General features: G+C 45.0%; 3 protein-coding genes across 4 annotated transcripts; 2 read left to right on the top strand and 1 right to left on the bottom strand.

The window, feature by feature from the left end:
- Positions 1-7723: 7723 nt before the first annotated feature.
- LOC147904107 (G-type lectin S-receptor-like serine/threonine-protein kinase SD2-5) lies at positions 7724-10557 on the top strand. Its single transcript, XM_087370615.1, has one exon. The coding sequence runs from the start codon at positions 7791-7793 to the stop codon at positions 10290-10292; it is 2502 nt and encodes an 833-aa protein (XP_087226741.1). The 5' UTR covers positions 7724-7790; the 3' UTR covers positions 10293-10557.
- A 27863-nt stretch (positions 10558-38420) lies between these two features.
- LOC147904106 (alcohol dehydrogenase-like 6) lies at positions 38421-116477 on the top strand. Of its 2 annotated transcripts, XM_087370605.1 has the most exons (10): positions 38421-38752; positions 77525-77661; positions 83344-83390; positions 89896-90218; positions 91284-91366; positions 91501-91576; positions 91728-91789; positions 115300-115395; positions 115515-115676; positions 116148-116477. In XM_087370605.1, the coding sequence occupies exons 1-10, from the start codon at positions 38716-38718 to the stop codon at positions 116256-116258; spliced, it is 1134 nt and encodes a 377-aa protein (XP_087226731.1). In that variant the 5' UTR covers positions 38421-38715; the 3' UTR covers positions 116259-116477. The 2 variants fall into 2 exon arrangements, with proteins under 2 accessions (XP_087226731.1, XP_087226736.1); XM_087370610.1 differs by lacking the exons at positions 38421-38752; positions 77525-77661 and adding an exon at positions 78190-78519.
- An 18808-nt stretch (positions 116478-135285) lies between these two features.
- LOC147904105 (pentatricopeptide repeat-containing protein At1g15510, chloroplastic-like) lies at positions 135286-138434 on the bottom strand. Its single transcript, XM_087370598.1, has one exon. It carries the CDS (start codon positions 138258-138260, stop codon positions 136104-136106), a length of 2157 nt encoding a protein of 718 aa, XP_087226724.1. The 5' UTR covers positions 138261-138434; the 3' UTR covers positions 135286-136103.
- Positions 138435-144179: the final 5745 nt, after the last annotated feature.

The following is a 144179-nucleotide window of genomic DNA, read 5'->3' as shown; positions in this document are numbered from 1 at the left end:
CAGTGCTCCAGAGTCACTGCATGTGACCACTCCTGCCACCTCAGCATAGGGCTCCACTAGCACACCTCTTGCTAGGCACAGTGCCACATTATCACTGCATGTGATCCATAGTGACACATCATCATTGAGCACCATTTGCACTCCTTTTGCCCCTCCACCTAGATCAAGTCGTATCTCTTGATCCAGGAAGAATTTGAGGGTGCTCCAAAAAGGAAAGTCGCTCATTTTTTGTGCTCTACGTGCTCGTCACATCATGCACACATTTTGGTGCAAGTTACACTCACATTTGAGCCTCGCCAACAAAGCCACTTCCTTCATGCACATTTGCCTCTACATCAACGCATCTCACCCAGCACTTAAAAAGAACAAAAGAAAAGGAATTATTGGTTATTCTTTCATCGATCGACGGTTGGTATAGATCTAGATCAGAGTAGACTAGATCGCCATAGAGGGGATGCTTTGAATTTCCCCAAGTTGCCAATCTAAGCCATGCCCGAAATTCCCGACTAGTACCTACTCGGAGTCAGTCCATATGCTCACATATGGTTTCACATCATTACATTAGTTCACTAGTGAGCAAACTTCAAAGAGTACAAAGGCATTGCAGATTGTTTCAGTGGGCAGATAGCATTTGATTTCACACACACATGCCACCATTGCAAAGCCTATTTGTCTATCTCACGGCATTGTGCACATCATTTGAGCCTTATAAAGCCTCTTGGCTATTCCTAGCATCATTGCCACAAGCCTTGTAATACAGATCAGATTTTATATATTGCAGTTCTATAAGTTTGCGAAGCATGCTGCTTCGGTAAACAAAAGTGAACCAACTTTGGCAAAAGTACCTCTCGTGCACGAGATATTCTTGATTTGATACATACAGATGTATGGGGTTATGCCCAGACCTGCAACATCAATGGTTCACTTTATTACTTGACTTTCATCGACAACTACAGTAGATATTATTGGGTCTACTTTCTGAAAGAGAAATCTAAAGGTTTTCTAGATTTCAAGAATTCAAAGCCATGGTAGAAAACCAGACAGGCAGAAAGATCAAGGTCACAGATACTCCTTAGCAGAATGCAAGAGCTGAAAGGAAGAATGGGACTTTAGCAGACAGTGTTAGAGCAATGCTTAGTGAAAAGCATCTTTTGAATTAGTATTGGGCAGTAGCAATAGCCACTGCAAACTATTTGCTTAATCGGCTTCCTACTAAACTGATATAGGATATGACTCCTTATGAAGCATTCACTGGACACAAGCCACACATTGGGCATCTCTGCATATTTGGTTGCATAGCATATGCCCACATACATGATGATCATCACAGAAAATTGGATGCGAAGTCATGCAAGTGTATCATGGTTGGCTACAGTGAAGAAAGCAGAGCATATAAATTGTATGATCCCATCAACCGCAGGGTCATTATCACCAGAGATGTAATCTTTGATGAGGAATCAGAATGGAAAACCTCACCTACACAGGAGATAGAAGAATTGACTTCACAGTCATCTATAGAACAGGTTGATGAAGAAGAGCAAGAATTGCCAACAACACCCCAAGTAGAGCCATAGCATCTCAGACTGTCTACTAGGGAAAGCAGACCACCAGCCAAATTGACATTTGCTGAGAAAGGCAAAGCAATTCAGGTGGAAACCACCAACTATGCTCTTATGACTACCATCATGGCTACAGAAGAGCCACTGTACTTCAAAGACACAATAGACAAGCCGGAATGGCAAACTGCTATGAATGAAGAAATGGATGCTTTGTATAAGAATAATACTTGGGAATTATGTGACCTTCCAACAGGAAAGAAGGCCATAGTAAACAAATGGGTATACAAAGTGAAGTACAATCCAGATGGCAGTATTCAAAGATACAAAGCCAGACTAGTTGCAAAAGGATTTGCACAACAATATGGTCAAGATTATGATGAGACTTATGCTCCAGTAGTAGCAAAGATGGATTCCATACGGTTCTTGATATCACTAGTGACACTCATCAGATGAAATGTGTATCAGCTCGATGTCAAGAATGCATTTCTCAATGGTTACCTAGATGAGGAAGTCTACATGCAACAACTAGCAGATTATGTTGAACCAGGAAAGGAGAATAAAGTTTGCCATCTCAAGAAATCTACGGCTTAAAGCAAGCACCCAGAAGTTGGTACAGTAGAATTGATAAGTATTTTGCTAATCTGGGATACATGAAGTCCAATGCAGATCATACTCTCTACTACAAAGTTCAAGGGGAAGACATTACTATTACACTTTTGTACATAGATGATCTGATTGTGACAGGACACAAGGATAGCTTCATCAGAAAACTAAAACGAGACTTATCTGCAGAGAGTCTGCAGAGTTCGACATGAAAGATCTTGGACTTATGCACTATTGTCTTGGAATTGAGTTCTAGAGAGATTCAGATAGCACATTCATGAGTCAACTCAAGTATGTTGATAGTCTCCTGAAGAAGTTTCATATGGCAGATTGCAAGATTGCAGCCACTCCCATGGAACAGAGTTTGAAACTTACTAAAGATTCAGAAAAGCCTACAGTCAATGACAGATACTACAAGCAACTCATCGGATCTCTTATATATCTGACAATCACACGGCTAGATATTTGTTATGCAGTAAGCTCACTAGTACAGTTTATGGCAAATCCAAAACAGTCTCATTGGAATGCAGCGAAAAGAGTCTTGAGATACATCAAAGGTACAAGACAGTTTGGGATAAAAATACAAAGGAAGTCATCCATGGTTGCATGGATACTGTGACAGTGACTATGACAGAGATCATGAGACCAGGAGATCGACATAGGGATATGCATTTTTCCTTGGTCAAGGTGCTATATCATGGTTGTCAAACAAACAGCCAACTATTTCTTTGTCTTCGACGGAAGCAGAATATAGAGCACTCACTATAGGTGCATGTGAGGCTATATGGCTCAGAAGACTATTGTCAAAAATAGATTACTTTGATAACTCAAAGCCAACAACAATATACTGTGATAATCAATCGGCTCAAGCATTGGCTGAAAATTCCAGTCTATCACTCCAGGACAAAGCACATTGATGTCAGAGAGCACTTCATTAAAGAAAGAGTGTTACTTGGTGACATCACACTACAGCATTGTGATAGCAAGGAGAATGTTGCAGACATCTTTACCAAACCACTTGGTAAAGAGCTATTTGAGAAACACCGACTAGCTCTTGGTTTGACGGAGAGGAAGGACATTCCCATTAAAGGGGTGTGATGGAATGTAATGCTCAGTCCTTCTTCGATTCTCGAGAATCATCATCTTGAGGGAAGGCCTATTTCATGATGTTGATCTTGAGGAAAGGTGTTGAGAGTTCACTCTCAACATCATGTGTCAATCATGTGTGCATAGCACCATCACGTGATCATATGTGCATAGCACTAACCTTATAGAGAGCTATAAAGAAAAGGGTTAGATCCCCTAACCCTAAATGGGTTTGTATATATTCTATTTTTTCAACTAAATCTAGTGTACAGTTAGTCATTTGTGGTGTGCTCTCTAGCTGTGCCCTCTCTCCTCATCTCCACGCTTCTCCTCTCCCCTCTTCATATTTTGTCACGGTTTAATACAATGTTAAAAATGAAACAATTAGAATGTAAGTAGAAGCAAAGTTTAAAAATTAAGGGGGAACTAAGCAAATTAATAAAGCCTGCACGAACCTATTAATACCAAGGGAATCAGTGAAACTTAACGAGACCATAGTCAACCATACGATTGACTCATCCAAAAAAGCGTGGACTGCCATCCAACACGTAAGAGGGCGAACGGTCTAGAAGAACAAAGGCAAGGTGAGAGTGGCGCAGCACACGACAATCTTCAAGAGGTTGAGAGTCACACAATGGAAGACCGCAGAGGCAAGGAGGGCAAGAAGGGTAATCAAATGAAGATCGCGGAGGCAAGGAGGCATGGAGGGAGTCTTCAAGTCTTGACAACAAGTAAACAAGCTCTTGAACTGCGAATGAGGAAAGGTGAAAGTGAATGAAGAAGGCCGTAGCCAGAAGGGAAGGAGAAAGCACAGCAGGAAGTGAAGTCGCTAAGGGCTATCCAGCATCAAGGGAGAGCCGTGAGCAAATACGGCAATAGACAAGGAGTCGTGAAGGAAGGCGATGAGGCTATGACAAAGCTGCAGTCCCAAGCAAGAAGACGAACTGTGTGTGTAGAGAGTCCGTAAGGCAGAGAGTCAAAAAGGTGAGGCATACCAGTAAGAAGCCGTGCTGGAGCTGTGAAGGCCAAGAAGGGCAAAAGAGGCGAGGCTTTATGACGTGAATGAGGAGATGTGAACAAAGCAAAGAGAAGCATATATAAGTAGAGTGAAACGGTGGGGTAGTATTAAGTGTGGAGTGCATGGCAGTTACGGAAAGGTGGTGACGGTGGAATAAGTGTCAAGCCACAAGTGAGAAGATGCAAGCACTTAAGGAGGAGATGCATAAGGAGGAAAAGTAAGCACATTGGGAGCACCCATGATGAGTAAGGGATGGTCGTTACTAACAAAGGGTGGAGGGAAGTGGTGGACTAAGTAATAGGAAGCAAGCAGGTGATGTATTGGCGTGAATTAGTTATCGATATGAGAATTATATGATTTATGGGTTTGAGACAATATTTTCATTCATTTTCAACAAGGAATTTTGGCAAGGATCTTTTCTATACCTCCTTCCCTTCTTATATGCTTATTACCCTTCATAATTTTCCTATAGGATTCACTTTTCTCCCCCTAACTTAACCTCCTTTACTTAACCACTCCCGTCTTACCTACCCACCCGGAGTTGATGATAGGCAAGCTCACTAGCATTGTCCTTCTTACTATGCTTTTGGAATGTTACCTTTCCCTCTCTTGGTGCCTTGGCTCATTCCACTCACTGTTGTCCAGCTTCTTTTGCACAGTATCCCTCTTATGTCTTTAACGCCATCACTGCCCTTGCACATTCTTGAGCATTAGAAGAAGGCTCTCCCCTTTAGTAACCTTCACGAGCATAAAATGGTAAAGCATAAGAAAAGAAATAAGAAGGGGGGGGGAATTGTGTAAAATTTCACAAGAGTGGGGGTGATAATCATACATAAACAAACTTAAAAATTGACAAGAGTGTGGTAGGGGTTGGGGGGGCCAATAAAATTAATAATTTACTTCTAAAAAACTTTGACACAAGGACCAAACATAGATGGGGAAAAAAGGGGGGGAAAAGGGTGGAAATTCTTATTGAGCAAAATGTGTGTGTGTGTGTGTGTGTGTGTGTGTGTGTGTGTATGAATGAGATAAATATTAAGAAAAATTTGTGTGTGTGTGTGTGTGTGTGTGTGTGTGTGTTTGTGTGAATATGTAAGAGTGTAGAAATTGTGTGTGTGTGTGCGTGCGCGCACACATGTGCGTGTCTGTGCGCGCATGCACATTCGTGTGTGTGCATGCATGTGCGCATGTGTGTCCCCCCGCATGCACGCGCACATGCACATGCTCTCTCTCTCTCTGACATGCACGTGTTATGAACCTCGAGCTACTTTCCCTAGTGAGAATTTTGGGGAGCATCTCCAAGGTGCACATATGACACAAATGTGAGTCCTAGATTTTGAAGGCATGTGAATCACCCATGAGTGGCTATTGTGATAGTCCTTCAAAGTATGCAATTCATCACTAAATTCCAAGGACGGATAGACATGCAACAAAATTGACAAGGAGTTTCTTATGTTGATGCAGAAGTTGAAAAGTGGTGCAGTTCTTTTATTTACGTCAAATTTATGTCTTTGTATGAATGGTAAAGTGGTTAAAGTACAAAGGGAACTTTGAATGAAAGAGTGAAATAGGTACTTTCTTTGTATGTATCACATGTGTTCACTATGGTCGCTAGTCAATAAGGCCTTTATAAAAGTAGATGATTGGGGGTGAAGGTAGTGAATGCCTGCCTGAAATTTCTAATTTTGTCTTGTAGTCTTGCACCTACATTTCAAACCTAGAATCCTCATGTTGAGACTATTTTGGTAACTAATACATAGTCAAATGAGGCACACAAAGCTAGAAGACTACCAGTATGTATGAATGTGAATGTGGCTCTCCAAGATTCTTGACAAGTTCTTGTCATTTTGACTCACGTACATGTGTGCTCCGCATCAGGGTGATAATACTTCTGGGAATACTCACATATTGGCCTCTGAAAGGCAGATTTGGTCTCAGTTTTTACTCCATGTTGATCTTCTTGATTTTTGGAAAGAATTACATCCTATGGGTTATACCTTTCCACACAATGTACAATCCTCTTACCAGGCTCGCTTGGATCACTGGTATCCAGTTGATCCACAGCACACACATGCAAAACTGCATGAACATATGCATACGAACACACACATACATGCACTCACTCATGCGTACACTCCACACATGCGCCCGCACACACACACACACATGCATGCATTCATGCAGGCACAGACAAATCTTATTGGTGCACACACATGTAGGCATATACATAAACAAACTCATAGTACAACTAGGCTAAATCTGAATGCTCTTTTGCAAACTTTTGGTATTTAGCCAAAATTTTATTAGAGGGGAGAGAGAGAGAAAGAGAGAGAGAGAGAGAGAGAAAGAGAGAGAGAGAGAGAGAGAGAGAGAGAGAGAGAGAGAGAGAGAGAGAGAGAGATCCCATCTCGTCCCCTTTGCACTACATAGCATTGGTTTCAACTTTGCTCTTTTCTAATTTAGCTCTTTTTCCTTGTGCATGTTTTTAAGTTGTGACATCTTATTACAACTCTAAATTTAGATATCTAGTTTGTGTAATTTGTAAATCTAATGGTATTATTTGTTTTTATGTCTTAGATGCACATGCCATGTCATTGATGCATGGTCTATTGCCTACGTAGGCACCAAAGTGAAGAGACCACATCCGATTTGAATGCATGTTAGTGCACTTTATCTTAGATGCATGCTCTATGTCATTGATGCATGGCCTATTGCCTATGTAGCTAGTAATGAAAACATCGCATTTATGAAGACATAAATCATGGCTAACAAACATCCATGTTTTCATCCAACCAAAATCTAGAGGCGATGAATGGCATCACTTCCTACGTGGTGCTACATATTCCCTTATTGGGGAACTGCACCCTAGCGATTCAAATGGAGCCTATAAATTCCTCTCGAAATGCAACATGAAATAAGGAGTGTTTATTTTCAATGCTGGCTTTCACAAAATGGTTCAAACTTGCCTAAAAAGTCAGGGACCCTAGCCATCCTGTTGTAGTTATCTTTTTCATATTCAACGCTCCACACTAGGAATCGTATCGAATAGTAGGTAAGGGAAAGCGAGAGCGAGAATCTCAGTCGTCTTATGCACACTAAAGCGAACATCATCTAGTTTGTGTTCATCCTCAACCCTCCACACTAGAGCCCCACTATAGTAGGTGAAAGAAAGTGAGACCCCCGCAATGCTCTTGTGCACGGTAAAGCTAACATTCATCTCCTATGACACAATGACTTATGAAGTCCGCCTTGGCCTGGCAATGTAACTCCTTGTACGATGGGATGTAAGTACACTCACCCAAAAGAGAAGGCAAATCATAACCATGTAGGGAGGTAAGTATTGTGAGATGGCGTGTGATTTCTTCGAAAGTTGATGGGACTGGATGGCGTGTCTCTGCGGTCTCAACGTACTAGACGCTCACGACTGTCTCTTCCTTCACTCATCTCTAACAACAAGTCCTTCACTGAGCACTCATCTATAACAACCAGTCCTTCAATTCCTCCACTGCACTTTCTCCTCCGCCATGGCCGCACTCTTGCTACCCCTCCTTGCCTTCCCCTTCTCCTTCTTCATCTCCCCCCTTGCCGCGGCCTCTGCAGCTCTCTTCCCTCTCCACTCTGCATGGACCTTCTCTGCTAACAGTAGCCTCCCCATCCTCCTCAGCGCCAGCGCCTCTTATTCTTGGCAGTTCTACGCTCACCGCCTCGACCCCAGCCTTAAGTTCCTCGTCGTCCTTAGCACTCGCTTCAACACAACCGTTGTGTGGACTGCCAACCGCAACCATCCTGTCTCTTCCCGTGCCACACTCTCTCTGGGAAGAGATGGGAAGCTCATGCTGAAAGATGCCGATGATTTTGTGGCATGGTCGACTAATTCCTCTGGTATCAAGATGGCCCTCATGAACGACACTGGCAACCTGTTGATGCTCAGTGGGAACGATACTGCCAGAGACATCGTGTGGCAAAGCTTCGAGCATCCCACAGATACGCTGGTTGTGGGCCAACGCCTGGTCACTGGCGCAGTTGCTACGTCCAGCGTCTCTTGGGATAGCTTCGCTGAAGGCAACTTCAGTTTGAAGGCCGAACCCGGAGGAGCTGTTCTTTACGCCAGCTTGAACGGAGAAGCAAATGTCCCCTATCAGCTCCTGAACTACATCGTACAAGACACCTCTCTAAATGGTACCCTGCACTCTGTTTGTAATCGCACAGATATCTTATATGCTCCAGATGGATCGTCTGTCGCTCTCGTGCAAGAAGTATTGACGCCACAATGTCAAGAAGCGAATACCGGCATTGTGACTCACGCTGTGCAATTCAGCACTCGCCAAACTGGCGATGGCTTCCGCTTCATGAAAATAGATCCGGACGGGGACATCCGAGCGTACTACCAATCAACTCAGCTCGGCCAAATCGTAGACAATGAGTTCTTTGGTGGGTATTTCAATGCCCTTTGCAAACTTCCAACGTATTGCGGGTCGTACGGTCTATGTAGTGGCGTAAAGAATTGTTCTTGTCCCAATAGTGTCGATTTCAGAGCGGTAAACGCTTCCGATCTTCGGCAAGGTTGCGCCCTTTTACACCCTCTGAATTGCACCAATGCGACCTCCGTTTCCTATCAGCAGCTTCGGGCGCTCCAAGGCGTAGACTATTACGCAAATACATACACTGCTCAAAGAATTATGACCACCGAGGAATGTCAGGAGTCGTGTCTTTCCAATTGCTCTTGTGTTGCCGCCTTCTACAAAAACTCTTCACGTGTTTGCTATCAGTACGACACTATCTCAACAATGGAGTACAATTCTGATCCGACTGTAACCGCCTATCTGAAAGTAGTTGGTTCTCCTCCTCTTAAGAGGAACCGCTCACGTCTGATCCTAGGTGTAGCTGTAGGAGGGTCAGGCTTCATCATCTCTCTTGTTCTCGTCATTGGATTGATTATCCGACATCATCTCATGGCTCCACCGTCGGAAGACGATGCTTTTCTAGAGGCCTTGCCGGGCTTGCCCCCACGCTTTTCATACAAGGAGTTGCAAGCAGCAACAGACAATTTCAAAACTAGTTTAGGCAGCGGTGGCTCGGGATCCGTGTTCCAGGGTACTCTTCGTGATACTACAACAGTAGCCGTGAAGCAATTGGAGATTGCTGAGGCACAGGGTAGCAAGCAATTTCGAGCCGAAGTTGCCACACTGGGGAACATAAATCACATCAACCTGGTGCGGCTGCGCGGCTTCTGCGCGGAGGGATCGCACAGGCTCCTGATTTACGAATACATGTCCAATGGCTCACTGGACCGGTGGATTTTTCACGACAATACAGGCCAGCGACGATCTCTCCCTTGTGAGACCCGTTACAAAATCGCTGTGGACACGGCACGAGGATTGGCCTTTCTCCATGACGAGTCGAGAGATGCTGTAGTGCATTTGGATGTGAAGCCTCAGAACATACTACTGGACGAGAATTTCAACGCAAAGCTGGCAGATTTTGGGCTGTCGAAACTGCTGGACAGGGCGCAAAGCCGAACGGTGACAGCAATGAGAGGAACGCCGGGGTACATGGCACCGGAATGGTTTCTAAACCTGCCTATCACGGACAGGAGCGACGTGTTCAGCTACGGGATGGTGCTGCTGGAGTTGATAGGAGGGCGGAAAAATCTGGTTCTATCGGTGGCAACCGAGGAGTGGTATTTTCCGGCATGGGCAGTGCAGCATGCGGAGGCGGGAAAGGTGATGGAGGTGGTTGACAGGCAGCTACAAGGGAGTGAAAGTTGGGAAGCTGCAGAGGAGGAGAAGGTGGAGCGACTGATAAAAGTGGCGTTCTGGTGCATACAGGATGATCCGAGCTCGAGGCCAGCGATGAGCACAGTATTGCTGATGTTGGAGGGGCACGTTGAGGTGCCTGATCCGCCTCTCGACTTGACTTACGTTGTGCGAGCACGCCGCAGATCCCCGCTAGCTCAGGATGCTGCTCCTCGTCGTCTCTCTCGTCCTTCCGCGGATTCTCCCTCTGCAATCGTCCTTGTAAATTAACAAGCTGATTTGCCATACCCTTCAACACCACCCTTATAGTCTCTGCAAATTCTCGATTAATTTGGTTCACATGTCTGGTAGAGCTGCTGTTGTCGCTGCTCCTCGTTCCTCCTACTGCAGTCTTGCCTCTCCAAATATTGAACACGCAACTAAACTATACTCCGTCCTAGGTCGTGTCTAGGGTAGGTTAATAAGGACTGGCTAGTTACAAATAACTTCCTCCAAATTTGTTGGCTGGTATCATCTAGGCACACTTTGATGAATAAAAGCTCTTTATACATCAATCATGCACACTTTGATGAATAAAAGCTCTTTATACATCAATCATGCACTTCTTCTTTCTACATGGTATCCAATACCCTTGACGTTTCAATGTTTGTTGGCTTGGAGGTAGCCTTAGCAATGGTTCTACTATGGCAAAGCTCAAATAGGGGAGTTTTTAAATTTCATAAATTCCAAATTTTCCTCATTGGCCTTTGTTAAAACTATTAGCCCAAAAAATGGGGCAATTATGCACAATGAACTATTTTGGCTTTCTCTCTCTCTCTCTCTCTCTCTCTCTCTCTCTCTCTCTCTCTCTCTCTCTCTCTCTCTCTCTCTCTCTCACCGCGTATAAGCCATCCTTCCCCATCAAGTTTTGTAAAACCCGCATGGGTCTTGGTGGTTGAGGCTCTGGTTCATGTCGTTGTGTGTGTGTGTTCGATCCTTGTGGTCGACTTCGGATACGCCTACCGTGTGCGTCTTGAGAGTGCTCTCAATGGAAGCAAGAACGGAAGGAGAGACAGAGAGAGAGAGAGAGAGACAGAGAGCCACACAAGTTTTGGTGGGTGCAAAACCACCCTAATCTTCTTTTTTCATTCATTTATATATGTGTTTGAGTATTGTACATAACCGGGGTAAAGGCACAGTGACCTTTAACCCCCACAACCTCCCACTTAAAGGACAATGTGCCTTTAAGGGAGAACAACCAGTGAGCATACTATCCAATGCCCGTCAATACACGACAATACTCAAACCGCTGACTAGGTAGACTCTTCGTCAGCATATCTGCAGGGTTATCATCTGTATGAACCTTGACAAGCTCTATGCGCTTATCCTCAAGTACCTCCCTGATGAAATGGTACCTGACCTCAATGTGTTTGGTCTTTGCATGAAAGACCAGATTCCGTGCTAGCTGAATAGCACTCATGGAATCACTATGCAATGTCGGTACACCTATATGAATCCCCAAATCTCCCACTAGCCGATCAAGCCATATAGCCTCCTTGCAACCCTCTGTGGCTGCAACATACTCAGCCTCTATGGTAGACAAAGCCACGCACTTCTGTGCACGAGACATCCACGACACTGCACCACCTACAAAGGTGAACACATAACCAGAAGTGGATGTCCTACTATCCACATGCCCTGCATAGTCTGAATCTGTGTACCCAAGTACACACATGTCGCCTTTACCAAAGCAGATGCACATCTCCGTGGTAGCCTTCATGTACCTCATGATGCACTTAACTGCCTCCCAATGCCTCTTTCCTGGATTAGCCATATACCGGCTAACAACTCCCACTGCAAATGCAATGTCTGGTCTAGTAGCTATCATAGCATACATAAGACTCCCAACCGCTGATGCATAAGGAACCTTGGCCATCATGGCCCTTTCCTCATCTGATTTGGGACTATCTGTATGACTCAGTTTCACATATGGAGGCAATGGAGTACTCACTGCCTTCCCCCCCTCCATATTGAAACGCTTCCTCCCTCCATATTGAAACTCTACAATACTTTTGTAACATACTCTTTTTGTGAAAGCCAAAGGAGTTTCCTACTCCGATCACGCGTGATGCGCATACCAAGAATATGACCTGCAAGTCCCAAATCCTTCATATCAAAGGCCTCATGCAACTTGGCCTTTAATGCATCTAGCTCATAAGTATTCTTGCTAGCCAATAGCATATCATCCACATATAGTGCCAAGATTATCAGGCTATTATCCTTAGCCCTTTTAGTATAGAGGCAGTGATCAATTTCACTCCTTCTAAAACCCTGGGACCGAATGAGAGCATCAAACTTATGATACCATTCTCTAGGTGCTTGCTTAAGACCATAAAGACTCTTCTTTAGCTTGCAAACTAAATGCTCTTTGCCCTTTTCTTCAAAGCCTTCTGGCTGCACCATGTAAATTTCCTCATGCAAATCCCCATGCAAGAAAGCTGTCTTGACATCCATCTGCATAAGCTCCATATCCTCTGATGCCACTAGTCCAAGCATGCATCTAAGTGTGGTCATCTTCACAACCGAAGAGAATATCTCATGAAAGTCCACACCCTTCTCTTGCTTGAACCCTTTAGCGACCAAGCGGGCCTTGTACCTAGGCACATCATCACCTGTGACCTTCATTTTGTAGACCCATTTACATGGCAATGCTTTCTTTCCATGTGGCAAAGAAACCAAGTCCCAAGTCTTATTCTTCATAAGTGAACTCATCTCTGATTGCATATCATACTCCCACTTGCGTTGATCCTCGCGCATCATAGCCTCTCTGTAGCAAGAAGGCTCCCCGCAATCAGTAAGCATCACATAGTCTACCCCTGGAACAAACTTATCAGGCGGTCTAGACACTCTAGATGATCTTCTCAAGGGCATTTCAACTTGCTGTCCCACCTGCATATCAGCCACATTTGGCTCATCATTTCCACCAATAGATGACCCATCATCTACCCTTGATTGTATACCTGTGGGAGTACTTGGTGGTACCATTTCTTGCACATTTGGTGCATGGACAGCTTGCTGTCTATCAACATATGCAGGTGGATTCACATCCTGGAAAGTGATTCTCCTCATTTCCACATCCCTCATGGGTGCCTTATGCATCTTCTTCTCATTGAAGACCACATCATGGCTGCGTATGATCTTCTTTGCTTCTGGATCCCAGAGACGATAGCCCATCTCTCCACTTTCACCATAACCCAAAAAGATGCATTTCCTAGACTTAGGATCTAGCTTCTTTCGAAGCTCTTTTGGCACATGTGCATATGCCTCACACCCAAATATACGCAAATGAGAGTAAGAGGGCTTCTTGCCACTCCATGCCTCTTCAGGAATACCACCATCCAAACTCTTACTAGGTGATCTATTGATGACATGCACTGCAATCTTCATTGCCTCAGCCCAAAAACCACCAGAAAGACTTGCATTGGAAAGCATGCATTGCAACCTTTCTTGAATGGTACGGTTCATCTTTTCTGCAACTGGATTTTTTTCTCTGGAGTACGAGGGGATGTGAGCTCCCTCTTAATCCCACGTGTATCACACAAATGCTGAAAGTCATGAGAGAGATACTCTCCACCATTGTCAGTCCGTAGGCATTTAAGCGTTCTACCTGACTGATTCTCAACCAAGGCCAGCCATTTCTGAAATACCTAGAACACATCACTCTTCCGACCTATAGCATAAGCCCACACTTTCCTAGTTGCATCATCAATGAATGTCACATAGTATTCAGCCCTGCCTAATGACCGTGTAGGCATGGGACCACATACGTCTAAATGCACCAAATCAAGCATTTCAAACTCTTTCTTTCCCCTTCTTTTATGGGCTGATTTAGTCTGCTTGCCATAGAGACAATGCTCACAAAATTCAAAATCAGAGAAACTCAAATGTGGTACATAACCCAAACGGCATAAGAGTTTCATTCCATTTTGGCTCATGTGCCCCAACCTGCAATGCCACAAAGAAGTGCTTGGCTGCTCGGTTATTGCAACAACATGATCAAATACCCCTGATACATGTAAGGGATACAAAGTCCCACACTTGGCACCCCTGGCCAAAAGCATAGAGCCCTTCTGAATTTTCCAACTCTGAAAGCCAAAAGTGGTGTGAAAACCAGCATCATCTAGCTAACCCACTGAAATAAGACTCTTGGTCAGCTTAGGCACATGTCTCACATGTTTCAAAACAAATGCAGACCCATTTGCAAAAGAAAACTTTATGTCACCTGCTCCCACTATGTCACATGCATAGTCATTTCCAAGATGCACACAACCTGTCTTTCCACTGTCATAAGTGGAGAACCATTCCCTATGGGGAGTAACATGGAATGAAGCACCAGAATCCAAAATCCAATCCTAGGAATATGCATCATCTGAAGTGGTAAGCAACTTTTCAGATAAACTAGACATGAAGAGAACGTCATTGTCACTATCATGTGTGACTGCATTGATCTCCTCGATCTTCACTTTTCCTTTGTCCTCCCTTGGACTCTCTTCCTTTTGATTTGCACCCCAATTTGCATTCTTTTTCTTATCCTTTTGCTCTCTTTTCAGCTTGTAGCAATCCTTTTTCATATGGCCCTTCTTGCCACAATGGTAACACTCAATGTTCCGTGCCCTGGATTTGCTACGAGACTTCCCCTTGAACTGTGATCTGCCCCTTTGCACATTTAAGGCTGCATCCTGCTTGTTGCCATGCATAGACTTCCGTCTAATCTCCTCGGCCAACAAGCTACCCACAACATCATCAAATTTCAGTACTCCACCAGGTGCAGAGTTACTGACAGCTGTATGGAAGGTATCCCATGAGGATGGCAATGAACATAAGAGAAATATTGCCTTAGTCTCCGCATCAAAATTCATCTTCTGAGCCTGAAGCTGGCTGAAAATAATATTGAATTCATTCAAGTGAGAAGCAATGGAGACCCCTTCCTTCATCTGCAGCTCAAACAACCTCTTCATGAGGTAAACTTTATTAGAGGCAGTTTCCTTCTCATAAGTGGCACACAGTTTCTTCCACAAATCTTCCGTAGTCTGCTCATTTACTACTGTGAAATAAACTGACTCTGCAAGATGAAGTCTAATAGTAGACTTTGCTAATGCATCCAACTCATTCCAATCATCCTTAGACATATTTGCAGGCTTAGCTTCAATCCCTGCCAAGGGTTTAATCTGCTTCTTTTGAATAAGCACATCCCTTATTTGTTCTTTCCACAAAGAAAAGTTTGTCCCATCAAACTTTTTAATGCTGAAAAACTCCTTTTCAGACATGGAAGAGGATGCCATGATGCAAATGAAACAAAAATCCCGAATGCTAGTGCCTGCAAGAGAGAATCACACCAAATACCAGGTGCACCCAAATGTGTATGCCACAATAGAGTGAAATATCACCAAAACTCAAAGCTCAAAGCATCAAAAGATGCATCTGACTCATGTGCATATACTATGCATCCATATGAGCAAGTCTGGCCCAAAAGAAAATGCCAACTGCAATGGCAATCCAAAATGCCAATAAGTGCCAAATGACTCAAGCATAAACATCGTCCACTGGCATATGCATCAATAATGTCTCATCCAAGAGAGCATAGCACTATCAGTGCATCACTTGCAATGTGTCAAAGCTGTCCCTCAGCATAAAATAGCATCCATGTGCAAAGCGTCCATAAAAATAGCATCCCACAAGGTAATTTGGGCCTATCAACGCATCCAATAAGGACCGCAATGCATCCAAATGGCCTATAAATCATCCACTGCAACCCAATGCACACCACGAATGAGCGCACACTGCTCAAACTGCAACTAGAGTGATCTACATAAGGTATGCTCAAGAAATCATGGTCCCACGGTAATGACCGCTACTAAAAATAGAACCTGAGATGCCTCAAAACATGGGCGCCATTACATAATCGGACTCAGCAAGAAAATCTGCAAATATCTCTCTTCTGCCGGAACTCCAAAATCCCAACCGATGAGTGAGAAATGGGAGTCAACACTTATCCACTGCCATGTGGCATAAATCTAAGGTTTCAAAACCTTAGAATGAAAAATGCATAACAGAGAGACGAAATCGAATACACAGAGATCTATAACTCTGAAAATCCTCCACCGAATCGCGCAAGAACTGACAGGTAGGGGTTTTTGGGCATCCGGAACGCAATGGGACAGACGGTTGGAAACCGTGGTCTCAATGACTAGGTCCAACACACGGACTGAAAAACGTTTTTGGAAACAGAGCTGTTTGTAAACTCCACCGGAGTGCGAATGATGAGCAACATAGAAGTTTTAGGACCTCCTGAGTCCACTGGAACTGACAGATCTGCAAATGGTTGCTCCAAACTTGAGTTCCAACACTCGGGTAAAAAACGCAGAAACTGACACAGTGAGTCAGAAATCCAATGAAATGATCCCATATTCAAATATGAAGGTGTTTCCAAGATCCTGAAGTGAAGTGGACACCAAAAGCAAGCAATAGTTGCCTCTACAAGTCAATACGGAGTCTCTGTCATCGAACGGAACAGGGAAAAGCTCAAAAAAACGACTTTTTCTTTGAAAACACTTAACAAGCTCTCAAAACCACTTTGCAAAACCAAATTAGTGACTTTTCCAAAGGTTCCTTCAAGGTCTCTGCACACTCAGATGCAAGTAAAGTCACCCAGAAAGCTTCCCACAGAGCTTCTCCTTCCTCCCACAGAGCTGCTGAGCTTCAAGCATTCACGCACGCTCAACTAGATCACTTGGGCTCTGATACCAGTTGAGAGTGCTCTCAACGGAAGCAAGAACGGAAGAAGGAGAGACAGAGAGAGAGAGAGACAGAGAGCCACACAAGTTTTGGTGGGTGCAGAACCACCCTAATCTTCTTTTTTCATTCATTTATATATGTGTTTGAGTATTGTACATAACCGGGGTAAAGGCACAGTGACCTTTAACCCCCACACGTCTTGGCATTGTTGCTACGAAGTAAAAAACTCTCTCTCTCTCTCTCTCTCTCTCTCTCTCTCTCTCTCTCTCTCTCTATCTCTCAGCTTCCCTCACTCTACCACTAGTCTCTCTCTTTCTCTCTTTCTTAGCTTCCCTCACTCCACCACTCGTCCCTAACCCCCCCCTTCGCCTCCCCATTTATTTTGGGCAGGCCTATTAAATAACACGTGTCATTCATCTTTTTTCACTAGTTTTCTTCCATGTGCCCATCATGTTTGATTGCATATTGGACAAACGATATTGTCCATCTCTACATGTTACCCTCTCACTTGAAGAATCACAGAATGACACCAACAACCTTTTTCTTTACCAATGATGGCATCATCCTTATGAGAAAGATTTTTTGAAGTACTTCCTCATAAAGTATGGCATCAACCACCATAGATGCAAAGCATATCTATCAAATCAAAAAGCTTACAAACACCAATTAGTTGATAAAGATGAAAATGTTGTTTCGAATGAAATTGGTACAAACTCTTTGCTCTTCAATGGAAGTTTGGGACTAATTGAAAAGCTCTTATGATATGTGAATGCCACTACCCAACTGAATGCTCATCAATAACTACTGAATAAGCATGCAAGTTCTACATGCATGTTCCACATGCAAGTTCTATAGGCAACTCTTACATGCAAGTTCCTACATTCATGTTCTACATGCATGATGCAAGTCCTAATGTGATTCCTACATGCATGTTCTAGATGCAACTTTTACATGCGCATCCTAGATGCAAGTTCTATGTCATGTAGACTAGAGAGAAAGTCTTACAATTCCTACATGAAAAGAGAGAGCCTCTCCAACTTATATAAATACCTTATGATGGAATGACGCCTAGACTCTTTGGGGCATTGTGTTGACTTCTATTATGGTGTTTATGCAATTGTCTCCAAGTGTCCATGCTTCCTTGCACTCTCAGGTCCTTGTCCCCCACTCCCCCCTCCTCCAACCTTGCAACTCCTCCTCTCCCTCTCTTCCTCCCTTTTCTGCTCTCCCCCCACCCCCTTTCTTTTACACGTTCCTTCTCTCCCACTCCCTTACCCTCTTAAATAAGTCCCTCATCATGGCTTAATGCCGTAGTTTAACCGAGCATAACCGCCAAGATGAATACAAGAGCTTCTAAAAGAGAACCGAATAGGACTGACTCAATAAGTCTCACAAGAGACAACTTGGGTCATTGTTTGCTTGGGTGTAGCCATTTTTTATGAGGTTCAGGGACTTTTCTGTATATAGGTATCTTGCATGACCCATAACTTATGCATTGCTCAACAGAATTCGGCAAACTTTGTCTTCAAGTTGTACTACACATTCCAAACTTGAACATGAGAGCAAAAAATTATGGAATAAGGATTTTGAACGAGACCATCAAAGCTTTACAAGTGCTATGTTGCATGTCAAGCATGCACCTTGAAGACTATAGGATATATCAATTTATTCGAAAACATCAAAATTTTGTTCTATACATACATGCAACCAAGTAATCACTCAAAAGTATACTACATGAGCTTCTCCTCAACCCAAGGACACACCTAAATGAGATCATTATGCATGGATTAATAGGCCTCCAATGTTGTGCTAAAGTGATGCATACCCATTTGAGGGCACACTCCATAACTTTTTTTAATTTGTTGAAAACCAAAACAAATTGAAAATTTGGAATCCAAACTATTGGGACTAGTGCATGGTGGTCTTAAAATATTGGTAGTTATTGGTATTGGTATCTAGATTCATCCTAAAATGGAAGAAATTGAAAAAGTGTAATTTGTGCATGTGAAAGTATATTTTAATAAATCCAACACTATTTACAATTTTGAAATTTTTCTTTTTCCATGCACTTGCTTTCTATATGGCTCATAAGCATGCCAAAGGTCATTGCATTTAATCATACACAGCATCAAACCCGATAGCATGCCCTTTGGCCTATTTGTGTTTTGAAGCATTTTAGGCAACATTGCACTTGTTTGGGATATCCAATTCTGCTGACGTGTATCGCCAGAGGGGGAAAATTTGACGGCTAAAATTTCGCTACTCCCACGAATTTCAAATTCCGCCCATCAAATCTTGGAAGATTGAGTACCTACAACATGCCCCCGCCCTGCAAACACCCTACAACCCACACGCACCTCGACATGACCTTGCACAGACTTTGGTTTGCCATTATCTTCTTTCGGGTAAGTTGTCTTCTATTCTTTGCTTGCCTAACAAGCTAGCTTCTCTCTGTTTTGGTTTGGCATTGTCATCTTTTATTGATTGTCGCCGTGGCAACATGCAACTCACCATGGCTTACAAGAGAAGCAAATAGAGGCTGCGAGATAGAAAAGCTGAAAATCTTGGTCAAGGCACAAGGAACATAAGACTCCTTGTAGAGCAGCAGCAAGAAGCAGTTGTTGCAGATGCATGCATTCGATCATTGCCATCAGAGCGAAGAAAATGAGTTGTGATGTCATGATTGGTGGTAGCATTTAAGGAAGCAATATCAGGCCATTCAGATAAATACCATTGTCGAGTCTTCACAAGCTTTAGCCCGCACCCTAATGTTCATAGAGCGACAACCCTACCAACACCTTGTATTTTCGTGTCAAAACGTCACCACTATTGCAATGACTTTTGCACTTAGGCTGTCTCTCCTTTTCTTGCATTCTGATAAAGCCCATAGACTACTTGGATCAGGATTGCTTCCACTCTTCGTGCATCTCTCGAGAGTTTCTCCAAATAACAAGGACATCTGTAGAAAGTAGACGGGATGCAAGATGTTTGACGAGCACATCATACACATGCTTGGGTCAACGTTTGCTTGGGTGTAGCCAATCGTGAACTATTTTTGGGGCCACGATGCGATGCGCTTCAGGGTGAATATTTGAATTTTGCACGTACCCGCGCTCTCGTTGAAAATTTTCCTAACGTCATAAACACGCACTGGCATAATAATGAGATGCAATGTTATCATAGTCAATAGCACAGAGCTCGACACATGGCACTATATGCATTTACTCATGAGCACAGAGATTGTTGCTCTAACTACATCACATAGCCTTTGCCTTGCCATGTTTGCTTGTGCACCATCACCATCTGTCACTGTGCAACACAATCTTTTGCTGCGCTGACCACCATGCTAGTTAGAGCACAATCATGTTGGCCTAACAATAGCATAAAAATTTTGCCTTGCCACTTGTCATACGGAGCCTCACCATCTATCGTTGTGCAACACAATCTTTTACTGCGCTGACCACCGTGCTAGTTCAAGCAATGATGTTAGCATGGAGAGACCACCACATTGGCATGAAGACAACCCGTTTCCCTTGTCTCTCCATCATGCAACATGGTTGGTCATGAGGTTTTTCTTTCAAGTCTTTCAAGGAATTGCCTTCATCATAGCAACTTCTTTCAAGGCACTGGCGGGGTTATCAAAGAATTGCTTCTTTCAAGGCACTAGCAAAGAGAACTCAACTTGGCGGTGAGGTCAATTCAGTAGAACATTCGACAGTGGTCAAGGAACTAAATTTGGTGGTGAGCTCCAGCACACTGACGCATGCTCTCATTGTGTTATAGCTTATCACCAAGTTGAGTTCTCCATCCCCAGTGCCAAAGGTTGCGCTCAATTACGAGAGTCTCATCACCAACGTGAGTTCTCTGCCAATGCCTGATGGAACAACGACGACCCATTTCCCTTGGCTCCCCATCCTGCAACTTCCTTGGTCATGGCTATGGCTGGTGGAGTGTTGTAGGATGGAGAGCCAAGGCAAACAATGGATCCCATGACTTGGGTAGCATTATGAAGGGGCATCAAGGTTGTAGCAAAAGATTCATCATAGGGGTAGAAGGGGGCTTGGAGAGAGCGTGGAAGGGGGTAGGAGAGAAATTTTGGACTGGGTGCGGTGAATTGTTTCTCTACCCTTAATGCCTTTATATAGCTAGACTTGCCACCCTCCCACTCCTTCACCCTTCGTTTCTTGTGTCAGTTGTGTGACTTTGGGTGCCTATGGCTACTAAGAGCACACAATCCACTAGCTGGATTTGGCTAGTAACCTAGCCTAGCATAAGCAGTCATCTACATCATCATCTAGCCATGACGTGCTAGAATTTCTTGGTCATCGAAGCCAAGATCATGATAATTCAATAGGATGGGAGGGGGAGGAGCGGTGGCACATACATCTAGCTTTGCTGTTAGCCCAACCTAGCCTAGGCGATCATATACATCATCGTCTAGCCATGACGTGCGATTAGATGGTTGCCATGGGAGAATTTCTCAGTCATCGAAGCCAAGATCATAATAATTCAATGGGATGAGGGGGGAGGAGCGGTGGCACATACACCAAGCTTTGCTGGTAGCCCCTAGCCTAGCTTAGGCAGTCATATACATCATCGTCTAGCCATGATGTGTGATTAGATGGTTGCCATGGGAGAATTTCTTGGTCATCAGAGCCAAGATCATAATAATTCAATCGGATGAGGGGGAAGGAGTGGTGGCACATACACCCAACTTTGCTGGTAGCCCAGCCTAGCATAGGTAGTCATATACATCATCGTCTAGCCATGATGTGCGATTAGATGGTTGCCATGGGAGAATTTCTTGATCATCAACAAATTCTAACTATCTGATATGTTCTTACAGTCTATCTCCAGCTTAATGCTAATCTGAGCATGTGAGTTAGATGGTCCCTCATGAAAAGTCATTGTTTTTACAATCTGATTCTAACTCAATGCTAATCTTGGCGGCCTGTGAACTAGACGGCCCCTCATGCAAGTTCATTGTTATTACAGTCAACTGAAGAAAGGAAAGATCAAAATAGGACATCAGATTAGCATTGAGTCGGTTCATCAGGCTGTAAGAACAATAGTTCTCATTCTAAACTATTGTTATTACAGCCTGATACACCGAATGAATGCTAATCTAAGCTTGTGAGCTCGATGATCCCCCATGCAAAGTCATTATTATTACAGTATGATTCCAGCTCAATGCTAATCTCAGCTTGTGAATTAGATGGTCCCTCATGCACAATCATTGTTATTACAGTCTGATTCCGAGTGAATGCTAATCTAAACCTATGAAGTAGTCGATCCCTCATGCACGATCAATGTCACTAAAACAAGCTCGATGGTTGTTTGGGATTAGTATACTGTTTGGGATTTATAATCTCCCTTGTTTGGGATTTATTGATTGGGACTTACTGAAACAAGCGTGGTGGGTTTTTGGGATTTACTAAAGATTATAATTTGTGGGCATTGCGTGGTGGGTTTTTGGGATTTACTAAAGATTATAATTTGTGGGCGTTGCTAGTGCCTACCTCCTCTAGCATTAACTATCATACAACTAACCTATCATATTCATCAATGTAATGTGTGGAGAATCTATCGGTACACGGGTCTTCAAAGATGGTAAAGATCTCACTGGATTACATCATTGAGCATGTCAAGATGGCTTGATTCGACAGATTAGAATATGTGAACAATTACATCTTGAATAGCAGGAGAGCAAACTAGTTTAAAAACCTGATAGGTCTCGAGTGAAGGAACAGTGGAGGAATACAGATGGAAAGCCATAGAGGCAATGACATTTTTCCTACATCTTGTCCTAAGCTTGATGAAGCCATTTCGCAAGGGATCCCTTAACAACCCAAGATTGTCGTAGATGAGATTGATCGCTTGGAGGAGGAACATAGATTTCCCAAGAGTGTCAATTCACAAGATGGTCATATTGCATGAGGAACTATGGGAAGGCCTTCAATACTATAAGAACCCACAATTTGCGAAGTATGTTGCTGAAGGCTCCCATTGTGCGAAGTGTCGAGCCTGCATCCTAGAATCCTTGCATAAATATAAAGTCCTTCAAAGATCTCGAACTTTATCTCTTGGAATCTTGGATATATATTACCTAGGACTTTTTTAGGGACTGACCACCCCTCTAACACAGTCGTCTTTTCAATAGAACTTGAGTTAAGTAGTAAATTGTCTTCTTTGAAGAAAAAAAAAGTAAATTTTCTTTGTATTTATCCATACTTAGATACGATGGTGATCTCTTTTCAAAATGTAGAAGAGTAAAACTTGGTTGTATACTACCTGGGTATATAACTTTAGGGGCTGACTATACATTTGGCTTTTCTATATAACTTTAGTTTCAAAGCAATAATTCACCATTTATATGTCCTTGGATACGATTGCTTCACTCAGCTAGACCTTATAATTTGAAAATGTTGCATTTAGTTGGATTCAAAGGTTCTATTTTCTTATGACTGCTTCACTCATGACATGCGATTAGATGGTAATTCTAATCGTGTGATATGTTCTTACAGTCTATCTCAGCTTAATGCTGGTTCTCATTGTAAACTATTGTTATTACAGCCTAATAAATCGACTGAATGCTAATCTAAGATTGTGAACTAGATGCAAAGACATTATTATTATAGTCTGATTCGGGCTCAATGCTAATCTGAGCCTATGAATTAGGTGGTCCCTCATGCACAGTCATTGTTATTACAGTCTGATTCCGACTGAATGCTTATATGAACCTATGAATTAGATGGTCCCTCATGCACAGTCATTGCCACTAAAACAAGCTCGATGGTTATTTGGGATTAGTATATTGTTTGAGATTTACATTTTCCCTTGTTTAGGATTTATTGATTGGGATTTACTAAAACAAGCGCGATGGTTGTTTGGGATTTACTAAAGGTTATATTTTGTGCGGGTTGCAGGCTCGTTGTAGGTAATCCTAAACCAACAAAAATGCATTTCGTTGCCAGTGCCTACCTCCTCTGGCCAGTGCCTACCTCCTCTAGCTTTAACTGGTGTTTGAGCTGACCCAATCACAATTGCATGATGTTCCAACCACCGAGCTAGTTTAGGACAATCAGATTAAGTCCAAGCCAGCCTGGGGTTCTGGTGTTTGAGCTGAACCAAGTTGCATGATATTCCAACCACCAAGTTGGTTTAGGACAATCACATAACTAGTATCTGAGCTGACCCAACCACGATTGCATGATGTTCCAACCACCAAGCTGGTTTAGGACAATCACATTAAGTCCAAGCCAGCCTGGTTCTCGTGTTTGAGCTGAACCAGCCACACGGTTCCATGATATTCCAACCACCGGATTGGTTTAGGACAATCACATTAAGTCCACTTCAGCCTAGTAAACTATCCCAAAGCTCAATCACAAACAACTATCGAGCTGGTTTAGGCAACTAGTGACTTGCGTTGTATCAAGAAATGAAACAAGTAAACTATCCCAAAGCTCAATCACAAGCACCCACCAGGATGGTTCAGGAAACCACTGACTTGCGTTGTATCAAGCATGTGTATAATGTGGTCGTCAAACATCTTGTATCCCGTCTACTTTCTACAAATGTCCTTGTTATTTGGAGAAACTCTCGAGAGATGCATGAAGAGTGGAAGCAATGCCTGATCATCCCAATCTGAGTAGTCTATGGGCTTCAACAGAATGCAAGAAAAGGAGAGACAGCCTAAGTGCAGAAGTCATTGCAATAGTGGTGAAGTTTTGGCACGAAAATACAAGGTGTTGGGGGGGTTGTCACTCTATGACTTTAGAGTGCAGGCTAAAGCTTGAGAAGACTCAAGAATGGTATTTACGTAAATGGCCTGATGTTGCTTCCTCGAATACTACCACCAAACATGACATCACATCTCGTTTTCTTCGCTCTAGTGGTAATGATCGAATGTGTGCATCTGCAACAACTGCTTCCTACTGCTGCTCTGCAAGGAGTCTTATGTTCCTTGTGCCCTGACAAAGATTTTCAGGTTTTCTATCTCACAGCCTCTATTTGCTTCTCTTGTAAGCCATGGTGAGCTGCATGTTGCCATGGCAACGATCAATGAAAGATGACAATGCCAAACCAAAACAGAGAGAAGCTAGCTGGTGAGGCAAGCAAAGAATAGAAGACAACTTACCCGAAAGAAGACAATGGCAAACCAAAGTCTGTGTAAGGTCACGTCGAGGTGCGTGTAGGTTGCAGGGCATTTGTAGGGCGGGGGCAAGTTGCAGGTACTTAATCTTCCAAGATTTGATAGGCGAGAGGTGTGAAAATTCAAAATTCGCAGGAGTAGCAAAATTTCAGCCGTCGATTTTTCTCCTTCGGTGATACACGTCAGCAGAATTGGATATCCCAAACAAGTGCAATGTGGCCTAAAATGCTTGAAAACACAAATAGGCCAAAGGGCACACTATCAGGTTTAGTGTTCTGTATTATTAAATGCAATGACCTTTGGCATGCTTATGAGCCATATAGAAAGCAAGTGCATAGAAAAAGAAACAATTCAAAATTGTAAATAGTGTTGGATTTATTAAAATATCTTTTCACATGCACAAATTGCACTTTTCCAACTCCTTCCATTTTAGGGTGAATCTAGATACCAATACCAGCAACTACTAATGTTTTAAGACCACCATGCACTAGTCCCAAAAGTTTGGATTCCAAATTTTCAATCCGTTTTGATTTTCAACAAATCAAAAAAAATTTATGGACCATGCCCTCAAATGGGTATGCATCACTTTAGCACAACATTGCAAGCCCCCCATTAACCCATGCATAATGATCTCATTTAGGTTTGTCCTTGGGTTGAGGAGAAGCTTACGTAGTGTACTTTAGAATGATTACTTGGTTGCATGTATGTATAGAACAAAATTTTGATGTTTTTGAATAAATTGCTATATCCTATAGTCTTCAGGATGCATGCTTCACATGCAACATAGCACTTGTAATGCTTTAACGGTCTCATTCCAAATCCTTATTCCATAATTTTTTGCTCTCATGTTCAAGTTTGGAATGTGTACTACAACTTGAAGACAAAGTTTGCCAAATTCCGTTGAGCAATGCATAAGTTATGGGTCATGCAAGATACCCATATACAGAAAAGTCCCTGAACCTCACCAAAAATGGCTACACCCAAGCAAACAATGACCCGCTTGATACAACGTAAATCAGTGTTTGCCTAAACCATCCCTGTGGTTGCTTGTGATTGAGCTTTGGGATAGTTTACTTGTTTCATTTCTTGATACAACGCAGGTCAGTGGTTGCCTAAACCAGCCCGGTGGTTGTTTGTGATTGAGCTTTGGGATAGTTTACTAGGTTGGCCTAGACTTAATGTGATTGACCTAAACCATCCCGATGGTTGGAATACCATGCAACCGTGTGGCTGGTTCAGCTCAAAAACCAGAACCAGGTGCGGCTTGGACTTAATGTGATTGTCCTAAACTAGCTCGGTGGTTGGAACATCATGCAATCATGGTTGGGTCAGCTCAAACACTAGTTATGTGATTATCCTAAACCAACATGGTGGTTGGAATATCATGCAACCTGGTTCAGCCCAAACACCAGAACTAGGCTGGCTTGGACTTAATCTAATTGTCCTAAACCATCTCGGTGGTTGGAACATCATGCAATTGTGATTGGGTCAGCTCAAACACCAATTAAGGCTAGAGGAGGTAGGCATTGGGCAGAGGAGGTAGGCACTGTCAATGAAATGCAATTTTGTTGGCTTAGGATTACCTGCAATGAGCCTGCAACCCCCACAAAATATAACCTTTAGTAAATCCTAAACAACCACCGCGCTTCTTTCAGTAAATCCCAATAAATAAATGCCAAACATGGAAAAATGTAAATCCCAATTAGCATACTAATCCCAAACAACCACCGAGCTTGTTTTAATGACAATGACTGTGCATGAGGGACCATCTAATTCATAGGTTCAGATTAGCATTCAGTCAGAATCAAACTATAATAACAATGACTATGCATAAGGGACCATCTAATTCAAGGCTCAAATTAGCATTGAGCTGGAATCAGACTGTAATAACACTGACTGTGCATGAGGGACCATCTAATTCACAAGCTTAGATTAGCATTGAGCCGGAATCAGCAGACTGTAATAACAATAACTTTGCATCTAGTTCACAAGCTTAGATTAGCATTCAATCGGTTTATCAGGCTATAATAACAATAGTTTAGAATGAGAACTAGCATTAAGCTGAGATAGACTGTAAGAACATATCACACTATTAGAATTACCATCTAATCACACATCATGGCTAGACAATGATGTATATGACTGCCTACGCTAGGCTGGGCTACCAGCAAAGCTGGGTGTATGTGCCACCGCTCCTCCCCCCTCATCCCATTGAATTATTATGATCTCGGCTCTGATGACCGAGAAATTCTCCCATGGCAACCATCTAATTGCTCGTCATGGCTAGATGATGATGTAAATGACTGCCTAGGCTAGGCTAAGCTACTAGTAAGCTGGTTGCATTTGCCACCACTCCTCCCCTCTCTTCCTCTTGAATTATCATGATCTTGGCTCCGATGACCAAGAAAATCAAGCATGGAAACCATCTAATCGCATGTCATGGCTAGACAATGATGTAGATGACTGCCTACGCTAGGCTAGGCTACCATCAAAATCCAGCAGCAATAGGCATGCAGAGTCGCACAACTGACACAAGAAACGAAGGGGAAAAGAGTGGGAGGATGGAAAGTCTAGTTATATAAAGGCCTTAAGGGCAGAGAAACAATTCACCGTACCCAAGAAAATTTCTCTCCTACCCCCTTCCATGCTCTCTCCAAGCCCCCTTCTACCCCTATGATGAATCTTCTGCTGTAACCTCGATGCTCCTTCATAATGCTGCCCAAGTCATGGGATCCATTTTTTGCCTTGGCTCTCCGTCCTGCAACACTCCACCAACCATAGCCATGACCAAGGGAGTTCTAGGATGGGGAGCCAAGGGAAACGGGTCGTTGTTGTTCCATCAAGTACTGGCAGAGGACTCAACTTGGTGATGAGACTCTCATAATTGAGCACAACCTTCGACACTGGGGAAGGAGAACTCAACTTGGTGATAAGATGTAACACACTGAGATCATGCGTCAGTGTGCTGGAGCTCACCACCAGATTGAGTTCCCTGTCCATTGTCGAATGTTGTGCTCGATTGAGCTCACCACCAATTTGAGTTCCCTCTTCTAGTTCCTTGAAAGAAGTAATTCCTTCATAACCCCACCAATGCCTTGAAAGAAGTTGCTATGACGAAGGAAATTTCTTGAAAGACTTGAAAGAAATACCTCATGACCAACCATGTTGTAGGATGGGGAGCCAAGGGAAATGGGTTGTCATTGTTCTGTGAGGCACTAGGAGAGAACTCAACTTGGTGTTGAGCCTCTCGTAATTGCACACAACCTTCGGCACTGGGGAAGTAACTCAACTTGGTGATCAGCTCTAACATACTGAGAGCATGCATCAGTGTGTTGGAGCTCACAACCATAATGAGTTCCCTATCTCCGCCGCTATCGAATGTTGTGCTCGATTGAGCTCACCTCCAAGTTGAGTTCCCCCTTCCAATGCCTTGACAAAAGTTGCTATGAAAAAGGTTATTTTGCATGGTGATTTGCAAGAAGAGGTCTATATGGAGCAGCCACCAGGTTATGTTCATGTTGTTCATCCTGAGTTTGTTTGCAGGTTAAAGAAAGCCTTGTATGGCTTGAAGCAAGCACCCAGAGCATGGTCTGACAAGATAGGATAGTATCTTGTCACTAATGGCTTTTAGATTTTCAAGGCAGATTTCTCACTTTATGTGAGAAAAACAGAGAAAGGCATTATGCTGCTTGTCATTTATGTTGATGATTTGATCATCACAGGTGATAGTGATGAAGATATCCTTCATGTGAAAATGCTATTGAAGGAGAAGTTTGAGATGAAGGATTTGGGAGAGCTGCGTTACGGCATTGAGGTGATTAGATCTTAATATGGATTGGACATGCTGTCCAAATATGGGATGATAGGCTGTAAGCCTATTTCAGTTCCTTTGGAGCAGAATGTGAAGCTGAGCACAGATGCAGGTAAGCTTCTAGAAGATCCTACTATGTACAGATGCATAGTAGGAAGTTTGATTTATATGACTATTACCAGGCCATATTTGAGCTATGCTATTGGGTTGGTAAGTCAGTTTATGCAAGCTCCAAGGAAACCGCATTTGGATGCGGCTAGACGCATACTAAGGTATGTGAAGTCCACATTGCAGTATGGACTATTTTATGAGACTGGGCTTCAGATACAGTTGCATGGATACACTGATGCTGATTGGGCTGGTAGTATTTCTGATAGACGATCTACCAATGGATATGTGTTCTCTTTTGGGAGTGCTGCAGTCACTTGGAGCAGCAAGAAACAGCCTACAGTTGCCTTGTTGAGCACAGAGGCTGAGTACAGGGGTGTAGCAATGGCTGCATGTGAGGTAGCTTGGTTGCAGAAGCTACTTTATGATATGCATCAGTCTACAGATGGGCCGGTTGTCATTTATTGTGACAACATGAGCAGTATACACTTGGCAAATAACCCGGTCTATCATGCTAGAACAAAGCACATTGAGGTGCATTATCACTATGTGTGGGAGAAGGTTCTAGAAGGTTTTATTGATCTAGTTTATGTCAGCATAGAGAATCAGGTAGCTGACATATTCACGAAGGCATTGGGTGCAGAGAAGCTGCGCAAGTTCAAAGACTTGCTTGGCGTGCAGGAATCGGGATTGAGCTCGAGGAGGAGTGTTGAGATATTGAGCTCCACTCGTGATATGCCAGGGTGACCGTTGTGCATTTATATCACCGACTTGTTAGCTACAAATGCGGTTGGTACACCGCCCATGAATAATAGCTGGATGACAACTATCTTTATGTCCTGTACTTAGTGGCTCAGTTAGTATGCCACCTAGGTTAGCTGAGTTTGGTTTGAGACCTAGGGTTCACCTATTTCTTTTGTACTAAGAGAGAGTTCTTTTGGCTTTCACAACTAAGAAGAGGAAAACTGTTTTTAGCCTCCACCTTTGTGTGTATTCCCCCATTGTGTATGTGAGAAAGCTACAAGTGAGACTCCTTACTTTTCTCCCACTCTCTTCACATCCCAGCTATTTGTGTGGGCTTGTACCTATCAATCCAAAAGTATGAAAATTAACCATGTCTACTACACATTACTCATATATGAACGCTCCAAACATAACTCAGTTGAGTTGAAGTTATACCAAAGCAAATTATAGCTCATGCTAACCATGTAGCATGGAAGTGTTTGCTAGCAGTTTTGTCTGCTTTGATTTAATATAGGTTCACAACGTAATATAAGGTTACAACTAAGTATGGGTGATATTGTAATCACTTTAGAGTGTTAGCTTTCAATTTCAATCTGACTATCCCTGTTTGGAGTTTATCCACTCATCTATAACAACAAATCAAGGGAAGTTCCATCTATTGTGAAACTCTGGGTTTGAATCTAAAGCACACAATGAACATCATCGATTCAATCTAACGCTAGAACCCTTTTAGTAGGCATCCCGCTCAAGCAATCTTGATAGATTAGATTGCCAGAGACGTTCAAGCAGAATTTCCTGTTGAGCTATCTCCACACTAAGTAGGCTGGCTTGTTAGAGACGTGATATATTCATAGATTATAAAGTACATCCTGGAATAGACTGTTCAACGTTAAGCAAATGTACTAGGCATTCGTGAGACACGACTGCAAATCTTTTTGGAGTGCGGTATATTAACTCACAGTCAAAAGCTTTATTGCACCCACCTCCCATACATCCGCTGCCATTTCATCGACTTGTTGAAAAGCCTCGAAGTTGAAACTAGGTACAATTAAAGAATAATATGTATTATGAACCTTTCAATTTGGAACTGGCGTCGTCATTGAAATAATCAAAATCAGCTACACACATATCGGTCAACTCTGTTCACAACAATCCGAACACAACATAAGAGAAAAATCAAAACTTCAGATCGCATAGCTAGGGCACTCTCCGAATGAGTGGGACACTACTGCCACTGTCCTAAACGAAAGCTAAGTAGAAAGCAGAAGGAAGTTGAATAAGATAGACAAGCACAGAAAGCCACCTCTTTTGAAGCTAGAACTCTCAATCTCCATCGAATAATCCAAAACCCCCATCGCCAACAGCCTACAACACACCTCAATCCAAAACCTATTGATCTCACCTCTCCGTAGGTCCTTATATGGTGCAACTCAATTGCGACACAGTGCCATATCACAAGATGAGGCCATGTTGCCAGCAACCCACACCATGCCTTGCTAAATGCACCTCATCTCACATAATTCCTCCATCTTCTTGACTTCACCTCTAGCACGCCATACCATCCCTTCCTTCGCCTTTCCCTGGAGGTACTACCAGTGAACATTCAATGGACGACTGCCAAATCACATGCCTTTCCTTGGACGTACTCCCATTGAATAGTCACATGCCAAGCAATCGCAAAAAAGGTCGCAAAAGAATCTACAAAAATATTTTTTGCTTTCTAGAGCCACGGAGTCGATACTATAGCCTACCCAAGCAGGGGAGGCTAGTAAGAAACCGTAAGGGATAATGATATGTATTATGGTGGCAAATTGGGAACATGGGAAAAAGTAATATTTCCCACCATTTCTAAACTTTCCTATGATGTGGATGTCATAAGGAGGAGGCCATTACTATGATGTGGATTTCTATTAGTTGACTCCATTTGGCATGGATCATTACTTCTACCAAATGAGTCCATGTACACTCCATTTATTTGATTGACAATTTAATCCTTTGCCTTATATGCCATAAATCCGAAACCCTTTATATATATATATAGATAGAGAGAGAGAGAGAGAGAGAGAGAGAGAGAGAGAGAGAGAGAGAGATGGTTGTGTTCATAAACAGACAATGGCAAAAGAAACAAGTTGTCATAGGAGAAAATTATGGGATTCAACACGCACGGCACATCGCAGTATTCCCAGACAGAGAACAATGTTGAAAAAACAAGGTTTTAGACACATGGGGCCAATTGTAGAGGTTGTTCATTGCAGACAACATAATCAAATGCAGGGACATAATGATGTACAATGGAATGTAGATAATTTAACGTGTCTTGATAAGAGAAGTTTATTGCATTCAACACGTAAGGCACATCGCAATGTTGCTAGGCAGAGAACAATGCTCAAAAAACAAGGTACGAGTACAGCTATGGAATGTATGAGTACGGAGTTTGTTGATAGTCTTAAAAAAGGGAGTGTTTTTTGTACTGCAGTTAGAAGAAGTATGCATGAGGTTGTGGGAAAGTATTGTTGTAAAGTTGTCCATGTGTCATTGTTGGCATTGGAAGATCTACCACAGATTTTAAAAGTTCTACTTCATGGAAGTGATGCTAGAAGCATATCATTTAAGGATAATTGAAGAGCCTATAATAATGTCATGGTGTTTGCCTCATTGGGAGCCCAAGTTGATCAAATGTTTTTTGGGAATAGGGGTATACATAATTTTCGGATTCATGGCACGGTGTACCATCGTGTCGGGAGTTTGCTACCTGATAAGTCTAGACAAGAGCTTCCACGGTTTGCACAATTATATGTCCATGATACAGATCATGAGTTGCAAAATCGTTTGGATGGGATGCCTGGTTTGAATCTTGGCATTTTGGAATTGTTGCACAGGATGATGCATGAATGCAATTTGTATGCCAGTGCACTGGTTGCTGTGGGGGAAGTATTAAGAAGAAATCCACATGCAAACTTGAAGATGGTAAGTTGTGAGAGCCGGTCAACCTCAAGACAGTACTTGGTCCCAACAGCTAGCAAGGTTGCCGCAATCATACCAGGGCAAGGGGATGATTCTAATGTTGGGAATCGAGACATCCAGTTTTTAAGACGCAATGGATTGATAACCAGAATATCAAATTTGCATCGATCATACATGTCACTCATGTATGTTCTATTTCCCCGAGGGGAGGATGGATGGCATTTATATATCCCTTATAGAGATGTTCCTACTCACGTATCATTACATGATGTACAAAGGAAAAATTGTGTGACACAAAGACAATATTATGCGTACCGTCTGTAGGTAGCGCCTGATACAAGTGCATGCCTTCTACGAGGGGGGAGATTATTGCAACAATATATTGTTGATGCATATAGTAGTATGGAAGAGTCTAGATTAGTGTGGATATGCAACAATCAATCTTCTTTACATGCATAAGTTTATCAAGGATTGGTGAACATGCTAAATGCAGCTGATGCGGTGCATATGTACTGGGCAATGCTATCGGGCATAGAGTTGTGTTGCCATCCTCTTTTACAGGAGGACCGCGGTATATGTGCCAGTTATACCAGGATGCAATGGCAATTGTGAGAAAAAAGGGTAAACTAGATTTGTTTATTACGCTCACCTGCAACCCAAAATGGTCAAAAATGTATGAAGGATTGTTGCCAGGTCAAAGAGCACAAGATCGCCCAGATTTGAGAACCCGTGTATTTTATAAAAAACACAAGGATCTGATGCAATCGATTATAAAGCATGATTTGTTTGGAAAAGTTGCTGGGTATGTATGTGTGATTGAGTTTGAAAAGGGAGGTCTTCCGCACTCACACATACTATTGATTTTGGAAGGTGCATTCAAACCTACTCAGGTTGGTCACTATGATCAATTGGTATGTGCAGAAGTGCCAGATAAAACCCTTTTCCCTGAGTTGCATGAGATTATTGCACAATGCAATGTTCATGACCCATGCGGTGCACTTAATGTCTCTGCTGCTTGCATGTTTGATGGCAAATGTAGTCGTCACTATCCACATCCCTTCTCTCAGTCTAGTGTGGTGGGTAACGATGGTTACCCTATCTACATGCGTTGAGATGATGGTAGAAAGATACGGGTGAAAGACGGTATAGTGGATAATCGTTGGATTGTGCCATTCAATCCTTTCCTCTCTATGAAGTACAAGGCACATATCAACGTTGAAATTTGTTCCATAATTACTGCCGTCAAGTATTTATATAAATACATGTATAAGGGACATGACAGAGCAACCGTCAAGACGCAGATAAACCGTGTGAAAGGACAAGGACAACTACACAACCCAGTCGATTGTGGCATTGATGAGATAAATAATTACCTAGATGCACGTTATGTATCAGCATCAGAAGCATGCTGGCGTATTTATGAGTATGATATGCATGATGAAAAGCCGGATGTACAAAGGTTGCAGGTCCATCTTTCGATATTGAATAATGTGATATTTAGAGATGATGATGATTTGCACAATGTGGTAGATAGGTAACAGAATAGAAAGACCAGCCTCACGGAATGGTTCACTTACAACCGATTGCAACATGATGCAGATAATTTGATTTACAGTGACTTTCCTTGTGAGATGGTCTGGAACAAATCCAATAAAAGTGGTCTAGAAGAAGGCGGGGCAATAGCATTGGTCGGATGTATAATATTTCTCCATCTGCTAGTGAATTATATTTCATGCGTATGCTACTTAACGTTTGCAAGGGTTGTAAGTGTTTTGATGAGTTGTGCACTTTTGATGGGCAAGTTTACCCTACTTTCAAGGCAGCATGTGTAGCTAGAGGTTGTTGGAAAGTGATGAGGAATGGTTTATCTGCATGCAAGAGGGCGTTTTACATCAAAATAGCACACAATTGAGGCACCTTTTTGTTGCAGTTTTGATTTTTTGTGAGCCAACATCTCCAGGAATTTTGTGGGAAAGATTCTCAGACGATCTATCAGATGATTTCTTCCATGCATTGGAATCAAGTATGGTTGACCGTCGTGGATTGGCACAGAAGAGGCTCTATGGCACTTGGAGCACATTCTCCAACAACATGGGAGAAGGTTGGTAGAGTTTGATGGATTGCCTACCTTGGATAGATCATGTGTATTGAAAGCTACAAATGCTCTATTGCAAGAAGAAAGAATGTTTGATTTTGAGAGTGAGGCACGACTTGGTCAATGGATGGAAAGTACCTTAAATCATTGTCAACGGATTGCCTTCGATCAGATTCAGGCAATGATCTATGCAAATGTTGGTGCAGTGTTTTTTCTTGATGGTCTAGGAGGATCTGGAAAGACTTTTTTATACAATTGTTTGCTTTCTCGTTTGCGTGGGGAGGGGCATGTCGCTTTGGCATGCGCTTCTTCTGGGATTGCAACGTTGTTACTAAGCAAACTCGCGGTTCAAGATACCACTAGATTTGGATGCCACCAACAGTTGCAATATAAAGGTTAACAATCATCTTGCAAATGTTTTGAAGATAGCAAAGTTGATAATACGGGATGAGGCACCTATGACTCATCAATTCGCATTTGAGGCACTAGACAAGACGTTGCAAGATATTTCAAGGTTTTGAGGTGCAAGAATAGCGCGGTCTCGAAAATACGGTGCATAATCCACAACCCTTGCTATGAATTCCTCACCTTCCTGAATAACGTGCATATTTTGTACCAGCTTCAATACCTTGATGCATCTCCAAATCCTTGAGTGGCATGATGTACAGTTGACAATGTCTTCTCGTCTTGCCTTGGGAATAACTGGCAAGACCTGCCTAAAATCCCCCCCTAACAACGCCACCTTTCTACCAAACAATTGGTCATTTGACTCAGTAGAGAGCTCATGTGGAGATTCTTTTTTGTATGCAATAGAGTATCTTAACACGCTCGATCTTGGTGGTGGATACCCACCTCATTGGCTGGTTTTGAAACAAAATGCTCCCCTCATTTTGTTGCGCAATCTAAATCCTCGACAGGGATTATGTAATGGGACTTGGCTGATATGCAAAGAGTTTCACACGAAGGTATTGGAAGTTGAGATTATCACTGGTACCAACGCTGGAGATAGGATGTTCATTCCAACAGTAACTTTCATTCCCAGTAACTTGAAACTTCCATTCGAAGGAATTTCCTATTCGGCTAGCATTTGGCATGACGATAAACAAGGCACAGGGCCAAACAATGTCTATCCTAGGCTTATACTTGGCGACACCGGTGTTTAGTCACGGGCAATTATACGTGGCTTTCTCGCGTGTCCGATCATCAAATGCAATCAAAGTATTTCTTCCAGAGAGTGTGGATTGGGTTAGTGATGAGGATGCTGAAATGAGTTGCACCACAAATGTTGTGTACAAAGAGGTTTTACAATTGGCATCAAGAAGAACCTAGTAATATGCCAGTGCTTTTTGAAAGCCTCTTCAGACTTTGTCGAGTGATAAATTTTCACATTCTTTTTTGTATCATTGTGTTCTTTTAGGCGATCAAAGGTCTATCAATTGTAAGCCTTTGAAGTGTGGATTAAAAATCGGTGATGACTATTTTTGTATAATTTTCATGAGCTCATTCCATATTCCATTCAAACAATGTCGTTTCTAGAATTTTGACAATGTATGATTTTTGTGAGTTTTATGGGTTCACACATTGTTATTTTTTCTTCAAATTATGGATTATCAAATGTACTATAACTAATGTTCTTTTTAATTTGTGGCTTGGTGAAGCTTTTTAATTTCTTCTCTATATATAGGTTGACACATCTATTGTTACTGTAATATGATATGTATTGTTATTGTAATATGATATGATAGGATGGCAGCGTTTTACATTCACCACCGAGACAATTGCAAAGGTAGCAGGTACATAATTGTGTAGTAGTCAGTTGTTAAGTTGACTTATTTAATAGTATAGTCATTTACCTTTAGGAATATACAAATCCCAATGGTTGGAGAGTTGGGGTGCGCGCCCAGCTATTGGTTGACATCTTGGAGTTGGAGAGCTTTGTTGGGTAGATAACCTATATATATATATATATATACATATATATATATATATACATATATATATATATATATATATATTCATATAAGTGAAAGCTACTTAGGTTACATATATAAGCGAATAAACATGATATTATTTTCCTTTAGGGCGGTTCCCGACTCAAGTTTTGCATTGAATCTCCTTGGTCAAGTGTATGATGGGGTGGAACGTCTCAATTTTGGATATTTTGCCATGAGTTCTCAGCGTCTTACTGGGAATAATGGTCCCCAGACCATCTATGTGCGCTTCATTGGGTTCATGGAGCCGATGGGAACAGATGTATTTTATCGAGGGGCGAACAGAGACTTTGTATATGTATTTATGTACCACATACACACTCCTGTGCGCCAGCGTAAGGTACAGTTCTAAATTTTCCTTGATTTAATTATTATAATTCTTAAATGATCTTTTTGTCTTGCATAGGTGTTGGTGGCGTCCATCGACGACGCCGCACACGTGTGGTGCTGGTGCATGAGGTGGGACATAGAGGTAGTTTGTTTTCTTAGGGGAGCTGATATAGACACTCTATATCTAGATATATGAATTTGTAAGATTTTGTAGTACTCTTTTATAGAGCGTATAATTTGTTAGGTATGCTATTTTAAAGTAAATCTTCTTTTGTTGTGTTTATTGAAGCATATACATATACGTTTATACTCAAACAAATTCATGAATTCTATTTATTTATACTCAAACTAATGTATCCCATAAACCAAGATTGATTGTGTTGCAATCTAGCACTACATTGGCATACAATGCATTTCGCACGTAATCTTGCAAAATTCCATGTATGAAAGCAGAGAGGGGATATGCATATAGACATGTTTAATTCAAACAAATTCATGAATTTTATTTATTTATACTCAAACTAATGTATCCCATAAACCAAGATTGATTGTGTTGCAATCTAGCACTACATTGGCATACAATGCATTACGCACGTAATCTTGCAAAATGCCATGTATGAAAGCTGAGAGGGGATATGCATGCAAACATGTTTAATTCAAACAAATTCATGAATTTTATTTATTTACACTCAAACTAATGTATCCCATAAACCAAGATTGATTGTGTTGCAATCTAGCACTAAATTGGCATACAATGCATTATGCACGTAATCTTGCAAAATGCCATGTATGAAAACTGAGAGGGGACTGACAAAATTACAATAATACCCTAAGGAGTAATCCTACACTGAGTGAGCCAAGCCAAGCAGTTCCAGTGTTGGAAAGGGTCATCAAACTTCAGAATGTCTTTTGAAATTAAAGATCCCACCTTGAGACCCAGGAGAGTGGGTCTCCAACCCGTGGTAGACGGGTCAGGCTACTTATTCCTATGATGTGGATGTCATAAGGAGGAGGCCCTTACTCTTTTCTCACAAATACACGTCACTAGCACCACTGGTCATGTGGTCTCTCCGAATCAGCCGCATTAGGGTAAAGGGGCCAGGTCTTGTGCACCCCTATCTTTTTCATAGTGTAAGGGGCTGCGCCTATAGTTTTTTTGATGTTTTTCAAAATGTAAGGGCCTCGCATGAATGGAAATAGAGAAAGGATATAATTTTTCAAAAAAAAATGAGGAAAAAATATTGACTTCTTGGAAAACCGACATACCCAATACTAAAGGCAGTGGTGGGCGAGTACTCTGTCACATTTAGACTATCTTTTCATAAGAGCTTGACACCTAAGCATATTTACCCTTTTTCATGCCTCTTTATTTGTAGAAAATAGGGAGGGTGCTGACATTTTAAAGGCACCCGCCTCATTACTAGCCCCTTTACCCTACATCGAGATCCCAAGTTACGACTATTGAATGGTTTCAAGTCAGAACTTTGACTATGACTGCTTGTGAGATCTAGATCACGCAGGCTTCCACTAAAACATTTTGGACATATCTGTGCTATGAATTTTTATAGAGCACACACTTTAACGGTCGGAAGCGTGGTAATGAGAGTTAAGAACCGGAGATTCTTCTGAAGCTAGTGAATGCGAAAAGAGTGTCGCGTTTTTCTGCACTAAGCCGTGACGGCGTTTCCTCCAAGCCCCTGAAGTACGTGTACTTGATTTTACTCATGGCTTCGACGGCGGGGCAAACTATCACTTGCAAAGGTCAGAAAACATGTGATAAAGAGCACTTTTGACTGAAAGTCATTGTTGAGGAGTTCGATACGTGATAGGGTCTAGGTGACCGCGAGCTGGGCCCGTGCTCACTGAAAGCGCAAATGCTCTATATTTGGGCACGGTAGATCCACTAGAAAATTTATGACACGAGCTAAAGTGGAACAATACACATGTGAATTAGCTTATGTAAGACAAGAAGACTAATTTGATCGGCCACTTTATTTAGAGTTATCCTTCAGAGTTCTATTTTTAGAAAAGGGAATCGAAAAATGAGAACTACTAGCTTCCTTTGCTATTTAGGGAGTGCGGAAGCGTGAATGCTGACCCGAAAATGAGATTTTTTGATCATGCTTAAGATTCATTATTGGAGAAGACTTGGGGTAAGTGTGGCCTCGGCGCTGCTGCGGCTGGCTGAGACTATAGGGAGAGTCATGGTTGATTGCTTGCTGTAGGGCTGAACAGGCTGAAGGAAGGGGCTGCTGTGGAGACTGAATTATGAAGGGCTAGAAGTTGCTGAGTGTTGTTAAAGGGAGCATGAGGAATGGGAGGGCCTTTAATAGGGTGAAACTCTGATGACTCTCGGCAAAAGTCAACAATGAAAAAGGCAGCGCGTTGACTTGTGAATAAAAAGTCAACTCTGCATTTTTTGACCCGTTCTGTGGTGTGCTGCTTCTGCAATGGTGACTATTTGCTATTGCTGGCTAAATTTGCATGCTGCCGCTCCAAATCTACATATTGTTGGCTTCGGTTCCATATCTACAGGATATTGCTTTGAATCAGCCTCATCCTCTTCCTCCTCCTCGATGTATACAACTTTGTTCTCAATACGATATCTTAACAACCTTTGCTGTCCTTCATCTTCTCAAATTTTTTTAAATCTTCTGACTGCTACTCAATGTTGGACATGAGCATTGTCACAGCTGAATCAATGAATCCGTTCACAGAACTATTGAGTGTAACCACCTTCTCACCACCATCTTTGTCCTACAAGTTTAACCTCACTTCTTCTTGGAGCAACAAAGGATAAACCTCCTCAAAGTTGAAGTTTTGACCTTTCTCCAGCGTCAAGAGTAGTCACCAACCCATTGAAAGTGGAAGTTTGCTTACCAAAAGCATGGCTAACTGTCTGCTCTCGACTTTCTGACCAATCGTTGCTTGCCCCATGTGGTCATTGATAGACTCTCCCTGACCTTTTGTCAGCATGAATATTTGAATATAGAGTGTAAATATTCATGTAATATTGTTGGTCTTATACAGATCTTTCAATATCTTCACATTCTCCACTGATCGAACATGCAGAAGCACCGAGTTTGCAATCATCTTGATAATGATGGATGGTGCCTTAGCATCCTTGAGCACCAAATCTTTGACATCCGCTGGACTTTAAGCGTCCACTACTTTGCCTGATGCATCCTTTGGGCTTGGTCTCACCACTTTCGATAACCTGAAAAATTTCTTGGCACCATGTCTTTATCTTCCAGATGGGATAGGTAGTCCCATCCAGCATCCCTCTCTCTAGAAAGTTTATATGAGATGCCATGGTTGCATATGTAGATAGCCTGAAATAACCATCAACCAAAAACCTTTTCAAGCTTCACTCGATTATAGCACACCTGGATGAATTGAAGTTACCCTCTCTCTTCAAGCAAGGGCCTCCAGTTGTAGAAGCAGATCTCGGGAGTAGACTACCTGGGCTTTTATACGTGCTAGAAAACCTAACCATGTATCAACACACAGTCTCATACCATGCTAGAGAATGAGCTTGCATCATACTGATCCTTTGACTACAAGTTGCCTATGTGGAGGAAATTGTCAGGATCCTACACAACACTAATCTTACTTCGAAATGTGTGTACATAAGTAGATGACAAAGCACAGTCAGAACTGATGTACAGCCAAAACACCATGTATAGATATATAAATGAAGTACAAAATCTGCCCAGAATTGCGCCAACATCTGCAGCATGCTGCATGCATCAGCATGGATATCCCACCTCGATGGGTTGCATATGATGCATCCTCTGCTGTAAGTATCTCCTTGGTGCCACTTGCCTCTTTTTAGGCTTCAGTACCTGCTTAAGGAGAGGCCGTGATTGAGAATCTAAGCATGTCTAAGCATTAGCTCTGAAACTAGGTGGGACATCAATGTGAATGGGCCTTGCTTAAAAGCTGATGCCGAAACCACAATTTGCAGAGCGGAAAAATAAATCGGCCACTTGAGATCCTGCTGAATCTGTGTACACTGTTGGAAATAGAGGTGGAAGTTGCTTGCTATATCCAACACTCTCTGCAGCGGAAGATAAACAAAGATCCAACTTATTTCCGTGGTGTGTACTACTGTATAGAGAGAGACATGTGCAGACAGTAAATGAACCGTGCTAAAGAGAGAGATGTAGAAACAGCAATATACATCTGTCCAAAGATGGACCAATCCATTTACAAAATATGGGCACGGTGTGCCACCATCTATCAGCAGGGTGCTGCCTAGATGTGGACCCCTGTGGCTCCCGAAATCTGTCCTCATGGACCTTCAGCCTGTGTTGCTCTCCTAGAGCTTTTGTGGGCTTTGTATTGGTAGCCTCGAACATACCTTCCTGCTGCTCCAGTGGACAGCCCAATGTAAGGTAGTGTTTTCTCCTTTGATCCTTGACCTCCTTGCTGTTGTGTAGGCAGCCCAATGTTGAGGCACAAGTCGCCTGTGGATCCTATCCTCGTTGCTGCTGTGTAGGCAGCCCAGTCTTCTGGATCTCCCTGCTGCTGTGATGGCAGCCCACAGTGAGGCACCAAATCTCCTGCAATGTGGAATATTGAATGCCACCCCTTGGGAGCCTTTTTATAGGGCTAAATTCCCTAGAAAATAGCACAACCAGCCTGCTGATTGGCCTGACCCTGTTGTGCAGCCTCTTACTGGTCCAATGCAGGCGCAAGACTGCCACGTGGTACTGCTGCTCCAGGCACCTCTGTTTTACACTGCCCCGACCTGCTTGTGCACCCCAACCGGCTCCTGCAGCTCCCATAACCTCCTGTTAGCTGCGCCTTCTGTTGCTGATTGCTGCGCAGCCATCTGCTGCTTGCAGACATGCCCAGACACCTTTGCACAGCTCCAAACTCCCCCTGGGTGCTCTGCAATCTGATCCTGCTTGCAATAGTCATGCATTGCATGCATTGCTTATTATGTGTACCTGCAGATGCTGGAAGAGGTCCCACAAAGTCTATGGAAATTTCATGAAAGGGTCCTTCTGGAATGGGCAGTGGCTTGAGTAAGCCTGCTGCTTTCTTGTTGAACATGGGGGTAAATGCCCTTCCACATCCTTGGCCAATATAATAAGGGCTCTAACTTCTCCAAAGTGCTATTGATTCCTATGGCCACCTGCAATGGAGTCATGGGCATCATGAAGAAGTGCATGTCTTTTATCCTTGAGCGCACACGACTTGTTCTTGTAGAATAACCAACCATCCTGCATTGAATCATGGCCAGGATCAAGACTGGTGACTAACTGAAATTGGGTGCCGAAATCGGCAGAATCCACGTATTGTTCCTTCATGCTGTCAAGATCCTTCCCTTGAATCTCAAGCACAGTAGCACCTTGCATGGTCTGGATGGAAGTCTTGTGGCTAACAACATTAACAACTAGATTATTCTTTGCCAGGGATATACCCAATCATGCCACCAAATTGTTGGAAAATTTGACTCCACCTGGCTTGCTGATTGCTCCATTGAGAACTAGGCATGGTCTAAATCCATTTAAGGGCTTGATGATTTGTTTCGACTGTGAAAGTCAAACCTTCCTGCGGAGACAGAGGCATGTGTACAAGCAAATTTCGCACATGAGGGGAGCAGCATTAGGCTGGTGGAGATTGAGGCGGCGATCCCAGAGTCATGGTGGGAGGCCCTGAGGGCAGCAGATTCGCTCCATTGGTAAGGACAGTTCTCCAGGACTGGAGGACCCCTCAGGGTTCAGTTTTTACAGCAGTCCTTTGGCTCCTTCCGGTGTCGTTGCTGTAGGATCAGGACTAGGGGCCTTCTTCAGTCTGAATTGGCAGATGACCTAGAGGTGGACAGGGCAATAGAGGTGCTGGAGTGGCAGAGGATTAGGGTAGTGGGATTCTCGGGCAAGGGCTGGACTATTGCCCCAGCTCCTTTGTCTTGTGGACAGTCAAAGATGAGATGGCGCCTATTGTTGGAGAGCTGACCTCTTAGGGCAGGGGAGGTCCAGTGGGATCCAGGGAGTGGTTCTGGCCAGCAAGGCGACTTGTGAAAAACTTCTTACGGGTTGGATCCGATGGTACATGGAATATTAGAGCTAGGGTGGCTTGGCAGACGGTGATTCTATCATAGGATCAGGGAAAACTTGGCATCATTGACCCAGAGGTGCAGAGGAGATACCTCTTGGGCAATTTGGTGGTATGAGGCCTAACACCCAGTTTCGAGCCTTGAAATCTCTAGTTGTAGCGAGGGCTTCTCAACAAAACACCCCGTACAAGAGGCTAGTGGTAGTCGTCGCACAGGGGGATTTTCTCAGATGCCTGCCCCATAGGGAAGGGCTCCCCCTTGCTCAGGGTTTGGAAGCGCTTAGTAGGAGGCCTCATTTGGGCTAGCCCTTCTTACCCCAAGGAGTGAGAGTGACAACCTCTTGTCTCACATCCGAAGGTCAGGGATCTGGAGGGATTGGTGTTGGGACAAAGGACATACATCGGATGGGCCAAGTGGGATAGCGGACGAGCTAGGTTTTTTGGAGCTTGGTAGGCATTAACTTGCAGCTGTAGTAGGCCACTAGCCAATCTTTTTGCTGTAGATCTGCACCAATGGCTACATTGCTTGCATCAACAATGACAAAAAACAGATCATCCCAAGATGGTAACTTAAGAACTGCTGTCGATGCCAGACATTGTAAATCATGAAAGGCATGTAGAACTTTGTCAACAACTGAGATCTGTTGCCGGTGAGTCCTCAACCACTTAAGTAAATCTATGTGAGGTGGCGAAAATGTGGAGAAACTGTCCATATGTGCACTGCAGGTCTGGCAAAGGCCAACAAATGATCGGATCTCTTAGCAGTCGTGGGGACGGCTCAATCTAAAATTGTCTGAACCTTCTTGGGGTCCAGGCACATGCCTTTTGCAGGGATGATGTATCCCAAATATGGATTTCTAATAACCCAAATTCATTTTTCTTTGCGTTAAGGTAGAGCTGGTTATTTCATAGTGAAGAGCGTTCCTCACATCCTCCACATGTTGTTTGGTAGTTATGGAAAAGATTAAATATCATCCAAGAAGATAAAGAGGCACACACCTATGTACTTAGATAAAATCCTTGACATCATCTTGTTGAAGGTTGTTGGTGCATCCTTGAGTTGGAAAGGCATCACTACGAACTCATAGCAAGCTTGCTCGGTCCGGAAAGCTGTCTTTGGAATGTGGCATCAAAGATGCGGAGCTGGTGGTAGTCACTCTTTAGATCAAACTTAGAGAAATTATTTGCACCATTAAGCCTTTCCAAGATATATTTGCTGCCAGGCATGGGTAACTTGTTGCTCACGGTTAGCTTGTTTAGTGTCTGATAATCAACATAGACATGCTGACTTATCCTTCTTTTGGAGGAAATAAGAGGAGCTGCAAATGGTAAGGATGAAGGCTGGATAAAACCTACGCTACGTAATTGATACAACTGCTACTCCAATTCACCCTCCATAAACTTTGAGGGCATGTGGGAAAGCTTATTTTGGGATTAAGAAAATGCAGTGATCCTTAGGCCTACTGGGTGGGATCTTGGATGGGAGATCATCTCATTGCATGATATCTTAGAATTCTTTGAGGAGATCAACCATAATCTATTCCAGAGGTGGAACTGGCTTTGAAGCGGCCTGTTGGCTGTGGACATAAGTGAGGGCGCACACTGCACCTTTGCAAATGGCACGACGAGCCTATATATGTGAGATCGGTGGGATACCAGGAATGCTCCTATCTCCACTGATGATGGCCAGCTCCGGAAGACCCTCGATGATAGTGAAGGTATCGTACTACCATTAGGAAGAGGTGAATGATCTCGGAACCACTGAATACCTAGTATCATGTCACATCCAACAAAGGTGTAACGATGAGATCTTGTGTAAATGAGGCCTTTCGAACAGAATAAGAAAACACTGTGGCCTTATGCATGATTTGATGTAAACCTGGTGTAAAGCCGTTCGCGGCTAGATGATGAGGCTTTTTGCCTAGAAACGTGTACAAATATTGTATCTTATGTATATTATATATACTTCATAAATAATACTACATCGTGGCTTTAGCAAGGAAGGGTAGAGTGGAGGGTTTACCAAGGGAGTAGAGTAGAGGGCTTAAGCAACAGGCTGGAGTAGAGGCTGGAGCATGGAGTAGAGGCTGGATAGAGTTCTTAGGCTGGGTAGAATAGAGGGCTTGGCAAGAAAATAGAGTAGAGGGCTTAGGTTGGGTAGAGTAGAGTGTTTTGCAGGCAGCAGAGCAATCAAGGGAGAGGCAAATCGAATCGGCTCAGAAAAACAGTATAAATAGTATATTTTGTATCCAGGTTGTTTCACCCTAAATGCCACGTTTCGCTCGTTTCTAAGAAACGCTTCGGGCAGAAACGTCTCTACATGTTTCGGATGCCTGAAACACGATTTCTGGTCACACTGTGTAGGACAACACAGGCAACCATTTTGGGAGAGGTGAGAAAACTCGTCATCTAGGTTAAGCATGTACTGTGGAGGTAGAAATGAGACTTGAGATTGGAAACAAATCTATTTCAAATGAAATTTGTGCCTTTTGTGGTGGGGTCAGCATATCTACTGGCCCAATGCTACCACCAGGTCACTGTCTCAATGGGAAGGTGGGGAGCTGCAAGGTGGACTTTGTCCTGCTCATCCATGATGCGTGCAAGTGGAAAATGTGTAACAAACTCATGGATGAACTGGAGAATGGCTGAGTGATCATACTTAACCATTGTACTTGGTGAAGTTGGGATTGGATCGTGTGATTGGATGGGGAGTGGCTGGAGCTGGTGAAGAGGTCGTAGCTGGGGTGGACATAATCACTGTCAAACTTGCCTGCATAGTGGCTAACCATTGCTGATGTTGAAGTCGCAGGGCCTCTGGATCAAGTCTGTGCTGCTTCTCGGTCTAGGCAAGCAATGCAATCCTAAGTACGTCCTTGTGCTTGTGTTCCTCTCACATTAACAAGAGCAATCTTACAAAATCCAAGCTGCCTCTAGATTCTTGAGGCTTTTCTGCTCTCTCTTTTTCTACCAGCTGCTTCTTAGTTTCTTCCAGTTGTCTTTTGCTTTCGCCATGGATTTTCTTCTAGCTAGGACAAGAGACACCAATGCTGCTCCATAAGCATCTCCATCTTTTCTTGAGTGCTTTGTGGAAGCATATCTTTTTGGCTGTCTGCCTTCAATGAAGCCGGTTTCTTGACCAAACTCTTCTCTCCTTTCCTCTTCCATGCTGCTTGGTTGTGTGATTTTTCTTGATCTCAACACAACCATGCACACACGGTAGTCAAGTTGGATCACACCAGAAGCTCCTGATATTGAGTAACTTGCAATGTTTAACTTTAGCGAGTTGTCTTCAATGTACACCACAAAGAGGGGTGTAGAGGGGAAGAGGAGATAAGGATAGAGAGATAATAGAGTCGATGATCGATCGGGTCCTTGTACCCACTGAGGGCCCCCTCCTAAATCGTAGTTTAATTTTCTTTAGCTTGGAGAACTGAAATGCAATGCTAAAATACACTCTTCTAGAGAGCAAGGAAATGCAACTCTAAGGAGGGACTTGACTATCAAACAAATGCTAAAAAACTTGAGAACAGCTCCAAACCCTGATCGAGGCCTTAATGTTGTCCACGACGTTGATGTAGGACACTTCTAGGAGGCTGAGAATGAGGCTAGTGCTGTCCACGGGAAAGTAGCTGCATGTGTAAGTGAGACAGATGGACTAAGATAGGAATGAACTGCTAGAATTGAGAAAGAGAATGCTGAGGTATGAACTGTTGAAAGGGCTCGGAATCACCTCTGCTTGCTGCTGTCCAAGTCGCGCCTCTGCTGCTGTATGTCTTTCCTGGTTGGCGGGTATTTGGAGCTAAATCGCAGGAGATCTGCAGGGCAGGAACTAGGCAGGAACAAGGCTGAACTGTTGACACAGGTCTGGAGTCGCCTCTGCTTGCTGCTGGTCGCGCCTCTGCTGCGTGTATGTCTGCCCTGGTTGGCGGGTTTTGGAGCTAATCGCAGCAGATCTGCAGGGCTGGAACAGCGAAGGATCAAAGGCAGAACTGAATGGAAGGAATGGGGGGATGAGGCCCCTTACATAGGCCTGGTTATGACCGATTGGTACCGCCATTTGACTGACCCGGCTGGTCGGTTGACCGACCTGGTAGGTCAGCTGTTTTTTGACCGACCTGGTCAGCCCTATGGGCCAACCCTAGGTGGCCAGGCTGGCCTATAAAAGGCTGCCTGGTCCAGCCCCAAATGGCAGCCCTAAGGCTGCTGGCCACTTGACCTAATTCTATCTAACCTAAGACTTAACTAACCTAGAATAGGACCTGACTAACCTACACAGCTCTCCATGGGTACAAGGGGACTGTAACTAATGCTAGATTGACCTATGTAGCTCGTGCCTGACTTGTCCCTGGACTAGGGCTCACAATGGGGCAATGGCATATTTCAACATTACCTAAATAGGTTCTACTTTTGTACAATGATTGCACGTGACGATGAGCCAATATGTCACAATGCACCCTAGTGCAGGGGTGCATGTGGCATTCCCTCCTCCTCAACTTGGCGGTAGATGTATTGCCTCCAAGTAGTCTGCCAATATTTGGGGAAACTCGTGGGAGAAACCTTCGTCAAGCCAAGATGCTTCATGGGTACCTCGATTGCGGAACTTGGTGTAGAATTTCTGAATTCGCGCTCTGACCCATGCTTCTAGAATCTGTTTTGGTTCAATAACTTCAGCTTCGTCAATCAAGTTGGGCTGTTGCTCATTTGGGACAACACTGAGTGCTGGTTCAAGATAGGTCTTCAATTACGAGACGTTAAAAACATTGTGCATGGCCTAACTGTCTAGTAGGTTCCTCAGGAGTGAAAGAGGCGCTCCATGGAATTTGATAGACCAAGTTCCCTCTATACCTGACTGAGCTTGAGATGAGACACTCCCTTTCACCTACGGTTTAGACAGTAGCTTGAAAGAATCCTCGGCCGATGGAGGCAGTTGATGCGTAGACTTGTAGCGCCGTTGGAGCCGTGGTAGCTGCTGGTCGCCATGTCGTTGAAGAAGCTCATTGCATGGCCTTTTGGTATGTTAGCCGAGCTTTGAAGGTTGTCGTTAAGCTTTGGCACACCGTCTACTGTTGTGTGGAGAAGCTAGAATGTGGTCACTGGAGCCGCGCTGCTAGCTGGACATTTCGTTGGATGTGCTGGAGAGGTTTGCCTCTGTCAAAAGCCTTTGTTGCGGGAGCCTTCAACAGCCGGCCGTTTGATCAGAAGAGCCAAAGTTGAGCAAGACTCTTCACCACGCAGCTTGTGCTACTCTCCAAGTGCAAGTGCTTCAACTGCGTGGCATATCCCAAACTGTGTGAGAGGGTTGTGAGTCACAAACTAGCATCTACACTGCCCCGGCTTCGAGTTAGCTAAAGCCTCGGACTCCAGACTTAGATGAAGAAAGCTGTCGATTGCTGAAGGCTAACCTGAAGCCAAAATCTCAAGGAGGGAGCAGCCAGTTAGGAGCTTGGAAGTTGGAAGCCAAAACAACTACGACTAAGGAGTCGAGCGGCCAGTCGGGAGCCTATCGAGTCGGTCATTTGTTTCATTTGACCTTCCAGCCTCGGCCACTTGCTTAGTCAAGTCTCCATGTGATTTGCCTAACGACTCTCTTACTTCTTTCCACAAGCTAGTGCATATTGGTCTCCAACAAGAATCGATCGCTTGAGCGTTCAAGTCTTCCACAAGCTTCAAGAGTCAATCGCTTCAAAGTTCAGCGTTGAATCTCAAGATTCAATCGCTTAAAAGTTCAACCTTCAATCGTTTTAGGTGCTTTGCTTGAGGTCACACATCACAGCTAGTGTCATTGCTCTCAAAATTTACTTCTGAGGGTGTTAAAGAGATCGTCCAACTACGAGGGGGCTTACTTCCATCTTCTGTAGTTGAATTACAGAAGATTCCGGGGATTGGTAAATACACAGCTGGGGCCATTGCATCAATAGCTTTTAATCAGGATTTCGGACAGGCTGCAGCCTACGATGCCCGTTACACCGACTACCAGTGCCACGTTCATCGTTCCATCCTGCATTCCAGGCCGTTGGAAACAGATTTACTAAGTTAGAAAACCATCATTGAGGGAGACCAAGTAAGACGCTTTTGCCCTCTCTTGTGTGCATCATTTACGGTCCTCTTTTGCAAAATTTGGCATAGTTACCCGTGAATATCACGGTGGAAGCAATTGCCATTTGGGGTAGCGCTTGCTTGCAGGAATTTACTTGAAAAATCAGGAAATATTACATTTGGGCAGAAAAGTGGTTGATAGCGGAAGTCATATGCTCGATTGGTGAAGCGGGAATGCATTTGAGCACTTGAAACAAGCTTTCGCCAGTAAATTGGAGTTGGAGCATGCATTTGAGGGTGTGTATGCCCAAAGTTGGAAGTGTATGATGCCCAAAGAGTGGGAAAAATTTTCAGATTGGTGAGCCATTGCAAGAGCACATTTGGAAGGCAAATTTTGGCCGTTTGATGCCAAAATACACTCATTTACAGGAAGTGGCAAATGCAATAAATGCATTGATATATGCGTGAATTTGTGCTTAAAAGTGGACTGTTAGTGCTCAATTTTGATGTTCTTGGATGCCTAAAAGGTTAAGCAAGTGTGAACACTTGAAAAGAGGGCTAATTGCTTTTTTCTGAAGATCAACCTTGACAGTGACCCTTGGTGTGGCAAGAGGGACTCAAATGGCAGCACCTTCGACTCCCAATACTGTTAAGGTTTTACTCTCTGCGGAGGATAAGCAACAGGTTCAAAGTACAGTGAAGGCTCTTCAGGATAGGGCCTTGGTAGGCCGGATTGTTGGGCTCACCCCCTTGAGGCGACAGATTCGGGATTGGCTTCAGGCGAGTTTAGCCCTAGGAGATGACCACATCCAGGAGGTCACCATCTATGGGAGAGGGGTCTTCCTTCTCCAGCTAAGCTCTCCAGAGACCACCTTGTCACTTGTGGAGCAAAGCCCTATCTTTCTTGGTCCTCATCTGGTCTTCCTCTTCCCTTGGTACCATGGCTTCATAGTGGCGGACATGGACACGACTCATCACGTACTTCACTTCCCGGTGACGCTCCACTTCTTGGGGCTCCCGAAGGAGTATAGTTCCATTCTCCAGTCTATCGGAGGATGTTTTGTGCTGGAGTCTCCTCCTCCCTCGGTAGCCACAGTGGTCGCAGATGATGGGGTCCCCAGGCTCAGAGTGATTGTGGACACCCTCGAGATGCTTCCTGAGGAGATCCTTCTGGAGACCTTGGATGGAGGCGAACTATGTCCGAGAGTTGAGGTCTCTGGGCTTCGAGGCCAGTGCCTCCGATGCAGAACATGATGGGACACTTAGCTTGGGACTGCATGAGAGGCCAGGGTAGGGATCCTCCTCAGCCCAGGCAGGAGCAGGGGCTCCCTCTCAACCCAGGCAGTGGCAAAGGGCTCCCCAGCATCGGGCCAGGCAGTCAGATCGTCAGCAGCACTCGCAAACACCTTGGGTCAAGCCCTTTCAGGGGACTTGGACCAAGGTTGAACACAAGAAGCCTAGCAAGGCAGCCCTCAAGCATCGCAGGTATCGGGCTAGGGTCAGAGAGCACGAGAGAGCCTGATCGGCGACCCCCCAGCCTCAGGAGAAGCTAGCAGAGGTTGCCCCTATGGAGCAGGAGGAGGAGACCTTCGATCTCTTGACTGAGCCACAGGCGCCAACAGAGCAGAGCGCCCAGGTCCCTTTGCAGTAGGAGCTAGGAGCCACCGCTGAGCAGGTCTCAGTGGACCCTCCATCGGGGCCGCCTCCCCCCTCCTCAGCCCCCCACCCCCTCCCCTTGAACTTGCAGTCACCTGTACCACTCGCCCCCCCCTTCTTCTTGCTGCCTCCCCTCCTTGCCTTCAGCTCTGCAGCCCCCTTCGCCCCATCTGTTACCCGCTCCCCTTCTCTCTCCAGACATGTGCCTTCAGGCAAGGGGGTGCCAGCGTCCTCTCCCTTGCAGCAGGCCTCGGGCCCCTCTTCCTAGGCGCAACATAGTCCGGGTACGTGCTCCACACAGCAGAGCTCAGGCGGTCCATTTTCGTTGCTTCCAGGTTCCAAGTCTCGTCTAGGATAGCCTCTACCTAGAGAGCTCTGGCGGCTAGGACCGTGGAACTATCTTGAGATCCCTGACAGATATCCGATGGCTCTAGAGGTGTCTGTCCTGATTTTGCAGCCCTGAGGAGGCTCTATAGGAGTGTTTGGCTCACGGTCGTGCCCTTTCTGGGGGTTTCTCTTCGCGGCGTCTGGAGAGGAGCAGTGAACTCCCACATTGTTCGACCTTATGATGCAGCAACAGATGTTTGACATGATGGAGGAGTGGCTTGGCCCCAAGGGGGGGGAGATGTGGGTCACCCATGGTCACACCGCCACTTTTCAGCTTGGCTTCTCAGCTGACCGTCGAGAACTAGGTGTTGCAGTCTATGTGCTTCGCCTGGGACCCGAGATTCAGCTGAAGCAAGCCACGTATTGGACTCTACAGCTTTGTGCAGACATATTAGGGGTTGATTCCTCATTTTTGAGGAAGTGGGCCACTAAGGTAGGCATCGAGCCAATTATGCCCCTGGTGTGATGCCATACTGACACAGATTACTCTCCATCGAAACCCGCAGCGAAGTTCAAGCTCCCACTCATAGGCGAGATCTGTTCTCCACTCCCCCCACCTCCCCATGAGTTGGACCATGGTGAGTTGGAACGTGCACGAGCTCCACGACCGCGCACGTCAACAACCGCAGCATTTGTTACTTCGACAGGAGTTGCAAAGGGCAGTGGTTGGGTGGACAATGGACTTTCTCTTGATCCAGGAGCATATGTTTTCAGCCGCAGATGTTCGACGTAGACAGCACCTCCTTCGAGGGAGAGGCCCTAAGGTATGGTCCCCCACGGTTGGCAGGAGTGGGGGGGACTGCATTTCGGTGTCCCAGTCCGTTGGAGCGGATGTGTACGATCAAGGCGAGCTCATCCCAAGCAGAGCAGTATGGATGGGTTTGAGGGTTGGGGACTCCAGGATTGGGATTCTCAATGTGTATGCCCTAGCTTGTAGACAGCAGTGACCCGCCTTCTGGAGGCAGTTGACAGAGTCCCTCCCGGATGTGGGCTCGTGGATTGTTGGAGGCGACTTAAACAATCTCGAGTTTGAGGAGGACAAGCGCGGGGGTGCTTCTTGTTCCGGGATGCCAGCTTCGGAAAGAAGCACTTGGAAGTAGTTCATTTTCTCAATCTACGGTCGAGACCCCTAGAGGGAACCAGAGTTCTCTAGGTCTCCTGGCTGTCTCAATTTCTCCTTTGGGCAGCGGCAGTAGGATGGTCTACTTGAGAGACTAGACAGATTCTATGTCAGAGATGGGCCATGCATAAGGGTGGAGCCACTGGTATTCTAGCAGGGACTACCCTCTCAGACCACTCCCCTATCATTCTTCACCTAGAGCAGCCCCGTCGTGGCCTACCGCAGAGAGGGATCCGCATTCCAGATGCTTTGCTCCTAGAGGAGGAGGTACAACAGTGTATTACAGCTATATGGTAGTAGCGTAAGTCCCCCCCATAGGGAGGGTGGGCCGTGTGGGCAGCTGAGGCGATTCAGCGAAGCAGTGAGGAGATTCGAACCCATCCTATGCACCACCGTCATACTCTTCAGGAGAGAGAGAGGACTTTGCGGCGGGACTTGGCCTCCATTGAACGTCTTCGGGAGCAGAATTCAGAGTCGCAGTGGTTAGTAGACCGGTATGAGTGCGCTCGCTTGGAGCTTCAGGATACTGAGGTGAGACGAGCTGAGTACTCCTACCATTCCTCTAGATGTGAGTGGGTAAAGCAGGGTGACAGGATGACCAGACAGTTCTTTCAGGCCACTGGCCCTAGATCAGTTGGCGCACAGTTGCAGAGATTGAGAGACTCCAGTGGGCAGATGCACTCGGATCCGTAGGAGATCTTGGAGTTGACCTTGGATTTCTATCAGCGCTTGTTCCAGGCCGAGGAGGGTCCCCATAGGTTTTGGCAGCCCGAGATTCAGTTTTGGCGCACGTTCCGGAGGTGGTCTCCCGGAGTGTGAGCAGCTAGTTAGATACGCCTTTTTCGGATGCGGAGCTTTGGGAGGCCTTTCGAGCTCTTCCATCCCAGAAGTGCCCCGGGGAGGATGGGTTGTTCTTGGCTTTCTTTAGGTGCTTCTAGGAGTGCATTCATACCCCCCTCTGCTTGGCTTTTCAGGAGATCTTCGACTCGGGCTCTCTTCCTTCGACCCTGAGTTGTGGCTGGATATGCTTGATCCCGAAGGGGGGGGGGATCGCTCGGACCTGAGACAGTGGAGACCGATCACTCTCTTGGACACTGCGTACAAGATCTTGGCCAAGGTCTTGAGCTTGCGGCTTCGCCCTCACCTAGTGTGGACATCATCCATGACACGCAGACAGGCTTTGTCCAGTAGCATCCTGGACAACATCTTTACTTTTTGGGAGGCACTGGATTGGGCCAGAGAGGAGTCTCAGCCTTTCGCGATTTTGCTTTTGGATTTCGAGAAGGCCTATGATAGAGTGGAGTGGTCTTTCTTGGAGGGCACCATGCAGAGGCTTGGCTTTTCAGATCGCTGGATCAGGGGTGTCTCAGCCCTCTATGCAGGTAGTTCGAGCCAGATACTTATTGGTGGCTACACGAGGGAGGCCTTTTCGCTTCCCACTCGGTTCAGCCGGGATGCCCCCTTGCCCCTTTCTTATTCCTCTTTGTGGCCGAGGCCCTAGGGTATTTTTCTAAGGTCTCAATCGGCGGGACTCACGGGGATGAGGCTCCCAATTCGGCAAGAGGAGGAGCTTTTGGACTCAGAGTTTGCAAATGACACAGCCCTTTTTGTAGAGGGCTTTGCTAGGAGCTTGGATGCAGTTAAGGAGGCCTTCGCAGTGTATTGTCTAGCCTCAAGCTTCAAGATCAACTGGACCAAATCAGTCGGCTTTCTCGCAGCAATAGAGGCGGTATAGGAGATCCAGGATTGGGGCTCAGCACTAGGCTTCCGGTGGATTCCGAGGGGGTAGACAGCGAGATACCTTGGCTGCTAGGTTGGCATTGATATTTCAGCAGAGCAGTAGATCTCCCCGGTCTTGGAGAGTGTTTGGCGCAAGCTTTTGTACTGGAGCTCGGTCAAACTCTCTCTTGCAAGAAGGGTCTTGGTGGCTAACCAGGTCCTCCTTGCTACCGCTTGGTACATAGCCTCGTGCTGGTGTTTTCACAGGGGATGCATGGGACAGCTGAGGCGCTTGGTGTGTAATTTTCTCTGGGCAGGATCGGACTACACATGTAACACCCGAGCCAAGGGAGCCTGGCAGACAGTGATCTTGCCCTAGGCCCAAGGAGGATTGGGCATCATTGATCCGGAGATGCAGAGTAGAGCCTTGTTGGGCAAGTTGGTAGTGAGGGGCCTCACTCCGGGTACAGAGCTCTGGAAGCTTCTTCTGCAGCGTGGTCTCTTTCGAAACACCCCCTGCACGGGTGGTCAGTGGCAGCCGTCACATAGATGGCTCTTCTCGGAGGCCCCCCTTACAGGGAAGGGCTCTCCCTTGATGCGGAGTCTCTTCAGAGTTTGGCAACGATTGGGAGGGGGCCTTATCTGGGCTAGTCCTCAATTTTCTGAGGAGTTTGCACGACAACCTCTGATCTGGCACTCGGAGGTCCGGGATCAGGATGGTTGCATGTTGGGACAGAGGTTACACATTGGTTGGGCACAGTGGGACATCGGCCTAGCTCGATCTTTCAGGACGTGGGCGAGACTCCCGACTGACGCAAAGGTACGATTAGAGACCCTCTCACATCTTCGGGGCGTGGGCCCGAGGATGGTAGAGATTGAGGCAGCTATCCCAGAGTCTTGGTGGGCGGGCCTTCAGAGTTTCACACCAGCACAGTGGTTGGGCCAGTTCTCAGGGACAGGGGTACCTCTTCGGATTCAGCTTTGCCCCCTCCCTCCCATTCTCATCCGAGCCCGGTTCTACAGTGCGAGTCCAAGTGGCCTCTTGTAGTCTCTGACAGATGGAGATCCGGAGATGGATGGAGCCTTGGATTAGTTAGGGTGGCAGAGGGTCAGAGTAGTGGGCCGTCTGGGCAAGCAGTGGTTGATCGACCCCTCTTGCTTCTCAAATCTGGATGCAGCTCGTTGGCGCTTATGGTTATGGGAGGGTCGTCCCCTCAGTGAGGTACAGTGGAACCCATGCGAGTGGTTCTGGCCATCCAGAGTAGGCCATGCAGAGAGTGGAGGAGGTGCCCTTCTTCTCTCTCTTATACTACACGCATAGGATGTCACATGCAGTTGGAGGAGATAGCTTGGACTCCGTCGAGAGAGAGGCATTGGGCAGCGCAGCAGGTACCTCGAGAGGCGAGTTCCAGGTTCTGGACACGCCTCTGGTCCAGTCTCCAACCGCGGAAGATCTCCTACTTTTTTTGGATGATAGCGCATGGAGGTCTTCCTATTGGCCCTTGGTTGGAGCAGATGCGGGTGGATGGCAGCTGCCATAGATGCACGATTGGGACTTTGGAGACGATCCCCCACTGCCTTTGGAGCTGCCCAGCAGCCCAGAGGATATGGGGATGAGTGCCTCGGATCATGGCGAGGTTTCAGGGCACGTAGAGGGACTTCACGTGGGGCATGGCTGCTTGGGTGGCCATGCCTTTCCCATTGACGTGGTCTCTCCAGCATACATGATATGGGGCTTGTGCATTCACAGCATTGAGTTTCATGAGGCGACCCCTCCCACTAGTCATCGACCTCTTCCTTTGTTGGAGGACAGCGTGTGGGAGACAATAGCCAGCATTACAGCTTGGAACATCTGGGTTGCTCGCTGCTGCAGCTGGGTTATGGGCCAGCACCATGTTCCACCGTCGGCCACCTTGGTAGCCATATGGCAGGACATCATCTTCACGCTTCGCGCCATTTGGGAGCGAGTCTCTCCAGGTTCTCGAGCTACCATCGCACGATGGGAACGTTTTTGCAAGGCTTGGCCTGCTGGTGTTTTCTACAACATCACCCCGAGAGGGATCAGATGGTTGTATAGTCCGCCACCCTGGTTGTTAGCCCTTGTTACAGAGAATCCCTAGGCAGTGAGCTGGGATCTCTGGCAGCAGGAGTGTCTTTCTGACAACCAGCATTTAATTTTTCGTTGATTTTCATGGTTGGCACCTTTATGGCATTGCAAACTTGTATGATCATTCTGTACAAGCATCAATAGAAGTTCTTTCTCTTGGGGAAAAAAAAAAAGTCTGGTAGGTGTAGCTTCATGGAGACATCAATTATCTTTTGCATGATAGCAAATGGTGTGAAACTGCGGAAGGAGAGCTCTGGGCATCACTTGCCAACCTGCTTCAACCTTTGCTAAATAATACGTAAATAGACCCAATATCCTTCTTTGACAGTGACATCTCTACACTGATGCCCCTAAAACTCAAAATTTTTTAATAGACTTCTATTAAGTAAGAGAAAAACCCGTGAGAGCAAGCTCAAAGCGGAATATGAAATCATGAGGATAAATAAAACCCCCTCAAAGTGAGGTTGAAAACAACCAAGGCTGAGGTTGAAAGTGCCACCTCAACCCTGTAGGAGTCTCAGAGAAGAAAGGAGAATCCTTCCATTCCTTGAAGAAGGAAGCCCTCCTAGCTGAGGCTGCACGGGAGTCTCCTTGCATACTCATCCATACGGCCATCAAAGTATGTACGGTGTCTGTCCAGATACTAGCCAAAGTGTGCGAGGGATGAACTTGAGTACCCTCTATAGCCTCTGTGCATCTGGCTCTCCAAATATGCCAGGATGCTATGCTCGCTTAAATTTCCCAAGAAGTATCCACAGAGGCATGTACATCTGTAAAAGGAAGGTGTGGTACCACATCCAACGAACAGGACTCAATTTGATGACGTCGAACCAAAATGGCCTGAGAGGAGTCGAGTCTCTCATAGAATACTTGAGGCCCTGTAAGAGAAAGCCAAGCCACTGAGCCCCATGTCATAAAGAATGGGGAGTGGGCAAAGTGACTGAAAATCTTGGCTACCCCCATCCAAATCATCCTCGCCTGTCTGCAATCCCATAAACAATGCTGAATAGTTTCCGAAGCAGAGAGGCAACGGGGGCAAGTAGGGTCGGCTCTGAACCTGGATCTCCAAAGGTTCACTGCAATCCCACCATGGATAGAGAGCCAAAAGAAGAGAGTGATATTTCTATTACTGTGGGATTTCCAGAGTCTCCTCCAGAAGCATTGTCATCCTGCTTCAACATGTATCCACTTGCTTGGTACTATTTCTTTTGTTTTTCAATAGTATGCTTATTAAGAAATGAAATGTTTTTCTACTGTTCAGTTACGGACAATGGGGACTAGGTCTAGCATTTGAGGGTGGACCCCCTTGCTTGGGGTTATGGGCATTAGTGACCCACAAGAGTGATGGCCTCTCTTTGAGAGGGACATCTGGAAACCACACCCCACCTGAGTACCCAAACATGGGACCAATCAAATGCACAGATTGCATACTGACCTAGGAACCATTCAAGAGAATGTTCCCTGAGCTTTGGGTGTGGGCCTGGCAGCATGCCAAGAGTAATGGAGATACAAGATAAGACAACAAACAAATGAGCTCAGTATGGCTCAATTATGACCTTAGAGTACGTCAATAGATAGTCCAAGCTGTTAGGAACCCGTGGGTGCGATTAGAATTGAATTCTGACAACTTTGAAATTTTAGGAGTTTTGGGAGTGACACGTGGCAGCTGACACGTGGCAGACTGCCACATGGAATCTGAGCTGGCAGGTCAGTCCACCTGTCCCACACATGTGGCAGCATGCATGGCAAGTGGCAGGGCATGCAGGTCAAGTGTCTGGCCCCAAATTTGGTCGATTTGGGGCAGGTTGTGGGCTGTCCTCTTTGGGACTGCAGCCCACCAAAAATCTAGGACAAGTGTCCACCTTCCACTCTAAGCCTGGGGGGGGTGGCTGAGCCTATAAAAGAAGGCCTCTTCCCTTCATTCCCTACATGAAAAATTCGTCACTTTTCTTTTCCCTCCTTTTGGTTGATGCAGCAGAACCTCTCCAGCTCCTTGGGTGCAGCCAGCTTCTCCCTAGGCCATTCTCTCACCTCAGCAGCACTTTTTCTCTCTACAGCAGCACACTCTCTCTCTACAGTTCCAGCCCCACCTCTCCAGAAATCTGCCCCCTTTCAGCTCTTCTGAAACAACAGCATCATCCTCTCTCCTTCTCCTAGCTTGGAGCAGCCACAGCCCCTTTCTCTCTCCTGCTGCAGTCTTTCTCTCTCTACTGCAGAATTTCTCTCTCTACTGTTCCAGCCCATTCCCCTTGCAGAAATCTGCCTTTCTGTGCACCTTTGGAACAGCAGCAGCTCCTCTCTTACATCCCCTCCCTTGGGATCAACATTGGCACCCTCTCTCTACAGCTATAGCCTATCACTCCATAAAGGCTTTCTCTCTCTAGCCTACAGGCTGTTTTTCTAAGTTGTTCTCATTCCAGCCCCATTTCCACACTCTCCTCACCCAAGGTAGCTTCAGAGGCATCAAGGACTTCATCTACAAAAGGGCTTCTTCCTTGTGGATTGGGCAAGCCAAGAGTTGAAACCTGAGCTTGGAGTCCTTCTTTTTGTTGTCTACCTTGCACATATGCTCTTGGGTCTTGTATCTAGGCCCTAGGCTTTCACAGAGTTCATGAGTTTGGAAGGTGCATTGCACCTTGGTCTTGTATCTCCATTTTCAAGAATAAAGTGAGCCTGGATAAGGGGGGGGCCTCGTCTTGGCCCCTAAATCATATTGCAATTTCCAATAATGTCACTTTGTGTTTAAGCTATATAAGTCTTAATTCTAGCTTAATTGCAATCTCTTAAGTTCAAGTATATGTGTTTGGCAACTTGCAATCATTTCATTCAAGCGCCACTGCAAAATCCGTTGTCTGAATTGTTCGAAAGCACCGAGTAGTTTACATTGGTATCAAAGCTTAGGCAGTGGTCCTGTACTCTGTGCTTTCTCTTGTTGAGTCTCTCCTTCATTGAGTCATCTTGTCATCATGGCAGCCAATGGACTTGACCCTCCTCCTAACCTGCATGAGTTGAGTGCTCTCTTGTCAAAGATCGCTCAACAGGTTCAAGTGCTGGAAAGCAACCTAGCCGAAACTCATGACATAGGGCCCCAATCCCAAGGAAGAGGCCGTGCGGACAACACCAACTCCAACAAGGAGGGAAGATCATCCTCTTCGTCCCCTCCTCGAGGTAGACGGCGTCATCGGAGTCCATCTCCTTCGAGACGTCCACGGAGACGGAGGTATGCAAAGCATAAGGTACCTCTTGGAGATAAGCTCTTCAAGTTTACCAAGTACAAGGGAGAGGACAAGCCCAAGGTCTTGCTGGCCTAGATCCGAGACCTCAAGTATTTCTTTGAGGGGGACGAGTACGAAGACAAGGCAAAGATCCGGTTTGCCGTCCTGGACATGCAAGACCGTGCTTCACTCTGGTGGGCAGCTATGGTCAACACTGGACAGCAAGCCCACACCTGGAAGCGCTTCAAGAAGAACTTGATGAGGCACTTCCTGCCTAAGGAGTTTAAGAGAGATATAATGGTGCAGTGGGACATCCTCCGCCAACGCCAAGAAGAGAAAGTCAGTGAGTATGTTGATCGTTTTTGGGATACTTTGTTAAAAGTTCAAGCATTCAGTAGGAAGGATAAAAAAGAGCAACAAGGAAGTTCTTTGCTGGCCTACGGTATGTCGTTCAGCATGAGGTGGACATTGCCACTCCTACTTCTCTCGAAGACACCATCAACATCGCCTTGAAGGTGGAGAAGAAACAGTCCTTTTCCAACAAGTGGAACGGCAGCAGCAGCAAGCGGAAGTCCCAGGGAACCTCTTCCAAGGAACAAAAGGGTAAGGAGACAGCTAAAGACGCACCAAAAGAGCAAAAGTCAGCCAGCCAGCCTCCTTCGAAGAAAGCAGCCCGCACTTTCAGCTCATTGTCTCCACAACAAGAGCAAAAGTATTACTCCGAAGGGCGGTGTTTCAAGTGTGGCGAGCGAGGCCACAACTTCTACAAATGCCCTCAAGCTGCCAAAAACAGCAGCAACAAAGAAGCAGCCCCCAAAAAGCCAGTTTTGTTGTTAACAAGGTGGAAGCACCTCCAGAAAAGGGAGTTGTAAACGGCACCCATAGTTTGCTGAAAACATGGGGTCAGGTAAAGGATCAATCCGCTTTGTTTTTGTTCGATAGTGGAGCTACTCACAACTTTATTTCTCATGAGATGGCACAGAACTTGGGGATAGCCCCAGAGGATAAAGGAGAAGCCTTGGAGGCAACTACAGCCTTCAAGAACCAAGAAGAGAAGGTGTACCCCATCATCGGCAAGCTTCGAGTACACATCCAGGGGTACTTGGACCATCTACCCTTCATGGTGGCACCACTTCAAGGATCAGATGTAATTCTCGCATGCCCTGGCATAAGCAAGTCAACCCCTCGATCATGTGAAGAATATTCTAACCCTCCAACATAAGGGTAGAGATGTGAGCATTACAGCGGGAGTTTCAGGAAACACCATTCCTATGGTAAGTCATACACGATCTTCCAATTTGCTTAAGAAAGGAGTATGTTCTTTTCTAGTGTTTGTATGTGATAAGCAACCAAGTGAAGAAAAGTCAGATCCTCTCACAAAAGAAAGATTAGATTTCCTTCAGGAATTCTCTAGTTCCTTCTCTCAAGAACTTCCTAGTCACCTCCCTCTTGAGAGACCAGAGGATCACAAAATTGACGTAGTTCCAGGGTCTTCACCTCCAAATAGACCCCCATATAGAGTTAGTCAATCTCAACAAGATGAAATCTTCAAGCAAGTCCAAGAACTCTTGGACAAGGGATTGATCCAACCCAATAGTTCTCCTTTTTGCTCTCCGGTCTTACTAGTCCAAAAGAAGGATAAAACCTTCAGGATGTGCATAGACTATAGAGCCTTAAACAAATAGACGGTTAAGAATCGTTTCCCGATTCCTCGTATAGACGATATCTTTGATAGTTTAGGAGGATTTGAAATTTTCAGCCGCATAGATCTTAAGAGTGGCTACCATCAGGTACGAGTTGTACCTGAGGACATTTATAAAACAGCCTTCCGAACCACATTTGGGCTATATGAATATATGGTAATGCCATTTGGCCTTACCAATGCCCCAGCCACGTTCAATCGGCTGATGGAACGGTTGTTCAGGAACTATAGACAGTTCACTGCCGTCTTCTTGATGACATCCTCATTTTCAGCAAGAATGAGGAAGAGCATAAGGAGCATCTAAAGATTGTATTTCAAATCTTAGCTGAAAATGCTCTTCACATCAATGAGAAGAAAAGTGAGTTCTTTCTTCTTGAGATTCACTATCTTGGTCACATTATCTCACGAGAAGGTGTCCGTATGGACCCAGCCAAGATACAGACAATTGTAGAGTGGCCTGACTTAAAGAATGCCCATGAGGTAAGGTCTTTTCTAGGCCTATGCTCATATTACCGAAGGTTTATTTGGCATTTTGCTGAACTTGCAGCTCCTCTACATGATCTTACTAAGAAAAATTTGAAGTTCAGATGGACCCAAAAAGAAAAGGATTCTTTTAATGCTCTAAAGCATGCCCTGACTACAGCTCCTGTACTTATCATTCCTGACTTAAGGAAACCATTCCTAGTAGCAGTTGATGCCAGTGGCAATTGCCTTGGGGCTTCTCTTACCCAGGATGGTCATGCTGTGGCCTTTGAAAGCCGACGGCTAAGAGATGCTGAACTTCATTATGATATTTATGAAAAAGAACTCTTAGCTGTAATTCATGCTCTCAAACTTTGGAAACATTATCTTTTAGGGATAGATTTCTTGTAAAACTGATTATGAAAGTCTTAAATATTTTCTAACTCAACCTCTGATCAGAGAGAGACATATGAAATGGCCTTTCTACAATCATTTCATTTTCAGATACAATATACTCCTAGAAAAGAGAATGTAGTCGCTGATGCCCTTTCTCGTAGACCACGGCTTCACCATATTTCAGTTCCCTATCATGATGAGCTAACAGCCCTCGAAGAATTCTATGAGGGAGATGCTGATTTTGCTCAGCCATGGGCACATTTGAAAGATGGAGGCACCCATCATGCCTACCACATCAGGGATGGCTATTTATTCATGGAGAACAAACTATGTATCACAAAGCAGCTTAGATCTAAAGTGATGGAGGAAAGCCATAACCCACCCTATGCTGGTCATAGGGGTATTGTGGCCACTTTTTCAGCCATGGATAAATTTTTCTACTGGCCTAACATGAAAAAGGACACTGCTGCCTACATTTCAGCTTGTCTCGCATGTCAAAAAGCTAAGTATGAGAGAGGAAAACCCAAGGGTTTACTTCAGCCCCTACCCATTCCTAAGAGACCATGGGAACACATCGCCATGGACTTCATTACAGGAATTCCCAGGACCAATCAAAATCATGACATGGTTTTGTAAGATTGGGGAGAGAGAGAGAGCAAGAGAGTGAGCTGAGAGCTGAAAGCTTGAGAGCTTAGTTGTAATAGAAGAGTGTGAGAGTACAACTGAAAAAGTGAGAGATAAGGTTTTGTCCTAGTGACAAAACCTTAGTAGTCACTAACCATAGTTAGTGGACTAACTGCAGTTAGGGGGAAAAACCTCATAGAGAGGGGAAAGTGCCCCTAACTAGCTTATTAAATTACATTGGTCAATTCTAACACCCCTCTGCAGTGCCAATGTCAAGTACAAGGCTGATTAATCACCAAACGGATATAAGTTCAGGGCACTGCGAAATGCCTCAAACTTTTCACGTGGTAGTGCTTTGGTGAAAATATCTGCAACATTGTCATGTGTGGACACAAAGATCATACTGATCTCTCCTACATGCAACTTCTCTTTGACGTAGTGATAGTGAACCTCAATGTGCTTCGTGTGAGCATGAAACACTGGATTCTTTGCCACTGCAATGGCACTCTGACTATCAGCGAGAATTGGAGAAGGAACCTCCAATGACAGATGAAGATCAGCAAATAGAAGTCTCAGCCAGACACATTCAACTGTTGCTGTGAAAGCTGCCCTGTACTCAGCTTCACATGATGAGGTAGCCACTGTAGATTGTTTCTTGCTCAGCCAAGAAATGCAAGCTTTACCCAAAAAGAAACAATTGCCACTAGTAGACTGCCTAGTGTCATAATCACCAGCCCCAATCTGAATCACTGTAGGCATGCATCTGCAAGTCACCCCCCCTGGGAAATAACAAGCCAAAAGACTTCGTGCCTTGCAAATAACGGAAGATGCGCTTAACTACCTGCCAATGCATGGTTTTTGGGCTGTGCATATACCTGCTCACTTGAGATACTGCAAACTGAATATCAGGTCTAGTGTTGCAGAGATAAATGAGGCATCCAACAGCCTGACTGTAAAATGTGGCATCAACTGATTCTCCTGCATCATACATTGTGAGTTTCAGCCCCGTCTCCATGGGAGTGGCTATGGGCTTACAATCATGCATGTTAAATCTGTCCAAGAGTTTCTGCACATACTTGGACTGAGACATAACAGTGCCACGTCTCTCTTGAGAGAACTGGATCCCCAAATAAAAGTGAAGCAGCCCCAAATCTGACATGTCAAAGTTGGTCTGCAAATCAGCTTTGAAATCTGCAATATTATCTTCATTGGACCCTGTGAGCAGTAAGTCATCGACATAAAGAATGATGACTAAAATTTCCCCCCCATCCTTCTTGATGTAGAGGGTGCTCTCAGTAGGACTATTATGCAGCCCCTCGCTGGTCAAAAAGGCATGAATCTTGGCATACCATGCACGAGGGGCCTGTTTCAGCCCGTACAAAGCTTTATTTAGCTTGCATACCTGAAGTGCATTTGCTGTAATTTCAAAGCCTGGAGGTTGTTTGACATAAACCTCTTCCAACAGTTTAGGAAGGCTGTTTTAATGTCCAGCTGATGAACATTCCACTCAAAATGTGCAGCCATTGCAATAACAGATCGGATGGTGGTCATCCGGGATGTAGGAGCAAAAGTCTCCTCATAATCTATGCCCTTTTTCTAAGCATAGCCTTTGGCAACCAGCCTTGCCTTGTATCTGTCAATGGAGCCATCTGGCTTCCGTTTCACCTTGAAAACCCATCGTGTACCAATTGCATGTTTACTTGGTGGCAAGTCTACGACATCCCAAGTCTGATTTTTCTGAATGGACTGCAATTCATCGTGCATGGCATTCATCCAATGCACATTGTCCTTTGCTTCTTCGAATGTTGCAGGCTCTTCCTCATCGAGAAGAGTACGTGCATATGCTGATTCCACTGAATTAGCACCTTCCATGTGCCTTACTGTACTGCGAGTCCTGCCAGGTAATGGAGCATCAATCTTACTCTCCCTGAGAGTCTGTAACAGCCAGTTTGGGACTGTTTTTGCTGCATGTATGTCTGCAATTTCTTGCTGAACCACTTGTTCCACTGCCTGTGGAGGTGGCAAGACATCCTGTGGCTGAACTGGAGCATCAGGAGGTGGCTGTAAATTCTGATTTGCATCAGAAATATCAGCAGGGGAACCCAAGACAATGGGTAGCAACCCCTCAAAAACATCCTCTGAAGAAGAAGGCATATGAAATTCAGCTTGAGTGTGAGCTGAATTTTGTGCAAATATCACATCTCTACTGACAATGATCTTGTGTGTAGCAAGATTGTAGAGACGGTACCCCTTGCTTTCTGCACTGTACCCAACAAATATGCACTTAATTGCCTTATTTGACAACTTATGCCGAAATTCAACTGGCACATGAGCATATGCAAGGCATCCAAAGACACGGAAATGATCCACTGAAGGCTTTCTCCCATTCCAGACTTCATAGGGAGTTTTTGTTTTCAAAGCCTTAGTGGGAGCCCGATTTAAGATGTAGTTGGCACACATTAGGCCTTCAAGCCAGAATTTGTGAGGCATGTGTTTGCTTTTCAGCATACATCTGTCCATCTCCATAAGAGTTCTATTTTTCCTCTCAGTTTTGCCATTTTGCTGAGGGGTTAGCCTCACTGTGAGCTGATGCACAATACCCTTGCCTTTCAGAAAAGCATCAAAATCTGCAGACAAGTATTCCCCACCTCTATCTGTGCGCAATGTCTGTATCTTGAGTCCAGTTTCATTTTCAACCATGGCTAAAAAGTGTTTAAACACCATGAACACTTCTGATTTGCGCTTCAACCCAAAGACCCAAGTGAAATTGGAGTAATCATCAATAAAAGTAACAAAGTAGAGATGACCACCCAATGATGGAGTTCTCATGGGACCACAGACATCACTGTGTATAAGCTGTAATTTCCGGACAGCTTTAACTGAACCATCCTTTTTGAAGGGGAATATATGCATCTTGCCTAAAATGCACCCTTCACAGGCATGTGGAGGAGGTATCTCAAGAGGTGGCAATGCATCAACCATAAAGTGCTTCTGAAGTGTCATCAAGCTGTTGTAATGCATGTGGCCATATCTGGCATGCCATAACTCTGCATTTTGCATGGCAGCAGTAGGAGTAGAAACTGCAAGAGCATGGGCTGCTCTTTTCTCAAAAAGATCAAGCTGAAAAAGCCCACACAGCAGAGTACCAGATAATCTCAAGGCATAATCATTTTCCCTGTCTCGGACAGCACATTTGTCATCCTCAAAGATGACCTGAAATCCAGCCCTGTTAAGAGTGGACACTGAAAGGAGATTCTTGGTGATACCAGGCACATACAAGACATCTGAAAGTCTGAAAACTGAGCCATCAATGGCGGTAAGCTCAACTTCTCCTGTACCACGTACTGAATATGACGAGTTGTTGGCACAAGTGACTTTCTTACCAACGGGAGGTGGATGCAAGGAAGTAAAGAGACACTTCCTAGAAGTGATATGCTTGGAGGCACCGCTATCAAAATACCAAGTATTCAGTGTTTCATTGACACTGAAAGCTGATGCATCCGTGGAAGGATCATAACTGCAAAGTCAAAAAGGCATATGTATCATCATTACAAGTGGATGTACTATCCCGAGCATTTGGAGCAGCCAGCCTAGAATCTGAAATGCAAGATAAAAAGGCATAATCTTGTCCAACAAAGTTGGCTGCAGCATCCCCACTGTCAGATGCATGAGGAGCTGAATCTGAAACAACCATACCGGAGATGTTTTTCTTCTCTTTTGCAAGCCTTTTCCTGCATTTTGCAATGTGATGACTTGGCTTTTTGCAGTAATGACAAACCCTTCTTCTTGGGCTTACTTGCATCATTTTTAGCCTTTTTTGAAGGCTGTCCTGATCCACTGGAAGGCTGATTTACTGATGTCTTTGCCTGTCCCTTTGTTTTTGACTTGAACTTTGAGAGCATAGCTTGTTCACCTGCACGTGAAGCCAAGTTTTTCCTGGTCTACTCTTCCTGAAGCGGAAGTCCTATCAACTCATGAAAAGTGAGAGGATTTGCACCCCCCCTCAATGATAAGTTCAGCGAGGTATGAAAGCTGAGATAAGACTTAGGAAGAGAATTCAGAGTGGTGGTAATCATCTCTGAATCAGGAATAATCTCATCAATGTTCAATAATTGCTCTCTGAGATCCTGTAGCTTTGTGAGGTGGACTGACATGGAGTCACCCTCTTCCATATGTGTATTACTTAACTCTCTTTTCAAGAAAGATACCCTTGCATCATTCCGAGCTGCATACATGCTTTCTAAGATATCCCACGCTGCCTTCGAGGTCTTACACGACCGGATATGCGGAATGATAAATCTTTTCACTGAAAGAGAGATGCATGACAAAGCTAAGGCATCCCGTGAATCCCATCTCTTCTGCTCTGGAGTAGTGGCTATAGCTGCACCAACAACTTGTCCTCCTGCAGCTGCACCCTGTGCACGACCTCTTCCACCTCCTTGCTGGGGAGGGGTATTAGGTGCTATACCTGTTGGTCGGATCTCACCCCCATTCATATAATCCCATAAATTGCGAGAAATCAGAATATTGTGTACCATAAAACTCCAGAGGGAGTAGTTGGTACCATCCAACTTGTCTTCCTGTGAAAGACCACCGAACGGGAAGTCATTCTGATTTTGCTAGGCCATATCTGAGAAAGAGATTTTAGCAGATACAAAACTGAATTCCCTTACTGGGAATGAAATGCACAACTCCCAAAAAACATAGCCAAGCACTGGCTGTAAATGCAACTCAGATTTCTGCACTTGCACTGTCAGCATCAAAAACTCTCAAGAATTTGCTAATAGTGCGTTCTGGCAGTGTGAATTGAAATCTCCAAAATTGCTCTCCCAACACAAAAGCCCCAAAATAGGCCTAAAATTGCAACCAGAAAGGGGCAAATTGATCAAAAGCCCCAAAAATTGCAAGAATTGCGCTCTGTCTGCAAAAGCCCCAAATTTCACTGCAAAATCGGAGTGTAATCACAAAATCCCCAAATTTCTGCAAGAAATTGTACTGCAAAACTGAAAGCCCCAAATTTCGAGCTTGAAATTGCAACCAGAAAGGGGCAAAAGCATAGAAAACCCCAAATTTTGCAATTTCATCAGAAAGCCCCAAAATTTTGGGCTAAACCTCTGAATCTGCCTGCAATGTCCGCAAAGAGAATCTGCTTCGAAACAAAATAATTGTACGGGCTGCTACTGTACGGAAGTACGGCAGATGCTAAATGGATGTACGGCTGGCTGGCACATGACTGTACGTCTGGCTGGTACGGACTACGAACTGTACCATCGTAGGTACAGACGATGAATTGGCGAACTGTACGATTGCAGGTACGGACGATGATTTGTACGGCCACAGGAACGGACGGCGAGCTGTACGATCGTTTGTACGCAGGAGCTGTATGACGACCTGCTGTACGGCGTGTACGACGAAGTGCAGGCGTACGGCGTAGATACGTGCGGGCCTTCAGGCTGTACGGTGACGAAGGTGTAGTACGTGCTGTACGGAAGCAGGTACGACGGTCGGCGCAGGTACGGCAGATCAGTACGGACAGTGAGCGATTGGAGCAGGGAGATGTTGGGTTGGAGCTGGAGGCAAAGAGCAGGAGCTGAAGGGAGCAGGGAGCACGGAGCTCTTGAACCCGCTCTGATACCAAATGTAAGATTGGGGAGAGAGAGAGAGCAAGAGAGTGAGCTGAGAGCTGAAAGCTTGAGAGCTTAGTTGCAATAGAAGAGTGTGAGAGTACAACTGAAAAAGTGAGAGATAAGGTTTTGTCACTAGGACAAAACCTTAGTAGTCACTAACCATAGTTAGTGGACTAACTGCAGTTAGGGGGAAAAACCTCTTAGAGAGGGAAAAGTGCCCCTAACAAGCTTATTAAATTACATTGGTCACTGCTGAATTATATCTATAATTCTAACAGATTTGGGTGATAGTAGATCGATTCAGCAAGCAAGCCCACTTCATTCCTTGCAGAAAGAATCTCAAGGCACCTGAAGCTGCCCGTTTATTTATTAGACACATCTTTAGACACCACGGCATGCCCAAGTCTATAGTATCAGATAGAGACTCAAAGTTCACTAGTAACTTCTGGCAGGCTTTGTTTGAGAACCTTGGAACTCTTCTAAGTTTCTCCTCAGCTTTTCATCCTCAAACGGATGGCCAAACTGAAGTTACGAATAGTACACTCTTGGATTTGCTGAAATTTTATGTGCATGACCAGCAAACCTTTTGGGAGAAATTCCTTCCTCTTGTGGAGTTTGCTTATAACAACACAATTCATTCCTCCACTAGAAAAGCTCCTTTCGAATATATGGTAGATCTTTACCAACTCCACTCATGCAAACAAAAGAGAGAATCTTTGCCGCTGATCAATTCGTGGAGGATTATGACTCTGCTTATGCCACGGTTCGAGCAGCCATTCAAAAGGCACAAGAGAAACAAAGAGCAGCTGCAAATAAAAGACAGAGGGCGTTTGCAGTGAAAGAAGGCCAATGGGTCTTATTGAAATTTGAGAAAGCCCGGTTAAAAACCAAAGTGGGCAAAAAGCGCATCTACTTCAAGCTATCCTTTCGATATTATGATCCTTTTCAGGTGTTGCAGGTAATAAATGCTGTCTCAGTCCGATTGAGACTTCCAGAGCATTGGAAGATCCACGATGTCTTCCACGTAAGCTTGGTGAAACCCTTCATTGGGGAACCACCTCAAGAGCCCACACTGGACGATGCACCTAAAGTAGAGGACACTGAGATCTTATTGATCCTAGAGCAAATTATTCTGCATAACTTCACCACGGGACGTCGAGGCACGACTCGCAAGATGTACCTTTTGAAGTTCAGAGGGCTCCCATCCACCGATGCCCAATGGGTGGACAGAGCTACATTTCAGGAGTGTCCTTAAATCCTGGATGCTTATGAGGAAGCATTTCAGTTGAGGACAACCGATTGAGGACAACCGAATGAAAGACGGAGGGAATGTCATCCTGCTTCAACATGTATCCACTTGCTTGGTACTATTTCTTTTGTTTTTCACTAGTATGCTTATTAAGAAATGAAATGTTTTCCTACTGTTCAGATACGGACAATGGGGACTAGGTCTAGCATTTGAGGGTGGACCCCCTTGCTTGGGGTTATGGGCATTAGTGACCCACAAGAGTGATGGCCTCTCTTTGAGAGGGACATCTGGAAACCACACCCCACCTGAGTACCCAAACATGGGACCAATCAAATGCACAGATTGCATATTGACCTAGGAACCATTCAAGAGAATGTTCCCTGAGCTTTGGGTGTGGGCCTGGCAGCATGCCAATAGTAATGGAGATACAAGATAAGACGACAAACAAATGAGCTCAGTATGGCTCAATTATGACCTTAGAGTACGTCAATAGATAGTCCAAGCTGTTAGGAACCCGTGGGTGCGATCAGAATTGAATTCTGGCAACTTTGTAATTTTAGGGTTTTTGGGAGTGACACGTGGCAGACTGCCACATGGAATCTGAGCTGGCAGGTCAGTCCACCTGTCCCACACATGTGGCAGCATGCATGGCAAGTGGCAGGGCATGCAGGCCAAGTGTCTGGCCCCAAATCTGGTAGATTTGATTTGGGGCAGGTTGTGGGCTGTCCTCTTTGGGACTACAGCCCACCAAAAATCTGGGACAAGTGTCCACCTTCCACTCTAAGCCTGGGGGGGGGCTGAGACTATAAAAGGCCTCTTCCCTTCATTCCCTACATGAAAAATTCGTCACTTTTCTTCTCCCTCCTTTTGGTTGATGCAGCAGAACCTCTCCAGCTCCTTGGGTGCAGCCAGCTTCTCCCCAGGCCATTCTCTCACCTCAGCAGCACTTTCTCTCTCTACAGCAGCACACTCTCTCTCTACAGTTCCAGCCCCTCTCAGAAATCTGCCCCCTTTCAGCTCTTCTGGAACAGCAGCATCATCCTCTCTCCTTCTCCTAGACTGGAGCAGCCACAACCCCTTTCTCTCTCCTACTGCAGTCTTTCTCTCTCTACTGCAGAATTTCTCTCTCTACTGTTCCAGCCCATTCCCCTTGCAGAAATCTGCCTTTCTGTGCACCTCTGGAACAGCAGCAGCTCCTCTCTTACATCCCCTCCCTTGGGATCAGCATTGGCACTCTCTCTCTACAGCTATCACTCCATAAAGGCTTTCTCTCTCTAGCCTACAGGCTGTTTTTCTAAGCTGTTCTCATTCCAGCCCCATTTCCACACTCTCCTCACCCAAGGTAGCTTCAGAGGCATCAAGGACTTCATCTACAAAAGGGCTTCTTCCTTGTGGATTGGGCAAGCCAAGAGTTGAAACCTGAGCTTGGAGTCCTCCTTTTTGTTGTCTACCTTGCACATATGCTCTTGGGTCTTGTATCTAGGTCCTAGGCTTTCACAGAGTTCATCAGTTTGGAAGGTGCATTGCACCTTGGTCTTGTATCTCAAGAATAAAGTGAGCCTAGATAAGGGGGGGGGGGGGGCATCTTGGCCCCTCAATCATATTGCAATTTCCAATAATGTCACTTTGTGTTTAAGCTGTATAAGTCTTAATTTCAGCTTAATTGCAATCTCTTAAGTTCAAGTATATGTGTTTGGCAACTCGCAATCATTTCATTCAAACGCCATTGCAAAATCCGTTGTCTGAATTGTTAGAAAGCACCGAGTAGTTTAGAAGCAGCTCTGTAGATCCGCAGTGATATCAAATGTCTCCCAATGAGGAACTCTGGAAGTTCTCCAACCTCTACTACTGAGCTGAAATGTCCTAGCATTACTGACCGTGTAATGAAAGAAGGGGATGCTCTTCTCTCGATGCCCTGCGTCAATCCACTCCCACTCTCCAGGGTCCCACTGCAAATACCTAATGGGAACTCCCCCGTAGAGCCAAAGCGTGCAAGATCCGGTGGAGAGTAGCTGGGGGTCTGGGTCGAGGAACCACTCTGAATCTGATCCCTGCACCAAAAGACCTACAATCCTGATAGGCTGAAAAGCAGACTCAATCAAGATGTCCTTTGTGGATCTGAGCAATCTGCCACCATCTTGCACTCTAAAAACTAAAGCATCCTCCTGTGCATCTCGAAAGGCCAAAAAGCGGAACACTGCCTCTTGTAAAAGCACCTGCCCAAGTGGAGCAAGTGAGTGGCATATCATCTGTGTCTACCCAATCCTCTGGAAGGGCTGAGTCGCTAATACCAGAAAGGGCAGCAGCTAACTGTGATGGCAATGGCTGCCCACCCTGGACATGAGAAACCCATATCTTCAGGGCTGCCTCTGTAAGGTCCTCCTCTGGAATCCTGATGGTGGCAGATCGGCCTCTCAAGTGAGGCTCTGAGATAGCCAGCACAACAGGAAAGTGGTCTGAAGTGGAAATCCCAGCAGCAATGCATACCGATCCACCTTTGTCAAGTGCCCAATCATCTACATAGAGTCTGTCAATATGTGCATGAATAGGCATCTGTTGCCTCCTGTTCGACCAAGAGAACAGGAGGGAATGTGGCTAAATAAGAAAGGCATCGTCCAACCAAGTATCTCTGCCACAGTAGTGAAAAAGGAAGGCATCCCAAGCTGCTCTCTCCAAAGAGTGAAGTCCTCCTTCTCTACCCCCTTTTTTATCTGACGGTAACTCAACCATGTTAAAGTCACCTCCAATCACCCATGAATTCGCAATGGATGCCCAGGAGAGCAAATCCTTCCACATAATGACACGTTTTCCTCTAATGTTGGAGGCATACAGGTTAAGGAAACCAACCTTACACCCTCCAATCAAGAGAATAATCCACTGAGCTCTAGAGGGAATAATGACTCTGTGTTCAACAACCAAGGGGAGAACCGACTGCGAAATTGAAATATAAGTGCCCCCCCTGGTGCCCAAGGCAGGCGACCAAAAAGTATGACTAGAAAGCAGTTTGCCAGACTTAGAGCAATCACTGGCATCCAACTTGTGTTCATGGATAAAAAGGATATCAATAGCACCTCCAATGACACCTGGATGAAGCTGATTCCAGATCAGCTGCCTACAACGACGGTGTGGAAGTCCGCTTAGGCCCTGTATTTTCCAGCTGACTATCCTCATGGACAGGAGGATGCTGGATGGAAAGGCTTACCCGACCTAGTAGAGGAGACCAGCTTCCCCTGGGTTGAAACACTCTTGCTGAGGGCAGGAAACTCAACATGTGAAAGGATCCCTATATTTGCTGAGGGGGAGGCCCTGTCAAAAGGAATCCCAATGATCGGGACCCCTAAGGTGGAGGGCACAAACTCCTCCTCATCCATGAAAGTCGCCGAATCAGCCAGTGTCGAAAAAGAGTTCCTGAGAAGCAAGTCTGGCCGAGGAGTGCGAAGAAGACCTGCACTCGTGGAGGAAGGAGAAGGACCTGCCAGGCCTCTATCAACAGAACTGGAGCTGGGAGTTGAGGAGGCCTGTGGCTGGGCTGAAGAAGGATCTGGAGTCCTCATCTGTGCATACACTCCCTCAGCTGTGGCAGGAACAGTTTGAGGGGAAGAAGTATCGGTAGCCCCCTCGTGATCAGAAACCAAAATGACTGGGGTTGGTGCATCTAAAGGCCCCTCCTGATGTGGAACTGTAGTATCTGGGGCTGCAACAACATCCACCTCTGGAGTCTGGATGGCATCTGTCTGAACCGGATCAAAGGTCTCTTCCTGAGGTAAAGGAGCCACTTTGACCGCTCTCCCAACGTGGTACTGGGAGTGCTGCAGGCTTTGGGCACCCTGATGCCCCTGGTGGTCCTGGGGTGCACGAAGCAGGGCGCCTTGCTGCTCCTGGTAGTCCTGGAGTGCGTGGTACAGGTCGTAGGGGAGGTGTAGACGGGGTAGTACGTGAAGGAGCCGCACCAGAAGACCTCTTGGGTCTTTTTCTCTTCCTTGGGCAATCTCTAGCAAAGTGCCCAAGGGTCCTGCAAATCGTGCACTGATCCTGTCTACCTGCAATCTCGATTCTCTATCGAAAGAGAGAGCCATTTGGATGCTGAATCATGATGTGGTCATCTGAGATGTTAGGGTCAGAGACAATGACCCTAACTCGAGGCACCCCGTCCGCTCTAACTGCCTCTGCCGAGGAAGAAGGCATGCCAGGAAGGGGGGGAATCTCAGTGACCACTCCAAAAGTGGCTTTGATAGTAGCAAGAAGTCGATGGTAAACCTGAGGAAGACCAGGAAACCTAATGAACAGTGATATGACCTGACTGTCCTTCTCGATCGGATTGAAGCCCAAGTTGTAGGGCAAAAAAAAGATCCTCCTCGAACCCAAAGCCAGGGGATTAGCTTTGAGAACAAGGGTTGTGGACTCTTGCGAGTCAAAAATCACTTGGAAGAATCCATGTCCCAGAAGTCAAATATCCTTGAGGTGTGGGGCGAGATCTCCTGGTAATGCCGCCAGCATCCAGTCTCTAGCCTGTGATCTGGAAGGATGTGACCCAAAGATGCAGGCGAAAAGTGATGTGGAGCCCTCTAATTCCACATCTTTCTTGAGCTGCTGCAACTCGTCTTCTGAAAAAATGACGGTTCTCGCGGCCGGTGGAAGTGGACGGAGATTGGCTGCATGGGGATCCATTCGCCAATCTAAGTGAAAAGGCCGATTCCAACACTGTTAAAGCTCCGTCCGTGAAACTACTGCCCAGGACGCCCTAAAACAGGCATAGGAAGGAGGAGAAAAGGAGAGGGTAGAAGAGAGGGGAAGGGACGGAGAGGAGAAGCGTAGGGGAGCTGAGAAAGGATAGAAGGGAGAGGGCTGACGGGGAAGGAGAGGGTAGGCGAGGGAGAGGAAAAGAGGGGGGGTTAGGAGGGAGGGAGGGGGCGGGTTAGGAGGGAGGGAGGGGGCTGAAGGCGGTGGGGAGGGAGAAGGTGGGCGGGGGAGGGGAAGGGAGGGGGCAGGTTAGGAAGGGAGGGGGCGGGGGGGTTAGAGGAAGGGTGGGGGAAGGGGCGGGGGAGGGAGGGGGCGGGGGAGGGGAGGGAGGAGGGGGGGGAAGGAGGGGGCGGGGGGGGGGGGGGGCAGCGGGGGGGGGAGAGGGGGGGTGGGGGAGGGGGAAGGGGAGGGAAGGGGCGGGGGAGGAGGAGGGGGCAGGGGGGCAGCGGGAGAGGGAGGGTGGGGAAGAAAGGGGACGGGGGAGGGGGAGGGGGCGGGGGGCAGCGGGGGAGAGGGAGAGTGGGGAGGAGGAAGGGAGGGAGGAGGGAGAGGGGGCTGGCAAAGGGGAGGGAGAGGAGGAGCAGCAAGGGGAGGGAGAGGGTGGGCAGCAAGGGTGAGGGGGAGGGAGAGAGAGGGAGAGGGGGCTGGCTGAGAGAGGGAGAGGGGGGGGGGGGGCAGCAGCTCACGGGGAGAGGAGCAGCTCACGAGCTTTGTAATTTAGATTCTCCCAGTGTGCAATTTTCTTTTCATCTGATTGTCTAAAACTCGAATTAGGCTAAACTATTGAAGGAATTTCTTTACCTAGAAGCTATTTAACAACATGAACATAGAGCTTTTGCAGATGTTGCTTGAAAGCTCAAGAATCATGGAGTAGGCTACCTAATCCATGAAAAATAATTTTTTGCAGTTGTATTTCCATTGAGAAAGGGAGGCAATAATAAATCCTTGGGGTTCTTCTTACCTTTTTGAAGCTTCACTATCAAGGTGACTCGACTTTTTGCAAGAAATTCACTTATTTAAAATCTGTAATAGTGAATGATGTAGGAAAACTTCTCTGTGAGTATTCTTTGAGCTGAGAATTGCTATTTGCACATATTCAGACTAGTTGATAAAGAAACATACCAATCTTTTCAAAGCATATGGGGGATTTTGAAGGGAGAGGCAAGCGAACACAGGATGTGTCTCCAGTCTCCTCTGGTGTTGAGGGAGCGCACCAGATAAGGGAGGGGGGATGATGTGGGATGCAGGGTGAGATGGAAGGGGAGTGATGGGGAAGGAGGGCAAGGGGGGTGAATTAATTCAGCAGTAGTGATGAGTACCTCATTGGGGTCTTCCCTATGTTATATCTTAATATTTATTTTGATACAAGAGTGTATATAGTCTCATGGAACTTTGATTCGAGTTTAAGACAAGGTATTGTACTCACTATAGACTTGTGTGGTTATTTACATTGAATCTGTTCTTGGGGTTATCTTCTCCGGACCGAGCTTCACTATGAGACCCGCGATGCACGCGCGCTTGAGTAGAGGGTATGCCTCATTGGCCAGGCTAGAGAGGCAGTGCTTCCGCTCACACTTTCAGGATCCACACACCAAGGGGTTGCTTTTTGACTCCTTGGCTCGCCCAGTGGGGATGTACGGCAGCCCTTGTTGGGGGTCAGACTTGTCGGATACAGAGTGGGCCCGTGTGGAGCGGCTACAGGTTCTCATGCTATCACAGATGATTCGTGGTAAGTCATCCGTTCCTCACTAGATCATTCAGGCTGAGTTTGGGTCATCCCGTTTACAACTAGAAGCTGCATTTCAGGTCATCACATATCTGTACCGAGTTAGGGAATATGGGGATTATACCTCGGGGCGTAGCAAGCTACCATGGATAGCTCTATCCTCTTCTATGGCACTTGCAGCAGGAGGAGATCAGAGGTGCTGGTATGCACGTACAGAGAGATGGTTTGAGCGACTGGGGCTCCACATGGATAGACTACCTCCCTTCCAGTATAGCATGGATGCTCCGTTCTCTCCCCTCTTATCACACGAGGTCAACCAGGTTATCCGTGAGGATCTACTACAGCTACACACTTTTCGGACCTGGTTGGAACCAAGTGAACTCCCAGTGAAGCTTAGCTTCTATAGAGATCACTATCCTCTCGCGGTGTCTAAGTGCCTCATGAATGAAACCTGCCAAAAACCGTTGGTCTGGGTAGGAGAGAAAATGGGCTAAAATCCCAGAACTATCTCTGAAGAGGCAGTGGAAACGTCCTCGGATCTCAAAGTACACAGGACACCTGAAGATGAAATGCTCCTCTGTCTCAACCTCCTGTATGTCACATAGTGTGCATATGCGCCGCTCCCTGGGTAGTCGCTCTGCTCTGTCGCTCTCGATGCAAAGTCTGTGTGAAGAGACCCGAAACTACCCAAGAGAGATCCTCATCGAGTGGGGTAGGTGAATCTGTGTGTATCCTGGTGGGTCAATGAAACCCTCCGCTGTGATATGTCACGGAGACAGGAGCATACTTCTTTCTCGGTTGATCCCTCTCAGAGCTCTATCATGGAGTTCTTTCAGCTAGATCACATGGACCCCCCCGAGCCGAGGCCTCGACATGACCGTGACCCGGAGCCCGTGACCCAACAGCTCAGACAGAGGGTCGACACACAGATCACACTTGGAGACATCCCCTCCTTGTTTAGAGTCGGAGCCCGACCGACGGGGGTCACAGTAGCCCTGGTTAGACGCAGAGCTTTGACCAGGAGACGTGCTAAGACCGCACCTCTGAGTGGCCGACAGCACTCTATTGCCAACTTCATGCCTCCACTGCCTCATCCATCCTGATATCTTGCTGTTGCTAGGGATGATGATGATATTGATGATGATGCTGAGATTGATATATAGTCGACCATCGACATGACTATGTTGTACTTAGGACTTAGTACTGCCATTCTGCATTTTTGCATTTTTTGCATTTTGCATTTTGCATTGGTATGGACGCTCATTTAGTAGCTCCACTACCACAGCTCGTTGCATCAGGATTTTCACAGTCTTATAGACCCATTGGTCTTCCGAAGACTTTAATAAACTTTCTTTCTTTCTTTCTCAATGATCCAGTGGTATTTGTATGTGTGAAATGATTTTGTAATGCTCCATTGCACTATGTGAAATGACTTCTTCTGGAATCATCCCAACCCACTTTGAAGGATACGTCATTGAATACATTCAAGATCTTAAAGTAAGTATACCAAAGCGATCCCTCTTTACTCAATTGCGGCATGCATCAAATGAATTTGTTTTTTGGAGTTCTGCGAAGACATGTTGAAGTTGACAACAATGAATTTATTCAAGATCTTAAAGCAGCTTATAGGTGAACTATAACTTACAAAATATGAGCTGCCTATTAAATATTCTGATTGATGAAGAATCGTGGCCTTTATAGGTGCGGTGTGTTGGGCACCAGGGGAGGACCTTGTCATTGAAGAAGTACAAGTAGACCCACCACAACCTGGAGAGGTCCGCATAAAGGTTCTTTATGCATCTCTTTGTCGCAGTGACGTGACTTATTGGGAGGACAAGGTTTGCAATTTGATCTTTGGTGTACATCAGTGAAAATTGATGTTGATGACAATATTAAGGCAGTCTCTTACTGATGCATCTTTTCTCTGACACTTACTTGAGGAGCACAATTTGGTGGGAGTGTAATATATTGTACTAAACAGAATTGAAGGGATTTTAGAAGTTTCGATGATAGCACACTGAGGGTCTATGATGTGGTATTGTGATTTGTTGTGCAAGTTGATGCTTAATGAACTCAAAATCTAGTTTCAATATTTTTTTAAAAGAGCGGCATGTAGTCTTGTCATTGCAAACATGCCTACAATTGTTTAAACTGGAGTTACTGTAAGTCTTTGTTATGACCTATTCTTAGGAACAAGGAGAAAATATTGTTTTTGTGAAAGAACACAAAATTTAAGCTTGTCTCACCTCTCTTATGAAATTGTGGGAACAAAGGATCTTGTTTTAATTCAGGTTTGAGGATAGTACCTTTCTTAAATAAGTGAAAGATCTTAAATGACATACTCTTGTTGTGATGACTTTCCTCACCTTTCATGATGCATGTGCCCTAGCGTTTTTTTCCTCAGAGACTCCCCTTGAAAAGGAGCGCCAAAGTGGGCCATCTTACCATTCTCACCCTTGAGAAATGATAGCCTAGAATGGGCGACCATGCTCTAAACTTGGTGGATAAATTAGCCATAACTTCATAAAATGCTTATTTTGATGCATGCAACTTTTAAAATGGTGCAATAAACTTGATAAATATCTAAATCATGCCTTGCCATTTAATTTGTTAGATCAAAATGGAAGCTAGAAGGAAATGTGCTAAGACACTTGATGATGCAATTGCGATTGTGCTAAATTATGAGGATGCAAGAGGTAAGATAAGTGGTTTTGTGCATCTTGGGACTTAGTATGAGTTCTCAAAAAAACCTATTTTCCAAAAATAGTATATGATGAAAGAAATTGTACAGCAACCTAGTATCAAGCCAAGCAGGCTAGGATAACTGTCAGTGCTTCTCAACCAAGTATCGCGGTAAGTGGAGAAAAGAAAAGTATCTCCTATGGCAGCCTGGGCTTGGTCGAAATCTTCTTTAACTCCTTAATAGAAGAAGGGAAAGAAAAGCATGTTTGCGTTTAGGCTTCGTCTGACCAAAGGATGCTGCTAGGAAGGGCTAGGAAGAGGAGGAAGGAGGATAGAAAGAGGAAGAAGGAAGAGTAGGGGGGGGCTGAGGGGTAGCGCAGAGAGGGAAGGGGGAGTAGAGGGTAGGTGGGAAGGAGGGAGGGCTAGGGAGAGACGGCGGAGAGGCTAGGGGATAGGCGGTAGGCGGAGGGGCTAGGGAGTGAGGGCGGGGAGAAGAGAGGGTGTAGGCGGAGAGGGGAGAGGGTAGACGGAGAGGGAGGGAGGGCTAGGGAGAGAGGTCGGAGAGGCTAGGGGCGAGGCAAAGGGGCTAGGGAGAGAGGGCGGAGGGGCTAGGGAGTGCGGGCGGAGAGGAGGGGGTAGGCGGAGAGGTGAGAGGAGGGCCATACGGCTGAGGAGGAGGGCAGCGGGGCTGAGAGGAGAGGGAGCGGGGCTGAGAGGAGGTACGGGAGGGAGAGGAGAGGGCGAGCAGAGGGGAGAGGAGAGGGAGGGCGTACAGCTGAGGAGAGGGAGCGGAGCAACACAGGTTGGGGAGGAGCAGCAGCTTTGGATGAAAGATGGATAGTCTCGTGTGGGAGACCCGATTAATCTTATTCAAAGTTCACGGTTTCTAACAAAACTCTGACTTTCTCTTTATTTTCATGTATGTGCAGTTCATTGGAAATTGTTATTGATTTGGGAGCAAATTTAATTCTAGAGGGTTAACCAATTTCTTTTGAAAGCAAAAGTTGGGCTCAACACTGCAAATGTTTATAGTATATTAGAAGAGACTTTTAAATCTTCACGCTTGGGATGGTAACTGGCACCAGCTTTAAAATTTCAACCTTTAATGTATGAGTAATAAATAGTTATGCAACCAAATCAAAAAGGATGGATCAATTGAGTTAATAGAAGTATCTTTAATTTACAATTGACATACTAGAAGGGAAGTAGTAAAGTGATAGTTGATGCCTAAGGTGGATACTTAAGCTTAATGAATTTAGTTTTATTCTCAACTTCGTAATGAATTTTAGAGTCCTAGAGAGGTATTTATGAGCACTATGCCCTCTCCTTTTACGACAAGAAGAAGATGTATCAATCGGGTTATTTATAATTGACATAATAAATTGATAATTGATGCCCTAAGGTGGATTCTTATGCTAATGAATTTAGTTTCACTCTCAACTTTGTAATGAATTGTTAGAGTCCTTGAGAGGTTTGTATGAAGAGTATGCCCTCTCCTTTTGTGACAAGAAGAGCTGCAAATAAAAGAACCCTTCAGCCTCGAGGTCTCTAATCTATATAAGTCACACAATTGAAATACCCCATTGTTAACATCTGATTAAATTGAGTTTGCTATGTTCTTGTTAATGATTAGGTGCTATATCCCCTATCTTGGCGATTATTGTATAGCTTTCTATCAGAAGCTACCTATGATTAATGAAACATCTATGGTTGTAGAAGTCCATGGTGTCTTTGGGACTCAAATGGAAAAAGGTTACCATTAAAAAATTTTATATGCTCTGCATCTCCCCTATGATAGAGCCATTAGGTACCAAGTTCTCTATGGACATTATGATAGCTCTTGTTCTAAAACCTAATGGATTGGGCCTTGATTGGAGATTTTTTTAAAGAGGGAGGATGAACTACAGGTGTTAGTGACGAAGATAGTCAAGTTGATAGTCACATTTTCAAGATAATCACATTTTCAAGTTTGTCTTTTAAAAATGTCTATTCATATGAATATCCATATTTAGTCTTAGAGAGTATTTCACATGAATGTATGTATTTTATTTGGGAGTATTTCATTATCAATACGATTTGAGAAGGGTACCCATAACAAGTCTTAAGGATATGAATGGAGTAGGAAGACATACTTTGAAAGTTATGTAGATCTGCTTTGAAGAACAATTGAATTTGAAGAAGGTAATGATTTAAAACTGTGATACTCTTTAGAACCCAAAGTATTGGTCAACGTCCTAGGGAACACAACAATTTAAAAAGAAAGAAAGAAAGAAAGAAAGAAAGTTTATTAAAGTCTTCGGAAGACCGATGGGTATATGAGACTGTGAAAATCCTGATACAACGAGCTGTGGTAGTGGAGCTACTAAATAAGCGTCCATACCAATGCAAAATGCAAAATGCAAAAAATGCAAAAATGCAGAATGGCAGTACTGAGTCCTAAGTACAACATAGTCATGTCGATGGTCGACTATATATCAATCTCAGCATCATCATCAATATCATCATCATCCCCAGCAACAGCAAGATATGAGGATGCATGAGGCAGTGGAGGCATGAAGTCGGCAATAGAGTGTTGTCGGCCACTCAAAGGTGCGGTCCTGGCACATCTCTTGGTCGTAGCTCTGCGTCTAACCAAGGCTACTGTGACCCCTGTCGGTCGGGCTCCGACTCTAAACAAGGAGGGGATGTCTCCAAGTGTGATATGTGTGTCGACCCTCTGTCTGAGCTGTCGGGTCACGGGCTCCGGGTCACGGTCATGTCGAGGCCTTGTCTCGATGGAGTCCATGTGATCTAGCTGAAAGAACTCCGTGATAGAGCTCTGAGAGGGATCGACCGAGGAAGAAGTCTGCTCCTGTCTCCGTGCTCGGAGTATCCTCTCGCGGTTTCTAAGTGCCTCATGAATGAAACCTGCCAAAACACCGCTAGTCTGGGTAGGAGAGGAAATGGGCTAAAATCCCATAACTATCTTTGAAGAGGCAGTGGAAACGTCCTCGGATCTCATAGTACACATGACACCTGAAGATGAAATGCTCTTGTGTCTCAACCTCCTATATGTCACATAGTGTGGATATGCGCCACTCCCTAGGTAGTCGCTCTGCTCTGCCGCTCTCGATGCGAAGTCTGTGTGAAGAGACCCGGAACTGCCCAAGAGAGATCCTCATCGAGTGGGATAGGTGAATCTGTGTGTATCCTGGTGGGTCAATGAAACCCTCCTTTGTGATATGTAAGAAGTGATCTCTGTAGAAGCTAAGCTTCACTGGGAGTTCACTCAGTTCCAACCAGGTCCGAAAAGTGTGTAGCTGTAGTAGATCCTCACGGATAACCTGGTTGGCCTCGTGTGATAAGAGGGGAGAGAATGGAGCATCCATGCTATACTGGAAGGGAGGTAGTCTATCCATGTGGAGCGCCAATCGCTCAAACCATCTCTCCGTACGTGCATACCAGCACCTTTGATCTCCTCCTACTGCAAGTGCCATAGAAGAGGATAGAGCTATCCATGGTAGCCTGCTACGACCCGAGGTATAATCCCCATATTCCCTAACTTGGTACAGATATGTGATGACTTGAAATGCAGCATCTAGCTGTAAAGGGGGTGACCCAAACTCAGCCTGAATGATCTGGTGAGGAACGGATGACTTACCACGAATCATCCGTGATAGCGGGAGAACTTGTAGCCGCTCCACACGGGCCCACTCTGTATCCGACAAGTTTGGCCCCCAACAAGGGCTGCGGTACATTCCTGCTAGGCGAGCCAAGGAGTCAAAAAGCAACCCCTTGGTGCGTGGATCCTGAAAGTGTGAGCAGAAGCACTGCCTCTCTAGCCTGGCCAATGAGGCATACCCTCTACTCAAGCGTGCCTGCATCGCGGGGTCTACAAAGGACACCCTTGTTTGACCCCAATGGTACTTATAAGCAAATGTGGTTGCTTATAAGTTATGTCTAGGCTTTCGTTGTGTAGACAAAAGTCAGTCTATGGAAGGTTTTGTTAGTAGGAGACATGACCCTTGTTGAAGTAATATAACCACCTACTCTTGCGCTTGAGCTGGGAAAATTTCTTGGTGTGCAATGAATTAAACACATCGCATAGTAATTTATGAATATCTAGTTAAGTGGATATGGCTTGAAGAAAATCAATCTTCAATGTATAAAAGACTGGGAACCTCAAGCAAAAGGTTTCTAGATGTTTCCAGGGTATCTTAAGTGGATAAGGAGTATCACATCGATTAGTATGCAGATCCCTTAGTGTAAAAATTAGTTGGAGTAGGAACCTTGAGAGCGATGAACAATGGATAGGTCTAATTCTATTTATTTATTAAAGAAAAGTATAACTGTAGTTCAGTTAGATGGTGGTGTAAGTGGATTTTATCAAGCGTTGGAAATTTAACTGTTGGTATATTCAATGATTCAACACATAATAATCAAGTATCATAACTAGAGGGTGCCTCAGCATTGGACTAAGGCTATATGCCAATAGGACCCTTGCTATGTTGAATAGGACCTTCTGGAACTTGGGTTAAAATCAGACATAAAAAGGGTCAAGAACACTGGCTAGGAGGTTAGCCATCATCCATGTGAACTTTCCTGTTGTGTTTCTATGTGTGGCTATGAGGAAAGAGATCATGGTTCCATAGGCAGACTGTTTTTCGTCAGGATTGCATGGCTTTACTCTGCTATGGTTTGTCTTTGGTTAACTCTTATCAGGAACCTAGCTGGTTAACCCACAAGTTTTGTCATTAAGTCAATTCTTCTTTCTCATCTTTTTATTTATAGGAGGTGAAACATGAGACCTTTTGGTGGCTAATTTTCTATGTATCCTAACATTGAAATGGTGTGTGCAGCCAAAGATCGGCTTGTTTCCTCGGATTTTTGGCCATGAGGCAGCTGGGTATGTACTTCACTTGAGTGTAACCCAAAGCATTGAAGCTGTAGTCAACTCTATTCTACAACTGTTTTTTCTGCTCAGTGCTTAGTATGCCAATTCCGTTGGAAAAGGAGGTATTAGAACCGCGTGAAAGAAATGAAAATAGGAATTATCCTGGCAGCCTCGCCCTCCCCACCCCATACCTACCCACACTTCTAGGAAAATGGAAGAAATTTCGTACAAGACTTGTGCGTACATGCATGACAAGACTCTGAAACAATGTAGCAAAATGCAAAATATGCATAATGGTAGTACTAAGTCCTAAGTACAACATAGTCATGCTGGTGGTCAACTATATATCAATCTCATCATCATCATGATCATCATCAGGACATCAGGGTGGATGAGGCAATGGGGGCATGAAATCCGTGATAGAGTGCTGTCGACCGCTCACAGGTGCAGCCCTGGCACGTCTCTTGGTCATAGCTCTGCGTCTAACCAGGGCTACTATGACCCCTGTCGGTCCGGCTCCGGACTCTAAACAGGGAGGGGATGTCCCCAAGTGTGATCTTTGTGTCAACGCTCTGTCTGAGCTGTCGGGTCACTGGTTTACGGTCACGGTCATGTCGAGGCCTCATCTTGTGGTGGTCCATGTGATCTGGCTGAAAAAACTCCGTGACAGAGTTCTGAGAGGGATCAACCAAGAAAAAAATCTGCTCCCGTCTTCGTGCTCGAAGTATCCTCTCATGGTGTCTGAGTATCTCATGAATGAAACCTACCAAACATCGCTAGTCTGGGTAGGAGAGGAATCCGGACAACATCCCATAGCTATCTATCTCTGAAGAGGCAATAGAAACGCCCTCGAATCTCATAGTAAACAGGACATCTGAAGATGAAGTGCTCCTCTGTCTCAACCTCCTGCATGTTACATAATGTGCATATGCACCTCTCCCTGGGTAGTCGTTCTACTGTGCCGCTCTCGATACGAAGCCTATATGAATAGACCTGGAACTGCCCAATAGAGATCCTCAGTGAATGGGGTAAGTAAATCTGCATGTATCCTGGGAAGTCAATGAAACCCTCCGCTGTGATATGTAAGAAGTGATCTCTGTAGAAGCTAAGCTTCACTTGGAGTTCACTCGGTCCCAACTAGGTCCGAAATGTGTGTAGCTGTAAGAGATCCTCACGGATAACCTGGTTGACCTCGTGTGATAGGAGGGGAGAAAACAGAGCATCCGTGCTGTACTGGAAGGGAGGTAGTCTATCCATGTGGAGCCCCAATCGCTCAAACCATCTTTATGTGCGTGCATACCAGCACCTCTGGTTCCCTTTTGTTGCAAGTGCCATAGAAGAGGACAGTGCTAGCCATGGTAGCCTGCTATGCCCAGAGGTGTAATCCCCATACTCCCTGACTCGATATAGATACGTGATGACCTGAAAGGCAGCATCTAGCTGTAATGGGGGTGACCCAAACTCAGCCTGAATGATCTGGTGGGGAACGGATGGCTTACCACGAATCATCCATGATAACTTGAGAACCTGTAGCCGCTCCACACAGGCCCACTCTGTATCCGACAAGTCTGGCCCCCAACATGGGCTGCCGTACATCCTTGTTGTGCTGGACGGACCAAGGAGTAAAAAAGCAACCCCTTGGTCCGTGGATCCTGAAAGTGCGAGCGGAAGCACTGCCTCTCTAGTCTGGCAAATAAGGTAATCCTCTGCTCAAGCGTGCTTGCATCGCGGGTCTCATAGTGAAGATGGATCCAAAAAAGACAACCCCAAGATAAGTGTATGATGAAACTATCTCAACAGGTGACCCATCAAATGTGAACTGCTCCTGGCACATGACGGCTCGAGATGTATGGAAGATCATAACCTTGGTTTTACCCAGGTTGACCTTCAAATCATGAGACTCATAGAAGGACTGTAGTGCGTCAAGGTGTCTCTGGAGCTCCTATGCTGAGGAAGACAAGAGAGCCATGTCATGTGCGTAAAGCAATATCCGGATCAGCGTGCCCACGAGAGAGCAACCTACCCCCCCTGTGTCTGCATCAATGTGTCAAGCTCGTCAATGTAGAGGCCAAACAAGGCAGGTGATAATGGACACCCTTGTTTGACCCCGATAGTGCTCATGATCTCATTTGTCCACCCAGATCTTGCCTGGACTCTGCTTGAAACTCTCTCATAAAGTGCCATGACAGCCCAAATGATCTCCTGGTCATAACCCGAATCTTGTAGGCACCGTATGAGGCGGGCTCTCAAAACCGTGTCAAATGCCTTGCAGAAATCGGCAAAGCAACAATAAACCCTCTACTTCCGTGCCATTGCCTCCTCAATGATACATCTGAGTGTGAGAATGTGGTCCATGGTTCCATGATCACGCCGGAATTCGGCCTGTCCTATTGCTCTAAGTCCTGGACCCTCCGCAAATCTACTGACCTCGGAATCAAGTATTGATGCATAAATCCTGGACATGACATGTCGAATCATAATGGTCCTGTAGTTCTCTGAGCTTATGGGATCCCTTGCCTTGTGGATGGGTGTCCAGGTGCGTGGAAACCCCAAACAAACAGCTTCATTAAAGAGCTTTGCTAAGATCGGGGCTAGGAGGTTAATCCTATATGCAATGAACTCAGTGCATAGTCCCTCTTGATCCTTCACTCGGCCATTATGAATTTTCATTACGGCATCCTTTACCCACCCCTTAGTGAAGAGGGTGCAGGATGTGGGGCGTGGCATATGTGAGAGGTTAGGGACTGGCTGATTTGGGATGTCATAAAGTGTGCGTGCATAATCATACCAGACCTGAGTGTCAGTGAGTGGTGAGGGGGACCGTCCCTCTAGAAATCTCGGCCTAAAGTCCTTAGAGTTGTTGCTAAATAAAATGTTCAGTAGCTCCTCCTCGTTCTGACGAACAAAGTCTAGTTTCTTTCTGCGTACCAATCGACGATACTTGCGTAGCATCTTTGGTTCGCTTGGAAGACTGTTTTGGTTTCAAATCAGAGATGATGGTGTAAAGCCTTACACTGATTATCGTACCAGCTATTACAGGGTACGGTCCCAGGGGGTGGTGGGCGGGTGGAGCTGGTGGTGTGAGGGAAAGTGTGAAGGGCAGCCTTGTGTAGTAAGCGGGTGACCAGGGCAGCACGATCCTCTAATAGGGGTATGAAGTTAATATAAGCGAGAAGTATGTACAGACGGCCAACGTAGTAGGTGAGTGATCGCGGTCAAAGCGTATATCATGATAGGTGGAGTAAGAACTCAGTGGGGTGGGAGGTGCTGTGCGAGAGGGAGTGAAAATGCTAAAGAAAGGATAGGTATGATCAGTCCCTGGAGGGAGAGTGCTACGGTAAAATCAGTGATGCGAGAGTGAAGGTAGGGGATCACATGATGTAATCAACGCTGGAGCCTCCCCATGTGGAAAGCACATGAAACCACTTGAGGAGGGCCATCTGTCAAGACCATTATAAATAATGAGATCATGCATCTTGCCAAGGTCTAATAGGACCTACCCATAAGATGTGATCGGACCTCGTTTGTCAGTCGAAACCCGTTGCATACCCACATCCTCAAGGTCAATGTTTGGCAGTAAAGTGGAATCATCTTTGAAGTCGAGGAGTGGTACCTGACGGGCGCCTGTCCTCGCGTTGAAGTCTCCAACTAGGAGGACTTCTCCGCGGCTAGAAAAGCCAACAATGGACTGATAAAGAGCAGCAAATGGAGATGTCTCATCCTCACCTCGAATATCTCTGGGAGGTCTTCGGGGAAAAGTAGCAGACTGCAACAAACAGATCCCGGCTGTCCATGTGCCGAATCCGGATCCAAAGAAACTTGGAATGTGCATCTCTTTGCTCTACTGAAATGGTCCCCAGAAGTGTGGATCTGTAAAGGACTGCGACTCCACTTGACCTCCGAACTCCCCCTGAAAGGAGAACGAAAGAAAGAAAGTTTATTATAAAGGTCATCGAACTGAGATAGCCCAAGAAGAGTTTGACGGCCTAAAAAGGAAAACCAAGCCATTGAGCCCTAGGTCATATAGAAACCTAAAGGAGCAAAGGTACTATCCTAGCAATCCCCTTCCAAATAACCCTTGCTTGTCTGCAGTCCCATAAGCAATGATGAATTGACTCCTCAACAGGCGTTATAGCAAGGACAAGTAGAGTCTGCCCCGAACCTGGACCTCCATAGGTTCACTGCAATACCTCCATGAATAAACAACCAAAAGAATGGAGTGATTTTTCTATTCCTGAGGGATTTCCAAAATTTTCTCTAAAAAACTCTCTACAAGTTAGCAGAAATATGAAAGTTCTCCCAGTGAGGGGCTCTCGAGGGCCTCTAGCCTCTATAACTGATCCGAAAGTTCTTGGCATTACTTACAATTAACAAAAGAGGGGAAGACTCTTCTCTCGGTGCCCTACATCAATCCACTTCCATTCTTTAGGATCCCACTGCAAAACTTAATGGGGATGCCTCCATACAGCCAAATCTTCATGAACCCAAGAAAGTAAGACGTGGGCTCGCCACTCTAAGTCCTTGCCATGCTCCACATATCCTATGATCCTGACAGGCTGAAAGGAAACACCCAAGAGATTATCATCTGAAGACTAGGCAGTTGGCCACCCAACTGAACATCATGACCACCTGTCCTCATTAAAGCCCCCATCCAAGTAGAACAAACAATAGGCCTACCATCTATTTATCCAATCCTCTGGTAAGGCTGCATCAATCTATTGAATCCTCCCTGCATTTCCTTAGAGGTGGCTTACCATTTGCTATTTACAATCCTCTGGAAGCTTTTTGAAAGCTTCTAGGATCCTACAGAGGAAGTAGGACCTCTCTCCCATCTGGACCTCTGCATATAATGAGACTTGCCAACCGGTCTGCCATGCTCATCAAGTATGCTATCATTTCATATGACATGCTGCCTATCTATCTCTTCCTGGGAAGTGAGGGGAACTCTCCGAAGAGTGTTGAAGGTGTCCCAAGCTTCAGAATAGCAACCATAAGAGGAGAGGAAGGAGATCTAGTTGGGATGAAGTAAAAATCCACCTGGTACTATCTACCCAACCTCCACTTGAAGAAGGGGTACAAGATTGTTTGCATCGACAAATTAGGAAGTCCTTCGAAGGCTCTTGCCCAAGCATAAGTCTCCTAACCATAAACTTGCAAAGTAAGTCCTTGCACTGCAAGTCTAGGTTTATGATATTTAAACCCCCTTTCAGAGTGAAGGTCTCCCAAGCCACCCTGGCTATAGTGTCCGCTGTGCCATCTCACCCCTTCCAAAAAAAGTTCTGTGTAGGCCTCTTGATTGAGTAATGCAATCCCTAGAGCTGCACCAGCAAGAGAAAACAAACTATGCCATGCCAATAAAACCTGTTTGACAACCACCACCCTGGAGGCAAGGTCCACTTGGCTGAACTCCAAAAAAAATTTCCTCCTGATGCTCTCCAAAACTAGAGCAAATTGATGTGAAGAAGAGATAATGATACCGACTTGGCATCCTAAATACCTGATGGTAACTCTCCTTTGAATCCAAGTAAATCCAAACTCAGCCCCCCAATTTGGAGTGCCCGATCACTAATCCATGGATACAATTAATGTGTACACCAGTTGCAGTACAAAACAAATCCAAGGCCGCCTTGAAAGAAATAAGAGTTTGAGGAGTGTCATAAAAAAGGACAGCAATGTCATTTGCCAGCTCACAATCCAGGAGTTCCTCACATTCTGTCTCAGGGGAAGTCTCAGGCCAAAAATATCAGCTTGAGATCATAAAAAAATGCTCATAGCTTCAGCCACAAACACAAAATAGAAAAGGGGCTAGAGGGCATCCCTAATGAACTGATGTAGAAATCTGAAATCTCTCTCTTTGAAAAGCACCTGGTTGTGGGCTGATCTGTACAAAGAGGAAACCCCTCTAATCCAGGCATATGAGAATCCAAAACAATGAAGGGTGTTTGCATATGTGCTAATGCAGTTATATAGGTATAAACTCTATATAAACTCTCTACATTGATGCAAGATTTTACACCTATATAGCTACGTTAGCACACATGTATAACTGCTCTTGCATAAATATAGATGTCCTAAATGCACTTATATAGGTATAAACTCTTGCATAAGCACATACAGTGAATATGCATGCCTGCATACATTATGTTCGTTTAACACACCTTGTACATTCCAACACACTTTGTGTACAATATCATACATAGCATGGTACATGAAATCCTCTTTGATAGAAAGTTTATATGCCTCCTACTTTTTGTGTGTAACAATACGTATTGATTATCTTTGAGTCAAACTTCATACATAACTCACATGCTTGCATGCGAATCCCACAGTGTGCAGACACACATGCTTGCACCATCTCAGATGTATATGCTGATATTAAATGAGAACTGTAATATTTGCAAGTTGTGTTTGTATTTGGGTTTTAAGAGACAAAACATCATGCTGTCATTCATCTTTAATCTTTGCAGTGCCAGTAAACATTCTAGATTTGCTTTTGAATTGTTGTTGACTATTGCAGGATTGTTGAGAGTGTTGGAGAAGGTGTCGCGGATTTTAAGGAGGGTGACCATGTTCTTCCACTGTACACTGGAGAGTGCACAGAATGTGTTCATTGCAGATCGTCTAAGAGTAATCTGTGTGAAAGGTTCAGGGTCAACACAGCCAGGGGTGTCATGCTCAGTGACAACAAGACTCGTTTTTCAGTCAAGGGAAAACCTGTACATTACTTTTTAGGGTCAACATTCTGCGAGTACACAGTTCTGGAGCATGGAAATGTTGTGAAAGTTGATCCTACCGCTCCTCTTGAGAAGATTTGCCTTCTCAGTTGTGGGGTCACAGGAGGTATGGTCAGGTCAAAGAGTATAAAAATATGTACATTAATTGCACTTATATTTAAGTAAAAACTTATCCTTAGAATTGGTTGCGAGTCCGGGGGCAGGAGACGAATCTGAACGTGGCTCTGATACCACTGTAGGATCGTTAGATGATAGAGAGAGAGCAAGGTGCAAAGAGTCGATAGAGTCTTAGCCGTCACGTCAACTAGAGTAATAGAAAAAGAAAGAGTACAAAGTACTTGTACCTAGACCTAGGACTAGGTGTCACGTAGGACTAAGTGTCCTATGTGGCCTAAACGGCACTAACACTATAAGTGCCTATATTTATGCCTACAAGGCACATACCATGGCCTATAGGGCATCACTAGAACCACCAGGATGGCCTACAAAGGAGGGGTCGAGAGGGCTGAGATAGGTGGAAGAGGTGGAGTCGAGGTGGAATAGGGGCAGGAACAGGTGGGGAGTGGAGGCGGAAGAGGGGAGGGGAGGGATGGGATGGGCGGGAGAGTAAGAGTAGGGGCAGAAGAGGGACTGGGAGGGATGAGATGGGTGGAAGAGTCAGAGTAGAGAGGCTGATAGGGGAGGCAGAAAGGAGAGGGGGTGGAGACGGCAGAAGGGTGGAGTGGGCTTAGATGGGTGAGAGACGGGATGGAGAGGCTGAGAGGGGTGGCAGAGGAAGAGGGGCAGGTGGAGAGCCTGGCAGGAGGGAGAGGGGCGGATGGGCAGGAAGGGAGCAGAGACAGCAGGGGGTCACAGAGCTCGAGGGCAGCAGGAGGAGCTATGATTGTTGAATTTCCAAATGCTTGGAGTGGGCTGAGATGTGTGGGAGACGGGATGGAGAGGCTGAGAGGGGTGGCAGGAGGGAGAGGGGCGGGTTGAGAGGCTGACAGGATGGGCAGGAAGGGAGCAGAGACAGCAGGGCGTTGGAGAGCTTGAGGGCAGCAGGAGGATTATTGTAAGGTTAATATACATTATTTTTACGTGATGTAGGCCACATCCTATTTTATATTAGAAATTGTGCCCTGAAGGAAAAGATGCAGTTTTTGAGATTCTTCCAATGGAATGATAACAGGTTTAGCGTCTGTTTGGAATGTTGCAAAAGTGGAGAAGGGTTCAACTGTAGCAATCTTTGGTTTGGGAACAGTGGGATTGGCTGTAAGTATTGAGTTCAACATCAAATTGAAAACATATTGGGATTATGTTTCATATCATCGGAGATGGATCGTTTCCTGCTTCTACTTATCATCTTTTGAATTGTCCCTTTCATGTGCATGTCAATACTGTGATAGGTTGCTACAGCAGCTCGAATAGCTGGTGCTTCTCGAATTATAGGGGTTGATATCAACTCAAAAAAGTTTGAAATAGGTAATGAAAGGAGAACCGTCTATTAAAGTGGTAGGAACTTTTTATTTTAGCAAGGGGTTATGTGCAAGCAAAGTCCATGTTTTCTGCCGTTAGTTTACTTCAGTTGACTTGTTTATTCACATTATTTTATCTTGTATTTCTTCCTCTGCAGCCCACACTTTTGGTGTTACTGATTGCTTGAATCCAATGGAACAGGGTGAACTTGTGCAGCAGGTTCGATGTTTTCCATACTGTTAAATCTGGACTCTAACAATCTTACCTTTAAAGGAAATTCTTATGCATGCCAACCTTTAAGAAAAAAATTTACTCTATCGAATATGTACAAAAGAAAGCTACATGAAAAGATTTCATCTTTGAATGAAAAACTTCTTAGCCTTTCCATGTTGAGATGTGAAATAGGGTCTTATCTCAGTCTGAGGGGTGCACTAGGCATCTCTAGTCCCCCTGATCATGGGGGTCTGGAGTGTACAATTTATCTAATTTATGGCCTCTCTAGCACTTCAAAGACATAATAAACCTTTCTTTCTTCTTTCTGTCTATCATGTTGGAATGTTAGGGTCAAAGCCCCAGCTATGAGCCCCCAAATGAGAAGGACTAAGGGCCTTGACACCTGTAGTCTGGGGGCAGAGGAAGGGGTGCCAGTAGTGCTGAACAGAGAGCTGCCAGGTGGGCAGCAACAGCAGTGGCAACGGATTCTTCTTGTATTGTCTTTAGGGCAGCCTTGAAGGCCACCCAGGCCAGCAGCAATGGTTGGCAATGGCCCTGTGTTAGGGGTATTGTGCTGGCTGGAACGGCAAGATATGGCACCAGTAGCATGGCCTTTGGTAGGTGGAGGGGGGGCAGGTCAGCCTAGTTAGGTCGGCCGGATCAGACGAGCTGGCAGTGCTAGAAATAGCAGTTTGTGGCACGGCCGTTGGCGGCCAGATTTGGGCCCCAGTCCCGATAGGAAGGGACACAAACCAGCTCAGTCTTGTGAGAAAACAAGAGAGAGCAAGAGAGGAACCAAACGTCTGAATAGAAGAGATAAGAACAAAGTACAACTTACAGGCCTAAGGTTTTGTCTTAGTGACAAAACCTTATCCTAACTACTAACTGTAGTTAGGTGTCCTAATTGTGGTTAGGGGAAAAAACCTCTAATGAGGGAAAAGTGCCCCTAACCCACTTATTGGTCATACATTGGTCACTGCCATGAATTATGGCGATAATTCCAACACCCCCTTGTAGTGCCAATGTGATGATGTACAAGGTAAGGATCACAAAAAAAAGATAAGTTCAGGGCACTGCGAAATGCCTCAAACTTCTCACGTGGAAGTGCTTTGGTGAAGATGTCTGCAACATTGTCGTGTGTGGAGACATGGATCATACTGATCTCCGCTACCTGTAACTTCTCTCTGACATAATGATAATGAACCTCAATGTGCTTCGTGCGAGCATGAAACACAGGATTCTTTGCAACAGCTATAGCACTCTGACTATCGGTGAGAATTGGAGAAGGACCCTCCAATGAAAGATGAAGATCAACAAATAAACGGCATAGCCACACACACTCAACTGTTGCTGTGAAAGTTGCCCTGTACTCAGCTTCACATGAGGAAGTAGCCACAGTAGATTGTTTCTAACTAAGCCAAGAAATGCAAGCATGTCCCAAAAAGAAACAATTACCACTTGTGGACTGCCTAGTGTCATAATCTCCAACCCAATCTGAGTCACTGTAAGCATGCATCTGCAAGTCACCCCCCTAGGAAATATCAAGCCAAAAGACTTTGTGCCTTGCAAGTAACGGATGATGCGTTTTACAGCTTGCCAATGTGCTGTCTTTGGGCTGTGCATATACTTGCTCACCTGTGATACTACAAACTGAATATCGGTCCGTGTATTGCACAAATAAATGAGGCATCCAACAGCCTGGCTGTAGAGTGTGGCATCTACTGATTCACCTGCATCATACATAGTAAGCTTCAGCCCTAGTTTCATGGGAGTGGCTGTAGGCTTGCAATCTTGCATGTTGAATTGATCCAAGGGCTTTTGCACATACTTGGATTGAGACATAATAATGCCACGTCTCTCTTGTATAAAATAGATCCCCAAATAAAAATGCAAATCTGACTTGTCAAATGTAGCTTTCAATTCAGCTTTGAAAGCTGCAATTTTTGTTAGAAATGACCCAACAGAGGGTACACACAGCGGAAGACTTATAGTAATGCCCAGGAGCTCACACAGTGTGCGTGTGGGGTGTGGAATCACAAACTTCTTTACTTATGTGCATTCAATAGACGTGCAGACTCATCAATAGACAATGAACTGGCCAGATAGAGAAACCACCAAAATATATATTTCCGTCCAAAACTTTGGACACAATACAAGAGAGATAGATCCAGAGTCCCACCAATGGTGTGGTCCTCTGATCTTACCACAAGGTCCTTCTCCTATCTGCTGGCTATCTCTAGACTCGAGCCCGCGTGCTCCACCTCGAGCGTAAGTAGACTTTCCATCCAAAGATCTCAGCACCCTGCTGCCCTAGTAGACAGCCTAGGCTTCAGCCCCAAGTGAGCTCAGTCTACAGCAACTCTGGCCCTGCTTTGCCTCTTGGATGTAGGCCCAAAGATCAGGCTTCTGCTGCTCCTGCTGCTCCTATATATGCTGACTTGCTGGATGCGAAATGAGGCCTGTGGCCTCTGCTTTTATAGGCCCCAAGGGCCCCTTGAAGTAACCGACCAGCCAGCCCTAAATGGGCCGACTGGCTGGTCTGTTTGGGCCGACCAGTCTGCCCCAAAACCAGCCCTTTAAGGGCTCCAAAACTAGGGCCCTTTGGCCCACACTTCCAGGGCTTTTGGCCCTCCAATCTAGGCAAGGGCCCAGCCTATGTAAGGCATGCCACTGCCCACTGTCAGCCCCATTTGCTGCTTCACCAGGCCTGCTGGTTCTGCCCTCTGCCAGGTTCTCTCCAGCCATGTGTGCAGTGCCATACACTGCTGATGTCATCGTGCCCTGCCAGGTCAGATCTAGGGCTTGCTGTCCCTGCCATCTGCACTGTAATTCGCGCCATCTGTTGCAGCCTTCTTCTCTTGTGAGGTGCTGCCCATGTGGCAGCCCCCTCTCTCTCTCTTCTCTGGGCATCTTCTGCCCTAGGTCTCCCTCCCCCACGCTCTCCTCATTTGTCACGCACGTGGAAGGTACCAAGCGCTCCGTGCTGTCCTTCACCTTCACAAAGGCATCTGACTCCTCGTCAACCCACATCTCTATGTCAGACATCCTCACTGTGATTGCTGGATCAACATATCTGACCTCGGTAACACTCGGTGATGTTACGAGGAACAACTCTTTGATTACCACATTTGCTTTGGCCTTCTGAATCTAAGTCAGACTCCTTTTTGTTTTTCTGATCCGCCTTTTTCTTTCCGCAGTCCTTTGCAAAATGTCCTGGCGTATCAAAGTAGAAGCACTTCTTCTTCTGCTTCCTCTTAGAAGTCCCCTCGTCGTCAGAGTCGTCTTTCTTGGACTTGCCACCGTTAGGCTTGCCCTTTCCTTTGCCAACGGAATCCTTCGCCAGCATCGCCTTGTCGTCTTTATCCTCGTTGTAGAGCTTCTCCCGAGCTTCCTCCTGTAGGAGTAATGGACCCAACTCCTCGAATGTCAGAGGTTTGGTCCTCTATCCTGCTGTCACAGTCGTAACAAAGCTCTTGAAACTCCGAGGTAATCTCCTCAATACCATCAACGCCAAATGGCATGAGTCTGTCTTCTGACCAACTGCTGCCAGTTGATCCCTCACCACCTTGACCTTCGTCAAATGGCTATGTACCGTATCTCCTTCTTCCATATCAAGATTGTAGAGGCCAGCTGGATATGTGGAAGAACGGAGTCCGCCGTAGTCCCTATAAGCGGACTCCGTTCCTATAATTATTGCCAAGGCATGGGCATCTCTGTCTTCCCAAGCTTCGAGCTCCTTTCTGTCTACTGCCATGACTATCTCCCCTTTCCTGTCCACGATGTCCTCCGGCTTCGACTCCACTCCCGTGGTCAGCTTCCACAACTTTCGAGCCGCTAAATGACTCCGGATCTTCATTTTCCAGATCGGGTAATTAGTCTCGTCCAGTTTAAACTGGGGCAGGAGGAAGGGAAAGCAGGGGCTGAAGAGGCTGTAGAGGTCGACATCTCTGCTGCTTATACCACACAACAAAGTCAACCAAACTCAATTTCAGTAGACCAGAAATCTGAACGCACCTGACTAAACCTGAGTCACCCTCCTTCTCGCAAGGGCACAATGGCACAATCCTCCAGTCGTGGAAGTGGATTCCCAAGAGCTTCTGAATCAAGGTCGTCCTTCAGCAAGGTCCCTGCCTTCAGGCTCCCACACCTGTGAGCCTCCTACTTGGGCTCTGATACCATGTTAGAAATGACCCAACAGAGGGTACACACAGCGGAAGACTTATAGTAATGCCCAAGAGCTCACACAGTGTGCGTGTGGGGTGTGGAATCACAAACTTCTTTACTTATGTGCATTCAATAGATGTGCAGACTCATTTCTAGGGCTTTTGGCCCTCCAATCTAGGCAAGGGCCCAGCCTATATAAGGCATGCCACTGCCCACTGTCAGCCCCATTTTCTGCTTCACCAGGCCTGCTGGTTCTGCCCTCTGCCAGGTTCTCTCCAGCCACGTGTGCAGTGCCGTACACTGCTGATGTCATTGCGCCCTACCAGGTCAGATCTAGGGCTTGCTGTCCCCGCCATCTGCACTGTAATTCGCGCCATCTGTTGCAGCCTTCTTCTCTTGTGAGGTGCTGCCCATGTGGCAGCCCCCTCTCTCTCTCTTCTCTGGGCATCTTCTGCCCTAGGTCTCCCTCCCCCACGCTCTCCTCATTTGGGGTTTTACAGATGGGGAGGTGACCTTTCCAACAATTTTTTCTTCATGTGACCCTATGAGCAGCATATCATCTACATAACAAATGATGACCAAAATATCCCCCCCATCCATCTTGATGTAGAGGGTACTTTCAGTTGGATTGTTATGAAGCTCCTTGCTGGTCAGAAAGAAATCAATCTTGAAGCACCATGCACGTGGGGCTTGTTTTAGCCCATACAAAGCTTTTTTAGCTTGCAAACTTTATGTGCATTACCTGAAATTTCAAAGCCAGGAGGTTGTATGGCATAAACTTCTTCCAACGAGTGTCCATTAAGAAAAGCTGTTTGTATCTCCAACTGATGAACATTCCAATCAAAATGTGCAGCCATAGTAATAACTGATCTGATAGTGGTCATCTTGGAAGTAGGAGCAAATGTCTCCTCATAATCAATGCCCTTCTTCTGAGCATAGCCTTTTGCAACCAGCCGTGCCTTGTACCTGTCAATGGACCCATTTGACTTTATTTTTACTTTGAAAACCCATTTTGTACCTATGGCATTCTTTCCTGGTGGTAAATCCACAAGATTTGAGGCCTGATTTTTCTCAATGGACTGCAACTCATCTTGCATGGCATTCATCCAATGCACATTATCCTTAGCGTCTTCAAAATTATCAGGCTCTTTCTCATCAAGAAGAGTACCTGCATAAGATGATTCAACAGAAAGAAATACTCTCTCTGTGAGCTGCTGTTGAGCTGCCGCACCCCCCTGGCTGCCCCGTCTGCCTCTTCGCCCCCTCTGTAGCTCCTCGCCCTCCCTCTGAAGCATCTTCTATCTATTGGTGTGCACATGCTGACGTGTCAAGTAACAATAGCGACCGGATAGCAATCCATTACCATGCTATCAGCACTGCTACATGTGTGTACCCAAGTGACTTGGAGGCCTGAACGTCTCTGAACATACCTCATCATGTGGGATGAAAGCCATGACGGTCTGGCAGAGGGTCAGCTTGCCAGGGCAATCCTTGCACTACAGACAAATAGGACACCTTACCACAGCTTCACCACGCTTTGTGAGCCCCTCGACCCAAGGCCACCTTGGACTGCCAGCAAGACAAGAGGGGGGATAGGACCCCAGCCTTAAGACATTGCCTCCTCAGTCACAAACCCGTTGGGTTGTCCCATCAGATGGTGGTTGGACCAGAGTAAAAGGCAAGAAAAGCAGCAAGAGAGCAGCAAAGAATCATATAGATATCAAGCCCATCTCACAAGTAGCAGGTGAGATTGAGATCCTAGACGGAGTTCTCCCCATAAGGAGGCAATCAGACAAAACCCATCCCGACCACTGGGCATCCTCTGAGAGGGAGTTCTTTGATCTTTCCCTAGAGGTCGAGCCGAAGGTTGGAGTTGAAGGCTACTGCTCAGCTTCCCTCAGTATACGTTTAGACAGCTATAAGGTTAGCTCTAGTCCCCCGGTACCGCCACCCCCCTTCCGCTTGATCCCCTTCTCCCCCTTCACCCTCATCCTAGTCCTCTTCACCTTCCTTGCATTCCACCTTGCACTCCCCTATTATCACCCTTTTCACCTACCCTCCCTGCAGGCCCCAATTTCACTCCCTTGCAGCTTCCTCAGCAATTGTCAGCTCCCTCGCCATACTTCCCTCTTCTTCATCCTCTTCTCTCCTTCAAAGGGCAGTCCCAGATCCACCGAGCTCTCCATCCCTTGGATCTTACCTAGCATCTTCTTCGTCTCCTCACAACTTTGCCCCTCTGTTCCAGCTCCTAGGGCACAAGCCCTGATAGAGAGAGAGAGAGAAAGAAAGAAAGAAAGAAAGTTTATTAAAGTCTTCGGGAGACCGTGAAGGTCTATGAGACTAAAGATAACTGATACAATGAGCATAACGGTGGTGGTCTCAAAACGGGCCAACCAACCGTTTCTACAAAAAAGAGGTTATGAAGGACTGTGTGTCTAGTCCTGATACAAAAAATATGTGTCTACCTCCAGATGATACAAAGAAGAAGAAGGGGGGGGCAGCAAAAATGGGGCAGGGGGGGGAGATACAGTATACATGTGCAGGTGGTGATCGTCAGAGACCAATCATAGAGGGGCTGTCAAATGGGAGGTCGGAAAAAATCCTGCGATAGATGATTGGCCTCTGACGTCACGCGGCCTAGTCGAGCTCGGTCGTCAGGGGTTGCGGGTGGCCCTGTGGATGAGGGCAACGGTAACCCCAGTGGGGCGGGCTGAGAGCAGAGACGAGATGTCATGGACCTGGATGTGTGAGTCTGTCCGCTGACGCAGCTGTCGTGGCTCTGGCTCTCGCTCACGTCCGCGTCGTCGGCTAGACTGAGAAGAGGTATCCTGTGACTGAAAGAAGTCAGTGATAGGCCGCTGGGTGTCCTCACGCTGTGTGTGCTGCTCGTGTCGCCATGCTCGGAGAGAGGTATCTCGGTGGCGAGTCATCTCATGTAAGAAAGCGGCTAGGCATCGCTGATCTGGGAACTGCAGCATGTGTGGGAGGGAGCCGAATCCGTTGCGGAAGAGGCAGTGGTATCGGCCTCGAATGGCATAATAGATAGGACATCTGAAAGCAAAGTGCTCCTCCGACTCGATCTCCTGCAAGTTGCAAAGTGGGCAAAGGCGGTCCTCTCGTGGGATACCCTCTGCGCGTCCGCTCTCGATCCGTAATCGGTGTGACGAGACCCTAAACTGACCGAGGGAGATCCGGAGCGCATGCTGCGGCTTTTCAGGCTATCACCTATCTCCACAGAGTCAGGGATTTTGGCTCCTCCACTGATGGTCACCTCCACCTACCTTGGTTAGCCCTATCCTCCTCTATGGCCTTATCCGTTGATGGGGACCAGCGATGCTGGTATAGTCGTCTTTCCAGTTGGTTCACCCGACTGGGCCTCGACTTAGACCGGTTGCCTCCTTTTCAGTACAACCTCGACGCTCCACCATCTCCCCTCTCCCCCACTGACCAGGAGGTCAACCGGCTCATTCGAGCGGATGTGCTCCAGCTTCACACCTGGTGGACATGGTTTCTTCACTCCGAGCTTCCTGTGAAGCTCGACTTCTACCGCCGACACTGCATTGAATTGTATTGAACATAATCATGAATATATACATGAGAACCCCTTAGGGTTAGGGTTAGGGTTAGGGTTAGGGTTTGCCCCTAATGCCCTTAACATATGGTGCAATTTACACCATCCTCAACACCCCCTCTTAAATTGCACTTAGGTAAGTAGAGGGTGCATGTACAAGACCTTTTGGTAAATTTCGTTCGGTGCATATGATAGCATCCAAAACTAAAAAAGAAAATTGAAAACAATCAAAGTAGTATGTGCATATGTGAGCACAGTTGCTATGTAGCAGAAGCTTGTACAATGAGTACAACTTACTAGATCGTGTACATAACGTGCGTTTTCTCCTCTTAATTTGTGGGTCATCTTTCGCCTTTAGGAATACATCGAAGGGATGAGGAAGGAAATCAAAAAAGTAAGAAGTCCACTTGGATCAAAGACTGGTCGATCAAAAGATGATTGCATGAAATGTGTGCTGAACATGTCGAAGCTTCACACGTTGGATGGACAAAAGCAATAGAGCCTAATCCGCCTTCACAGCCACCCTCATTCACATTTAAAACAACTGAATAGCACAATCACAAGGTAAAAGACATTCATTCAACATCCTTGTCTCTACACACCTCTACATTCAGCACATTGACTCTGGCCACATTTCCTCTGGAAGCCAAACAACTTTTAAAAAACCCCAAAGTCTACACAGCTCAAGACAAGTGGACTTCTTCCCTCAACAACTTAGAGAGCAATCAGCTTCAAAATACATCCAACCCACAACCCACATGATGACTTACTTCAAAACTTTTCAATGGCCACAGTCAGAAATTTATTATATCTTTCCCCAGTTCATCAACAAACACTAGAAATGATGCAGCCCACCCTGCAGCCCCTCCTTTGCGTGATGATCTCCCGTGTGCCCATGAACTCCTTCCAGAATTTTCCTGCAAGCTGTCATCTCCATCTACATCCAGCTCGTCGACTAGAAGCTTTCCTTTTCTTCTCTACATAGCCACATGCATGCATGCCTTTCTTAATATAAGCCACGTCACCTTAATTAGCCATCTCATGCTGCCTTTTTACCACTCCCAAGGATTCCCACAAAGCTTAGACCAAGGCACTTAAAGCACATATTCCAACCTTAGGCACACCACCTTTGCACATAACCTTCAAGCAAGCATTTGATGCTTGATTGCCACATATAACCGCACGTCCATGAAGCCCTCAGACCATGACATGGATGCTCACACAACTTGCAACAAATCGAAAATCACTCATGGCAAGATAAACACAAGACACAGGACGGCAATGAAAAGCATGTCATCCCACACCAATCGCTCTAGAGTGTCTGATGCACCCACGCTGCTTTTCATCATCTCCCAAAAGTCCCGGTAGAGGTATCTACCATCTCAAGAAAATATATACATCAGTGTAGAGTCCTTTATGAGGGTGTCCATTACTTAAAGCCACCACCCATGAGCTATGTAGATAGCTATGCATCTACCCATCAGCATGCAACAAGTGAAAAACATATTTACTTTTTTATCCACACATCTCTAGCAACCCCTTTTCTTCTGCTGTGACATTCATGTCCAGTAGCTAAAAGAAAAAAATCAGCAAACCACCTGGATCAAAAACAAAGCAAGCTTGTACTCTATGCCTCTGCTTTCCTTTTCCCGGATTAAAAGGATAACTTTGACCCTCCACTGCCAGATATGTATAATCCACCATCCCCCTGGATCAAAAGAAATCAACAACACACCAAATTGATGTAGCCTTCAGCTCCTTCCATATACCCACATCCTCACTAAGCCTCCAAGATCCCATAGCTTATCCTGCCAAGACATCACACAAGTCCATTGGCTATCCATTGGCTATTAGCTATCACACTTGTATCATGAGTCTTGCTCATCTCCACATGAGCCACATCTTTTGAGGTCACTACCTCACATATAGATCTCACGAGCACAACCAGCCCATAATCTGTGATTAGGGACTTCTCAACATACCCTATTGCCTCAACCTTGTAAGCTGCAAAACTTAGCCCATCACATGAATTATGAAGATCACCCAGGAGCAAACAAACATCCTTCCCACCTGAAGAATGCTCAAACATATCAGCACACTCTTTGCTATGCATCCTATCCTCACTGATATCCTCATTCTCTGAACAGTTATGAGAAGTACATATTTTCTTGTCATTACCAACCATACATGCAGAATCCATGAGGGTATCATCAAGTAAAGCATCTAGTTGATCATCAACCACACTATCACTACCATCCAGCTCAACATGCATATTGGTGTTTACATTCTTTTCCGAAGAGATCAATGCTAACATATCATCCAATGCATCATTAAAAATGCAATCTAGCTCATCATCTGAATCACCATCCTCCTGTAAACACTGAATCTTAACCTTATCATACACATCAAAGTTCGCATGTACACAATCAACACTTGCTGGTCCCACCCAAACTAAGAGTTTTAACTGCAGGTCTTTTACTTTATCAGTAATAGCCACAGCAGCTTCATCACTGTCACACATATTGAGCTCTCATCTTCACTGCTAGTTTCACCTTTCTCTTCCTCACTTGCTGAACCTGAAATCTCAGCCCCTTCAGTATGCACAATCACAGTGTCAACCACGAACGGATTGCATTCAGCCATGTACTCCTTCCAAGCCTTGTCTTCAAGTGGCTGCATAACTGCTGCAACATGACCAGCCATCATATGCACATCATCACACAACAGTGGAGCATGATCATCATCTACCACTACCCACACAGACTTATCCTTAGCTGCCTTTAATGGGCTCTCAACCTTTCTGCCATATGTGGCAGCAACCCCTTCACTCCCTCCATAGCAACTGACAAGTCTCCATTCATAATAAGTGTAATGATTTCCAGCTCCCTTACATCAACACTATATGCATCTGGTTACTTTAGCAGTAAAGACAACTGACTCTCTTCCTCTGATGAGATGCTCTCTTCCTCTGTCTCACTCTCTGTCTCTTCGTCTGTGATTGTCTCCTCAGATTCCTCTTCCAATTCTAGCCTACAGCTCATATTGCACTACATGGGTACAGACATAATCTCTGGTATGGTCTCCATTCTGATCAGGATAATTGCCTTTCCTTTCCCCTTATCCTCCCATTTCACACCACTGGTAGAGAGTTGATTCAGATCTTTCACCTCCATACTGTAATCACTTGATCTATCATTTATTCTCTGCTGCTCAGGATAGACATCTCCATCTGCCCTGGCTGGCTTATCACAGTGAGGGCTGATATGTCCCCACTCCCCACAATTCCAGCATTGAACATTGCTGATATATCCCCGTCCTCTACCTATTCCAGCTGAACTTCCTTCTCCTCCAGCCATAGCTTCTCTCTTGTTATTCTGTCCTCTGCCTCTTCCTGGAGTCTCTATCTAATTTAGACTGAGTGTTTTCATAAGCTCTCCAGCATCATGCAAGTCCTTTTTTAGGGAATTATCCTATACAAGAACAGACACCGGCTCTCTCTGTGCATATGCCTTGGATCATTTCTGGGCTGCTAACCAGCGTTTTGGGCCCTTCATGCATGTCCATCTGCCTCAGTCTCTTGACTTTCCACTCCTTCTCCCTGGCCACTCTAACAGCATCCTCAAAACTATCGATATTCCTCAGCTCCACCTTCAAACGGAGTGAAGGCTTCAGGCCTAAAATGAAGCGGTCTCTCTTTATCATCTGAGGAGGCACCTTTGGCACAAGAGCTTCACACCAAAGACTCCATAATCTCCCAAAGTGAATCAGGTACTAGTCAACCTCCTGCTCCTCTTCCTGTCTCACTTTGCAGAGCTCTTTCCAAACTTCATTAGGGCTCCTGGATTGTGCAAACCGTGCAAGAAAGGCTGCTCTCACCACTGTATACTCCGGATTTTGCTGCTGAGGATGAGTAGTCTTGAAGGTAGCCACTTGAGTCTGTAGCCATGCTTTTGCATCTCCCTGCAAGCAATAATTCATGATCTGAAACAAAATCTCAGGGGTTGCCCTATCTTTCATAAGTGCTGTAAATTCCATCCTTTCCAGGAATCTAGTTGCATTTTTTCTTTTTTTTCCCAAAAAAGAGACTTCTATTAAGTAAGAAAGAAACTCGCTAGAGCAAGCTCTGAGCGAAAATACAACATCATGAAATCATGAGGATAAATAAAACCCCCTCAAAGTGAGGTGGAAAACAACCAAGGCTGAGGTTGAAAGTGCCACCTCAACCCTGTAAGAGTCTCACAGAAGAAAGGAGAGTTCTTTTATTCCCTGAAGAAGGAAGCCCTCCTAGCTGAGGCTGCACGGGAGTCTCCCTGTATCCTCATCCATATGGCCATCAAAGTATGTACGGTATCTATCCAAATACTAGCCAAAGTGTGCGAGGGATGAACCTGAGTACCCTCCATAGCCTCTATACATCTGGCCCTCTAGATATGCCAGGATGCAATGCTCGCTAAAATCTCCCAAGAAGTATCCACCGAGACATGTACATCTGTAAAAGGAAGGTGTGGTACCACATCCAACGAACAGGACTCAATCTGATGACGTCAAACCAAAATGGCCCAAGAGGAGTCAAGTATCTCATAGAATACTTGAGGCCCTGTAAGAGAAAGCCAAGCCACTGAGCCCCATGTCATAAAGAATGGGGGGTGGGCAAAGTGACTGAAAATCCTGGCTACCCCCATCCAAATCATCCTCGCCTGTCTGCAATCCCATAAACAATGCTGAATAGACTCCGAAGCAGAGAGGCAACGAGGGCAAGTAGGGTCGCCTCCGAACTTGGATCTCCAAAGGTTCACTGCAAACCCACCATGGATAGAAAGCCAAAAGAAAAGAGTGATCTTTCTATTCCTGTGGGATTTCCAGAGTCTCCTCCAGAAGCACCTCTGCAGATCCGCAGTCATATCAAATGTCTCCCAATGAGGAACTCTGGAAGGTCTCCAACCTCTATCACTGAGCTGAAATCTCCTGGCATTACTGACCGTGTAACGAAAGAAGGGGATGCTCTTCTCTCGATGCCCTACATCAATCGATCTAGTTGCATTTTCATATGGCAGTCCCCAAAACTCTGGAAAGTCCTGTGCCATCTCTCTCAGCTCTTCAATACTACAGCTGACTGCACAGCTTCACACTTGTAAACTGAAGTGCACAGTCCTGCGTGGAGGCACCAAAACGTGGATGGACAAAAGCAGTAGAGCCTAATCCGCCTTCACAGCCACCCTCATCCACATTTAAAACAACTGAATAGCACAATCACAAGGTAAAAGACATTCATTCAACATCCTTGTCTCTACACACCTCTACATTCAGCACATTGACTCTGGCCACATTGACTCTGGAAGCCAAACAACTTTTAAAAAACCCCAAAGTCTACACAGCTCAAGACAAGTGGACTTCTTCCCTCAACAACTCAGAGAGCAATCAGCTTCAAAATACATCCAACCCACAACCCACATGATGACTTACTTCATAACTTTTCAAGACATCAATCCACAAGATGGCCACAATCAGAAATTTATTATATCTTTCCCCAGTTCATCAACAAACACTAGAAATGATGCAGCCCACCATTCTTTGCTCATCTTTGCCTTCAAGCTATAATATCTACCTCATAGCTATTCTCCTGCTCACTCTAAACCCACCTTATATATTATGACACCCACGACCAGACAGGAGCTCCCCACACATTAGCCTCAGCTAATACCACAACGTCCATCTCGTAAGGGAGATTAAAGTAGCCACACAAGTGCTCCACTCGTAGAGCACCCATGCCATCCAGCCCCATCCGAGTAAACAGATTCGCCTCAGACCATGAATTCTCCACCAACCTCTTTACATGTATATCCAGTCTGTGCTTTCGATGCAACTCCTCCGTTATCTCTCATCTCTTTATGCTATGATAGCCTCTAGTCGCGGCTTCTCCCACACCAGCCACGAACACGCTCTTCTCATACAAGGTATCCCAGACTCTCAAGAGCCGCAGTCGACACTTGATGATCAACCCGTCGTTCTTCTGCACCACTCCTGTCACCCTTCTCTGTCATGTGATCAAAGCTATGCAACAAAGGTCGTCATCATGGAGCGTTCATAGTGCATCTACTCCAAGCCCTTGCACTTGATATCCCACGGCCAAGTTCTGAACCTCCCAACAAGAGCAACAGCCCTTCATGCACGTGATCATTGTCAACACCCGGCACTTCTCTTGCTCATAAAGCACCTGCTTAGCCAAAAGCCTCTCTGCCCTCAATCTCTGAGCAATCGTGTGCTCACTCGACGCCTAGCCAGCCCATCTCCTCACCTATGTGCTAGACTACGCGTTGAAGCGGAAAATGTAGCAAAATGAATTTTAGTTCGTTCATTTTTATGTGTTGGGTCGCTGCAATGGATTAGGAGGTGGTTTCGATGACGAGGATTGAAAGTTTCTGACATGTGCATCAGTCAGAATGCCGGTTTGAGGTGCTCACTACGTGTGAGCACGATCTGCCGATCATTTTTGGTTTTTGCATCATCTCAAAATTCCTTCTGGATCAAAAGATATGGGCATTTGAAATTTGTATAACACTTAGTCCATGGAAGAGTAAAAATGGATGATGTGGCATGTGGTGATGTGCCACTATGTGTTCACGTGTTGATTATAACTGTGCCTATGTGGCGCTTTGTGATGACATGGCATGTTGATTGTGCAGATGACGTGGCATTGCTGAGGTGGCCATTGATGATGTGGTATTGATGAGTGACTGATGACGTGGTTGTGGTGACGTGTCACTATCCAACCGTGTTGACGTGGGAGAGGCAGAGGTCTACTGACATGTCACTATCCAACCGTGATGACGTGGTTGTGGTGACATGTCACTATCCAACTGTGCTGACGTGGGAGAGGCAGAGGCCTATTGATGTGGCAAGATAAGTTCTACTGACATGGCCTCGGGGTGACGTGGCAGATGAGTTGGGCAAATGACATGGCTTGTTGACGTGAGTCGTTAACGTGGCCAATGAGGTTAGTTGATGATGTGGTAGCAGCGTCGGCCCTGTTGACGTGCCAAATAACCCCACGTGGCAGATAAGATGCCATGTGTCACTAGACTAACCAAGCCCTGAGGTGGTTACCAAGCGGCAGCGTGTCAAGTTTGAGGCCAAGCTTTGGTAAGATTAGATCCTAGGAATCTTCGAAAGATTTTGTCAATATTAGTGAGAATTTGTCGCGCTGCAGCGTAGGACCTTGTGAGGCGTTGCGTGAAGTCGTTGCATTGCTTTGGATTGATTCATTGTTGTGGTGAGTAGCGCTAATGTGAGACGTTGATTGTTGGAGTCGCGTTACTTTGGTCGAGCTGTTAGTCGATTGTATCGTTGTAGGCATTGTATTGGAGCTTCTGGTTGGCGAGTGGATGGAGCTACTACTTGAGGTTGTTGGAGGCCAGCTTGTGGTTGGAACGTTTGTAGTAGTCTGTTGAGGTGTTGTGACATTGGCGATGAACGTCACTGGTGTCGGGCTGTTGAACTCGTTGGTGTCAGCTTGAGTCGATTGTAGGTTAGATGGAGGCCACGGAAGTGTGAGGCTATCGGTTGGAGCTCGTTTGGCTCACTACTGTGTGTGTGGATGGCTCCCTGTTCGCTAGTCAGTTGATGAAGTTCGTTTGTGTTTGGTTGTGCATTTGTGGACAAAGGCCGTTGAGTTCGTTGGACATGTTAAGGCGCTGGCCGTTGGGTTGGCTTGTAGTTGCAGTTGTGCATGCGAATCGATGACGAAGCTAGTGGCGTGGTTGCGTGCCTGTAACTTGCTTGTTGGTTGAAGCGTCGAGGTCATTGATAGTCCATATGCTTGCAGTGGAGGCTGAAGCGTATGTTACTCATTTCCAACTCAGTCCTTAGTACCTCAAACACAGCACACAAAAAATGACTGGTAAATTTAACATCCCTGTCTGACACTATGGATTTGGGTAATCCATGCAGACGAAATACATGTTTAATAAACAAATACGCTACGTGCGGGGCACTGACAGATTCCCTAGTGGGAATGAAGTGAGCCATCTTGGTAAGACGATCAACCACCACAAGGATAGAATCATATCCACCTTGTATCGTAGGCAGACCTACTATAAAGTCCATGGAAATGCTCTCCCACCTACCTAGTGGTATTTCCAAGGGTTGTAAAACGCCAGGTGGCTTCACCCGCTCTACCTTACTCATGTGACACGAAAAACGACATCACATATTCATGAATATGTTTCTCGCCAAAAGAAATCTTGTTTTGCGAGATTATATGTCTTCTCGACTCCAAGATGTCCCACACATAGGCTATCATGGCACTGTTGAATGACTCTTTGCCTAAGACCATTCTGATTAGGTACTACTACCTCACCATTTCTTTTCAGCATACCATCCCCTATGGTATATCTTGCATAAGTTTGGCCTTTTCTGGATGCCAAGTCATCCTTTCCCTCGGGTTTAAGCACATAAGTCTTAGGCCAAAGGCTTTGGACGAACTTGTCCACCTTTTGAGTTTCTCTAATCTCGTCCATTAGAGCACTCTCCAATACTGTGAAACTCATATTATGCATAATGCGTGACAACACATCAGCAACTTTATTTTTCTTCCCTCTTAAGTACCAAATAATCATATTAAACTCTTGCATGAGTTCTGCCCACCTAGCTTGGCGGCCTCTCAAGTCAGGTTGTTTACATAAATATTTTAGAGTATCATGATTAACATCAACATAAAACTCTGATCCATACAAATAATGTCTCCATGTTTTCAAAGCATGGACAACGGCAGACAACTCTAATTCATGAGTTGGCCAATTTCGTTGAGAGGGAGAAAGCTTCTTGCTTTCAAAGGCTACTTGCCTTCGCTCTTGGAGGAGAACTGCTCCAACAACAATGCCACTTGCATCAGGGATCAACTATTTTTAACATCGGTCCTAAGACCACAACTTGTTTTATGGCCTTAAAACTTTCTTGTTGATTGTGTCCCCATATAAAAGGTACTTTATCTGAGGTCAGATCAATCAATGGCGATACTATCTCGGAATATCATTTGAAATGCCTCCGATAAAATTGGACAAATCCCAAGAATGTTTGCAAAGCGGTCAAACTCTGAGGGAAAGGCCAAGTCAGTATCGCAGCCACTTTCTTTGGATCCATTTCCACCCCCTCATGAGTAATAATGAGTCCTAAATATTCAAGTCTTACCAAGCACAATACAATTTTCTTTTCATTTACATATAGACTGGCTTTCTTCAAGTATTAAATACTATTCTTAAGTGTTCGCGATACTCAGCAATACTTTTGCTGAAAACAAGAATATCGTAATAAAATGTACTGCAAACTTCTCGATATACGGGTGTAGTAAATCATTCATAGGCATGATGAATCTAGCTGGAGCATTGGTAAGTCCAAATGGCATTACCAAAAACTCATATTGTCCAAACCTGCTTCTAAAAGCAGTTTTATTCACATCCTCGTCTCTAATACGGATCTGATGGTAACCGCACTTAAGATCTATCTTGTTAAAAATTATGACTCCATGTAATTCATCTAGCAAGTCCTCGATCCAAGCCATCGGATACATATGCTTAACAGTGATATTATTCAGTGCTCTGTAATCTATACAAAGGCGGAACATATCGTCTTTCTTTTTCTTTAATATCACTGGCGAAGCAAAAGGTGAGAAAATGGGTTGAATCGGCCCCAGCTTGAGGTATTCTTCCAGTTGTCTTCGCACCTCAGCTTCTTCAGTAAAACCTAATGTATAAGGAGGCCTATTTATAGGTTTTGCCCCGGGGATAAGTTCAATCTCATGCTGAACATTCCGCTCTGGATGTAACCCATAAGGTAACTCATCCCTAAAACAGTCAGAGAACTCCTTTGTTATTTGATCAGCCAACTTGACCATCTCCCCATCTTGGGTAACATCAGTGCTAGCCGAGGTACCATCTATCGGCTCTACCGGTGCTGAACAAAGAAACAAAAAGTCTTCTTGATTTTTTGAACTTTCTTTATGGAACTAATGGTCCCTGAGGCAAATCCTTTTCACCTTGCATGCACATCGTTCATCTTGAACAAATAAATGTGTTTTTTCCAATCTATGGCTGGATTCTTCTTAGAATGCCAAGCCTTTTCCAGGGCTATATCTGTGTGAGCAAGCCTGGTCATTTCGTAATCTAGCTTCTCCGCATAGTCTTGAATTTGAAGTACTAACTGGGCAACCCTTTGGTCCCATACTTCAGTTGAACTTCCATTTGCAATCCTGACTGTATATGCATAGTTAGTTGGGCTAGTCTTTAATTTCAGCCTCTTTACGAGCTTGGAGTTAATTACATTGTGCGTTGATGCTGAGTCAAACAACACAATAACATCATGATTGGCCACTTGCCCCTTCATCTTAATTAAATCCGTATCGCTAAAGTGTTATATACCCCGTTGCTACGGGCTTTGATAGGATATTGTCAGGTGCACTGTTTACTAGCTTAGCAACAGACACGCATAACACAACAAGCCCTGACCTCTAAGAAGATCCGGCTAGCTGAAGCTGCATCTGTTCTGCTCTAGGACTTCCCTCCATCTCTAGGTCGACTCTGAAATCACCATCTCAGCCATCCGACGATCCTTGTTTCGTGGACAATCTTTCCACTAATGAGGCTGAAGGCATCTAAAACACAAGCCTTCTCTCCTCGCTTTCTCTTTTTGCTCTAGGGTTAAAGAATATTTTGACCAAGCCTGGGCTACCATTGGAGTTACTTTTCTTTTCACCCCCAATGGTGGTACTTGGTTTAGGAGTCTCAACTGGCTTTGCCTGCTTGGCTTGGCCATTAGGCTGTGAGACACTCCCTTGCTAACCTACTTCTTCTTAAACCCACTTTTCTTCGGGTACTCATACCGAGTCCCATCTTGCACAAACCCACTTGGTTTGTTTCCTTTGGCATCCTCATAGTTCAAGGCTATGGCAATTGCTTCATCTATAGTATTCGCGTACTTGGCCCGAACTTCCATCTTGGTTCTATTATTCAGTACGAAAATAAAATCCTTTACCTGTACCGAGACCGAGGAAGAGGTTCATAAACCTTCATTACACATTCTTTGAATTTATCAGTGTATTCATCCACTGATAAATTTATCTGACAAAGGTTTCTATACTGATCCCAATCTTAGGATGCTTCGTCAGGAAGCTAGAAGTGTTTTCTAAATTCTTTCTTGAACCCCTCCCAAGTAGCGGATGCCACTCCATCCCTCTGTTGTTTTATCCACCATCTATCTGCTGCGTCATTAAACATGTGGGTGGCCTCGTGGATTTCTTCACGTCATTCTTGATTTCACAAATGGCGAAAGCCTCGTTCTCCCATTTGTGCAACCAGGAGTCTATGACATCAGAACAACGATCGGACATCCAACCAAAATTTTTTTCTGGCCTATAATTGGCAATATTAGGTACCTTAGCCCTTCTAGGCTCGACCGTATGAACACTAGTTTCAGGCTCCATTGGAGCTTTACCTTTTTCCTCATGGGATGGTCTAGTAGACATACTGTGAACCATTTTTCTAAGCTCGGATTGCCTTACGTGTGCTTGCAGTTGTTGAGTCAGAATCTGTTGTAAGGCATCCTCTAATAAAGCAATTCTACTAGACAATGTATGAACCGTTGGGCGCGACACTTGTGGGATCAGTCGGACTCCTGACTCTACGGGATCCACCCTTGAAGCCTCTTCTTCAACTTCCATCACTATAGCTTTGCCTTTGTCCATAAAGTGGGGATGTGTTATAAAACAAACACCGCCTAAAACTGTATTTGCAATTGGAAATCATAACCTCCAACTATAAACTATAAACTCCAAATGTTCAAAACAACCGCTATACAAGCATAACCCAAAGGATTCACAACCAAAGCTAATACTCTTTTCCTGTACTAGGGAAATTCTTGCAATCTAAAGCAACGGGAAATAACCAAACCCACACTTCAAATGCATAATAAAATTTCAAAACTTAAACAACTCAAATGCGTAAGGAAATAGAGAGCTCTTTGGCCCAAAATTCTATGTCCAGCTCCCTAATTCCCTCAATTCGATACTAAGTCACTTCGAGATAACCAAATCCACTCAAAAGTGCCTCCAAAGTGGTTTTCCGTCGAGTCATGTCTAGTTTCGTCAATGTATGGATGGAAAAAAACGGGATTCCGTCATGTACGGGGATTGCATCATCCGTGTGTAGGAAGATAAAAAGAGGGGAACGTTCACGGCGAATGTTGACTTCCACGATATTCTTGACCAATTGTGCTGTTGGCGGTGAACATCTGCACTCACAGGTAGTAGAAGAATAGAGCAAGCCTATGTAATTGTTCAAGGGGTAGCTTCACGATGGATTTTTTGCCAAGGGAATATTCTTGCAGGTCATGTATGTTAGAAAGGAATTCAGCAAAAGTTTTGATTTGGGAAACTTCGTGCACCATGAGTCAATAAACTTGTAGTGAAGCAGAGTAACAACCGACATGTACCTGACGCTGCCACGAAATGCAACGCCAAACAGCTGATGGTTGATATGGTAGGCTGTCGAATATGCTTTGGTTGTGTTGGTTCTTTGCGTTGTTCGTGTAAAATAAGTGTGGTATGTTGTTTCTGTCAGGTGGCCTTTTGAGGTGTGCTCTATTTAAGCAGTTAATACATCTTGGTGGGTTTGTGTTTTTGTTCTGATTCTATTGAGTATCTCCAAGAACACCTTGTTATCTTGGCGCATCGGTTGTTCCAGTTGGTGGTACTTAATATATGTTCTCCAAACCAAACCGATCATTGCTGTTGTTGATTGCTCCGAGAATATCCAGGAGTCCTTTAGTGGGCTCGCCTAGCAAAGGTCGCCGCAAAGAATCACGTCGACCCCGCCGAACGGTTCATTGTGATTATGTTTTATTTCGCGCATTCGCATGTCCGCTGCGAGGAGTGTGTTTATCCCGACCAAAGATATTTCGTCTATGAGGATAGACTCTGCTCTGATACCAATTGAAATGAACGAGCATCACAATTCCAAACTTATCATGGGCAATGACACTACTTTGTTCCTCCCAACCAACCTTCGTGACAACAAGCACGATTCCAATTCCCACGTTATTTCATCTGCAAGCTGTGCACAAAGCCCACAACTTCCTAGATGGTTCCGCAGGCCACATGTCACATTCCCAGGGCCACCCTTTGGTACACCTTTTACCCCTCTCTTGGAGTATAATTCCATTTGCCCCTTGGCAATTACACATTGTGGTCGACCTAGGCCCCTGACCTTAGAACCATCTAGTTAGTGCCAATTCGCCCTCACCAAGGACCTTGACATTGATTCCTTTAACCATATACTTGAAGCACTATAAAAAATAAAATACAATAGTTGGTCCTCTAAAGGAAAATGTCCACTGACCCTTCCGAGTTCATGTTATCTCAGCTTGAGCATAACAGTTTTTGTTTTGACATTGCAACCAATGGGTAGGAGCAAGCTCCCCCTTATTTCCACCGATGCAGAGGGGCTAAGAGGGCAAGAGCGACCCCCCCTCTAGTGGCGATGGTGTTGGAACGATGAGCATCGAAGGAATAGGAACCTTGCCCCTCAATCAAGATCTCAAAGAGATTGCACAACTCTCTATTCAAAAAGTTTGATTGGAATGATCACCGATCATCTGTATGAGTGCCAAGACAGTGCAGAGGAGGCTGCTGCTGTCATGATCCGATGGTAAACCACCATCGGGGCATAAACAATAAGATTCATACCTCGCATGCAATTGATGAAGCTGTTCAAGCTTACTGGATGTTCTTCCCTGTAACAGTCTTGCCATCATGCTTGTGGCCTGCCTCTTCTCTCATGCATACGCCCCACATGTTTATTACCTCGTGGCCTTGGTTCCTTCTCTTAGTTCCTCCTGAGGTAATTTTCTTCCACATATTGCTCATCTCAAAAACTTTCATTCTTGGCTACAATATCCCTTGCCCGAGATTCTCTTCTTACTATCCCTCTCACTTCTTGACCTTGGGAGCTCAAAGCCCCATCACTTCTTCCTCTTTATCAGCCTGAATCCCCTTGTTTCTGTCATTCCTTTCCTCATCCTCAACCACCCCTCAATGTTGTTTCTTGCCTCCTTCATGTTTCTAGCATCCTCCCGGTACTCCCTCTCCTCTTCTTTTGTGCAATCACCCTCCCTTTCCCTCCACCTCTCTTCCCTCTCTAATCTCTCCCCCACATGCAACCCCTCCCACATAGTTATGGCTTAGCAAGACAACAACGGGCTGTTGGTTAATAATGGGCAGCTCTGATGATGGCATTATTGTTTATGTGGCTTAGTTGTAGTAGAGCATGATAAGGTTCGGGGTATTATGTAGGCCAAGGCAGTTTGAGTCTAGATTGGGCAAAACTATGGTGAGATATGTAACGACATGCTATGAGCAGCCAAGAGGGCAATGTTAGTGTATGGTGATGAAGAGTTGATGAAGTATGGCAACGTTGTGAATGAGCTATCTACAGCAATGGCAAGCATGGCTAGGAGCAAGAAGGCTTGGTGTACTGCAGGCTGAAAAGGCGTAGCATGAAGATGCAAAGCAAGAACGGCGATATTGCATGATGACAGAAGCTATGGTTTTAATGGTAGATATTACTACCATTTGGTCTCATGGGTCATTGTGGTATACAAAAAGCCCAATGTAGCATGTGTTATAGTTTGTCATCCCCAAGGGTTAGATAGATGGACAGGTATATTGTGTTGGATTAGTTGCCACATATGTCATGGCGGGTTTTAGAATTTAGATTTAGTGGTCTGCTTTGTACGGGATGATGGCTAGAGCAAGGAGGCTCACCTAAGTGGATGATTGTTAATTTTGTGTGTGTGTGTGTGTGTGTGTGTGTGTGTGTGTGTGTGTGCGTGTGTGTGTGTGTGTGAGCAACCTACATTATGTATGGAGTAGTACGAGATACTATTGATTCATTGATGGCTAATGGATCAGAAATGGAGATGAAGTCATGATCATTTGAAAGCTGGCAACATGGAGGAGGTTTGGTTTAGGATGTTTATTTTTTTTCATGGTGTTAGCTTGAGGGCATGTCCCAGCACTACATGTATTTAAGCCATAAAGAGGGAGTCATGTTCCCTCATCTTATCGTTTTGCATTCACCAGGGACGGTGAATGATTTAGTGCCAGGGGAAATTGTTGTACCCCTTGTTGAGAATGGAGAAGGAGAGGCATAAATAGGGATTGAGGAGGAGAATGCCATGTGGCATAGGAGTTGTTATCCCACATGTATGATGGGTTGTGGATAGGCCTTGGGGGAAAGGCCAAACGTGTATTTGAAGGGGGGCTTTTGTAGGAGAATATCATCTTCGTTTGAGCCTCGTCTCGTTTGAGTCTCTTTTATCATGCAGTCCCTTTCCACTTGGTAGTTCATGCTTTGTAGGTAGCCTTACCCTAGGGCCTAGCACATGGTCTAATAATATTTTTTGCACTGTATGTGTCACTATGTCACGTGTTGCTCCAGGACTGAATTGATTGAGCTCTAGGGTTTCAGGTTTCCTACAAAACCACTGTTTCTTTGTATCAGAGTTGTGGGTGCAATTCATTTATCTCTTCAAGCTTTCTCCAGTGCTGTGTATTCTCTCCCCGCTGTCACAAACTTCACATGTGTATCATATTTGCCACAGGTCAATCGGTCATCTCACATGTTCCTCTCTTTAAAAATCAATGGGCCCCGTAATGGATTTATTTAAGTTTGGAACCTTGAAATGAGTTATCCACTGAAGAATAATCGTATCAATCATGAAATGGCCTTTACAGGTAATCAAGGAGATGACGAACGGTGGCGTCGATTACAGCTTTGAGTGTGTCGGAAATGCAAAAGTTGTGGAGGCTGCCTTTTTAAGTTGCCATGATGTATGTACAAACGTTTTTCACAAGAACTTTTCCAAAGTTTTGCACACTATGGTTTCAATTAACCTCTGGTTCTGCCTTCACTCAGGAGAGATAAAAACTGAAAATTTGAAACTTTTCAGGGTTGGGGGATGACAGTCATTTGTGGAGTAGCTGGTGAGAAGACACCTCTGTCAGCACATCCTGGCTTATTTCTGTATGGGCGGACATTAACTGGTTCGTTATTTGGGGGGCTGAAACCAAAGTCCCAGTTATCGCAATATGTGGACATGTATATGAATAAGGTATTTCGCACCCATCCAAAAAATATGTTGGGGTTGTACAATGCTAATGGTGTTTTTGTTGCTTTCACTCCACAGATTTATAAAATCTGCCAGTCTATGTTTTTCTTTGCTTTATTTAGAAGAAAATTAAAAGCTAAATGATACTGGAAGTTCCACTACCTTCACTTCATCAGCCAACCTACTCTTTTAGGAAAACTTGGATGTGATGGTTGATACAAACATCCTGGTGGGTGGCTCGAAAGACAAACGGGATAGTTTTGTTGAATCTTTCGAGGTTTATCTGTCTGAATTCACCTACTCCATAAACTCTGTCCGTTATTGAAGTCTTCTTTCCTCTCTCTATGCAGCACGATCATGCTCATCTTCTCTTGAGATTCTTTCTAATGATTGTACCAGTGATGATTATTTCTAGTATGCGTACCAGTAACAGAGTCACAATGGTTTTGAATGTTGACTTTTCGTGTACTGCAGGTATTTCATCTAGAGGATTTTATCTCCCATGAGCTATCCTTTTCACAAATAAATGAAGCTTTCAAGCTTTTTCGCGAAGGGGAGTGCTTGAGATGTGTGATGCACTTTTAACATGCGAGTATGGAAGAGGCGCTTGTTCTATGTAGCAACCAAGTGAAGGATCGAGATGTGAAATTAGTGAATTCATGGAGGACGTTTGATGTAGCACGATGTGTAAGCAAGGAATTAGCATTTTCCTCATTAGTAGGCACACACACGTGCATGCACGTATGTGCGATGAAGTATTTATATGAAAGTTTAGACAAATAAAGAAACAAGCTTTTATAATTACTACGAGGATTTTGGTATAAGGGAGTGTGAGTAGGCAAAGCTAAGTTTTACTTTTGCTCTTTGGACTTTTCAAGTTCTTTGCATTTTGAAGTTTATTATATAAGACCATTCGGCTTCTCCTTATACCACATCGTTTGTGCTTCTTTGTTGCCCATGTTTTTTTTGCAAAAAATCTTTGTTGCCCATCTTTTGCTAACTTTTAGGGAGATTAACATCAAGAATGCTTTATATTTTGAAATTTTTGTATGAAAAATTAGCTATGCAATGTGACTTGCTTTATTCGAACATTCCTAGGTCGAGCTATAAATTTTGAGTACCAAAGACCCATTATTTATGTACCCATAAGGGATTAACAATACATACGCCTTGAGAATTACTTGAAGGTAAGGACATACATGTGTCACCATTCCGAAGCAATTAGTATGCTATAAGATAAAAACAATACAACGTCTGTGCTCAACAGATAACAGGATCTCGTACGCAAGAGAGAAAAGCAGATAGTATGGAGAATCAAAAATTTGATTATTGTAGAACTGATACAATAGATGGCGTTGCCTCCCAACCGTGCACTCTTGTGTGAGGAGCTTTGATGGCGTGCTGGAAACAGTAGAGGACGAAGACTGGATGCTAAGGAATCAGGGTTGCTATAGCCAGTGATGAAATGGGCTTCACGGGCTTGCTCTTATATAGCCACTAGTCGTAGTCGGTTAGACCCAATTGGGTGACCGATCCAGTCCGTTCAAACGGTCGATTGGGGATCAGTCCTGAAATAGGCTACCGATCACACGATAGAACCGTGGCGTAAAATAGAGCAACATACCTTCAGTTGTTATTCGGTCTAGAGCCATCCGGGATCATCTGGGGCTCCAAATGGGCCTCGCAACCCGAGAGTGGGTCGTCCCAGAAAGTGATCCGTCTACCCTCAGTGCGGTCAGTCATGGGATGCCTTTCCGCACTTGCATGTAGCCTAGTTGACGGTGTGCCAACTCTATCTGAAGCCGTCCAGCCATCAGGCCACACATGGTCCCTATCTAGTGTCCAAACCAGGATCTACCGGATAATCGAGCTACTCAAATGCATTCTTCTCATATGGGGGGCTTACAAGTAGAGTTAGCTGATTCCCGCGTAGTTACACGAGAGTGGAGCATTGATATCTAACACTCCCCCTCAATGTCCACCCGCAAGTGAACTTACTTTTTCGGCCCAATGCTAAGTCGATGAAGATGCCTCTCCAGCAAGTCTCTTCCAAGAGCCTTCGTGAAGATGTCTGCAGCATTCTCTGTAGTCGGACAGTACACCAAGTCGACCTCTCCATCCATGATGAGCTCGCGTACAAAGTGATGTTGAATCTCAATGTGTTTTATGCGAGCGTGGAACACAGAGTTCTTTGCAATCGCCATGTAACTCTGATTGTCACATGATAACTGCGTAGGCTTGTTCTGCACTGCACCCATGTCTCCTAAAATCCTCCTCAACCATACTGCCTCGCAAGAAGCAAAGCATGTTGATTTGTACTCAGCCTCGATAGAAGAAAGAGCAATTGTAGGTTGCTTCTTGTTGACCCATGACAACTCTCTAGATCCAAGTGAGAAACAGTAACATGTCACTGACCTCCTGCTGTCCACGTCTCCTGCCCAACCCGAGTCATAGAATTCGGTCAAGATGTTGCCCTTGGTATAGGTGATGCCATAATGTATTTCAGCACCCGCATCCGTGTCCTCCAATGGTTCTCCCGGGGCTTATTGGAAAATTTGCTTAGTACACCAATCGCAAAGCTGATGTCCGGTCGCGTGTTGCACAAGTAAATCAAACTGTCCACAAGCCTTCTGTACTTTGCTTCGTCTACCAGTGGTGATGAATCCTCGTTTGAGAGCTTCACGTCAACCTCCATAGGGGTGCCAACTGTCTTGCACTCAGCCATGCCAAATGCCTTTTGGCTCTTGTCAAACTTCAATCCCCGAACAGAAATGCATCAGTCCGAGGTTTGTCATTTCAAACTCTCTTCCTAGCAAATGCTTTGTTTGCGAGATCTTCTCTTCATGATTACCTGTTATGACAAGGTCGTCCACATAAAGGACCACGATCATACACTTACCTCCTTCTCTGAAGATATACAAATTTGCATCAGATGGGCTCCTCTTGAACCCGTTTTGTAGAAAGTAGGCATCAATCCGTTGGTATCACGCTCGTGGGATCTGTTTCAGCCCGTAAAGTGTCTTCTTCAGTTTATAAACTTTACCTTCTGAACCAGGGATCATAAAACTTGATGGTTGTTCCACGTATACCTCCTCCTTGAGATCTCCATTCAGAAAGGCGGATTTTACATCCATCTGAAACACGGGCCAAGTTCCCTAGGCTGCTAAAGCCAACACACTGCGAATTGTGGTTAGTCGAGCTGTGGGAGCAAAAGTATCCTGATAATCAAAACCATGTACCTATGCGAATCCTTTTGCCACGAGCCGAGCCTTGTACTTATTTAACGTGCCGTCAGACTTGTACTTGGTCTTGTACACCCACTTGGTGTCGATTATCTTGCGTTTTGGTGGTTGATCCACAAGGTCCCAAGTGTTGTTCTTCATTATGGAGCCATACTCCGACTGCATAGCCTCCATCCACCTATCATTACCTTGTGCCTCTTCAAGACACTTGGGTTCATCAGCACGGATCACCTCCGTCATCAAAGTGTAGTTGATCAAGTGTTCCTGCGTCCTCCTTTGCTCCTCTAATCTCTTGGACCGGCGGTGTTCGGATGGTTCCTCCTCAATGGTTGGAGGTTCTCTGTCGTCCAAAAGCTACTTTACCCACTTCGGGAATGGCCGTTGCCGTTGTGGTTCTGCAGGCTCTTCTTTCTCTTTTTTATCTTGAATCCTCCCAAGCACCGTTGGGGGAGTTCGGTCTGCTGTTAGTGGTTGTACTGAATGGATATCCTGGTCCTGGTTGTCTAGGAAGGAAGCATCCTTCTCCAATTGATGCGGCTGTTTTGAGAAGACCACATCGCGACTTACTATTATCTTCTTGGTAACAGGGTTATAGAGACTGTAACCCTTCGTCTCTTCGCTGTAGCCCAAGAAAATACACTTCCGGCTCTTTGGTTCCCATTTGGTCTTGTTAGCATCAGGGACATGCACAAAACAGTCACATTCAAAAACTCTGAAATGTGCAGCTGAAGGTTTCTTACCAGAAAAGGCCTGCAGTGGAGCCATCCCGTTCACAGCCTTCGTGTAGCTACGATTCATAATGTAAACTGTCGTGTTACATGCTTCAGCCCAGAAAGTCTTTGGCAAATCTTTCCCTTTCATCATACTCCTGTCCATTTCGCAGATGACGCGCATCTTGCGCTCTACTACATTTTGCTGTGGAGTATGTGGCGAGGGTTTCTGTCTCTTGATCCCATGACTTTTGCAGTAACTTTCGGATTCAGTTGATGTGAACTCTCCACCTCTGTCTAATCTCAATTTCACCTTCCTCCCCGTTTCTTTCTCGACCATTACATGCCATTCCTTGAACTTACTAAAAGCCTCGTCTTTAGTCTTCAGGAAGTATATCCATATCCTTCTACTGTAGTCGTCGATCAACGTCATGAAGTAGTAGGAACCACCCAAAGCTTTCGTCTCCATCTTTCCGCAGAGGTCCGTGTGAATGAGCTCTAGAGGAGCCTTTGCCCTGCTGGCCTCTTTAGGAAAGGGCTGCCGATGCTGCTTGCCCATCATGCAAGCTTCGCATACATCGGGCAGATCTGTAATTTCTGGTAGGTCTGCAATCATTCTACTTTTATGCATCTCCTTTAAAGAATTAAGATTTAGATGACCAAACCTCTCATGCCACAGCTTAGTGTTCTTCACATCGGCTCGAGCACTGAAAGCTGAGAGTTCGTAGATGTTGCGTCGTGTACCTTTACCAACGACCTTCTCTTGAAGATTCAAAATCTGTGCGTCACTCTTATCGAATTGAACTTTGAGGTCCCGATCCGTGATCGTAGAAACGGACAAGTTCCTCTTGATATCTGGCACATAAAGAACATCGGACAACTGTTTTACAACTCCATCTGACTTGAGAGCAATCGTATTTTTTTCTTTTGCTGGACATTTTGCATCATTGTCGACTGTTACCAGGATGTCATTCCCTACCGGCTGTAGAGAGGTATACCAATCCTTCCGACTGGTCATGTGGCGCAATGCACCACTGTCAATAATCCAAGGTTATCGAATTAAACTTTGAGGTCCCGATCCGTGATCGCAGAAACGAACAAGTTCCTCTTGATATCTGGCACATAAAGAACATCGGACAACTGTTTTACAACTCCATCTGACTTGAGAGAAATCGTATCTTTTTCTTTTGCTAGACATTTTGCATCATTGTCGACTGCTACCAGGATGTCATTTCCTACCGGTTGTAGAGAGGTATACCAATCCTTCCGACTGGTCATGTGGCGCGATGCACCACTGTCAATAATCCAAGGTTCATCCGCAGGTACATGAACTGTCTCCGTGCAAATCTCCTCAATTGCTACGAATAGCTCTCTATTGGTACTGCCTGCGCGCTGTTGTTGGACTCTTTCTTTACTCCGTTCTCATCTGCAATCTTCTTACAGCACTCATTCTGCTTGTGCCCTGCCTTGTTGCAAGCCTTGTTGCAATAGAAGCACTTGATCTTCTTCTTTCTCTTTTTATCATCAGAAGAAGATGGGTTACCAGAGTCCTTACCCTTACCTTTCTTTGATCCAGCATAGAAAGCCGAATCTTCTCCAGTCCTCGTCTTTTGACGCATCTCCTCCAAAAGCATCGCGCTGAAATCCTCAAAGTTGAGGGGTCGATTTTTGTTCTATGTATTGAGCGCCGTAACAAGACCGTCGTACTTTGGTGGGAGAATCCGTATGCACCTTCGTGCTAGATTCTCGCTGGTGATGGTTATGCCAATCGCAGTAATTTGATCGCGCAGATTTTTCACCCTGGTGATGAACTTCTCTGTCGCTTCAGACTCAAACAATTTCTCGTTCGTGAGTTGAGTCTCCAGATTCTGAATCCGCATCTGATTCGTGGTCTCGTACTGAACTTTCAAGACCGTCCATGCCTCCTCCACTGTGGTGACATGTTGAATTAACGCCATGACAGAGTCACTTACATTGCAGACAATAGAATACTGCGCATCTGCATTTCTTCTTATCCACGCGAGAATCTCATCCGCAGTCGGTACTATCTGTTGTCCTACATTGGTTAAATCCGGTCTCGCAACCGGCTTCATGTCCCCCAGTAGCAGTATCCCAAAATTCGTATGCGCTTAGGATGGTCTTCATCTTGAACTTCCAGAGTGGATAGTTAGTGCCATCTAACTTTCCGCTTTCGTCGAACGGTGGGATTCGCAGTCTTGCGGGCTGGGCCATCTCTCACAATCTACTCGCAAATAGAAACACACTACCAAATCTTCTTGCTAGAGTCCAGGCTCTGATACCATGTAAGAAAACAATACAACATCTGTGCTCAACAGATAACAGGATCTCGTACGTAAGAGAGAAAAGTAGATAGTATGGAGAATCAAAAGTTTGATTACTGTAGAACTGATACAATAGATGGCACTGCCTCCCAACCGTGCGCTCCTGTGTGAGGAGCTTCGATGGCTTGCTAGAAACAGTAGAGGACAGAGGCTGGATGCTAAGGAATCAGGGTTGTTGTAGCCAGTGATGAAATGGGCTTCATGGGCTTGCTCTTATATAGCCACTAGTCGTAGTCGGTTAGACCCAATTGGGTGATCGACCCAGTCCATCCAAAATGGTCGACTGGGGGTCGGTCCCGAAATAGGCCACCAACCACACAATAGAACCGTGGCATAAAATAGAGCAACTTACCTACGGTGCCCGTTCGGCCCAGAGCCATCCGGGATCATCTGGGGCTCCAAACAGGCCCCGTAACCCGAGAGTGGGCTGCCCCGAGAAATGCTTCGTTTACTCTCAGTGTGGTCAGTCATGGGATGCCTTCCCGCACTTGCATGTAGCCTAGTTGGCGGTGTGCCAACTCTATCTGAAGCCGTCCAGCCATCAGGCCACACATGGCCCCCCATCTGGTGTCCAAATCAGGACCTACCGGATAACCAAGCTACTCAAATGCCTTCTCTTCATATGGGGGGCTTACAAGTAGAGTTAGTTGATTCCCGCGTAGTTACACGAGAGTGGAGCATTGATATCTAACAATCTTGAGGTAGAGGGAATATAATTATCTTATGTCGAAGTAAGTCCTAAAGACTTGCTATCAATACAAAAGGGGAAGAGGTAATAGAAGCTATGAAAATATCAATTGGATTATGGGTTAAATGCTTGTAAAACATTGTATTCATAATTTTGGGACTTTTTCTCTTGTTTTGGACTTTTTTTTCTAAACCATTCACCTCCACTTGATATTGACCTAGTAGACTTAAAAAAGGATGTTTTTGCAACACTATGTATATCTATCTCCACAAATTATGATTTGTAGAAGCAAAGGTGCAAGTATAGTGAGGGGCCACATGTGACACACCCCTTAATATGTGGCCACATAAGGCTTGATCCTTACATGCCCACCTAAGCTTTGAGCCTTCTATTACTAGCTAATTTTTAATTATTATGATTTATACTTAATTCTTTATTCATTAATTTTTATTTATTTTTATTAATTTTTTAATTATTAATTAATTATTAATTTTTATTACTTTTTGTTAATTCTTTAATTATTAACTACTTTTATTACTAACTAGTTTTTTATTAATTAGTAATTAATAATTAATAATAGATAGAATTCAAGAGTTGTTGATGTCAATATAGAGGTGGTGTAAAGATACACCCTTTTGAAAAATTATGTATAAGATCACTGAGAGGGGACCTCCACATAGGGACATATTTGCACTTATGCTTTGGAATCTCTTTTTGAGTCATCAAACTATGTTATTGCATCTTCAATCGGATCAAGTCCACACAAATAATATTTGATATGTTTGAGGCTGCTCTCAAGGATCATGATACTTTTTTTCACATCGTACCCATGCTTCTTTTTAAGATTTCGAGTCCTTGATTTCCTACAATGGATGATCTACTCACCTCCACTTCAACCAAGCCCTCTTTGTTTGGAACCCATTCTCGTTTCTTTTTCAAACAACTCTGATAAAGTTGTTTCATTGTATACCTCTTTGGGAAGATTTTTTTAATGCTTTGGGTTCATACCATAACGCTATGAATGTGCTAGGGATTCCCATTTCATCCCTACCATCCGAGCAACCTTTGCAACCCAAATTGGTTTCCCTTGGTCATCCAACTTTGATTCCTCCTTCATTCCATTTCTTAACATGGCCTTTGCTCGTTACAGTTTCTTCATTACTCAAGGAGGTTGTTGATAGGAGCTATTGCGACTCTCTTTCAGGAGGAGGAGTTTTAAAGAGACTCTATTTCTTAATCTCTTGTGAAGTTGCTCTTGGGTTCTAGAATTAGTGTCATGATTCATCGCCTCTTAATAATTATATACTTTCTGTTTGAGCCTAGCAACTTTCTTTTCCTATTGGACATGACATCGTTGTCCATTTCAGACTGCATTTTTCTTGCAACTTCATTTGTAAAGTCAAATGTTGAATGGCCTTGGGAACTATTTGACGATCTGAAATACCTTGGAAATGGCAATCTTTTAGACATTAAGTTTATTAAAGCTAATAGTTTGAATGCAAAAGTATGTCGTTGAATCGGCTCCATTTTAGTGCGAACATCATGACCAATGTCTGAATCAATCCGTGTTCCACAAGATGCCCGCAGACAAGATCCACCTACAGGAAGTGAATCGTTCGCAGTTGTCAATAGATATTTCAGCCCGTAAGGTGTAGAGAACTAATGAGGACAGCGAACAATTGACAGAAGATCTGGCGTCAATCGTCGTCGTCGTCGCAGATGCACTCAAGAAAGGACTTGACGGCATGCAAGCGATGGACCTTGCATGCCTCGATTATGACCTCCAAAGGATAACATCAGGAAGAAGGAATAGTTTCAGGGCAACAAAGGGACTAATCGAAAGGTCCTCCATCTGCAAGTTGATATCCAACCAAAAAGCCTCTACCGAGAGTATAGCCACCCTATAGCCGCCTCCTCGACTGTGGGATTTGTATGCTCTTCTTGGGAAGAGTCCTAACAGAAGACGACTTCCCAAAATGGTTTTGAACAGCCTATCAAGGCAAAGCCACCCTTATCAACTTCAGTTTTGTGGGGAGAGGGTTTTTCCAAGCCATAGTGCTTAACGCGGGTGAGAGAGAGTGGCTAGGTTTCTAGTGCTATTGGCTACAGAGGCAACCTTGTCTATGCGATACCCTGGAGTGCATCCTTCACCCTAGAGGAGGTTCTGCTTCATGAATGCCCTGTGTGGATCCACTTCCTTGGACTCTACGAGATACTATTACTCGAACTCAGCACCATTGCCTTAGTTCTTGGCAAGGTTCTATACTTGCCCCCTATTCGAAGCGAGCCTCTCCAAAGGCTTGTACCTTGTGGGACAGATGGAAGGATGTTCCAGAAGCCCTAGACCTGGTGCTACCAAATGGATGGACGCTTTTTGGCCTACCCTCCCAAGGGTAGGCTTTAGTAAAGGTGTTTCGTTTAAAGAAAGGGAAAATGATGTGGCACGTCCCGTTTAGCATTGTGACACGTGTAGGCTGCCGGTTTGTTGAGACTGTTTTCTCGGCCACACGGTTGGTTGAGACTGTTTTCTGCGGTTTCGTTGGCACGTGTGTTGTCTTGATTGGTAGTATTCCAGATGGGGCAGATGGTTGATGGATGTCGTTTAGCCCCGACATTTCTGCACCTCCCCGAAGTTGCAGCATGGCTTCTCTCCGAAATTTCTGCAACTCTACGGTCTAGTGCTGTAACTATGCTGGAACGATTGCCAAAGAAGCTTGCATGGCTCTTCGGAACTTTGGGGAACAGGGCAATGGGTGTTTGGCTTCGATCAATTGGCGGATCTGTGCTGGCAGAAATGCAAACAAAGCGTGCATGGCTCGTCGGAGTTGCTTGATGGCTTTTTTGGCATTTCCTTTGGTATTCATTGGCCGGGCTATGCTGTCACGCGACTTCAGGCCCCTTTCGATTGTGGAGAGGATGACGGTAACATGCCTTCTCGGGTTGGAGTTGGGAACACGGTGTTCTCAGGAAGTCTATAAAAATGTAGGATATTATGTTCGGTGGATCATTCGCTGTCGTTCACTACTGTCCTTACTTTGCAAGAGCCTCGCTAATCCGTTGCTCATCTCCATCTTCGCTGCATCCATGGCTTCTCCTTCGCATGTCTCGGCTTCTCTATCGATGGGGTCAGCTGTTGGAAGTGACACCTTCGAAAGGGGTATCTGTGTTGTGTTGGTTTTATGAACTTGTTTTCTTTTATTACTCCTATTCCTTGCTTCCTTCCTTCGTTTGTTCGACTTTTCTGAGTTGTGCTTTACGTGTTGCAGTTGCATCTGGCAGAACTGGAACAGTTCGCTAGTACTTACGTTGATACTGTGAAAGAAGAAGTGGACGAATCTGACTGTCCAATGCAAGGTAGATTGATTCCATACTGAGTTATTGTCGACGTTATCCTTGAATTTTGAAATCAGAATAATGTATTTTTATTGTACGTGACAGGTGAAGGCCTGACTGAGAACGTTGGTGACGATATAGGATCGAACAGGATATCGGACATGTCTGTGGTGAATATCAAGGAGGAGGTTTCTTAATGACAGAAACAAATGAAGGTCTCCAACAAGCGATCGAAGCGAACTGTGCTGTTAAAGGAATTGTACAGCAACCAGATTGCCTCACGCCGTTTTTTTTGTGGCCATAATTCTTTATTTTATTCAAACTACCTTGACATGGTGGGATTATATATTCTGTTACTTGGTGGATGATAATGTTATAAAAGTTCACAGCATATCAGTTTTGTTATTGATGCTTCCTATGTGCATTTCTAGCATCAAGACAATCATCAATTAAAAGGGAGTACGAAGATGATGCCACATCCAATGCTTCATTATGAGATAATCGTAGTAGTGCCCCACCTTTGCATGGGAGTGATTACAATGTGCGTGCGATTATCCCTTTGAGAGAGAACTTTATCGGAGGGGGGAATTCCTTACCTGTCCTATCCATTGACATGGTTTGCGAATTCATACAGCACAGATTTGCTTTTGAGGGAAAACTATTAGCCAAGTATGGGACATACAAAGCCCGCAATGCAAACTATCCTGACTTTAGCGACCACCGAAATTGTGATACCATTACTGTGGTAGTCCGTAGAACAATATAGGGATTTGCTGCAAGTGGATTCCTTCTACCGAGTAGAAGGACCTGAGGAACTGCCAGTTATTCTCTACATGTTAATGCAACAACTGCAGTTCTTCGTGGTGAGCCTTTTGACAGAGCCAACGAAGCTTGTTTGGCAGTTCAAAACAGTGAGAACCAACACAGCAGCCGGAAAAGAAAACGAAGGTCGACAGCAGATAGAAGAACGACCTAGTTGACCGAGCAGCAGCTGTATCAGGTAAAAGTGAGTGACAGCCCACGATACGCACGTGCGAGTTGTGGTGTGCTATCGTTCGCGAGCAAGTTGCACCGCCTTAACAACGCCAATCATTTGTTCCTACAGGAACAAGATGTGATTGTCCCTCAGTTGCCGTTTGTGGACACACGCTACTGCAGCTCCTGCGCAAAGCAAATAAGGAAACACCAAGTCCCTAAATTCTGCGAGAAGTTTGTTGCCCTCAATGAGCCTACTCGCTTAGCGTGCACTTTAAACAGCGTCGAGCAACGACTCATCTCCATCAGGATCCCATTTGCTCAAATCAGGTAACTCTCATACGATGGACAATGTGGTATGCGTGGTAGTATCGTCAACATATTCGCAAACGTGCACAAGGCACAAACAGTTTTGCCGCGATTCATTGACGATGTGGCAACCATGATGGTGTCTGTAAAGCGTAAGCTTGAATACACCCACAGTTACATGTCCGGTGTTGTGCGCCCAAAATTGACAATGAAAGCATTGAATGAGCTAATCGAGTCACCTCTTTACAAGGACAATGGTCTTCGACTAAACGCGGCATGGATGGAACACATCAAGGCCATTGGTTCAGAAAACCAAGCAACAGACATGCCAACTATCACGATTGAGAATGAGGGCGATGACGACGATGTATTTACAGACACGCTCGTGCACGGGATCTACACAGCACAACAAATTGTAGACCGGACTATAAATGTGGCATCCTCAGAAGGCTTCTCGCCCCTAAGCAATTTAAAGGACAAGCATTGTGAAGAGCTTGCGTTCCCAACATTGTTCTTTGGCCACGAACGAAAGTACACGCTGCCCTCTTCGACCACATATCAGAAGATAGCGCAATGGGAACTAAAGAACAAGAACAGAAGATTCGCATTGTCTATTGAGAACCTCTTCTTTAAGACAATGAAAATCATCGTGAAGCAAGTCGTTTCCTCCACTTGGGTCAGAATGCGCAAAGGGCAACTACAAGGACGAACATTGCGCATTGAGGATGCAACAAAGGACACCAACATCGAAAAATTGTTACAGTCAAACATTGGGTACAAAGACTTCGTGTCCTTACGGACATCTTTGGATTACAAGAATCAACTGCTGAAGAACTTGTTCACAATGTTGAGGCAGTTAGGAGCGCCAACCTTCTTTGTCACACTATCGGCTGTTGAGAGACTGTGGGAGCCCCTAATCGAATGCCTGCACGTTCTTAATCCTAATAAACATCAAAACGCAATTCACAGCACTAGCGCTCAGGTCCGTGATCTCATCCGATCAGATCCGGTAACAACTGTGCAAGGTACTACGTCCACAGGTTTGAAGCCCTGAAGAAATTGATTCGAAAAGATAACTCAGCGATAGGCGCAATCAACGACTACTTCGTGACTGAGTTCCAAAATAGAGGAAGCCAACATGACCATGGACTGCTGTGGGTGGAAGATACTCCAAATATTGCAAGTGCAACATCGCAAGAGATCACCAACTTCGTTGATAGGTACATTACAACTGACATCGATGCTTTGGACGTGCCAGAAAAAGAAATTCAAAGGCACAAGCACCGTAAGACATGTTGCAAGCACAAAAGAACTTACAGATTCGGTTTTCCCAGGCCCCCAATGCAGGAAACAATGATCATCTAGCCCATGGATGAGCGCTTTCAATTCAAAAGATTGGGCAAAGACTTGACGCACATTTATAAAGTAATCGAAGAAACAAGCATCGAGAGTATGACCTTCGATGATTTCTTAAACCACTTTGGATTCACAGAGGAGCAATATCTAGCAGCCCTATCGTTGAGGGTATCGCAACCGGAAAGACATATACACAAACAACTTCAACCCAAAAATATTAGAGCTATGGGGAGCAAATACAAATGTGCAGCTCATTCTAAACCCTCACGAAGCTGCTGCTTATTGCACTTCTTACATGGCAAAGGTAGACAAAGCAACCCTTGATGCTGTGAAGGAGGCACTAGACAGGAGCATTAGGTGTGGTGAACCAACAAACGAAAGAGCAAGAAAAGTTGGAAACGCAATACTGAACATGCAGCACATTAGCGTGCAGCAAGCGGTGTACCTATTGCTTTCAATGCCTCTCACAAGTATGACATGCGAATTCATGTACATAGACACTAGCGTACCCAAGGAGCGCACAATGTTACTAAAAAGACGATGGCAGCTGGAGAGGATGGACCCACGCAGCACTAGCATATTCTTTGATGACATAATTACAAAATACAAGAATAGGTCACAAGAGCTTGTACACGTTTGTCTCACAAAATATGCAAGCCAGTACAGCACCGTACAAGGAAAAACCAGGCAAAGGAAAAATCAAAAAATTATCAGATTTAATAACTACTCCAAAGCGAAAGACCCCACAAATCACTACAGAGAGCTTTGTTTGTTGTACCTACCGTTCATTGCAGAGGAGCACTCTTTGAAAACCGCAAGCACAACATGGAAAGATGTTTACATCACCAACATGAACACAATAAAACAAAACAAACAAGAATTCCATAAAACAATTGTTGCTATCGACGACCCATAACTACGAGCAATGGAGGTGACACCAACAGAAACAAATTCTGAGGAAAAAGGCCCAGTGGAACAGTACGACCTTCACCTGGATATTCCATGTGAAGGGGACCAGTGGAGAATGCACACATAGTACGCTCCCGCAATGGAGACAATAGCAAATGAGGAGTACCACAAAATTTACAAGCTCAACAACATGCAACGTACCATTGTCGACGACTTGTTGCTAAAGAAACGGAAGGAACCAACAAAACCTATCAGGCTCTCTAACAGGAAACGCTGGCACAGGGAAAACTTTCGTTCTCCTACACATGGTATAGGCACTACTCAAACACTACTCGCACAAAGACACGACTGACCCAACGAAGCATAGAGCGCTCCTTGTTGCGTACACTGGAAAAGCTGCGCGCAACATTGGAGGGTATACACTTCACTTAGCCCTGCATTTGCCAGTGATTACATCTAAGTATACGGGGCTTTCCTCAGAGAAGTTACAAACGTTGTCCGCATTATACGAAAGCTTGGAGCTACTAGTCATCGATGAAATCTCTCTTGTAGGACAACACACTTTTGCAGCGGCAGACATGAGAATGCATGAGATCAAGCACAACCACATGGAGCCCTTTGGTGGATTAGATGTTCTACTGTGTGGGGAACCTTTGCCAAGCAAGCCCAACAAAAGACAACTGGATCCTCGACGATAGGCACACTGCATCTGCACTAACAAGCGACATCTGGAAGAACGAATTTAAATACTACAAGTTGCGCCAACAAATGAGACAACAACATGGGCAGTACTTGGACATCCTTAACAAAATTAGTGTAGGAAGGCATAATGAAGAAGACATTAAAACAATTTAAAGTCGCTTGTTTTTATGTGGTTTCTTGTTGTATCTTATTGCTTCATTTTTGGAAGTAGGTAGAATAAGTACAGAAGTAGCCCCCAAGCACCCAAACATTGCACAAAAGCCATGGAAGCTCAGAAATTTTCAAAAATCCCATCGACAATAGAGTCCTGAGAAGACACGTTGGGTTAATCTTAACCCAACATACGCTGAATGATAACTCAATGCATGTTGAATTAATTTTGGCATGTTGGGTTAGTGTTGACCATGTTGGATTACCTTTGACCATCTAACATAGACTGACACACTGAGATTTGACAAGATCTTCCAGTTGGCACATTAAATGCACAAAATCTAATCCAAAATAGGAATTAGCCCCTAACCCAATGTATGTTGAATTATTAGCCCAGTGCACATTGAGTTAGTAACCCATTGCATGCTAAAATAGCAAAGTCAACACCGAATTACAAAAGTCAATGTTGAATTACAAAAGTCAATGCTAAATTAGCCTTAATTCAATGCCACGTTGAATTACCAAAATGTTGTATCATAAACCCAGCGCATGTTGAATAACTAACCCAATGCACATTGAATTAGCACTACACTAGATTAGAAGCACGTTGAGTTAACACTATTCTAGCACATGCTGAATTATAACCTAGTGCACACTGGGTTAGCTTTGACCATGTTGGGCTAGCTTTGAATTAGCTCCTGAAAATTGAAGGTTGGCCCCTTGACCTCATGTCGAAGCAAAATCAACCTATAATCAGAGCCTCAACTGCGCCGAACAACACATGCACTTGAGATCAGGAAGAGTCCTAAGAGCTAACCCTCAGCCTAAGGTACGAAGCAACCACAGAAAGAGGTTGGACACCCATAATGCGGATACAAAGAGAGTACCAAGTAGGTAAAAACCAACTCGATACCATTACAAGAACACAATTCCCAATCCAGCCAGCTTCAGGAAGAACTGTGCACCGCTCGCAAGGGCTATCCATGGATTCATTGGCATTTGACCCAACGAAAATAAAAACCCATGGCTTAGTATACACAGCTTTGTCATGAGTGCGCAACCCGGAAAACCTATACTTGGTAAACAAATTGCAGTCGAAACATATTAAAGTTGACAGGAAGGTACTGTAAGAAATCGAAAGACTACAACAAACAAGCACATGGGAAATTGAACACACGACATCGCACACAAACAATGAAAACAAGTTCCATATCGTATCCCTAAACACTTACTCGCTATCGGCACATGAGCATGACATTGTCGCATGCAAAAGCATTACTTCAGCAAACATCATATGCTTCCAAGAAACTAGAATGAAATCCACAAACACAGTAAAGCTTCCTCATTACAAGAGCATCGCACACGAAGATGGCCTTGGAATTGCAACATATTATGCAAATTGAGAAAACATACTACAACAAGGAACATGGAACACAATCACTACTCACGACAATTAAAACTTAAAAAATCTCCATCGTTGATGTATGTAAGCCACCAAAAACAAACACAGCAAACTTGATTAAAAACTTAAGAGAAACTTGTGAACAAATAGAAGAAGGCACAATAACATACGTACTCGGAGACCTGAACATCAACTACAATGTAAAAACAAATAACCTTTCACAACTTCAACAATTCATGCACGAGAAAAAGATGTGAAACCTTTCACAACTTCAACAATTCATGCACGAGAAAAAGATGACTCAGCTCATTAATGAACCAACAACAGTTTATAGTTCAACTTTAGACCACATTTGGACAAATAAACACTCAGAAAACCAAGCATCTAGAACAAGAATCGCTTATTGGTCAGACCATTCCATTGTCTACATAATAGATTCACATCCAACAGAGCAGGCCTATTGAATAAAATTCACCTTGTTGCTGAAATTTTCTTTGGGGTTTTCCCGATGCGTGCTATTTTTGCAAGTGCAGCAGGCACTTCGCAAGAGAATTCCCAGACAGGAATGGTAGTGAAAAGGAAGGCTGAGGGAGTATAGCATCACCGAAAGGTGAGGCTAAAGGCACTCCCACTCGCCAAACCATCATGCATGAAGCTGACAAGATGACTAGTGAAGCTATTCTACCCCTCCCGTGGCGAGACAACCCCCAGCCATTCGAAGAGTCACCTCCTCTTGTAGGACACTCAGACGCTAACCCAAAGTCCTCGTAGAAGGGACAGACAGAGGTTCCTAAGGAAGCGGGTCCAAGAATGGCCCTCAGTAAAATCAACGAGGTGCTACAGAAAGCCAAGAAAGGCAAGACCCCGTTACTTGCAAACCCCAGCTCTTCTCCGGTGCATGCAGACATTGGCTCCCCGTCATCCGCGAGGAAATCAAGCTCCCTTAGAACCGTAAAAGGTCAGGCGCTTTCTTTTGTTAATGTGTACGCGCCTCTGGCGGACGATATGGAACAAGATTCTAAAAATGAAGGCATATGAGAAAGGAGGCTGAAGGTCCTCGCTCGCCTGCATGTCCTAGAATGTAAGAGGGCTATGTGCTCATTGGAAGCAAGTCTTTGTTAGGAAGCTTTTGAAAGCTCACAAGCCAATAGCATTCGCACTGCAAGAACTCAAAACAGGCTCACGCAGCATCGAAGCTCTCCAACTCAATGACTACTCTATTTTCAGCAACAATTGTCCTACGAATGGTAAAGGGGGAACAACCCTCTTAGTGAGCGATGATCTCTTAGTCCTAAGCATAGCATATGACCCACTAGGTGAGTATATCCTAGCAGATGTCTCCTATCGAGGAATCACGTTCTTTGTTACGTCAGTGTATGCCTCAAACATCTCAGCACGGAGAATGGATCTTTGGGAAACGCTAAGACAAGCCATTGAGGACAAGAACATAATCTTGATGGGGGATTGGAACAATGTTTGAACTGTGCAGGAAAGATCCCACGAGGGAGCAGATATGCCTTACCAATGTTGAGATTATTACATCAAGGTGTCTAGAGGAGTAGGAGTCTCCATCAGCTTGATTGGTTGGTGAAGATCTTGGATAGGATTTTGGCTTATGTTCAATGGCTTATGGCATTATGTAAACGGGAGGAAGACTCCAGATCCTACCAAACCTGATGAGGTCGAGGAGGATGAGCGAGCTCAAGCAATCATTATGCTCACAATTGACAAGGGGCTTGTTCACCATAAATGGAGAGACTCCCCCTTTTTCTGTGAGTCTTCCACACGGTTGAGGTGGCATTTTCACACTCAACCTTGGTTATTTTGTACCTCTTCTTGAGGAGTTTTTTCTCGTGTATGGCATGATGTATTATTGCCTTGCTGGCAGGTTTTATTCATACTTAATGGACGTCTATTTTTGCTCCCAAAAAAAAAAATTTTTGGTTGGCTTTCTCAAACCACCTATAAGCCATTAGTTTGTCGTCTTATTTTATATCTCCTTTACTCTTGCATATTCATAGGCCCACACTCAAGGCTTCTCGTAGTGGCTGGGTCAGTATTCAATCTATGCATTTGATTGGTCCCAATTTCGGGTACTCAGGTGGGGTGTGGTTTTTTATGTCCCTCTTGGAAGAGGGCATCTCTCTTGTGATCACTAATGCCCATAGCCCCAAGCAAAGGGCCCACCTTCAAATGCTAGACCCTAAGACATGATTCTTGTATAAAGGTGACGGACCCATTGCCCTTCCTCGTAGCCCACGTCATGCCAATGCTTGTTGGCTTGTGTTCGGTAGGTATCCTAGGCTTTGGCAATGCGATCCTTTATTGACTCCATGATCTGCTCATAGGTCTCTATGATAGGATCAGCTTTGTATACATTCTCGGATGTCGTGGTGAGAAGGGACTTGAATTTCTTGCCGAGAGGAGATGAGCTTTTGTGTGGAAACAGCCTGGAGTAATGTCATAGTTTTTGGATGTATGTTGTAGATCATGCATGTTGCATATCGGGTTGAAAGAGACCCAAGAGACTTGGTGCTTTTTAGGGTCTAGATATTATGCCAAGTTCAGGGTCTAGGGAGCAACCGGGTGTACCGAGAGATTGTACCCAAGTCATGTGGTGTGCCAGGCATATTTGTAATGGCATTTGATAGTGCGTAGGAGGATGGTACTGTGGTTGTACCTGTGTATCAGCTTGGTGCTAGGATTGCAAGGATATAGCTGAGCTGGACATGGAGGTAAACAATATGTTCGTATCAGGACTTGATTTCAACACATTACTCAAAGTGTTCCCAAGAGCTTCCAAAAGGGAGCAGAAACACACCTTTGGAACATTTCATGATCTATGCTTCCACTATGTGGATAACTACATGCTTCCCTAATATAAGAAAAGACAATTTTCAATATCCCTTACAGCCTCTTCTTCCTCTTCTTCTTCTTCTTTTTTGGTGCAGGGGAAAGGGTGGGGTACGTTCCAACAATGTGGCTCGTCTGGAATGCCATCCCCATGTTCCAGAAAGGGGGAACGACATTCCCTGGTAACTAGAAGTGTGCAGAAGCTCTGTAAGAGGGCAAAAACCTGTGAGTAGCATTCAGCAAGAACAGGACATCCGGTACAGCAGCAGTACACGCTATGCAGGTTCATCACAATGGTCGTGGATCTGCTGCAAAGAGGCATGGCTGCGGCTTAGAAACAGGTGCTGCCAACAGCTCTGGAGATAGACAGAATGGTGGGCTATTTGCAGGGCCAGAAAGGCTACAGCAGGCTGGTCAGCAGATTTGCAGGTGGGCCGCAGCAGGGCTGGAGCAGGAGCCAGTAGCCCACACACAGACAAGGGAATAGGGCAGTCCCTGAAAAGACAGGTTAGCAGAAGGGGAAAAGGCCTTATGTAAGCCTGGTCCAGTCAGGTCAGTACAGACTGGGTCGGCCCAGTCTGTGGCTGGTTGGCTGGATCTATAGACTGGGTCGGGCAGTCTAAGGAGCCTTGAGCCCTCTATAATAAAAGGCCCCATTGTGGGGGGCATTTAGTAGTTCAGACTGGAAGTAGCCCTCAGCTTCTGAAGCAAATCTTGGTGCATACCTACAGCCCAGTAGGAGAGCACACTAGCTGGAGGGTGCTGTTCAAGGAGCTCTCACTACAGATGGTCACTGAGGAGCACGCAACCTGAGGATTGCAAGGACAGAAGTAGGAGCAGTATTTGTGCTCAAAATAGACCATCCAAGGCTGTAGATTTCTCTGTGTTTTGAGATCTTTGGTGGAGCTTTCTGTAAAGAGCGTTGGTTCAGATTTTGTGCAATATACTCCTAGATATTTTTGGACTCTTCTACTACTGTCTATCTCCTGAATTTGGTGCTTGTGAGTTGAAATTTTGAATTAATGTTCCCTTCTCCTCTCTAAAGATTCTCCCCTTATTCAACTCCATTTCCTCTGCATGGAGACACTAGCCAAGGGTCTAGGTTTTTCTAACACATTGCTCTATCTTTGATTCAGTGTCGGCTGCATGACAATCATTACAAACCTGAAGATTCTTGACATGTATGTGTGTCCCAATTGCATGTATTAATCAGGGCACCTGAAGGCGCCTGTCACCTGTGATAGCCAGCTTCTCACTGTGCCCAGATAACCCAACTTTCTTTGCATGAATAGATATATCTCATGAGAAACCCAATGCATATCTGGGACATATCCTTACTCCCTCAATTCTCCAGCTTTGCATATATATTTTCAATTTGGGGATGTCTCGTATCCCGCACTAAAAACGAATGCACAAAACCACCAACATCAGTCCACCAACTCTCTCCTGGCTTCTTCGCTTATTCTTTCACTCTCACTGCCTCAACCTGCATGTGAGCATCTGCATAGATGTTTGACATCAAAACATAAGCTGAAGCATCCATTTCATCCAAATGCACTGCATGTTTGAATGCCAGTCTTCCAAGCTCAACGTTTCCCCACTTTCGACAAGCACCCAACATAGTACGCCACACCACAGAATTAGCATGGAATGGCATCTTCTTCACCATCACTACCGCCTCATCTAAATGGCCTGCACGGCTAAGCAGATTAACCATGGCATTGTTGTGCTCAATAGTTGGAGTGATGCCATACACATTGCTCATGGCCTCAAAGTACTTTTGGCCCTTATCCACTCGACCTGTGTGACTGCATACAGTAAGAACAATAGAGAATGTAACACCATCTGGCTTTATCCCTTCTTCTCTCATTCTTTCAAGCATATGGAAAACAATTTCACTGTCTCCTAGCTGGGCATATCCTGCAATTAACGCATTCCACGAGACTACATCCTGAACTGGCAGCTTGTCAAACGCTTCCAGTGCTTCTGCAAGCAAGCCAGATTGGACATACATATCCACCAAGGTGTTGCCAACAAAAAGATCTCTTTCCAGTCCCTTTCTGGCAATCTCGGCATGTATTTCTTGGCCCTTGTGTATGGCTCCTATGCTGCCACAAGCTTTCAAGCTGCAAACAATTGTGACAGCATTTGGAAAGAGACCCTCTAGCTGCATCTGTTCAAGGCAGTTTAACGCTTCCTCACCAAGCGAATGCTCAGCATATCCTGCTATTAGTGCATTCCATGTGACCTCGTTTCGAACAGGCAACTTGTCAAATGCTTCCTGTGCTTCTGCAAGAGAGCCACATTTGGCATACATATCCACTAAGGTGTTACCAACAAAACGACTTCTTTCCAGCCCCTCTTTTGCAATCACGGCATGTATTTCTCGACCCTTATCTGTGGCTCCTATGCTCCCACAAGCTTTCAGGCTGCAAACAAATGTGACAGCATTTGGAGAGAGACCCTCTAGTTGCATCTGTTTGAAACAGTGCAGTGCTTCCTCTCCACACCCATGCTCAGCATATCCTGCAATCAGTGCCGTCCATGTGACCTCGTTTCGAATTGGCAGATCGTCAAACACTTGCTGTGCTTCTGCAAGCGAGCCACATTTGGCATACATATCCACCAAAGTGCTGCCAACAAAAAGATCGCTTTGCAGCTCCCCTCTGGCAATCTCCACGTGTATTTTTCGGCCCCTCTCTAAGGCTCCTATGCTGCCACAAGCTTTCAAGCTGCATATAAATGTGACAGCATTTGGAGAGACACCCTCCAGTTGCATCTGTTCAAGACAGTTCAGTGCTTCCTCACCAAGCCCATGCTCAACATAACCTGTCATTAGTGCATTCCACGAGACCTCATTTCGAACTGGCAGCTTGTCAAATGCTTCCCGTGCTTCCACAAGCAGGCCACATTTGGCATACATATCCACCAAGGTGCAGCCAACGAAAATCTCTCTTTCCAGCCCCTTTCTGACACTCTCGACGTGTATGTTTCGACCACTTTCTGCATCTTTCAGCCTAGCACAAGCCTTCAGTACAGCCACAAAGGTACACTTGTTAGGATGTACACATTCCTCTTGCATTTTCTGGTAGAGGTTGAGAGCATGCTGTGATTCTCCACATTCAATATAACCTAAGATGAGAGAAGTCCAAGAATACACATTCCGATCAGCCAACCTGTTAAAAGCCTGCTGAGCATCGCACATACACCCAACTTGGACCAACATTGGGATGAGGTAGTTCCCAAGAAAACTCTGATCTTCCAGCCCACTTTTGCATATATAAGCATACAAGCGCTTGGTATACGCTAGATTTTTCAATGTTCTGCATTTATGCAAGATGCATGAAAGGTCCTCAACTGGAGGCACTTGGGGCGTCTGTTCCATAGACGTGAATGCCTCCTCTAAGCTGAGCGTTTCCCAGCCACTCTTCTTTAGCAGTTTTCGTGCTTCAGATGCATTCATCTTTACTCCAGAACTGAAGCCGTCCTTGCCACAATCGCCCAAGGCACGGCCTTGGGCCTGGCCAGTGGACGCTGTGGCCTTCTTCTCAAACATGTCCTTAACCCAACCTAAATTGTACGAGCCGTCTGTCCATAGCGACTCCTTGGTAATCATATGCTTAAAATCTGGAGATCTTGGGTTTGTTTGGTGTTAAAGTACCCAAGAGCCCAGTCAGATCTACATCATCTGTGCAAATCATTTAGTTCAGGCTCGTCGCACACTTACTTTGCTCTCTCGGTTGTGGGAGGAATCCGTGAAGAACTCCTTCCATAAGCGCTCGGTCCCTGACCTCCCTGAAAAGTATGACCACAACGAAGGAAATGTCGGCAAAGACCTCAAATTTCGAACGTTGCAAAATTCACCAAAGCATGTTAGTGCCTGAAAGCGGACATTCCTCCACCACAGCTTCAAAGCACCCGGGGAAGTCATTCCAGCGTTTGGGTTTGACTGCTTGCCCAGATGAGCTGCCGACCAGTCGTTCCGCCACGAAAAATCCCCAGGCCACAGACCTGAGCATCGACAGGGCCATGATCTCGTTGCAGTTGTGTGAGACGTCTATGCATTGGATATTTTGTGTAAATATGTGACACTTGTTACCCATGTATCTTCGTCCACTTTATCTCGTCCCTATTATATCACATATAATTTCCAAGCTTCCACCATTCATTATAGGTCATAGATAATTTCCAAGTTTCCCCGATTCATTATATGCTTTCTTGTGTTTTTGTAATTATTATAAACAAGAGAACACAATTTGTGTGCTTGGAAATCTAGCACAAAAATTGTGTTCTCTTGTTTATAATAATTAAAAAAATACACGGACTCTTGCTTATAATAATTAAATTGTAATTATTATAAACAAGAGAACACAATTTGTGTGCTTGGATTTCTAGCACACAAATTGTGTTCTCTTGTTTATAATAATTAAAAAAATACACGGACTCTTGTTTATAATAATTAAAAAAACACACAGACTCACCCGTGATCCCTGGACTGGTGGGCAATGGGTTCACAGCTGTGGCACTCACACACACACCCTCCCCCACAGCCTCCAAGACTTGAACCCATGACTTGAGGGTTGGGAGCCCAAAACGCAAACCACTAGGCCAAAGCCTTGGAGGCAACACTCACAAATTTTGAAGCTGCAAAGTGCAGACGCACTGTATGAAGAACTACAGACTGACAGTATTTAGGTGCACAAATCAGTCCAATGATTTTTGTTAGACTTGTTTGGCAAACCCGGTGCTGGATGCACTACAACCAATCAGTAGCAACAACTATCAATCTCCAGCCCTTCATACAACGCATGTGCACTTTGCACACTCACAAATTTTGAAGTTGCAAAGTGCAGACGCGCTATATGAAGGGCTGCAGACTGACATAGCTGCTCATTGGTTGTAGTGCATCCAGCACAGAGGTAGCCAAACAAGTCTAACAAAAATCATTATACTCATTTGGGCACCCAAATACTCTCAAGATGACCGCCTCCCCAACCATGTGAACCAAATTAACACCCGCAACTGCACCCACATGAGCGCATCTAAGCTGCATGAAAACAGGCCCTTAAACTCCCTTGGACTCTTGGACTTGTATGGACTCAAGCTCTTGGACTACCAAGCCTTGGACTCTTAGACTACCACAAGCCTTGGACTCTTATACTACCATGGGACTATGTCACGTGCCACCCTTGGACTGCTGTCACTACCTCTTGGATTACCACCCTTGGACTCTTTGACCTTTCTTTGTAAGAATTTAATGAGTGAGGAGTAGGATCCATTGTAAGTTGATAGATCCAATCGGAATGTAAGGATTGTAATGGTAAGTGGGTTGATCGAATGGGACTGTAACAGAGTAGGATCCATTAAGAGGATTGGTAAGTAGATAGATCTAATGGGATTGTAATGTGGTAAGTGGGTCCATCGAATGGGTAGATCCATTATGAGGAATGGTAAGTGGGTAGATCCAATGGGATTGAAAGGGAAATATGTGGTAAGGAAGCTGTTGAGATATCGAGCTCCACTCGTGATATGCCAGGGTGACAGTTGTATATTTATGTCACCGACTTGTTAGCTGCAGATGCGGTTGGTACACCGCCCACGAATAATAGCTGGATGACAGCTATCCTTATCTACTCTAGTTTGTGGCTCAGTTAGTATGCCACCTTAGTTAGTTGAGTTTGGTTTGAGACCCACATATAGGGTTCTTCTATTTCTTTGTACTAGAGTTCTTTTTGGCTTTCACAACTAAGAAGAGGAAAACTGTTTTCAGCCTCCATCTGTGTGTGTATTCCCCCATTGTGTATGTGAGAAAGCCGCAAGTGAGACTCCTTCCCTCTCTCCCACTATCTTCACATGGTATCAGAGCCTTGTTCGTGGTAAGGAGCTCAAGAAAGCAAACCAAGTTTGTAGTGTCCTAGTAAGAGGACTAGTGTTGCTTTCCTATTTCGAGTTTGGGAGCAAATCTCTGCAAGTAGCACAACCAGAAGTGCAAGAGTGCACTGTCTCAAATTGAGACGCCCTTCGCGGTGTGGCGAGAGCGTAGTATATGCTACGGGAGAGGGCGGAAGTTTTGTATGTACTACGTTTATGGATGGTCACTACGAGAGAGACCATCCAAAAAGAGCTAGAAAAGTTATGTACTAGTTGTCTATCAGTATTTCGGATTCTATGATTGTGCATATTCAGGATGCAAGTACGCCAAAGGAGGCATGGGATACTTTGGCAAAAATGTACAGCACAAATACACAAGCCAGGAAAATGCAGAGCTCAAACAGGAGTTGCACAATGTTGTGCAGAGAGAAAATTTGAGCATAAATGACTACCACATGAAGGTGAAGAAAATTGCAGATGCACTTGCTTCCATTAGGTCGCCAGTGGAAGATGATGATCTAGTTTCTGTGACCTTAAATGGTTTAGGAAAGGATCATGCACAATTCCGGACATCCATTGCCGTTCGTGAAAAATTTCCTAATTTTGAAGAGTTGTTTGCTCTTCTAATTTCTGAAGAGCAGAGAAATGGGGGTGCATCTTCTTCGGGAGGAACTTCAAAAGAAACTGTCTTCTACTCAAATGCTGGAAGAGGTAGAGGCAAAGGTAGAGGAGGCCGATCTGCAGGCCGTGGTAGAAATCAGAATATGCAGCAAACTCAAAACCAATCCTATGCAAGAGGACGTGGTAACTCTAGAGGCAGGGGGAGCCAAAGAGGCCGTGGTGGATGGCAGAGAGGCCAAAATGCAAACAACAATGTTGAATGCTACTACTGTGGTAAAATGGGTCATATGGCTAAGGACTGCTACAAAAAGCAGAATGACATTATGAATGGAAAATTGCAGCAAGGCAATTATGCATCTTCCAGTAGACAGGGTGATGATAGAAATGAGCATCTATTTATGGTACAACATATGACCAATTCTGTGACAAGTGCAGAAAAACGAAATGATGTGTGATATGTTGACTCAGGTGCGTCAAACCACATGACAGGTCATGCAGAATGGATGCAGGATGCAAGGAAAATGGAAAAACCAGGATTTGTGGAGACTGGTGATGATACTGCACATCCTATTGTGCAGATTGGTAAAATTCCTTTGTCTATGCAGGATGGGAAAAAGAAATACCTGTCTGATGTATTTCATGTCCCGAACATCACCAAGAACCTGGTTTCTGTTGGTCAAATGGTTGAGTAGGGCTTGCAGGTCAGATTTAATCCTCATGGATGCTTTGTTGAGGATATGAAAAATAACGGTCGCTTGATAGCAAAAGGAAAGAAGAAGGGCAAGATGTTTACGTTGGATGCGGACATGCCTGAATTGAGTGCAGCAATGTTTGCACATGGGACCGGTGTTATTGCAGATATTGATATCTGGCATAAATGCATTGGTCATGTTAATATACATCGACTTAAATCAATGCAAGCCCAAAATATTATTGCAGGATTGCCTAAATTCAAGGTTGCAGAAATGCATAAGGTTTGCGAAGCCTGTCAAGTTGGAAAACAGGCAAGGAAACCATTTCCTAGGCATGTTCAAGAGAGTAAAAAGCCATTGGAATTAATTCACTCTGATGTGTGGACTACTAAAGCTGCATCTATTGGAGGCTGTCACTATTTTGTCACTTTTATTGATGACTTCAGCAGAAAAGTTTGGGTGTATTTTATGGAAAAGAAAAGTGAAGTGTTTGGGCACTTCAAAGCTTTTAAAGCTATGGTTGAAAAAGAAACAAGCCTGCAAATAAAATGCCTAAGGTCAGATGGAGGGGGAGAGTACCTCTCAAATGAGTTTGCAAGGTTCCTATAGGAGCATGGCATAAAGCAGCAATATTCATGCAGTCATACCCCACAGCAAAATGGACTTGCAGAAAAGAAAAATAGGCATATTGGAGAGGTATCTCGGGCCATGCTAAATGAAAAAGATCTACCAGATTATTATTGGGCTGAAGCAGTTGCTACAGCAGTTTACATAATGAACAGGACTCCCACTGCAGCAATACATGGCATGATGCCAGAGGAGATGTATACTGGTAGGAAACCAGACGTTTCTCATTTGAAAATTTTTGGTTGCATTGCCTATGTTCATGTGCCAGATGAGTTGAGGTCCAAGTTGGATCCAAAAGCTGAGAAGTGCGTCTTTATTGGTTATTCTCTGCAGCAGAAAGGGTATAGATGCTATAACCCTTCTACTCGTAAGTTTACAGTGAGCAGAGATGTTGTTTTTTATGAGATGAGCAGCTGGTATAAATTAGTAAATGTGATGATTGATGTAGATGCACAAAATGGTAATGCTGGACAGAATTCAATGCAGCAGTCACAAAATATCAATGGACCTGCAGTATCCTCTAGCAGTGGTTCACATACTTCACCATGGACAGGCAGATTGAGATTAGGAGAATCTTCTCAAAGCAATGCAGATAGTGGTACGCAGGTATCACGAAAAGGAAAAGAGAAGGTAGATCAGCCCATGTTTGATGTGAATGCAGGTCACTCTTATGTGGATGGTGAATCCAATGGCTCAGAATAGAGCATTGATGATGAGTTGGGTATTCCTTCTGTTGTTACACCTGGAGTAAGGAAGATCAAGGATGTTTTGAGAGCACCTGGAAGTGAGCCTATTTTGTGCAGGTCTACCAGAGCTAGGTATCCTATGGATAGGCTGAAATATGATGGATTTACAGCCATTCACTATGCCTATATGGTCAAAGTGATACAGGAACCAGAACCCACTTCTTTTGAGCAAGCCATGGGAAATGAAAAATGGGAGAAAGCCATGGATGAAGAAATGGATGCCTTGGAAGTAAATGCTACATGGGAATTGGTGCCTTTGCCTAAAAACAAGAATGCAATTGGTTGTAAGTGGGTTTATAAGATCAAGCACAATGCAGATGGTTCTGTGAATAGATACAAGGCAAGATTAGTTGTCAAGGGGTATGCACAGACATATGGCATTGATTATGAAGAAACATTCAGTCCGGTTGCAAGGATGGCAAGTGTAACAGTAGTCATTGCTATGGCTGCATCAAAGGGATGGTCTTTACATCAGATGGATGTAAAGAATGCCTTCTTGCATGGTGATTTGCAAGAAGAGGTCTTTATGGAGTAGCCAGCAGGTTATGTTCATGCTATTCATCCTGAGTTTGTTTGCAGATTGAAGAAAGCCTTGTATGGCTTGAAGCAAGCACCTAGAGCATGGTCTGACAAGATAGGACAATATCTTGTCACTATTGGCTTTCAGATTTCCAAGGCAGATTTCTCACTCTATGTGAGAAAAACAGAGAAAGGGATTATGCTGCTTGTCATTTATGTTGATGATTTGATCATCACAGGTGATAGTGATGAAGATATCCTTCATGTGAAAATGCTATTGAAGCAGAAGTTTGAGATGAAGGATTTGGGAGAGCTGCGTTATTTCTTGGGTATTGAGGTGATTAGATCACCAAGTGGGATATAGCTCTTGCAGAGGCAGTATGGATTGGACATGCTGTCCAAATATGGGATGACAGGCTGTAAGCCTATTTCAGTTCCTTTGGAGCAGAATGTGAAGCT

The sequence above is a fragment of the Dipteris shenzhenensis genome, chromosome 3 (assembly GCF_047967505.1).
Source record: "Dipteris shenzhenensis isolate YYH24624 ecotype China chromosome 3, Dip_SZ_1.0, whole genome shotgun sequence".
NCBI lineage: Eukaryota > Viridiplantae > Streptophyta > Polypodiopsida > Gleicheniales > Dipteridaceae > Dipteris > Dipteris shenzhenensis.
Note: the sequence above shows the minus strand (reverse complement) of the source record. Positions and strands in the feature narration are given on the sequence as shown.

Excerpts from the sequence above, each read along its gene's own strand:
- LOC147904106 (XM_087370605.1), top strand. The coding sequence starts at position 38,716 with ATGGCTTCGACGGCGGGGCAAACTATCACTTGCAAAG. Across the intron at positions 38,753-77,524 it reads GCAAACTATCACTTGCAAAG|GTGCGGTGTGTTGGGCACCA; the intron begins GTCAGAAAACAT and ends TGGCCTTTATAG. Across the intron at positions 91,367-91,500 it reads TGGGAACAGTGGGATTGGCT|GTTGCTACAGCAGCTCGAAT; the intron begins GTAAGTATTGAG and ends ATACTGTGATAG.
- LOC147904107 (XM_087370615.1), top strand. The coding sequence starts at position 7,791 with ATGGCCGCACTCTTGCTACCCCTCCTTGCCTTCCCCTTCTCCTTCTTC.
- LOC147904105 (XM_087370598.1), bottom strand. The coding sequence starts at position 138,260 with ATGATTACCAAGGAGTCGCTATGGACAGACGGCTCGTACAATTTAGGT.